Genomic DNA, 138,394 nt, shown 5'->3' on the forward strand with positions numbered 1-138,394 from the left:
GCTTCAGTTTCCTCATCTGTAAAATGAGCTGGAGAAGGAAATGGCCAACCAGTCCAGTATCTCTGCTAAGAAAACCCCAAATGGGTCACGAAGCGTCAGACTCCACCGAACAACAAAGAAGAACTAGGAGGAAAACACTTAAAATAAAATACAATTGCAACATCACTATAGTTTAAACTTCAGCCCTGTTGGGTGACCTAACATCAGGAGAAGATTAGATGTTTTAAACAAGCTCCTTTAATCATAAATCCAGACCTAAGTAGACCGGATAAACTTTTGTGGCTGGACTGAATTTGGGCTGAGACTCAAAGAAATTAGACACTCTATGTCAAAGCCTTTGAGAAACCTTGAGGTGCTATTTTTATTTATTTGTTACCATTCTTCAGATATGAATAGCTAGAGTTTCCATAATGCTTTCATAGGTTTGCAAAATCTTTTATAAATATCTCGTTTGATCTTCATGCCAACCCTAGGAAGTAGGTGCTATTACCACCCCCATTTTGTAGATGAGAAACTGAGGCTGACAGAGATTAAGGGAGTTGGCCAGGGTCATAGAGCCAGCAAGTGTCTGAGGAGGAATCTGAACTCAGGTCTTCTGACTCCAGGCCCAGCGCTCTATCCACTGAGCCACCTAACTTCCTCCTGCCCAATTCAAGGGTGAAAATTATAAAAACTTTTAAAAAGTGAGTTTTTTTCTTCTTCAAAAATGTGTCCTTTGCTCCACTCTAAAATTTCCCCAGCATTCATAAGCAAACTGAATGCTAAGAAACAGCCAATTCTTTGCTCTACAATATTATGTATGGTGTCTCCAAGTAGGGTGTATGGGGTGTTCCAGGAGAACTAGTACCTTTGGTGTGAGGGCTGCTGTGCCCTTTTCAGGGCTGATCACCCGCCTTTTGTATCCACCTGATTCACCCAACTCTAACTTGTGGCTCCAAGAAGCTGTAGTATGCCCAGTGGCGCCCCCCCCCCAAACCATCGTAGCAGATGAAACCAGTCTGAGGGTAATTGACAGGCCTCAAACCCATTGGTGAGTTAGGGGGATGTATACTCCAAGCACATGAAGACTTCTCTTGCAGAATGGACAAATGAGAACAATTTGTTCCGATGGCCATGAAGGCGGCTGAAGCAGGTGAAGCGGAGTCCTTAGAACTTGGTCGGACATCAAAGACACCAAGGTCGTCCACTGCATCCCTGGCCACTATTAGCTTCCTTGACTTTTATCATGCCATTGGACTTCGGTGACTCTGGAAGAGAAAATGAGATGATAACTTGGTGCAACTCTGTCTCACTTAAATCCAGTTCACCCATGAATCAAGTCGGAGCCTTTCATGTCATTGATCCTCTTTGAAAATGAAGGACAAACAACAAATGTCCTCATGTAACTTAACACATCATTCTGTATATTATATTTATGAATTTTCTCTGGCAAAGCTGTCATTATCTCTTTCTCTTATTGTAAAAACACCATTCCCTTCTACTACTTGTAGCTATTTATTATGCTTCTTTTTAATATTCTCAGTATCAAACATAGTCCTGCCATTTTGTTTTATTTTCACTGGTAAATCTCACTCTCTCCAAACTGTGTGATGCCATTTGGCTTTTTAGAAACATGATGCCTGCTTTTTGGCACTTAGTACATCAACAGAGACTTCAGGAGGATGAGTGAGTAAAGCTGAATAATTACCTCACTTGTTTCTCCACGTGATGCAATTTAGAGAACTATTAATAGAAGCATTTATCTTTCGTTGCAACAGCAAGGCATTATTGACACATCCTCTACCACACATAGTATAATATCTAACACACATAATGCCATCGGCTTCTTTGGGGATGATTAAAGATCAGTCACCAAGTCTCAGGCCCCTAACCAAATCACTACATGTAAAAATAATTTTGAGTGGCCTTGTCCTAGACTGCAATGATCTCATGTGCTGGAAGATACCCTGTGGGAAATGGTGCTGGTTTCCCCAGGTGACATGGAATGGGTGGAGAAATGCAAGCAGATCTTCCATTTTACTAAACAGACATCCTGGCACAAGCTTTCATATGAAGATTTCAAAGCTCTCCACCAATCAATCTTGTTAGTTATTCAAGGGGGAAAGGAGACAAATTAATAACAAAATGGGAGTTTTTGAAGCTTAATGAAATGAATTGGTGGGAGGAAAGAGAGAAAGAGACAGAGACAGAGAGAGACAGAGAGACAGAAAGAGAGAAGAGAAGAGAAAAGAAGAGAAGAGATGAAGGGAAACAGAAAAACAGACGGAGGAGAGAGACAAGGAGAGACAGAGGCAGTAAACAAGGGCAGACAAGGGAGGAGAGAGTATATGTGACACAGAGACAGAAACACAGAGATGGAAGAGAAGGGGAGAGAGACAGAAGAGAGGCAGACAGGGAAGAGAGAGAGAGAGAAAACTAATTGGGGAAGGAGATGTTTCCTTTTCATCAGCATTATCAAAAATCCACTACTTCAGAGAAAAATGAAAAAGATACTTTATACAAAGATGTTTGTAGTTTATATTCTGTGTAATATTTAAAAACTTGAAACCTAAAATGCCAAATGACTAAATGGACTATGATTAGAGATTGGAGATGGAGATTGTATCAACCTAACTAGTAGCAAATATGGAAAACATTCTGAAATGTGGAAAAGTCTGCATGAAGGAATGCAGTTAAAAAGCAGAGCTAGAAGTCCTGTATGAGCATACAAGTGCCAATTCTAGTTGGTTCCACTCCCAAGAGCTTGGGAAAGTCCACCCCTGTGGTCTGTAGAAGGAGAGAACTGGATGAGATGAGCTCTGTGGTCCCTTTTAGGCTTCAGGTTATGATCCTATGATCCCCACCCGAACATGAAGACATTGGGGCTCAGAGAAGGAGTAAAGGAACTTGCTCAATGCCACTGATGTGGTTTCAGAGGTTCAGGGACCCCTCAAAGACTGAAGTACAGAACAGGGCCATAGGGAATGAATTCATGGACTCAAGCATTCTTCAAGTCAAGTGGGCAAAGGCTTATTATAATGCTAACATGGCGGGCAGAGCTCCTTAAGGGATTCTGCAACCAACAGGAAGGATGCTAGAGCTTATATAGGAAAAGTAGTGGATTATGTAGCAAGTATGCTAATTAGGTGATAACATACAACTTTGGTCATTCACTACTGGAAACTGGGGGAGTGGGAGGAGAGGGTTCCTAAGGGGTGTAGGGGTGTATTTTGGGTCTGTTATGTCTGTAACAAGATAGCTTTGGGAGTTGATGTCCATGTCTCCACCTCTGGATCATATATGATAACTGTGGCAATCAGTACATGATAGTTTTGTTGATACAAGATAGCCTCGTCCACACAAGGAAAATTTTACTGAGGTCAGCTTGTTCTTGTAACAGGGAGAGACAGTGAGATGGTTTACCTTACTGAGCCCACTCCTGAATTATTGCCAGAGATAGGGTCTTTGGGCTGGGGAGAAAACTGTCAGGGATAGTGTTTTGAGGCTAGGGAGAAATATGGTCTTGGAATTGGGGTCTGAGTACAGACACCCAAGCACCCCATAACCACCAACTGTTCAGTGGCTTCAACCTCTTTTCATTGACTTTCCACAACCCAAAAACAAGCATTTTGCACTCCACCCCTCCAAACCCTATGGATGGTACTAAAACAATTTTCCCCCCACAGAACTAACAATATCCTTAAAAGAGAGGCTGTCTTTTTCAAAAGTCTATGCTCCCCAAGTTCATGATGAAATACTAAAATTAACCTGCGCTCTTCAATTAAAGGTTTGCAGGCTTTCAAAGAAAGGGGTCCTGATAGTTAGACCTTTGCCCTTAATGGCATTTATATGTTGAAGTCAAGATTTCTGAACTTTAAGAATGGCCAGACTCACTCTCACAGGATCTTGCTTTCACATAAAAGTCATAAGATCCTCACTGGAGAAAGAATGGCAAACCACTGTAGTATCTTTGCCAAGAAAACCCCAAATGTGGTCATGAAGAATTGGATAGAACTGCAAAATGACTAAAAAAACCCCCCCCCAAACCCTGTAGGATCATAGATTGAGAGTCAGAAGAAGCTTGAGTGGCCATCTAGCCCACCCCCTCATTTTATTAATGAAGAACTGACTTGACTTCAATTATGTGACTTGTCTAGTTCTACAGGGCAGGTGTCTGAGGCAGGTTTTGAAGCCGGGTCTTTCTTATCTTATATTCTTTCGATCAAGAAGGTTTTCCTCATTAGCTCTCTCTACGGTGTTCTTCAGGAGCCTATAAGGTGAAATTGGACTTTCCCCTTTCACCTTGCTTTCCCTTTTTTATTCCAAGACTGATTGCATTCATAACTGATTAAATGCAAAGTGAAGGAGAGGATGCATGAAGATCGATTACTTAATATTTCAAAAAGACTCTTCCTTTAAAACAGCATTTCCCAATCTTGGTAAAATTCTGATTTCTCTAGTTCTCCACCCACTGAAGCTTTCAGTGACTCTGGGACCTGTGGAGCAGAGGGCAGAATGGGCCAGTATGTTCTGGGCTTAGAACAGGCCGGAATTTGGATAGATGGAGAGGAAAGGGAAGACGTTCCTGGCAGAACAGACACAGCAGGGAAAATGTGTAAGGCATGTCGAGGGGACAATGATATTGTTTTGTGCTGGGAAGTCATGGGAGAAAAATTTGGGATGGTAGACTAGGGAGGGAATCAGTGAGATTTCATGAGTTAAGAAAGGTAGGAACGGTGAAGAAAGTTATAAAGAAGGAAGGAAAAAACACTGTACTAAATCCTGGGGATACAAACAGAAAAGCAAGATGGTCCTTGCCCTCAAGGAGCTCCCATTCTAATGGAGGAGATAACACTTCTGGGAGATTTTAGGTACAAGACAGCTGGAAAAGTCCTTGGGTCCAGCAGTCAAGCAGATGGTGATTCTTCTTCTTTCATGTTGTTTCCATTCATGAAACCGTATCCATTTCTGATGTTGAACCACAGGGGAATGTCAAAGACTTTCTTTTCCATGTGTTTTGTATCTGTGGTCTCCTAGGAGTCTGCAACAATTGTAAAAGCAGATGTCAGGTCATATCTCCCTGGTTGATGGCTCTTTGGGCTGTGCTGGAAGCAGGGGGATTCTGCTACTCTTGAGGTCTTTAGGCTTTTCTGAGCAGCTTGCAAAACGATTTAAGAAATATTACAAGTGATAAAGTCCTAACTGGGGTGATCACAGTACAAACCAAAAGAGAAAGATGGACGAGAAAATGAAAAGGGAGAAGCAGCAAGATTTGGTGACTTATGGGGGTCAGGAAAACAACTATTAAAAAAGACCCTTTCTACTACTGAGAGAAACAGGGAAGCCAAGGAGAGTGGGTTTTTGACAAAGATGCTATGTTGTTTTGGTTAGGTTAACATCAAGGTTAACAATGGATTATTCTTTTCAAAAATTTTTATTTAGTATTTTATTTTTCCCCAATTACATGTCAAACCAATTTTTAACATTTATTTTTAAAATATTGAGTTAACAATGAATTATTTTAAAGGAGATATTTAGTTAGGCACTTGGCAGAAAAAGGTCTGGGTCAGAGACACAAATTTGGGAATTTTCTACATAGACGATGGCTAAAGCTGTGAGAAAGGATGAGTTCTCCCAGAAAAGAGCAGAGATGGAAGGTCCGAACTTTGGCAAACACCCAGGTAAGAAGTGGGAGGAGGAAATGGAGCCGGCAAAAAATGCAGAAAAGGGAAGAAGAAAAAAAGGCACTGGAGTCGTGATCCAAGGGAGGAGGTCCACATGCGGAGCTCGGGGTCACCAATGCCAAATGCAGCAGACAAGGTCAAGGACACTGGAAACTAAGGGGACTGAGACACCGGACTTGGCAAAGAGTGCCCTGGAGCCCTTCGAGTCCCTGGGCCGGAATAGGGGATGGCGGAGAAGCCAGACTTCCTGACCTAGCCCCTGAGGAAAGCAGTGGTGAGGACACAGAGGAAGCAGGTACAGACCTATTGTTTGAGAGTGTTGATGGTGAAAGCCAGGAGAGGATAAAGATAGCATTTGAGTGTTTGAGTGAAGTGGAGTCAGAGGAAGGCCGCTCTTTCATAGTCCCCAAGATATGACTTAGACATATCTGACCAGTGGACGCCAAAAGATGGGGGGGGGGGGCGGGATACCAAAGGAGGCGAAAAGGGCTTCAGAGTGTAAGAAAGCCTACGATAGCTAATCGTCATAGCATTTATATAGCGCTTTACAAATATGATCTCATTTGATCCTCAAAACAACCCTGGGGATATTATCTCCATTTTAAAGATGAGGAAACTGAGGCCAAGGTTAAGTGACTAGCCCAGGGTCACACACCTAGTGAGAATGCATTTGAACTCAGGCCCTCCTGACTCCAGGTGCACTGCTCTCGTTACTAGGAGGATGGGAAGGGATACAATTTTTTTCCCCCCGGAAACTGAAGGATTGAAAAAGTCATTTTGGAGAATGCGACCAATTGTTTATAAGCAAGAGCACTGAACTGGCCAAGCGAGGGCACAGCTCGTGCAAAAGTACAGAAGAAAAAGGGGCACGTCCCGTGAATGGAGGGGCGGAAGGTCTGCACCGGTAAAAGCCAGGACCCCTTTTTCCTTGCTCCAGCAGTTGCAGCTGAGTCTGGTCTAAGGGATCCGCTCCTCCCCTCCCCCTCCCGCTCCTCGGATAAATACAAACACACATACACATGCAAACCACAGTAGCCCCGCCCTCCCTCCGCCGCACGTGCGGGAGCCACGCGCCCGCTCGGCCCCGCCTCTCGTCTGCACCAGCGCCTGCGCCCTTCCTGCCTCCTTGAACTCCTCCCCCCTCCCCGTCCTCGCCCGTCCTTCCCCCGCCCGCAGATCCAACAGTGTTCTAAGGTCACTAATTAATCATAATGACTAATAAAAGCCATTGACTTCGGGGAGCTGGTCTCGAATTGTCCCTTCCCATCCCGGGACAGTTGGCAGGGTCTTATAAAGCCGGCCGAGTCTCTGCCACCAATGGGCCTGGTCAGCTCGGCCACTCCTGCCCTGGCCCTGGGGAGGTCGGGGATAGGAAAGAAGCAGGGAAGTGGGGCGCGGGCTTCCTTAGGCTACGGTCTTTCTTTGGCCTTCCCGGGATAAATTCCCCCCTCCGACAGCGAGTCTGTTGGTTTGGCCTGCTCAACTTGGATTGGGGGAAGTTTGATGTTGCGGTTCAGCATTGGAGGAGATTCTCTCATGACGTAGGGCCTCCTCTCTAGCCGCCCGGCCATAGGCTCGTTTTCAGGCCGTCCCCGGGGGAGGGGTTAGAGGCCGTTTCCCACTAAGATTCGGGCTGCTTCGGAGCCTCCCCCTCTCCTTTCACGCACGTCCTTTGGCCTGGCGGGCGCGGGGGTGTCCGGTGGTTTCTCCCCGCTCCCCCCCTCGCCCGCCTCCCGTGGTACTGCCCACGCTTTAACCGCGGCTGCGCGCGGCCGGCCCCGCGCTCAGCGCTGAGAAGAGACCCGGGCCGCGCGCTCGCTCGGCTCTCCGGCCCCCCTCTCTTTTTCTCGGACGCCCCGCTTGGTACGGCCCGCGGCTCGGCGCTCCCTCCCCGCCCTCCCCCTCGGGCCGGCGGCGCTTGGTGCGGCCCGGGAGAGAGAACCAGGTCATCGGTCGGTTCCTGTGAAAACAAAAACAATCGGCGGCGGCCGCAGGCGCAGCGGCAGCGGGCGAGGGGCGAGCCGGGGCCGGGGCATCATGGAGCCGGGGGACGTGGGCAGCCCGGGGTACCGCCAGCGCCGCCGCCGCCGCTGAGCCGCCCGAGCCGCCGCTTCAGCCGCCCGAGCCGCCGCGCGGGACACGCCGAGGACCCGGAGCGAGCTCCCGGGCCGGGGGGACGAGGACGGGGACGCGGCCTCGGGACGGCCAGGCATGGATCAGTGCGTGACGGTGGAGCGGGAGCTGGAGAAGGTGCTGCACAAGTTCTCGGGCTACGGGCAGCTGTGCGAGCGCGGCCTGGAGGAGCTTATCGACTACACGGGCGGTCTCAAGCACGAGATCCTGCAGAGCCAGGGTGCGAGCGCCGGGGGCGGCGGGCCGGGGCCGAAGCTGGGGGAAGGACCGCCCGGACGGACCTTGGGGCAGTGGGGAGGCACGGCGCGGCCCGGACTTTGGGGGGACTGGGGAGGCACGGCGCGGTCCGGCCTTTGGGGGGAGTGGGGAGGCGCGGCGCGGCCCAGACCCTGGGGCAGTGGGGAGGGACGGCCTGGACGGCGGGGGGGGGGAAGAGGAGGGACGGCCCGGCCCCTGGGGGGAGGAATGGGGGTCTGTCTGGCCCGGACCCCGGCGGTGGCCGCTCATCTATCCCCCTTCTCCACTCGCCTTGGGCTCGGGTCATCCTTCCCAGGGGCCAGCCCCCTGACACCCCAGCCCCTCCCCCATGTCCCAGGGAGCTTTGGCATTGGACCCCGGGCTCCGGCCCTGGCTTCCTGACCCTGGTGGTGGTACGCACAGGATCTCCCTCCAAGCGAAGAGATTTATTCCACGCCCCCCCCCATTTTTCCCTTGGCAGCGCCTGGCTCCGTGGCACCGGGAGCCCCCGAGGGCCCCTGGTCCGTTCTCTTCCCCCTTTTTTCTCGGGACCAGCCGGTGCTCAGAGCCCGAGGGATCTCTCGAGTCCGGATCGCTCCTCTTCCGGCTCCCTCCTCCCTTTCTGCCTCCCCCAGCCCAGGCTCCCTGAGCTCTGAGCCCCTGAGAGCGCGGGACTCGGGCCAGGCCTGGGGTCTCTCATTCTCTGGCAGACCCTTGTCAGAGGGGTCTGTGACTGACACGTCTTAAGTCCTTCTTAACACGGCTCCCTATCTGTAAAGTGAGGGATTTGGATTCCGGGACCTCTGACTTTTCTTCCCACCTTAGCTTTATTGCTTTGTGATTATCTCCGGCTGGGTGCTCTTCCTTTTTCTCCCAGGGGTTGGTCAACAGCTGAATTAAGCCTGGAGCTTTCCGTTTCATCCTTTTTTCCCCTTTTTCAGAGGAATGCTCGGTACCTGATCTCAGCAGCTTACTTATTGCCAGCTCCTGATCTTTTCTAGTTACATTTATCTTCCACTTTTTTTTCTCCCTCCTTCTCTCCTGGGCAGTGTTCTGAACTGGACCCCTACTCTCCAGAGCTTGTTGGTGGGGCTTTTGTTTGTTTGTCTTTTTTTCCATCTGGTTATGGGGAGGTTCTAATACATTCTAGTTGCATCTTCTTTCCCTTTTTTTTTTTTTGTGAGAGGGCTCAGCACTGAATTCCTCTAGTCCCTGACCGGGCTTTTTGGTAGCGTGCTTCCTGGGAACTTCTAATCCGTTCCAGTTTCATCTTCCTCTTTTTCTTCCCCTTCTTTCCCTCCTTTTTCAGAGACCTCAACATGGAATTCCATTTCTCTGAGCACATTGGGGCTTTGCAGCTCAGTTACTACTTGGATTTTCTAATCCATTCTAATCACACCCTCTTTCCTTTACCTCCTTTTCTAGCAAGAGTTAGTGTCACATGCCCACTGGGTCTTTTAATCCATTTCAATTGTAGGGAGTGTCTTCCTGCTCAGAGCACCTGGGTTAGTGGGAGCTTCTCTTCCACTCTGGATGCATTTCACTCCCTTGACCCCTTCATTCCTATGGGGTCCCCTAGACCAATAGCTCCTGGGTCTCTTCGTCCCTGGTACTAGCAGCACCTATTCCATTTTTAAAGTTGATTTCTCCTTTGTCCTTCCCCTTATCCCCAAAAGACTACTCAGAGCTCCAAGAAAAGGGATCATCCTTTCCTTTCTGCAAAGTTCAGCCCTCTTCTGGCTTTTCCTCAGCAGGGACAGGTTTCCAGAAGCAGCTACAGCCTGTTGCCCCAATCCTTCCTGTGGCCTCTGGTCTTGAGTATGCCTTGGCTTGGCCTCTTTGGACTCTTGAGTTCCTTTCCTCCCACCTTCCCACCGACTTTTCCCCTCTCCATACAATTGTTATTAACCTGTAGTCATATCGAAAGTTGAGAGGATGGGTGGTTGAGGTTTTCAGTCAATTAAACAGCTTCAGAGGCTGGAAATTGGTTGGAAAGGGCTGGCTTCTCAGAACCTCTTGGGTAGTGAAGTGTATTCTTTAAAGTCAGTGACCGAGCTCTGAAGTTGTTAGTAAAGAGGGTAAGAAGGAGGGATGGTTTGTGTGGAAAGATGCCACCTGGAAATTAATTGGATGAGTAATAAGGACCCATCTCATCCTGTTTGAAGGAAGACACGTAGCAGAATGGGAGATTTGGGCAAATTGTGTTTGGAGGAGGGGTCTTAAATGGCTTGGTGCGAATTGTCAAATAAAAGACAGTGTTTGCAGTTGGTTTTCCTTTAGGAAAAGCAAACCATTGTGGGATTTTTATTCTTAACTTGTTTGCTAGCAGTAGTAACCTTAATTAGCTTTTTGGGCTCTTGTGGAAGCCACTCATTGTAAACTGCAAAGCCATGATAATCTTTCTTAGGGACAGGCTGAATTTACCTGGGCTCTTTGCCTGCCAGCATGAGCACATGAGCACTTTGCCTGTGTAGCTAAAGGTGTGAGGGGGCCTAGTGAGATGGGATAGGGGTGGGGTATTTTCTACCTGATAACTTTCTGCCTGATTACTCCATCTTTGTCTTCCAGAAAGCAGAGTTTTTCAAAACCATTAGAGTATTCTTTCTCAAGAATGTATTGCCTTTCGTTATCCTGGTGGAGATGGTTAAAATAAGCCCAAAGTATACCTGCTTTTTCAGTGTTAACCGCTTGGAAAGTGGGGCTTGGTCAAGGGGGTTTGTTCCTTGTGGATCTCTGTGATAGTCCAAATGTAAATGAAAGCTCCAAATTAGTGATGGTTTTTTGAGTTCAATCAACCAAAGCTTGTTTAGGCCAAGGAGTGGACTCTACTGATCTTATTCTCTAGCTTTTCTTGATAGGAACAGGGAGTTTTCTAAATTTTGCACTTCTTTGCAAGGTTTATCGATCTAGGCTAATTCAGACTAGACTGACAGCACACTTGGGGGACATGAGAGTTTCTCTCTAACTGGTGGCATCTAATCTCATGTCGCCTTGCCTTAACAGCACTCATAGTCTCCATTACTGCTTTCCAGGAGTGCTAAACACATTCTAACTTGTATTATAGTTAATGTGTTTTTAGTTATTTCAGTCGTGTCAGACTTATTGTGGCCCCATTTGGGGTTTTCTTGACAAAGATACTGGAATGGTTTGCCATTTATTTCCTTCTTCAGCTCATTTTATAGACAAGAAAACTGAGGTAAACAGAGTTAAATGACTTGCCCAGGGTCACACAGCTAGTAAGTGTCTGAGGCCAGATACGAACTCAGGAAGGTGAGTTTTCCTGACTCCAAGACCATGACACTATCCACTGAGCCACCTAGCTGCCCTAGTTATTTATATACTTGACTTGTCCTTGTTAAATCCTATGTGTGATTTTATAATGGTAGCTGTTATTGAATTTTCCTTCAGGGTCAAGGATCTTTCTGTTCCCTCATTGGAAAATGTGTGTATTTGTGTAGGGCTCTATGGTAGCAAGTGTGCCACAGGTTAGGTAATAATATAGTTAACTTCTGGCTCTGTGTGGCTGTTAAGGCCACCTGCTTTTGACCTGTGAAAAGAAGCTGTAATGGCAGCCTTTGCCCCATCTTCCCCCACGCCTTGGCCTCATTGTTGCAGCTGTTGGACGCCTCGGACAAGCTGGGTAGTTGTTAAGTGTTTTGAAATTCCTTTTGTGACGCCACTGTGGAATCATTCCAAAATTGCAGCATCATCCTAGTTGGGTCACCCTGTAACAAGAGTCAGGTAGGGGTGTGAGGAAGTCTGGATTGTGTTTTGTGAATCCAAAGCCATTTCAGCCTAAATTGATGTGCTGGACGCAAATAAATCGTCCTGAGGGGAAGCAGACTGTGGAGCTAAATGCCACGAATGATACCGTACCGTCCTTCACCTTGTCATTTTCAGGAAGGTTTCTATAGACGTTTTGCTCTGATTCATCAGATCATTCTCTCTTAGAACAATGCTTGGTGTTCATACCGCTCTTTAAGTGTCAAAAAGTACTTTTATGTTTGTTATATCTGGTTATCCTCACTGGAATTCTGGGAGGTAGGTACGGATGAGGATGCTGAGACTAAAGTGATTGACCTGCTCTTGGTCACACAACTAGTCCATGTAAATCCAGGTCTGTCTTGGTTCTAGGGACAGCCCTTTCCACTGCTGGCTGGCCTTATGTTGGAGTAGGGGCTTATTTATACTTTAAAAGCTCTTGGAAGACTGTCATTTCGACAGCCCTGGGAGGTGGAGATGGTGTAGTTATGCCTGTTTTCAGCTGACTACAGAGACTGGAGGTTGGTGACAGCCCTGCCCAAGGTCCCAGTGACAGGTGATAGGGTGGAAGGAGCCCAAGACCTGAGGTTAGATGACTGGGTTCAACCTCTAGATCTACTAACCTTACTGGTACCCTGCTCTAGGCCTCCGTTGGTCATTTTACCTCCTTGAGTCTTGGGCTCTGCAAAAGAGGGTGCTGCGACTCAAGATGGTGTCTGAGGTGTCTTCCATCACTAGTGTTCTGTGAGAGGAGATTCACACTTAGGTTCTTTCCACAGAGAAGATGTAGATGTGCAAGTGCATTCTTTAATATTAAACATTTAGATGGCATTTATGCTGTCCTGAGTTGAGAGTTCTCTATGTGTCTGTTTTATTTATAACTCTGGGTTTAAGATGATTTGAATTAATTATTGATTTGTTATTTCCCCAACCATATAATTATTTCTCCCTTAGGTTTTTGTGGTATTACAGGTTATTTCCCTAATTAGCACAGCCAGGTCCCAATTAGTGTGACTAATGAATCCCCCCAGTGGTTGTATTATTCAAATTCATATGGTATTTTTCCGTTGGGCTGGAAGCAGTTACTGTATTTTATGTAATTAGGACTTCGATTAGTACAAAATTGAATACATCTGATAACTTCATTACTTGCACTGATCAAGACTTAGCAGAATCTAATTTAAGCATGACTTGGCCATCTTTGCGTGTGCATGTGTGTGTGTATGTGTGTGTATGTATGTGTATGTGTGTGCGTGCGCGTGTTGCCCCAGACGGTTGGGCTGCACCACATGTTGGGGGCCCTCCTGGAACTTTGTGGGTATCTTAAGGATACCAGTGGCAGCCCACAAGCCATCTCTGAAGTTTTTCCTAACTTATTTGACCAGCCTGTCACCTTCTGCTTTCATTTATATTGAGAATGTCAAGATTTGCAAGTCCACGCTGTGTTAGGTAGTACTTGTATTGAGAACCCTAGGAGCTAAGTTCATGGTCTAAAAAAACAAAACTCAACTGCACTTTATTTTCAGCTCTGGCTTTTCTCTCTCCCACTCACTCCCCCCCCCTTGAGAAAGCAAGAAAAATAGAACCCCTGTTATAAACATGTATAGTCAAGCAAAGCTTCCACAGTAGCTGTATCTTTCTCTGTATGTCTGCCTTAATCTGCCCTCTGTGGCCCTTTTCCTTCCATCTGGAAGTGGGCTAGCTTAGTGCCCCCTGCCTCCCTTTGCACCATGGCCGTCACTGAAGAAGCAGATGGCACATTTAGTTGTGTTTTTGTTTCATGTGTGGCCACAGCCAAAGAGCGCATCACTAGCGGCCGGCCTGTTGATGACAAGCTTGTCTATATTTAGATAGGCCAACCGTAGCCTATTGTTGGGACTATACTTAAAAATCTTTCTAATTTGGTGGTACCAGTCAGAGCTTGCAGTCAGTAACCTTGGGGCCATAATGAGATGTTGGAGTTGGGATTTTTTAAAGGAGTTTAAGGAAAAGGCAGCTAAGTGGCCCAGTGGATAGAGTGTTGAACTTGGCAAGAAGACCCGAGTTAAAATCTAACCACAGACACTTATTATCTGTATGACCCTGGACGGGTCACTTAACCTCTGTTTGCCTTGGTTTCCTTGTCTGTAAAATGGGAATAATAATACCTATCTCTCAGGGTTGTTGTGAGGATCAAATGAGCTATTTCTAAAGTGCTTTGCAAACCTTAAAGCATGATGTAAATGCTAGCTATTATTATTAAATAGAGAGAAAATGATGATGGCTTTTTCCTTGAGAGGAACAGAATGCTCCTATTAAATGTCCGTAGGCTATCTTGGTCATTTCCCACACTATACAGCTTCTCTTCTGTTCATTCATACAAATAATAATAAGCCCTTTGCTATTTTTTTTTCTTAAACACCTTGCTAGATGCCATGGTGAATACAGAGACATACAAATGATAGTACCTGCACTGAAGGAGTTTGCTGTGTAACTGGGAAGAGGAGGTAGAGCCGATAAGATATGTCACAAGGCAATCTATAATATAATGAAGTGCACAATTGTTAGCATGAATGAGTGCTGGGAGTCCAAGGAGGGTGAAGGGTCATTGGCTAGAATGATCCAGAAGTCAGTGAGTCTGGGGGACGGCGGGGCAGAATTTAAGTAGGTTGAGAGGAGGGTTAAGAAGTAGAGCTAGTGAGGGCCTGTGGAGGAAATGGGCTGTGGACTGAGTGGAGCCAGCCCTGGGAAGCTTGAGGGGCTTGTGCTTTATCCCAGTGCACTGGGGAGCCACTGAAGGTTTTGGAGCATGACTGCAGTATGGGATGGATGAGAGATAGGAGCTGGAAATCGAGGAGGCTTATGTGATGGAGACAGCAAGAGCTGCATGAGCATAGTGGCAGATGGAGGAAGGCTTAGTGATCAGATGTGGGTGGAGGGGGAAAGCCCTTGGAATAACCTCTCAACAAATTGTTTTCTGTCATACCATTGACCAGAAAAAAGGAAATCAGGAAGGGGTGCTTCTGTTTGGGGGAAAAACAGATAAGTTGAGTTTGAGGTAACTGCAAGTGTTAATGTCCAGGAGGCAGAGATTGTCAGGCGCGTCTTTAGAGACTCGTGGGTGTAGAGCTCAGAGGTAGTCCAACCCCTTCCTTTTATGGATGAAGAAACTGAGGAACAGAGGTGGGTATCACTTGACCGGGCCCTGAACAGGGTTCTTCCAGATGCCTTGTTCCATTTGGAGAGGGGTTAGAGATACAGAGGTGAAAGGTGGAGGCTGTTACAGGGAAGGTGGAAAAGCAGAGATTTTTTTTTTGTGTGTGAGGCAGTTGGGGTTAAGTGACTTGCCCAAAGTCACACAGCTAGGAAGTATTATGTGTCCGAGGCCGGATTTGAACTCAGGTCCTCCTGACTCTGGGGCAAGGGCTCTATCCACTGCACCACCTAGCTGCCCCTGAAAAGGAGAGATTATTGAGTCCTGGTTAGAATTGAAGGGGGTGCCTGTGAACTTGGTTTTATAAAAAATATTTTGTTAACTATTTCAGCATAATTGATTTCCTTTGCAATCCCATGTACTTTATGCATGTAGAAATATGATTCTGAGAAGGGAATCCATGGACACACACATAGCATGCACACGCACACTGAGAGAGAAAAGTTGAGGGGCTGAGCTCAGACCTGTGCCCTCAGTCAAAAGAAGGCAAAGGGATGAAGTTGAGGAGAAAGTAGAAGTGAACTCAGAAATTAAGAAAGGAGATTGGTCAACAAGAACCAGGAAGGTTTGATTTGGTGATGAGGAAATAACGGGACTTTTGAAAGAGCAGTGTCTGTAGTGTCCAGGACTGAAGGCAGGTCGAAAGGAACAATAGGGAAGTGAAAGGTAGGAGAGAAATAGGACTTGGTTTGAGGGGGAGCATTGGAGATTTCTCAGGGTTGGGCAGACATACATATTGGAAGGAGGAGAGGAAGGAGGGGCCAGTGAAGAGAGGGAAAGGATTGGAGCCGGTTTGCAAAGAGGTTCTCTTTGGAGAAGAGAAAGCACAGGCTCTGGTTCATGTTGGGAGGAGAGTACAAGAGACAGGTAAAACTGAGTTGGAGAAGGAAGTTTGGGACAAACATCCTTACTCTCCCCTTTCCTTCTGGGGGAGGGAAAGACAGGAGGATCCAGTTGTTTGCTGCTCATGAATCAGCAAAGGTAGAAGAAAGGCAGCAGAGGATTTCCTTTGAGGTTGGTGTGGACCTGGACTGCTGGCCTCTGGCTGGGCTGGGAGCTCTCTGAGCCTAGACCTAAGATGGTTTGAGAGGTGTAGTGCCCAGGGTGTGCCAGAGCCAGCTTGGACTGACTGGTCGCAGATCAGGATCAGATTTATTGTTTGTTGACAGTCGAGACTTTTAACAAATGATAGAGAAAATGTTAGTGTTGATAGATACTAACAACTTAAACTTGTATTTAAAAAATTAGTTTTATAATCTTTTCCTTATTATTAAAGGTTTTATTGATGCCTTTGTTCACGTTAATCATTTTGTTGCGTGTCTCCCCCCCGCCACGCCCCAATCCAGATCGAGCTCTCCCTGGCGACCAAAAAACAATTAAACAAAAACATCTCATTGTCTGTGGCCAAATCTGATTCTGCACTTACTCCCCCACCTTGCTTGAGGGGGAAGTGTTTTATATTATCTGTTCTGCTGGACCTTTGTTGGGTTTTTCTGTGACTCAGGAGTTGGACTTTCTTTTATTGATGTTTTCATTTGCCTTGTTGGCCTTGTGCATATTGTGCTCGTCTCCCCTTATTTTGTTCAGCTTCCGTTTGTACAGATTTTATCCTGTTTTTCCAGACTCCTTGTGTTGGGCCTCTTTTATCGTACTAGTCTAAGTTTCCTATATGTGTCACAGATTTGTTTTTAGTCGTTTCCCCGGAGGAGGGGAATTTATTCTATTTCAGGTTCATTGCCACTGCGGCGCTTCACTTTGGTGTATTTTGGACTGCTGCTTCTGTCTTTGTCTTCTTTGGGATGAGTAAGCCCATGGTGGTCGTATTGGTCAAGGGACACTGACTTCAGTCACTTTACCTGCAAGATTGGAATCCAGAGGGATTGGACCATTTCCCAGCTTTACTAGTAGGACTGTCTGACTGTCACAGCTCCTCCAACATTGACCAGTCTCATCTTTTGACATCTTTGTCAATTTGCATTGTTTGAGGCAAAACATCAGAGTTGTTTTAATTTTTGTTTTTTCTTACTATCAGTGATTTGTGGCATGTTTTCATATGGTTGTTTATAATTTGCAGTTCTCTTGAAAATTTAATGTACTTTGACCCCTTAATGTGAAGAGCTTTGCTGTTTTGTATATACAATTTCAATTCCCAATGTTTTGGGACTTTGATGTGATGCAAATATTTCCCCTTCTACAGTTTCTCTAATTTTACCTTCATTGATTTTATTCTTGAAGTTTTTTTTCCCTTAATTCAGTCAAAATTGGCTATCTCCCAGTGTCTTCTCTATTGTTTGGTTAGTTAAGAATTTTTCCATTAGATGCAGTTGTGAAAGAGGCCTGATTTGTCATTTTCTCTTTGTGGTATGACATTTATGTGTGGAGGTAACATCCATTTTGGGTATGTTGTATGCAGTGTAAAGTGACGGCCTGAGCATAGTTTTTCCAGAAGCTTATAGTATTCCATTTCTTGTCTCAAGGGGAGCCCTTTCCTAAGAAATGCATGGTCTTGGGCTCATCAAACACTAGATTATTATTTTGGCCCACATCTGTTTTTTCCTTATCTAGTTCTACTTTTCTGTTCTTTTTTTTTATTCATTTGTCCATCTCTCTCTCTTAGTCATTGTTGGCAAGGTTCTTGCCACAGGCCTGCTTAATAGGCTGATCCTTCACCTGGAAGATGGTCCTTTATCTGAGAGCCAATGTGACTTCAGAAAGGACTAGAGAGTGCTTGATAATGGTGTTTGCTGCCCAACAATTCCAGGAGAAATGCCAGGAGCAGAACAGAGGTCTGTACACACTGCTCATTGATCTAACCAAGGCCTTTGATACTGTCAGTCATGAGGGCTTGTGGAAAATTGTGTCAAAATTTGGTTTCTTGGAGAAGTTCATCAGAATTGCATGTCAGTTTCATGACAGCATGCTTGCACGGGTTCTGGATAATGGACAGTGTTCTAGATCTTTCTCTGTCACCAATGGAATGAAGCAGGGTTGTGTGCTTGTTCTTGTGCTTTTTCGCATGATTTTTTTAAATTTAATTTTTTATTAATTTATTTTGATTTATCAACAATCACTTCCATAAGCTTTTGAGTTTAAAATTTTTCTCCCCCTCCCTCTCCAAGGCAGCACGCAATTTGATATTGGCTTTACATATACATCCCTGTGATGTTGAATGTCCTCAACAATGATGAAAATGGCATCAAGGTCAGCTATCCCACTGATGGTCAATTATTTAACTTAAAAAGGCTACAAGCCAAGACTAAAGTGGAGGGAGAGTTGGTGTGTGAGGCTGAGATGCAAGAGTGTGGATTGATTTTCTGCTGCTTGTGCTGATTTTGACCTAACAATCAGCACCAAGAGAACAGGTCTCCACCAGCCAGCACCACACCATCTATATGTAGAGCCATCGTTTGCAACAGATGGTGACACTTTGAATACTATGGACAAGCTCGCTTACCTTAGCAGTATACTTCTCAGGGATGTCCACGGAGAGAGAAGGCTGATGCACGCATTGCCAGAGCTAGCTCAGTGTTTGGGAAGATCTAAAGGAAAAGTGTGGGAGAGGAGAGGTATTAGATTGCTTACCATGCTGAAGGTCTACATAGCCTTTGTGCTGATGTCATTGTGGTATGCCTGTGAAACCTGGACAGTCTACCAGCGCCATGCCAGGAAACGGAATTACTTCCATTTGAACTGTCTTAGGAAGATTCTGAGGATCACCTGGCAAGATTAGGTATTGGACACTGAGGTCCTTTCTTGAGCTGAGCTGCCAAGCATTCAAGCTCTGCTGCAGAGAGTACACCTCTGATGGGCTGACTATGTTGTTGGATTGCCAAATGTATGTTTACCTAAAAGACTGTTTTACAAAGAATTCACACACACAAGGCAAGCACTCACATGGAGGTCCGAAGAAGCGATACAAGGATACTCTCAAGGTTTTTCTGAAGAACCTTGGAATCAATTATGAGACGTGGGAGACACTGGCACAGGACCATCCACCATGACATGCCCATGTCAAAGATGGCATTGTACCCTGTGAGCAAGGCAGAGTTTACAATAGCTCAAAATAAATGTGAGATGTGCACATTCATAGAGACATTTCCACTGTGCCATTTGGAGAACCTTTTAAGCTCGTATTGGTCTGCTTAGCCATAGTCAGACACACTGTACCTTGACCCCAACAAAATTACGTGTAATGTCATTTTGGTCCTCTTCAAGAACAAAGGACAACTACCAACTCTCTGTCTGTCTCTCTCCCCCCCATCTATCTATCTATCTGTCTATCTATCTGTCTGTCTGTCTGTCTGTCTGTCTATCTATCTATCTATGTTTTTATCTATCTGTCTATCTATCTATCTATCTATCTATCTATCTGTCTGTCTGTCTGTCTGTCTGTCTGTCTATCTATCTGTCTGTCTATCTATGTTTTTATCTGTCTATCTATGTTTTTATCTATCTGTCTGTCTATCTATCTATCTATCTATCTATCTATCTATCTATCTGTCTGTCTATCTATGTTTTTATCTGTCTGTCTATCTATCTATCTATCTATCTATCTATCTATCTATCTATCTATCTATCTATCTATCTATCTATCTGTCTATCTATCTATGTTTTTATCTATCTGTCTATCTCTATTTCCCAGTACCTAAAAGGTTTTACGACTACTGCTTTATATCATAGTTTGAGGCCTGGTGATACTACTTTCCCTTCATTCATACTTTTTGTTATTATTTTTCTTGAAATTCTAGACCGTTTGTTCTCCAAGTGAATTTTATTTTGTCTAGCTATAAAAAACATTCCTGATAATGTGATTGTGTTACAGTACTAAATCTGTAAATTAATTTAGGTAGCATTGTTGTTTTTATTATATGGGCAAAGCCCAGCCATGAGCAGTGAATCTCTCTTCGATTTTTAAAGTCTTCATTTATTTCTGTACAAAGAGTGTTTTGTGGGTTTGTTTACATAAATCCTGCAGATGCCTTGATTTGGTTACAAGGTGAATTTCTCTTTTTGTTTGTGTTTATAGAAGTGTTGATGAATTCTATTGATTTATATTGTATCTTGCCACCTTGCTTAAGGTATTAATAGTCTTAATAGATTTCTTAACTGATTCTCTGAGGTTTTTTCTTAAGCATTTCATGTCATCTGAAAATGTCTTTTGTTTCTGATGGTCAGACCCTTATTTTGTTTTCTTGTTTTATTACCATAGCTAGCATTTCTATGTCAGATACTAGTAAGGGGAGGGGAGAGGTCATTCTGGTTTGACCCCATGTTTACTGGGAAAGCTTTTAGTGGTTCTCCTTAGTGAACAATGTCAACGCTTGATTTTGACATTTATGCTTTTGATCATATTAGGTTCCTGTAGTACATATGCTTTTTAGGATTTTTTAGCAGTGTTGTTTTCTTAAAGTAATTTTTCCTGTAACCATTTATTGAAGAAAGTACAAACCTTTGGTATTCTAGGTTGTTTTACTTTTTTTCTCTCCTTGTTCCTTTAATTCTTAGAGACAGGAGAGAATGGGTTTCAGTGGGGTGACTGAACACAGCTGTGAAGCAGGAGGCCAAGCCCGATGAATTCTTAGAGTTTAGGTGTGAGGCTGGCTTCTGTAGGAGGAGCCCAGCTTTTGGCTTGTGGATGTGGTTAAGCAGGAAGATTGTAGTCCTTATTAGCTGAGTGATGATGGCTTTTTTAGAAGCACAAATCAGCTTTTTTACAAATGAAAGGTGCCAGCAGGTGACCTGGAGAGTTGGAGTCTTTTTCAGACACTGCGGTGAGCTGTAGCTTGATGCTGTGGAGAGGTGGACCTGTTTAAATCCTCATGTGGAAGTTTAAAGAGCATTTTGAAAGGTTTTTGTGCTGGGCACTCGGAGGCCTTCAGGGGAGCAGCCTTCCTTTGGGTCCCAGGACTGGTAGGAGAGGGATCTTTGAGATGATAGGATTTGAGTGTATACTAGACTTGGGTGCTTGTTGTGTGCCATTGGTGTGACCAGCTACCATTGGTACCAGCTTTGTGGGCCTGGGCAGCTAACTTTCTTCTGCTTGCCTCGGTTTGCTCAGCTGTAAAATGGGGGTAGCAGCATCTACCTTCCTCCCAGGGTTGTTGTAAGGATCAGATGAGATAACACTTGTAAAGCTCCTGGCACGTAACAGGTGACATATAATGCTGGTTCCCTTCCCCGCCTTCGGCCTCCCAGTACCAGGTACCGTGGAAGTCCAGCGGTGTGGAGACACAGGAACACTGCTTGGAGGCCCCCGGCTCCGGAGTCTCCTCTTGTGCTGACGGATGTTGGGGCATTTTACTTCTTCACTACCTCTGCCGGGGAAAGGAGGCTCCTTAGTGGGTGTGCAGGTTAGAGCTTTAAGGCTCAACAGGCATTTTCTTCACAGCCTTTGAAGGCTAGAAGCGGAAACTGAGATGATTTGTTTTTGCTCTGTGAGGTTGGTTCAGATTTTGGTAGAAGAGGAAATTGGGTTCAGATATGGGAATGTAAGTCTGTGGCCTGTGGACTTCATTGATGTGTTGTTCCGGGTTCGTACTTGCATAAGTAATCAAGACAAAGTATGACCATGATTTGGGGCAAAACAGTTGGGAAGAGCGCCGATTTTGTAGTGTTAACTGGCTTGATTCTTGGTGGGTCCAGATTTTCTTGAAAAAGCGACTCCACAAAGTTTTGAGGATATGATCCTTGTGAATATTGTGGCATTTCCTGCTTAGACTCGCTTACTATAACTGACTTGGGCATAGCATTGTCCTTGTGGGAAAACCTGTGCTGATACCTGACACCTTTTTTGTGGTCCTTGATTCCAGCATCATTGGTCTTAAAGCTCCCACAGACCTCTTGGATCAGGGCTCCTAGCTGCCTGTGATCTGACTAGTCTTCCTCTATTCTTGAAGAAAGGCCTTTTGGTAAATAAGAGAGGCTGGCTGTTGAAGAGCTATGAAAGTTCTCACATGGGGAGGCCTATGGCAAGGTGCCAGACAAAGTAAGGAGGTCATGAATTGGGCTGGTTAGCTTGGAACAGAACCAGGGTGAATATGCAGTATTTTGCATATAGAAGTTTTTTATTCCACATCTTGAACACTATCTTAATTTAGATGTTCATATTGAAATAGGCATATACACCTATGTGTGTGAGGCAGGATGTCTGAACAGTTTTAGTGCGGCTTTAAGCTTTAATAGCTTATGTCCACAGGCAGCTTACTCTTAAAATGGAGCTTTCCTCCACTGAGTAAGGGAGGGGATAGTGTTATAGATAGAATGCACTGGATTTATTGTCTAGCAAGTTGAAGTTTTCCTCTGGAAGAATGTACCTAGGTTAGCTCAGGGTTTGGACTCGAAGATCTGAGTTCACATATGACTTCAGACACACATTTAACTGTGTGACCCTGGGCAAGTCACTTAACCTCCCTTGGCTTCAGTTTCTTTATTTGTAAAATAAAGATAATAACACCTTCCTCCTCTGAGGATCGTGAGATACTGTATGTAAAGTGCTTTGCAAGCTGTTCCATTAATGCTAGCTCATATCATCATCATCATCATCATCGGATGTCATATTTTTCTTTCTCACTACCTAAGGTGGTAAGCAGTTGCTAGACAGTTATTACAGTTGTGCTTGTCTATTGAAGCTTTGGTTCAGCCGTATTTCATGAGGGCTGCCTGCATTGCTCTTTGTCTCCCATGTGTTGACTCTCCCTTTCCTAATGGTGAGTGTTAAACTGTGGGCATTGACCCCATATGGAGTTGTGAAAAATTTGTAACAGTAAAAGGTTTCTGAACAGTCAACGACCAAAAATTAATTAAAAATCAAACGCGTAACGAATCCTAGGCTGGTGTTGCATCAGGCAACTTCACGGGCAGCCTTGGTTCTGAACACAGAGCGTGCCCACTTTGCACTGTGCATGCCCTCAGGCCACGTAAGGCCTAGGGACAACTGCCAAAAGTGGAAAAGGGGGGAAAAGGGGCCTGGGATAGTCAGGAGGGGTAAAAGCTTAAAAAGCCCTGGCTTGACGGTAGAGTTGTGTATGTGTTTGAGTGCGCTTGTCTCCCAGGAGAGAGTGGTGATTCCTTGAGGACAGTACGGGCATGTTGTTGTTGTGTTCAGTCATTTTCAGTCCTGTCTGACTTTGTGACTCCATTTGGGGTTTTCTTGGCAAAGATACTAGAGAGGTTTTGCTGTTTCCTTCTCCAGCTCATTTTACAGATGAGGAACTGAGGCAAACAGAGCTTAGCTGGCTCATTACAATTTCATAGCATTCAGTCTTGATTGTTGGCTGTGGTGGTGGGCTTTCCAGGGCTTGTACATTGAAATACACTGCTTTCTTAACCTCTGTTTACCTTACTTTGCATCAGTTCAGAGAAGTCTTTTTGTGCTTCTGGATTTATCACCTTTCTCACACTTTTTCAATTTTGTTTGTGAAGTGTTATTCATCTTTTTATCCTTCCCAGAATTTAGGATTAGGTCCTAAATATAGTAAATGGTCAATAAATAGTGTTGGAATGCTTATTGTTTAAGGATTCAAAAGCCTTGGGCAAGGGCCAAGATACCACCCCAGCTACTTGTTTTGTTTTTTTTAAACGACCTCTTTTACTTAACCTTTCTAACTCATTCACCTCTTCCAGTTCTCCACCTTCTTCCTCTTCAAGGCTTTGCTCACCTGCTCTTCCTACCTGGTTATCTCCCTGAAATCATCTTATGTCTGTTTCGTACACACACACACACACACACACACACACACACACACACACACTCTTTTCTAGATTGTGAGAGTTATAGTAGGGGCCGTTTTTGCTTTTGTTGTCATGTCTCTAGCCCCAGTGCTCAGCTTGGCATATAGTAGGCCCTTAATAAATGTTTGGTTTAGTGTGAATACTCAGGGTAGCTCAGCGGACCATCTGTGGCGATATCTTCAATCAATCTGGGATCCAGGTTATGTTACTAACCATGCTTTTGAAGCTGATATCTTTAGCCACTCAGTCTTGACTTCCCTAGAATGGTGTTTTGCTAACCATTATCCTTGTATTAGTCAAAATAAGCTCACTTGTCCTGATGATAGAACTTCATTTTTTTAGAGGGGGAAGAACATCAGTTAGCTTATCTTTGAAAACTTAATGTGAAAGAGTTTTAATATGTGGGCTTAATACAACTATATATATATATATATATTTATAATTAATTTATTTTTAGTTTTCAACATTCATTTCCATAAGATTTTGAGTTTTAAATTTTCTCTCCCTCCCTCTTCTTCCCCCTCCCCAAAATGGCATGCAATCTGATATAGGCTCTACTTATACATTCATAGTAAGCATATTTTCCCATTAGTCATGATATAAAGAAGAATTAGAGCTGATGAGAGGAGCCACGAGAATGAAACAATAAAACAAAAACAAAAGAAAAGGAGAGCAAACAGTATGCTTCCATCTGCATTCAGACTCCATGGTTTTTCTCTGGATGTGGACAGCATTTTCCATCGTCAGTCTTTTGGAGTTGTAATTCCTTGCATTGCTGAGAAACGCTAAGTCTGTGAAAGTCAGTCATCGCACAATGTGGCTTTTACTGTGTTTGATGTTCTCCTGATCTACTCGTTTCACTCAGCATCAGATAACACTATATTTTTAAGACCATTGTCGGTCACCCTTCAGTCTCAGGGAGGACCAGTGACATCAGGAGGGCGATGTCTTGACTTGCAGGTGCGTTGAATTTAAGTGAGGCAGAGCTGTGCAGAGTCATCAGCCTCACTGTCTCCTCCATGGTCATCAGGAGTCCAGTGGCAAGACATGGATCATGATGACTGGTGATGGCCCCAGTGGCAGTGGGAGACTTTGGCCTTCTTAAGCTAAGGTCTTTCCCAGGTCTCAGTTTGTCTGAGGCAAGGCCCATCCAGTAGTAAAAGGTAAGACTTCACAAAAAATTCAGTCTGGGAGGGGAAGACACTGGAACAGAAACAATTGCTATTTATACTCACTCTCAGCCGTCAGACCCAAACAATGGGCTTTTAAAAAAGACTGTAATCATTACTTTAAAGCGCAGAGGTGGGCGAGGCATCTGAGCTTGTTGAAAGATTGGATTTGGGCTGATGAAGGAAGAAAAACTAATCAGTGTGTTGCCAGTGCTTCTGTGTCATGTGATCAGAAATGAGTTTCCTTGTGGATTCCTCAGAATCTCAGTTACTGAGCTTGTGAAAGTAGCAGTTTAGAATCAGACTCCTGATTTGGAAGATTAGGAGTGGTTACAGACTTATTGTTGCTGACACTTTCTCTGAGTTATCACGTGGTAGCAGGGGACCCTCTAGACAGTATTTGCTAAACCACAGTCAGGGGGAGATTTGGGAAGGACACCAGTCTTGTCCAAAGAGATTTGTAGGTCTGGGAATCGTTTGCATAGAGACGCTTATTAAATTCTTGGGCACTTATGCGCTCACCCAGAGGGTAAGGAGAGAAGAGGGCCGGGGACAGATAGAGCTTTGGGGTACACCCATAGTTATGGGGTATAGATGATCTAGCACGGAGACTGCGAAGAAACACAGGGAGGAGAAGATGAAGCAGAGGCACTTAGATACTTTCTCAAGGAGTTTAGCTACAAAGGACAGAAGAATTATAGGACAATACTTATCAGGGATGGCAGGATCAAGTGAGGGTTTTTCAAGATAGAGGAGACCTGCGCATGAGCCAATAGAGGAGAGATTGAAAATAAGTGAAAGAGTGAGGATGACAGGGGCAATCTGTTGGTGGAGATGGATGAAACAGGATCACTTGAACAGGTAGAGCAGGTAGTCTTGGTAAGGAATAAGGCCACCTTTTCATGTGAGACAAGGGGTGAAGGAGGAGAGAGTGGCTGAAGGCACCTGAATGATGGGAGGGGAGGAAGAGGAGAAAGGGGAAGCTCACAGTGAAGGGCCCCAATTTTTTCTGTAAAATATGAGGCAGAGTTCTCAAGCTGGGAGAGTTGGGGGGGGGGAAGAGCCATGGGAGGTTTGAAGAGAGGGATGAGAAAGTTGGGAAGAGCCACCGTGGAAAGTGGGATAGTGAGTTGATGAAGGAGGTAGAGCAGGATTGCCCAGCATCAGTGAGGGCCCAGATGAGTGGACCTAATGTGGACCCAGTCAGAAGAGGTGAGGCACTTTTCTCCACCTCTGTTCAGCAGCACAGGTAGAGGAGCAAAGGCAAAGAATGATAGGTATGATCCGAGGCTGGACTGGGTTGGGTTACTGAGGATGTGCTGAGGGGACTAGAGATTCAAAAGAGGGGAACCATGGAGAGTTGAATTAGCTCCCCAAGGGGTCAAGATGAGGAGAAGGGGACAGAGGCCAGTGCAGGGGACGTGGCCTGGGAGAGAACTGAGGGGGTACAGGGGACTGGAGGTCATGGTGAGGATGGAGAGTTGGGTTTTATAGGGAAAGACCAGGAGTGAAGGAGAGCCAGTGGATTGTAGCCTGATAAGAGGATTCCTGAAAGGGGCCGTAGAGATTATCCAGCCCTCTGGGAAACTGGTACTCTGGGAGGTTAAATCATGAAAGGAAAGTCATGCAGGTGGAGCTTCCTCTAAGCCCCCACCCTGGTGAATTCTGAGCTCATTGTTGCCGCCCTTCAAAACAGCTTAGCGTCCCTAATATGTGAGCATGCACTGTTTTTCACACTAGGAACAGCAGAGTTAAATGACCAGACCGGGGTGGCCCATGTGGCAGACAGACACAGGTGCCGAAGGGTATGTTTCTTTGTAGACGTCATGCCAGAGGTTGGAGTTCCCTTAGATTGCATTTGGCCACACTCAAGCTTATCTGTCCTGGTTTGGTTTTTAGCAGTGTTTGCAAGAACCTGCAGCCTTCTGGGAAGCTGAAAAGCTTGGAAGCGCGCTCTTCCCCCAGATTTCCTATAGTATTGCCTTTTCCCAGCTAGGGTAAGGTACCTTTGTGCGTCAGTCTTGTGAACGCCTTGACAAGAAGTCTCTCCGTATTTGTCTCTTCTATAACTGGGCACGTTCAATGACTGCTTGTCGGTAGGCTTTCTCCAGTTAGGGAAGAGCATTCTGTTAAGTTGGGACAGGCAAAGAATGCTTTGTGTAGAGATGTATAATGAACTGTACCTAAGACAGGGTAGGGAGCCTTTTATCATTAAAATGCTGTAACTTTTTTTATGTCCTGGACCCCTTTGGCAGCCTGAAACTTGTGGGCCCCTTCTCAGAATTATGTTTTTAACTACATTAAATAAAAATAGAATTACAAAGAAAACCAGTCGTGATGCTATTGTTGCTAATGATAAAAAACAATTAACATTAGCGTCTGCTATATATCAGGCACTGTGCTAAGTGCTTAACTGATATCTCATTTGTTCTCACAACAACAACTCTGGGAGGCAGGTTCTTTTATTATCTCCCTTTTACACGTAAGGTAACTGAGGCAGACGCAGATGAGTTAAGTGACTTGCTCAGGGACACATAGCCAGGAGGTGTGTGAGCATCGATTTGAACTCAGGTATTCTGACTCCAGGCCCAGCACTCTATCCACTGCACCCACAGAGCTGCCTAGTTATTTTGAAGTACAACAGTTTTCTGAAAAAATCTAGGTCATGGATCTTAGGTTAAGAACCCTTGCATTAGAAGGAGTCCCATCAGGTCCTGGTCTTTTATGCTCTGGGTATGATGTGAGGGTCACTTTTCTCCATGAAGCATTCAAACAGAAATAACAAAGGGTTATATTTACAAGGAGGCCTTCACTTCATTTACGGGCCACTCACAGGTTGTTAACTAAGTTGTCAGTCCAGAACAGTATCTTCCCTCCCTCCCTCAGTGCCTTCAGTTTCAGGCCCTCCTCCAAGTGAGGATTTGTTGTTTGTGATCACACGTGTTGAAATCCACAGTGGAGCTCGAACGTTGGCCTAAATCCATTTCACTTTTGTTTTAATTTATTTTGTAATTTTATTTGTTTTAAAATATCTTGTTTTAAAAATCACACTTCTTCTAAGTATATCCCTTCCTTCCTCCCTTCTTTACCCAAAGAGCCTTCCCTTGTACCAGAAACGATTAAGCAGAAAACACACAGGCCCAGATAGTTCTGCAGAGCCAAAGACCACCTTGCCTGTGGTTGAAAGAGGTAGCACGTGCAACATTTCACACTCCAGGGAAACAAGGGTGGGAGGAGCATTTTCTCCTTTCTTCTCCTGAGCCGTGCTGGGCTGTTTCACTCCCTGCTTTGGTTTTGTTCTCTTCTTTCCATTTACCTTGTTATGGTGTATGCTGTTGGCCAGTTTTTGCTGACTTCCGTCTATTTTTTTTCACCCATCTCTTCATATCACTTTCCCCCACTTTCTCTGAATCCCTCATTTGCGGTTTCTTACTGCTCGGTGGTGTTACATTCTGTTTAGGTACCACAGTCTCTCCCTTCCCAAACTGATGGTGACCCGCTTTGTTCCCAGTTCTTGGCTACCACAAAAAGGGTCATATGGGAGGAGTGGCGGGCTAGAGGTACAGAACGAGGCATATATTTTCTGAGCTGCCAGTGTACAGTGTATTTTATTTGGCTCCTTACAAGTGAGAAGGCTTCTCTTTGGGGGAGGAGGAATTGGGGAGAGTTAATGGGAAGTGAGAGAAATGCAGAAAGAAAAAAGTATCAAGAAAACATAAAAATACTCAGAAGAAAATTTGTAAGTTCAGAAGAGGACACAAGTAGCAATTTGGTTACTCCCATAGTACATTTAATATTCACTTTTTAAAAACAATCTACATAACAAGTTCATTGTTTCACATACAGTCCTTTTTTTGTTCTTTATTTTAAGGGAAAAATGTGGCTGTGAATATTTTTGCATATGTGGGATCTTTCTGTCTCTGGCCTCTTTGGGTCATGTTCCTGTGGGCTGCTGGGATTCCTTGGTCAAAGGGCATGAACATTTTTGTTTTAGTTGCTTTTGGGGGGTTGGGGTGGGAGTGGAGGGAACAGTTCCAAACTGCTTTCCAGAATAGTTGGGCCAGTCCTAGCTCTCCTCTAACAATGAGTCAGTGTGGGTGCCATCTGTCCTGTGTCATCTTGGCCGGTTTGCAAGAGACCCACTTTCAGTAGTAGAACAAGTTTGCTGCATTGAAACCACTGTTGTGGTAGTAAAGGGGAAAAATTGATTATGATAAAACTTCTGAACATATCAGCCCTTGTGCCCAGCTCTGAATCTAGATTCACTGTGTTTTCAGAGTTTGGTTGCTGTTTGTGTGGGTTTATAAAGAGGTGCCAATGGGGGGTGGGGAGGGTGGCACAGTTCTCCATCCTAAGCTGACACTTGTGTGGTTACTTGGAGAAAACTAAAAACTTTTTGAGGTGGAAGTGACATAGGGGCTAGTCGTAAAAGAGGCATTGGTGGGGTGCCATGAGGCCAAGCAGGGCTATAGTGGTCATAAAAGGAGGAAAGGTGGGTCATTCCACATTGTGAGAGGCAATGAATGAGAAGTAGACAAGTTTATCTTAGAACTAATAGGGAGTCGCTGGAGTTTACTGAGGAGTGGAGTGACATGGGCAGACCTGTGATTTAGGAAAATCACTTTGGTAGCATGGGGAGGATGGATAGGATCGAGGAGAGATTTGAGGCAGCAAGACCGATTAGGAGGCTGAGAGGTGAGAAGGGGCTGCCCTAGGGTGGTGGCTGTGTGAGTGGAGTGAAGAAGATGTTATGGGACAATGTTTGGCAACTGATCTAGATACCTGGGGTGTGGGAGAATGAAGGGTGGAGTGGGGTGCTGGGTGACTGGAAGGGTGGAGGCACCCTAGACTGGAACAGGGAAATCTGGAAGGGAGGAAAGATGAGTGGTGTTTTGGGTATATTGAGTTGGGCATTCAGTTGGAAAAGGCCAACTGGCAGCTGTTGATGTGGGACTGGTGCTCCAGAGAATCATTGTGGCCGAATCTGTAGGTCTGGTAAGTCATAGGTCATTTGCATAAAGATGACAAATCCTTGGGATCTGATGAAATCCCTGAGGAGAGGGAACCTGTGACAGAGCCTTCTAGTATTTCCACTTAGGGGCATGGTATAGATCAAGAGCCAGCAAAAGATGGAGAACTAGGAGATAGTTGTTTGTCCTTCCATGCTGGAAGAGGACCATGACATCTGGGAGGTGACATCATGACTTGCAAATGAATTGGGTTTAAGTGAGGCAGGGTTGTGCAGAGTTACCAGCTTTACTCCTTCCTCCAGAGCCATCTGAGTCCAGTGACAAGATATAGGTCAGGATGACTGGGAGACTGCCCAGATGCAGTGGGAGACCTTAGGCCTTTTAAGCTAAGGTCTTTCCCAGGTCTTGGTTTGTTTGAGGCAGCACCCATTCAGCGATTCGGACTAGGTGAGAAATGAGGCAAAGAGTGGCGTCTTTTACTTAGTCCAAAAAAAGAAAGAAAAAATCCATCTGGGAAGGGGAGACCCTCAGGATTTCTAGCCAAACCAGAAATGATTGCTGTTTACACTTACTCTGAGCCATTGGGGCCCAAACGGTGACCAAGCCTGGACTGGGACCTATTGCTGGCCAATCAATGAGAACCAGAATGGTTTAGGTTTAAGGCATGGTCCTTAAAAAAGAAACCTGTCCTGTAAACCCCAAGATATTGTATGAGGTTTCAGCAATTAAAATTTATTTTCCTTTTGGGCAGAGCACCTGAGACAGTAGTGTCCTGGAGACTCCAGAGAGGAGAGACGATTTGAGAGGTGGCCAGGAATGCTGCAGAGTCAGATGTGGTAGTTTAGAGAGAAGGGGAGGTGAGCTGTGCTCTGGCTGTGTGAAGGGGGACTTGTTTGCGGTGAGGCTGAAAGGGTTGACTTGGCTGCAGCTGACTTATGTCAGCAGCTGTGTGAAGGATAGATTGGAGGAGACAGAAGGAGACCCAGGAGGAGAACTTAGTTGCTGTGGTGAGAGGGGGCGCTTACTGAGTGAGTGAACTGACATAGGTTGGAAACAGCTGTTAAAACTCCTGTGATGATGAGAAGTGGGGCTCTTGTGAATGGGCCACATGGGGAGACCTCGACTTTAAAAAGCAACCAAAAAGTAATGAGGGTGGTTGTAATGGGAGTGGATGGGAGGGGACAGATGTGAGAGATAGGAGCATTGATAACTGATGAGATGTGGGAGATGGAGAAGACAAAGTCCAGGAGGAGGAGGGGGCGGAGTACTTAAAAGTCTGGGTGACTGGGAGAACGGCAGGGCCAGGAGTAGAACCAGGCAATGAGGAGCAGCCAGTTTTGGAGGGAAATGATGAGCTCAGTTTCAGACATGCTGAGTTTGAGGTCCTGGTGGGACATCAAATCAGAATGGTGGAGGACTGGCTATCAATTGGAAATGTTGGTCTGAACATAAGAGTTACAGGAGTCATTCACATGACTGAAGCAGGTTGAGGAAAGGATTTGGTGGAGGGCCCCGACATGAAGTCAGAAGGAAGAAGAGAGAAAGCGTAGGAGGGGAGCCAGTGAGGGAAGAGAGAGAGTGCAAAGGTCAGCGGAGTCAAGCAGCAGAAAGATCCAGGAGATCCAGGCCGAGTGGTTGAAGGAAAATTGTTTTCTCCTAAGGGAACATGAGCTCAGTTAGAGGGGGCTTTTTTCAGGATGTGGGTGAGTGCTTCCTGAATCCTTATGCATTATGACTTCAGTTTTTAAGCATGGTTCTAACCTTGGCTTCTTTCCATCTAGTCCATCTGAAAATGCCATACTGGAAGCTTTGTCTGAACCAGGCTTCCTGGGTGTTCTTTTCAGTTGATTCCACTAATCCTTTCGGGTCAGCAAACAGTTATTAATCACTTACTAAGTGCCAGGCATTGGGTTCTTAATCTCTTTTTGTGTCATGGATCCTATTGGTGAAGTCTGGTAACACCTAGGAGCTCCTTTTTTTCTCATAATGAGGTGCATAAAATACATGGGATTACAAAGGAAGTAATTTATATTGAAATAGCTATTGAGGTATGTTTTAAAATTTCACTGACTCCAGGTAAATAATTCCTGCTGTAAATGTTTGTTTAAAATGGCATTTTTGGGGCAGCTAGGTGGCACAGTGGGTAGAGCACCGACCCTGGAGTCAGGAGGACCTGAGTTCAAATGTGACTTCAGACACTTGACACTTACTAGCTGTGTGACCCTGGGCAAGTCACTTAACCCCAATTGCCCCCCCAAAAAAATAAATAAATAAAATGGCCTTTTCCATAGAGAAACACAGGAAATCTTAAATATGAGTAATGCACTATCTCTAAGCTTCCACAGAATTTAACATTCTTTGAAGAGATTGGACTTTGAGGGGTATGACTTTTAGTGGCTTCTCTTCAAGTCATTTCTGCCCTTCCTCCCCAGCTTCAGTTGCTGTGTTATCACTCACAGAAGCAGAGCTGTACAGGGACCTTGAGTAGATGAAGGTGTCACTCTAAAGATTTTGAAAGGGTCTGTGATTGTCAGTGGGAATTCTTACTCATGAAAACTGCTACCCCTCCTCCATGTTTGTGTAGAATTGCTGTGGCTAGTGTTGTGGTCAAGAGCCTCCCAGATGTTAGGTAGCCTAGCCCTTGGACGATGGGTACAGCGTCCAGGCTTGTCTTTCCTGCTTGGTAGGATGGATCAAAACTTGTACTCTGGCTCTTGAGAGCCCACTGTTACCTCCATGGCACTATGTCATATTGGACAAGCAGACTCATTGTGCTTGTCCTTGACTAGTTCCCTCCTTAATTGGTATTGGAGTGCCTGCTCTGTGCAGAGGCAAAGCATGGCCTCTGTTGGTGTAGGAGCTGTGAATGATGTGAGGGGACCAGACACAAACAAGGAATCACAGCCAGATGATTGGTGCAGACAGAACTAAGTGAGTACATTAGGCATTAATGGGTGATGTAGCCCACCACTCAGGAAAGGAGGGCTTCATCTATTCAGGTAGGTTTTAAGTTGGGCTTTAAGTGATGGGGAGAGAAGGAGAGGCCAGTCCTCATGAGTGGATGCAGGACCAAAGGCCCAAAGGCAGGTGTATATTCTGTTACCTTGGAGCCTGGGGAGCTCTTTGCAGAAGCTGTTTTTTGAGGGGGAATGAGCAGAGGCTGAAAATCTGAGAATGCAAATTCTTCATTTATTGTACGTACTAAAGAAGTTATTGGAGGTGAGAAATGCTTCACAGACTTTAGTTATATTAGGTACAGCAGATCTAGCAATTTCACATTTTTACTACTCAAAAAATAAGGCCGTGTGTTTTGAAAGTCATTGTCCCCACCCTTTGGGTTTTATTCTGTTAAATTGAATCAGCATTTATTAGTACATGGAAGGCACTGAGCTAAGTAGTAGGGATGCAGAGACAGAATTGCCCCTGCTCAGAGTCACTGACAGTTCAACGGTGACAGTTCAACGGGATAGAGAGCATATCTGTGGCTCAGTAAATGTAAGGTCAGTTGTTGAGGGAGAGAGTACTAACATTTGGGGTGATTAGGGAGAGCTTCATGGAGGAGCCTTGAAGGAAAAGAAGCTTTTGAGAGGTAGGAGATGAGAGGTGGGGGCATCTGTGGCTTCAGGGATTCAGAAAGGGCCCCTTGAGTTTGGGGAAGAGCTAAGAAGCTGGGTGGACTGGATGCCGGCAGGCACAAAGTGGAGTAGGCTGATTCTAGATGTCACGGAGCAGAATTCTTGCTTCACATTCCATGTTTGTTGATAAAATAAAAACTCCAGGTGGTTTGAAAGATAGAAGGCTATACGCGCTGGTCAGCTTTGCTGGGCTGCTAAGTCTCAGTTCTCCTGATACCTGAGAGGCAAAGAAACAAGTATGGTACGGAGCTCGTGGAGAGCAGCTGTGCCCAGAATTTCAGCCGGTTTTGGAGGAGACTGAGCGAGCCGCTAAGGCTGAGGGTTGGGTATTGCAGTCTAGAGGCCACGTTTGCTTTGGCAAATGTGGGGAAGGGAGAGCCTTTGACAGGGAGACCAATCAGGAGGCTGTTTTTAAAAAATAAGTCCAGGTGAGAGATCATGTGAGAACCTTAAGTTGGGTGGTTGTGTGGGTGTGGTTAGGTAGGGAGAAAAAGGCATGGCTGCTAATGATATTCTGGCAATTAGAATCAGCATCCCAGGGCAAAAGGGGGGGGGGTGAAGAGATGGAGCTGCGCTTCCCAAGACATGTGACTTGTTGGTAAACTACCTTCCTTTGGTCTAGGTCCCATGATCTTAATTGCTTGAGAATGTACATTCTTACTCTCCCAAATAAAATCAACCTGTACAAGGCTTTGGGGAAGTGGGAAGTGTTTGGAATTGATCAGGAACAACTTCGTTCATAAGTCTGACCGCAGATTTCATGATGGTCAGAGAAGCTTTGGTTTTTGTGATGCCTTTTGCTTGCGTGGGGCCATGGAGATGATCAGACGAAGCCCCTCTTTCAGGGATGTGAAAGCATAGCAAAAGCTTCTTGTGGTGGACTTTGTCTATGAAATGGCAAGTTAAATGAAGGGTCACTGAATATTTAATGACTACTAGTTAGAAATGTGCTATAACATTTTAAACATAGATCTTGTGACTTCCCTGATTTCAAAAGCTCATCTTGCTGATAGGAACACATGAGAAGGATCGATGCTTTCCTAAACATGGGGAACTTGCTGTGTGGGAGTTTCTGCTAATGAGTCAGGACAGATGACAGTTGTTTGTGACTTGTTCTCTTAGCTAGTTAGACTTAGAAGTGGAGTTTGAACTCAGGTGTTCTTTCGTTAAGCCTAGCTCAAGACTCACCAAATTCTGTGTCCTCCATCCGGTTAATAATAGGTTAAAAGAAAACCAACCTTTTCTTAGAGTTGGTGGCCTTTATTTAAAAAAGAATGCAGTGATTGCTTTGTTTGCTATTTAAAAATGGTAGCCTGCTCCCCATTCCCTCTACCGAGTGATGCCATTGATGATTTGGGTTGATTGTTTTGCCCTCGTTAAGTGGAGGGCGTTGCCACCTTCATTTAGTTTTGCTTTAGTAATTCATTTTCTCTTCATATAGGCCAAGATGGTGAATTATCAGGGACACTGTCACTTGTTTTGACACAGTGCTGTAAAAGAATAAAGGACACAGTCCAAAAACTGGCTTCCGATCACAAAGACATCCACAGCAGTGTTTCCCGGGTTGGAAAAGCCATTGATAAGGTAGGTTATTTACTGTATGCTTTAGTAGCTAAGAGTCCTATCATTCCACCCAAATGAGAGGCCCTAGAGTGTGGGGAAACGGCTGGCCATGGGCTGATAACCTTGGGGCCTCCAGCAGAGAACAGTGGGCTGCTGCCTTCAATTATACACGACACCTGCGTTACCTGTATCTTGTAAACCTGTTCTTTCTCGCTGACCCCTTCCCTGCCAATGGCCCTTCAGGTTTCTAGCTGCTCCTCCCTTCCCCCTTTGGACGAGGATGCTTTGTACTAGCCTTCCTGTGTAGGAAGGGGCCTGATCCTTTCTGTCCTGCACACCCTCCGCTCTCACCCCACCGACAACCCTTTTTGGCTCTTAGAAAGTGGGAGTCTGCTACGGGTCCGTGAATACTGGGGAGCCCAGCACTGACAGACTGCTGTAGCTGGCAGACGTTTGAGCAGTGAAGCCTTTTCCTGATCTTAGGTGCTAATAGACTGGGAACTAAACCTCTTTTTAAAAAAGTTTCCACCTCCCTGCGTTGTTTCCCCCCTTACTTCCCTAAATCGAGGAGGCAGCAGGGCCCAGAGCTTACGGCCATTTCATGATCTTTTGTGTTCATTTCTTTTCTCCCAGCTTACCCCTTGCAGTAGATCCAGAAGCTTCCTTCTTGTGCTCCCCACCCTTCTATCCCCTTAGTAGCCAAGAAGCGGTGAAACTTGGGTCCTGGTAGGTTTGGGCAGCATCAGCTTGCCTGCCAGACCAAGTCTCCAATAGTATGCATTCAGCTGCCCTAGGGAAGGAGGCCTTGGGCCCTGTCTCTGTGCCTGGTTATTGGCATTTGCCTGTGTCACTTAGGGCCCTCAGAGGGCCCTGTGATGAGCTAGGCCATCTCCTTTTTGGTGTGTGCTGCCTCAGGCTGCCTGCCCCGCATTCTTGCCCTCAGGTCGGCAGCCATTCCCCGCCCTGATACCATACCTCCCTGTGCCTGCATCATCTGGTGTATCTACTGTGCTTGTTTATCCCAGCTGGGATGTGTTTTAATGCCCCGGTAGAATGTATGCTCCTTGCGGACAGGCACTCTCACTTTGGTAGTTGTTACCTTGTGTAGGCATTTGACACATTGGCTGATGGAGGGTCAGAGTTCATAGATTTGGCGCTGAAAGGGAATTTTAGAGTTCATCGATTTGCAGGTGAGGAAGCTGAGGTTGTGAGGGGGAGATGACCTGCCCAGTGTTTCTGGGGTCATGTGGGTAGTGAGCAGTAGAGTTGGAGTTTGGGCCCCAGTTCTTTGACCCTGAATGCAGCAGTTGTAGCTTTTGAGTTGAGTGTTAGAGGAGAGAGAGAGAAGGATGGGACAGAACTCATGTGTCAGATGGTAGAAGAGGGGTGCCAAAAACCTCTGGCCAAGAGCCAGTAGCCTGGCACTTCAAGTAGGAAGGAGACTTTCTGGTTTGGCCCAGTCAATTTGTCATGGAGGGGGATTTCCCAAAGGGGCGGCCTAGAAAGAAATGCTTTGAGCAATAGCATTATCATTTTAGGACATGAATGTCGTAGCTTCCCAATGTGTCAGTAAGTCCCCTTTCCCCACACATCCACACCTATCTTATCTAATCTGAAGAGAGAGGGCCTTAGCAGTTAGTGGGGAGGTAGGGAAAGAAAGGCCTCGGAAGGTGGGATTTGGGCTGAGTCTAGAAGGAAGCTGGGGAGACCAAGAGGCAGAGGGGAAGGGTCAGAGCCTTCCAGGCTGTGGAGGAAAACCAGTGGGAAGTGTCATATGACGGAAACAGCGAGTGGGCCGGTGGTGTTGAGACTGAGTTCCCATAGGAGAATAATGTCTGGAAAGACTGGACAGGTAGGAAGGTGCTGAGTTGTGAAGGGTGTTTAAAGTGGGCCTGGAGTCAGGAAGACCTGCATTCAGATCTGAACTCAAATTTCCTAGTTGTGTGACCCTGGGCCATTCACTTTACCTCATTCCACCTCAGTTTCTTCCACTGTAACATGAGATTATAACAGTATCCGCCCCCAGAGTTGCCATGAGGATCATATGAAATCTTTTCTTAAAGCTCTTAGCACAGTGCTTCCATATGGCAGGCACTCTGTAAATTCTTATCCCCCAAACAGAGGAATTGCTGTTTGTTCATGGAGGTACTAGTGAGCCACTGAAGCTCGTTGAGGGGTGAAGTCATGCCTGTGTTTTAGGGAAATCATCTTGGCAGCTGAGTGGGGAGAGACTTAAGGCAGGGAAACCGATGGGGCTGTTGAAGCCATCTAGGCAAGAGGCAGTGAAGGCCCAGACTGGGCCTGTGGCTCTATGAGATGTTGTGACATGGAGACAGATTGAGGACAAGTCACTGTGGAGAGGAGCAAAGAGTCTTGCACTGAGGGCCCAGTTGAGATGAGATTGAACGTCTTTGTAGTGGCTTCTCAGAAGAGTTTTGGGATTTCCTCTTTTGCCAGCATGTGAATAGGAGTGAAAGAAGCAGATGGTGGGAGTGATCCAGGGTTGGGGCTTAGCAAGTCACAGTGGGTGTTAGAACAAGGGTGCAAGAGAACTGAGGGGAAAGAGGATGCAGTAGAGTTGGTTCAGTAAGGGCTCAAGATAGGGAAGCGGGGAGAGTGCCCCCACGTAATGGCCCAGTAAGATGGGAGTGACGGAGGAAATGGAAGTCACAGTGGGAATGAAGAACAGGATTAGGGTTTGTAAGGAGCCTAGGGAAAGATAAAAATGATGACCAGGAAAAGGAATTTTGGAGCTCATGACCATGGAAGTATAACCTTGTGGGCAATGGCAGGATCAAGGAGGTTGACCGTCTTTGTGTGTAGCAGAGATGGAATAGAGAAATAGGTTGTGAGCTTTCAAATTGTGCTAGAGAAGACTTTTCTTGAGAGTCCCTTGGAGAGCAAGGAGATCAAATCAATCAATACTTAAATTAATTCAGACTTTTCCGTGGAAGGTCAAATACTGAAGCTGAAATAGTTGACCACATAATGAGAAGACAGTGGAAAAGATCTTGATGTTGGGAAAGATTGGAGGCAAAAGAAGAAGGGGAAGGAGGAGGATGAGGTGGAGAGATAGTGTCATAGAAGCAGCAAACATGAGCTGGGACAGACTTTGGGAGAAATCAGAGGATAGAAGGTCCGTGGGGTCAAAAGAGTCAGACACAGCTGAATGACAGCAGGACCTAGGATGTTAAGAGCGTGTGAGGATGTATCAGTAAGTATGTTGAAGTTTCCTTTTTGTGGAGGGGGATGGGAGGATCCATGGGTCTGTATTTATTTTTAATCAGTCAATCAATTAATTATTTTTAGTTTTCAACATTTGCTTTTATAAGATGTTGAGTTCTAAATTGTTCCCCCTTCCTCTGCTCTTCCCCACCACCCAAGACAGCATGCAATCTGATATAGGCTATATGTGTATGATCATATTAAACATATCTCCATATTAGTCATGTTGCGAAAGAGGAATCAGAACAAAAGGGAAAAATTATGAGAAAGAAAACACACTCACTCACAAAAGAAAGAAAATAGTGTGCTCTGAACTGCATTCAGACTTCATAATTCTTCCTCTGGATGTGGTAGCTTTTTCCGTCATGAATCTTTTGGAATTGTCTTAGAGCCTTGCATTGCTGAGAAGAGCTAAGTCTATCAAAGTCAGTGATCACAGAATGTGGCTGTTACTGTGTACAGTCGTTCTGCTCACTTCACTCAGCATCAGTTCGTGCGGGTCTTTCCAGGTTTTTCTGAAATCTGCCTGCTCCTCATTTCTTATGAAACAATACTAGTCCACTACATTCATATCCCACAACTTGTTCTGTCATTCCCCAGTTGACGAGCCAAATCCCCTCAATTTCCAATTCTTTGCCACCACAAAAAGAGCTGCTAAAAATATATTTTTTGTACATGTGGGTCCTTTTCCCAATTTTATGATGTCTTTGGGATACAGACCTAGTAGTGCTATTGCTGGATCAAAGGAAGCTTCTTTTTTTGAAGGCAAGAGATGGTGAGAAGAGAGACTGTAAGCCAGGCGCTGAACACTCCTTAGGGAAGGAGGCAGATGTCCTAGGAGTAGATGGATAGGAGCCACCAGGATCTGAAGGGGTGATAAATTTGGATGGTGTGGACTTTGAAGGAGGAGAAGTTGATGAGTGAAGGCAGTTGAGGCACAAATATTCCAATTCCCATCTCGGTCTTGTGGGAAGGGAGCCAGGAAAGGCCAGAAGACAGCAGAGGTTTAAGGTGAAAGCAAGTTTGTTATATATGGAGCAGGAATTCCCGAGATCACAGGGGAGGAGGTGGGCACATCTGGAGTGGAACATTTTGGGGATAGGTATGAGTGGTCAGGTGTGAGAGTGGCGGATGAGGAATGAGGTTCAGGATCCCTGGAAAGGGCATGGAGTAGGCTAACCATTGAGTAGGGTGTGCTGGTGTGGTGTCATTGGTTGGAGACAAGTTCATTGAGAGAGGCATGATATTAGACTGGATGTCATTCTTAAAGTTTGTGAGAGGGTGGGCAGTAGAGAGATATTTTTCCATTTCTTTTGACTGTTCCCTATACTTTTAATGCCAGAATGTCTTTAGATCTAAGACTGCATTTTCAGATGTCTTACTCATGTTTGAAAGATGGATGTGGTACATTTCTTTTAAAAAGGCAAACCAGGGATTATGTTTTAGTTTGTAATGAATTTTTCTTAAATTTTAAAAATGTTTGGAGAGATAAATAATTGTGTGATTTGAATAGATAAAATACCAGGTGATGCTGTGGAAGCATCTGCTGGTAGAGCTGATATAAGTGCCTAGGCCCAAGGGAGGAGGACTGTACTATTCTGTTTCAAACTCTCTGCTTTCTTCACTTTAAAAGAGGGGGATATTTGCCTCGTGTCAGTGACTTAGAATGGCTGGGTGTGGGGGCTGTTTTTAGCTTGGTTGTTGATCGATTCAACTGTCTCCAGTCTTTGGAGGCTCTTGTTAGAGCTTTCTTCTGAGTCAGATCAAATCTTTGCCGATGTCTTCACCCTTTGAGTGGGTTTCCACAATTTTCTGTAAAGCTCTGTTCTTCCCATTTTGTTCTATCAGTTGCCTGTAAAGGTTAACAGTAGTGAACACTGAATGACTCAACTTTCTTATTTACTGAATTTTGGATTACAGTTGAGAGCTGCAGAAGTTATCCTATGAAGCCATTCAGAACAGGTGGTGAATGAGCTTGACTCCATTAGCCTTTGGAATAATTTTGTAGCGTCAGTACTACAAATAATAGAACCAATTATAGTAACAGAAAACAGATGATGATTAAAGGGAATTTTATGCCAGCATGTTCTGCCAGGTATGATTTTTAGCTTGAAAGGCTACCTGGCAATGAGTTCTAAAAGGCACTTTTCAGTATTTGGTAAAAAGAGTCCTGATTCCCCCCCCCCCCCCCCCCCACGCAATGGAAGACCTGGATCCTTTTTGCAATATTGAATTCATTCATCTATTAGTGGTAGGCAAGGCACTGAAGGCAAAAGTTTGCTTAGGCTTAGTACCAGCATTCAGAGCAGGGAAATTTGTTTTTCCAAAAACCTATGTGGAATTATTTCTGTGAGCATTTATTACTTATTAGCTGCCCAGTCTTTGACCTAGCAGGGCAGCCTTGTCCCCTAAAACTCAAGTTTTCTTATTTAAGCCCTTCAGGTGATTTCTGTGGGTTTGAGGATTAGACTTTGAAAGAAAATGCCAAATCAGTATATATGTAATATATAGCCTGCTAAAAAAATCATATATCTGTGTCTTCGATTGTCTTTCTGTCCTCATTCAAGCAACAAACATTTATTATTTAGCATCTACTCTGTGCCAGGCTAGTTAGACACTGGAGATAGAAAAGACAGACTGTATCTGTGCAGTCAAGGAGATCGCATGGGGGTGGGGGAAACAAGTAGATACAAAATATATAGACCACAAATTAGATGTTATTGGGGGGGGTCATTAGCAGCCTCGAGGTTCAGGAGTCACTCTGGTGGGTAGAGGCAGGTAGGGGTTCCAAGAGGTAGAGGTGGGAGTACTTGTGCAGAGGCATCTAGATGGTGCCATGATGTACGTGAGAAACAGCAGCAAGGCCAGTGCACCTAAGGGGGCAATGTGTAATAAATCTGCAAGGGAGAGGGCAGCCAGGTTGTGGAGCTCTTTAAATGCCAAATGGAGGGATTTGTATTTAATCCTGTAGTTGGGGAGCTGATGGGATTGGCGTGTAGGAATGCTCTGGTGAGACCTGTGCTTTAGGAATATGGCTTGGCAGCTGTGTGGGGGATTTTGGAGAATGGACTTTTTATCTTGAAAATACAGTGTTCTGAGGTGATCCCTACTCTCCTCCCTCCCCTCACCCTCTGCAAAGTGGTAGGCTTTTGCAATTTATTTTTTTAAAAAAAGATGATTTACAATAGTCCACCTGAGAAATGTTGAGGACCTGAAGTAATGGTAGCTTTGGGAGTAGCCACAAAGTTGTTTATGGGTTTCTGAGTTTGAGATGTCTGTGTAACATATTAAATGTCCACTAAGCATTTGGAGCTCAGGAAAGAGACTGGTCGATGATAATTGAGGTCCAAAAGACAGACACTATAAGGTGAGAAAAGAGAAGAGTCCAGGGTGGGGCCTTGGCTACACATTTTGGGGTTGGTTGTGGGTGATGAATCAGTGGAGGTGAAGAAGGGGCTGTGGAAAGGTAGGAGAAAAGTCAGGAGATAAGAGTGTGAAGAAAACTCAGGAAAAAATACCAGGGCGAGAGACCTCTAGTTCCAGGTTCCTTCTATGGAGATTAACATTGTTAGAGTTCTTCAGAGTTAAAACGGCTTTTCAAGCAATTTTTATTAGATTTAGTTCTAGAAGAAGAAACTGAGGAACAGGGGGGTTGTTGTCCAAAGTCACTGAGTTCATGGGAGATTAGTTTTCTGAATTCTAGCCCATTCCTAGAAGCTATCTTAGTATTGTATGTGTATCCAGCATGTGCTGGTAAACATTTAACAACTGGCTCAAACCACTCAAATCGTCTTGAAATGAAGTGCAGTGTAACCCTCCAGCCTAGTAAGTGAGTGAGCACCAGGCTTCTGATAAATGCTGTGCGGGTGGGGGGGGGAGCGCACCCCCATCCACTGAAGAAGCCAGAGGCTCCTTTCAAAGTTGGCTGGCAGTTTTGAGTGGGCCAGCTGTTGTGCTCTTTTCCAGAGTACAAGCTAATGAAGTTCTACTCCTTAGTAAATTTGGGCTTCTTAATTTTCTTAATTTGTATCTGAGCCCTTTGGTAAGGATTATTAGACAGGAATACACACACACACACACACACACACACACAGAGTGTGATTGAGATAACATCTGTGGATTGTTTTACATAAGAATCTTTTAATTATGTATTTTTTAAAATTCTATATTTTCCCTTTTATCTTTCTTTTAGATTTGACCCAATCTGAGAGAGGAATATCAAAGTCTCCTTTGTTGTTCAGTTCTTTTGTGACCCTGTGGGCCTTAGCACACCAGACCTTTCTATCCTCCACTATCTCTCAAAATTTGTCCAGGTCCGTGTTTGTCATTTCCCTGATACTGTCTATCCATTCCATCTTCTGCCTTCCCCTTTTGTCTTCAATTTTTCCCAACATCAGGGCCTTTTCCAGTGAGTCCTGTATTCTCATTAGGTGGCCAAAGTATTTAAGCTTCAGCCTCAGTATTTGACCTTCCTGAATTAGCCTGAATTAATTTCTTTAAGCTCCTTGCTGGCCAAGGACTCTCAAAAGGCTTCTCCAGCCCGACAGTTCAAAGGCTTTGATGCAGTGGCGCCCAGCTTTCCTTACAGTCCAGCTCTCTCAGCCACACCTTGCTATTGGAAAACCTGTAGCTTTTTGGTGTGTCATCCAGATTTGTGATAGCTTTCCTTCCAAGGAGTAAACGTCTTTTAATTTCGTGGCTGCAGTCGCCGTCCACACTGATCTTTGAGCTCAAGAATTTTATAAAGTCTGACACTGCTTCCATTTCTTCTTGTTTGCCAAGAAGTGGTGGGACCAGTTGCTAAGATCTTAGTTTTTTGGATGTTGAGCTGACTTAAAGCTTGTACTCCCCTCTTTCATCTTTATCAAGGGGCTTCTTAATTCCGTTCACTTTCTGTCATCAGAGTGGTGTCATCTGCATCTCTGAGATTGTTGATATCTTCCCCACAACCTCAGTTCCGGCTTTTGATTCATCCAGCCTGGCATTTCACATGATGTCCTTCCTCTGCGTGTAAGTTAAAGGTGACAATATGCAGCCTTGTACTCTTTGATGTCTTTGACTCTCTCTGTCTTCTTGCCATTCACATGGAGCGAGTAAATTTTATATTGATGTTGGTTTGTTGTCCCTGGATCCTTTCAGTGTAGTAGCCTTGTTTATCTCTTTTAGGTTGTAAATTTTGGCTTTTGCTTTGTTTGATAGCATGATCCCAATACCTGCTTTTTCGGATTCACTTGATTCATAGCAAATTTTGTTCTAACCTCATTTTTATTCTTTGTTTTTTAGATATTTCTTATTAGCTGCAGGTTGGGGTTTTCTTATCTAATCCTTTTCACTTTATTGGCTCGTTCAGTCCATTCACATTTAAAGTTACGAGGGTTGGGTTTATATTTTTTGCATTTATATTTTCAGTATTGATTTTTAAAAAATTAGGATTTTGTCTTGTTAGTCTTCCTCTTTTAAGACAGTACTTTGTCATACAATTATTTTTGCTTAATCTACCTTAAGGCAGCCTATTCCTACTCTCTTCTCCTTACCCTTAGACCTCCTCTCTCGCATTTGTCACCTCTTTCCCTAGTTTTTGAGTTTTATTGAACTTGATTCCTTTTTCTTTCTTCCTTTTATTTAGTCATCTGTTTTCCTTTCTCCCCCCTTTAAAAAAATCTCTAATTAAAAATTGCCCTTCTCTTAGTCCTTTCAACTTCTTTTGTGTGTTTTTTAAAATTTTAAACTTTTTTCTGAAAAGAAAATCTTTGCTTTGTTTACTTTCTAGCTAGTCTAACCTCATATTTTTTAATTCATAGTGCCTATACTTATCTATTCCTAATTTGGGGCAGCTAGTTGGAGCAGTGACAGAATGCTGGGCCTGGAGTCAGGAGGACTCATCATCCTGAGTTCAGATCCCACTTCCTAGCTGTGTGGCCCTGGGCAAGTCACTTAACCCTGTTTGCCCCAGTTGCCTCATCTGTAAAATGAGCTGAAAAAGGACATGACAAAGCACTCCAGGATCTCTGCCAAGAAAATCCTGAGTGGGGTCATGGAGAGTCAGACTTGTCTGAAACAACTGAACAGCATTCCTTCCTTAGTCTTTTTGTGTTCCTCATGGAATCAAGGCTTAAGATGTTCCACTTTCTCTTATTCTTAGAGTGTTGTTCAAAGGAAGCGTGACACTCTCAGAGAAAGGGCAATAAACTCCATCTCCCACAGTGAGCGTCTTGACCTGTTCCTAAGCCCTGGTTTCTGTGGAGGTCAGTTGTCCTGTGTCTCCACAGTGTCTCATATGTCCACTGATAGTAGAATCGCCCTAACTTGGGCCCTTGCCAGCTTTCCTGTGGACTGTTGCAGTGCTTCCAGATCATTCTCACTGCAGTCTGTTTTCTTTCTAATTCATCCTCCCCAGTGGCCAGATTGGTATTCCTCAAACACAGACACTTTGTAGAACCTTGATTTTGATTCCTTTTGCTGGTTAAGTAGAGATTGAGCTATATGCAAGCGATAATTCTCTACAGAGGGTGTAAGGTTGGATATTAAATCACAGTGATAGGACCTCAAGGGTGCATCCCGTTTCCTTTCCATCCATGCTTAACTGTAGCTTAAATGACTGACTGCCAAAGCGAGGGGAAGGTTGAGTAGTCGAAACGTCATTGGAGGGACCCAAGGTTTCCCCATTTTTACATGTATACACGATCTAATAATTAAAGCATTTTTGTGGCCGCGTAGTCCTTCCTTATTCACATGCTACATGCCTAGTAAATATTTGTTGAATTCACTTGAGTTGGTAGGTAGCTATAAAATCTGGCTGAATATGTATTGTTGAACAGAATTGATTGGTCCATGACCTGTGTCAGCTGTTGTCACTGTGAAATTTGTCATTTCATTCTCATGGGGCAAAGAACTTTTATACTCGTTGGAAGAAGAGAGTGAACCTTTTACTTGGACTATTTAAGTGGAAACCAGAAATTCACATTCGGTTTGGTTTGGATGATGCTGAAAGACGCTTGAAGAGTCTTTCTGCCCATCAAAGCCTGGGCCTGTGATTCCTGCTCACCTTTTTTTTTTTTTCTGGTGGGTGTTCTAAACTGCTGTGCCCATTTGTGATACAAACCACTGTGTCCATTTGTATACATGTCATTGTTCCCTTTCTAGACACCCACTCCCCATTCATTTGTATGGCTCTTTGTCTGAAGGCTGGTTGGGAGAGGACTTGGGGGGAGAAAGGGGGGCTAGGCTGTGATACCATCTTTCTCTGTTCCCAGCACTTGACACTTTGGAGGCGGGGAGAGACTAGGCTGTTACAGAGAACAGAAAGATGGGATAGTGTGCTTGAAAGTATTGAACTATTATGCAGAATCTGATAAGCTGGAATGGAGCACAGCCTTGGCCCAGCACTGCCAGCCCCCTTCCAGGCCTGGCTGACAATAACTGCTTTCTCTGTCATTAGTCGCTGGGTGCTTTGTGTTACTCCTTTTTATAAAGTAAATTAATACTGAACCTTTAAGAGAGATAGATGTCTGTGCAGAGAAAATGAAACAATTTGTGTATTTCCCTATTTCTGCATGTGATTTTAGCAATTACATCTTTTGTTGTGTTCCGTTGTTCTCTTAGACTGCTGACTTGGCGGTTCTGTTTAGGACAGTTTTTTCTTGGTGTGACTTTTTTTACACATTTAGAGAAGAATGAACCTTTTGGAGTTTTTGGAGAAGACTTCTTTACCACTCTGATGTTGAAAATGGCTTGTTGTAATCATTTGTTGTCACTTGAGTAGTTCTTGTTTTCATGTCTACTTTTAAAAATTCTTTACTAACTTGACTCTGTCCTCCAGCAAAGGGTTGGATTGGTAATTGGCTAGGGTTGTCAGTCTGCAGGGTGAGTCCACGTGGCCTGGGAAATGAGACTCGTTTCAGGAAAGAGACAATGGAAGGAGGATGTCCTGATGCAGCCTTCTACACCTTTGGAGGGGGTGATTGAATGGCTGGGTGGGAAACAAACAAAAACATATCTGAGCAGCACTTTGCAAATGACTTCTAAGGTGATGTTCTCTGGCCAATTGAATGTTCATTTGTGCCTTTCAGAATTTTGATTCCGACATCAGTAGTGTGGGAATCGATGGCTGTTGGCAGGCAGACAGCCAGAGGATCCTCAATGAGGTGATGGTGGAGCACTTTTTCCGACAAGGAATGCTGGATGTAGCTGAGGAACTCTGTCAGGTAACTGGGGAACAGGTGGGCGTGTGGTGAGAAAGGAACATGAGCGGAATAGATCCAGTGCTTGATCATTCCAAAGTGGGGTTCCGGTTTCCTGCTGGCCATGGATGTCTGTTTCAACAGTTACTACTTTCAGAAAAGTAGAGACCAGTGGACTGGTCATTAGTGGAGGAGAATTTTTTTTTTATGTCTAAAAAATTACTCTTATTTCATTAAATATTTCCCAATTACATGTAAAACTTTTTTAAACAATTATTTGTAAAATTTTGAGTTCTAAATTCTCTCTCTTCTTACCTTTCCTCCTCCTTGAGAAGGCAAACAATTTGATATTGATTATATGTTTGAAGTCATGCAAAACGTATTTCCATGTTAGTCATATTACAAAAGCAAACACAAAATAAAACAATAAAAATGAAAAATAAAAAAAAGAAATCATGCTTCAGTCTGCACTCAGAGTTCATCAGTCCTCTGTCTGGAGGTGGAGGGCATGTGTCACCCCAGGTCCTTTGGAGTGATGGTCTTGGTGTGGGTCATTGTCTTGATCAGAGTGGCTAAGGTTTTCACAGTTGATCATCCTTGTGGTACTATGTACAATCTTCTCTTGGTTCTGCTTACTTCACTTAGCATGAGTTCATATAAGTCTTCTCAGGTTTTTCTGAAACCATCCTACTCTTCATTTCTTATAGCACAATAGTATTCCATCATAATCATAAAAAACAACTTGTTCAGCCATTCCCCAGTTGGTGGGCATCCCCTTGATTTCCAATTCTTAGTTACCACAAAAAGATCTGTTGTAAATATTTTTGTACAACTAGGTCCTTTTCCTTTTCCTTTTTTTTTCTTTGGGATACAGACCTAGGAGTGGTGTTTCTGGATCAAAGGGTATGCACAGTTTTGTAGCACTTTGGGAGCAGTTCCAAATTGTTCTCCAGAATGGTTGGCCTAGTTTACAACTCCACCAACAATGCATTAGTGTCCCAGTTTTTTCACATCCCCTCCAACATTTGTCATTTTCTTTTTCTGTCGTGTTAGCCAATCTGATAGGTGTGAGGTGGTACCTCAAGAGTTGTCATAGTTTGCATTTCTCTAATCAGTAGTGATTTAGAGCAGTTTTTCTTAAGATTATTGATAGCTTTGATTTTTTTTTTCCTTCCAAAACTGCCTATTCATGTCCTTTGACCATTAATCAACTGGGAAATGACTCTTATTTTTATAAATTTGGCTCAGTTCCCTGTACATTTGAGAAATGAGGCCTTTATCAGAGAAAGTTGCTGTAAAAATCCGCCCCACTCCCCCCCCCCACCCCAGTTTTATAATGCTGGCTGCATTAGTTTTATTTGTGTAAAACCTTTTTAATTTCATGTAATCAAAGTTACCCATTTTATTTCCCATGACCCTCTCTGTTTTTTGTTTAGTCATAAACTCTTCCCTTACTCATAGAATATGACAGGTAGACTTTTCCATGTTCCCCCAGTTTCCTTATGATAACACGTTTTATGTCTAAATCACGTGCCCATTTTGACCGTACCTCGGTATATGATGTGAGATGTTGGCCTATGCCTCATTTCTGCCAAACGGCTCCAGTGTTGGATCAGTGGAACAGATTAGGTGCCCAACACACGGTAGTAAGTGACCACAGTAATCTAGGGTTTGTTGAATGGTTTAAAATATTTGTTATTGATGATGAGAATTGCTTTTCTGTGGGCTCAGAAGTCCACAAGGCTTGTCTTGTCCTTGCTGTCTGACTCAGACAGGAGGGCTGAGACAGAGAAGCAGGGTGGGGCTCAGGCCTGCAGAGGGCCTGCTTTCTTTCCCATTATTTTCTTCAACTGGCAAGGTGAATATGACATAAAAGAGAAAAAGAGGAGGAGAATAGATGCAAGTATTGATCTGTGTTCTTTCACCTCTGGAAAAGGTATCTGAAAATGTGCTCCAGAATTAGCAGCACCCCCACAAATTATTCTTATGTCTTTTTCAGACCTTTTGATATGTAGCACAGTGGTTCTCAAACTTTTTGGCCTTGGAATTCTTTTCCGCTCTTAAAATTATCAAGGAATTCCCAAAGAGCTTTTGTTGGCAGGTTATATTTCAGTGTTTCTCATAGTAGAAATGAACATGTCTTAGTATTATTGTGAAAACAGTTTTGACCTTATGGACTCCCCTGAAATAATGTCTGGGAGGAGTCTCCCAATCACAGTTTGAGAACACTGATTTAGGGAGCTCAAAACATTTTACAAGCTTGGGCATCTTCTGTTTTCTGGATGAGAAAAGTCTAGTTAAGTAACTTATATAGAATGAGGCTACAAACTGAACCTCTGATCTGAAAATAGAATGTCCCATTTTGGGCATAGCTCAAGCTGAACTTAGAACTGTCCCTTCAGGAACTTGCAACTTGTGTGCATTCTGTGTAATTCTTAGAGGGTTGCCTTTTCAATAAAATTTATTTTAAATTGTCCCAAATTTCCAGTGCTAGTTTACTTTCCTTTTAATGCTGTTTCATAGTTCCAACTAAAGATAACAAAGGAACTTTTCTGCTTTTCAGGAATCTGGACTGTCTATAGACCCAAGTCAAAAAGAACCATTTGTGGAGTTAAATCGAATATTGGAGGCATTAAAAGTACGAGTTCTGAGACCTGCTTTGGAGTAAGTTATGAAGCATGATTTCTTTTGAATATCTTGAAAAGAGAGAGGGAAGAAGAGAAGGAAGAAACATTTATCTGGTGCCTACTATATGCCCCAGGCACTGTGTTAAGGGTTTTTTTTTTTTAATGAACAACTGTTGATTGATTCAGATAAATGGAAGTTTCCTGGGGCAACTTTTAGAGACACTGATCAGATGGAAGTATTTTATTTTAACTGTGAAATTTAGACAGTGTGTGGTGAGAATAATATAAGCAGCCAGGCGTGATCTCTTTATTTTTGGTTTTCATGGAAAGAAAGGCATTCCTGTCCCCTCCCTTGGACACTTTCTTCCCTCCCACTTCTGTCTGTCCACGGTGTCCTGCTCTAGGATGCTTATTGAAGGCATTGGCAGAGATTGTTAATAGAAGTGACCCTAGGTTGTGTGTGTGTGTGTGTGTGTGTGTGTGTGTGTGTTGTGGTGTGGGGGCCACACAGCTATTATGTGTCCAAGGCAGACCTTGAACCTTGGCCCTCTATATAACCAGACCATGCCACACCATGCTGTCCAGCTCGGCTTATACTTTTACTATTACATGTTTAAAAATGACAAGCCATATTCTAGATAAAGCATTAATTTCCCTGAATTTATCTTTTCCTACTATTGTACAAAATAAGTCCCTTCCTTGGGAAAATATTAGAAGAGGCTTTACTCCCCAGAAACTTGTATTCTCCACCAGTGAAAGAGTGGAATACGATTCAGAAGGCCTTCTTTTGCCAAACTCCAAGAAAATGAGCTCCTCAGTAAAGTTTGACTATTTGACTAATAATAATCACATGCTCTGAAGTCATTTAATATAAATGATAAAAGAACCAGCTCTCTTTCCCTATAGCCCTTCCCTACATGTTGACTGCATCAGTGGGGCTGTGGTCTCCTTGAGGAGCTCTCTCGATTCTGGCCACCCTTTCTCAAGCTGTTGGTGTTGGCCTTGGTCCTCCTGAACTCCTCCCTAGAGGATCTCTGCACAGCAGACCAGGGGATACCAATGTAGCATGTTATTTCTTTCTTTGTCTTTTTTTTGTGTGTGTGAGGCAGTTGGGGTTAATTGACTTGCCCAGAGTCACACAGCTAGTCAGTGTTATGTGTCTGAGGCTGGATTTGAACTCGGGTCCTCCTGATTCCAGGGCCAGTGTTCTGTCCACTGCGCCACCTAGCTGCCCCATCGTGTTCTTTCTTTTTTTTTCACAACCAGACTGCTCACTTTCCCCAGAGATTTCCTGGAGAATATCTTTTCTGACATTTTTGTGATATAAGAATAGCCAAGAGTCCTGTGTTTGGGGCTTGAGTGTTCTAGAGTGTTCTGTGTTTTATTCCTTAAAACTCCTGTGAGGTGCATTCCTTTCCCAAAAGACCTGGCTCTAGGCCAGTGTCCTTAGTTGTAGTTGACGTTTTTGAGATCTGCCAAAGCCCAGGCCTTATGCCAAAGGAGAAAATTCGAACGGGAAGCCATCTCTAATCTAGGGAGACAAACCATGTTTGCCACCCTCAGTGACAGCTTGGAGTGGGATGTATTGGGGAGAACACGTTAGGTTTGAGCTCTTTTCCTGTTGAAGTCCCAAACTAGTGTTGCAGAAAGAATGAAAATTTGTTTGGGTCTTTAGAGGATAAAGGGCCCAAATGTACACTTTCCAGGCTTGTGCTGAACTCTATGTAGAAACATTATCTGAATTGATAAGTGGTAGGAGTTGCTGTGTCTATTAAATTATGTATTCTCTTCCATGAGTCCCCCCATGTTGTCACTGGAGGTGATGGCAGAAAATAGGCCCTGCCCTCAAGCAACTAATATTCTAAGGGGGAAGACCCCGTGTGTGTAACAGTCATGTTCAGAGTAAGTGAGGGCCCTCTGAAAGAGGGAGGCTTTAGTCTCTGGGGGGAAGTGGATGGCTGGGAAAAGGGCTCTTGTTACCACAGATGGGATTTGAGCAGAGACTTGATGGAAGCGCTACAGGTGAGAAGAGAGAGCGTCCCAAGCATACGAGACAGCCAGTGTAGATGGAGGAACAGCAAGGAGGCCAAGGGGTGCTGGCTATGGCTCTGTGGAGATCATGACACGTGGGTCCTGCCTGAATGAATTCAACCCAAACCTTCTTTTAGCCAAAGACAAGGTTTATTAAAGATCAGCCGTATTGACCAGACTCTTAAGGAATTGTACTGACAAGCAGACTAGATTGAATCTGAGCCATTGGCCAGATTTTAAGAATCTGAGCACCTTAATGGAGACAAGATGGACCTTATATACATAAAGACTGTGGGAGAGATCTAGGAGTGGCTAGTAGTCTGAGGTGACTGTGAGGTAACAGGATGCCAGGGATGTGGGCCAGGTGGCCAAGGGAGAATGGAGTCTCCATGGTATCAAGGATGGGAAGGTAACAGACCATGTAGGGCTGGGTGGGAATGTGGTAACAGAATTGGGAGATTGGGCAGAGCCACAATGAAAGGCCAGTTGAAGGGATTACTGGGATAATGCCTCAGGTGAACTCCAGAGACTTCCTTGACCAAGTGGAAGAATTCAGAGAGGTCTAGGTGGGGGTTTCCAGAGCCTGTACCTGGCCAGCTGAGAAAGGAGGAAGAGCTGAAAATGCTCGTGGAATTAGGTCAGTAAGCCAGCCGACTGGAGAGGCACAGGAGAAGAACCAGAAGAGAAGGTGAGCAACCGTAATATAGTAGAGGTATCATTGTTCCCATTATACAGCTCGGGAAGCTGAGGCTTGGGGCAGGATGAGTTAAGTGGGTTCCTCACTCAGTCCATTGTTCTGTATGTTATAACATGTTGCCTCTCTTAGAGCAAACTTCAGGAAGAAGATTGGTGCCTTAGGAGGAAGTAACAGAGAGTGGCTTTTTGCAGGAGGTGTGCAATTTGTAACTTAAACACAACCTCCAGATCCCCAGGGTCGCTGATCTCAGCACTGGGTTCTTTCCAGCAGTGCAGATTGTAATCTGTTTATAGCTGTTCATCCTGTCTGGGTTTTGAAACTACACTCCTTTAAATCGTCTGTAATATCTGCTTCCCATGTTGAGGCCTTCCTCTTTTAAGTCTTTAAGGAAAACCCCAGACGTTGTGGGCATCTGCACAGCGTGGGGCTCTCCAGATCTTCACTTGATGTTTCTCTGTGATTTGCCTGCCTATTTTTCTGATTGGAGGCTTCCTGTCACTAGAGGTATCTGACTTAACCTCAAAATTCCTGAGTGCTGCTGAACCAGGTTAAAATGGAGCTGGAAAATATTTAACAAAATGAATGATACGTGATCTACTTCTCTTCCAATTTTATGATAGTATGAGCTTTAATATTGAGGTCATGTAGCTTTGTGTTGTGGAATATGGTGTAAGGTTGCTGGTCAAAGCCTGATTTCTGCGAGAATGTTTTCTAGTTTTCCCAGCAGTTTTTTATCAAGTAGAGAATTCTTTCTTAAGTAATTTATGTTTTCTAGTTTATCAAATACTGGGTTATTGAGTTCCATTGTTTGTGATTTTTCCTTGTTTAGTTTGTACCTCTCTTTTTTAACCAGTCTGTGGTTTTGATGCCTGCTGCTTTATAATATAGTTTGAGGTCTGTAAGCACTTGTCCCCCTTGTCCCTACTTCCCTACTTTTTCACCTTTTCCCTTGATAATTCCACATTTTTTGTTTTTTCCAAATGAATTTTGTTACTGTTTTATTGAGTTGTATAAAGCAGAGGTGTCAGATACTCCCATACTGGGGAACCAGATTAAAATATAATTTGGAAATATTTAACAAAATAAATAAAAATACAGTAGAACCTAGATGATGTTAACAGGTGATTTTCTAAGTTAATATGAAGCCCACCGGAAACCTTATGTGTTAGTTTAGTGCCCCCTGTTTCTACTTGAGTTTGATATTGTTGGGGTGCTTGGGTGCTTGTGCTTAGACCCCAATTTCTCCCTAGCCTCGGAAACACTGTCTCTGGCAGTTTCTCCCAGCCCAAGGACACTGTGCCTAGCAATTACTCATGAGTGGGCCCCAGCAAGACCCTTATCTCTTTCCCTGATGCAGTTACAAACAGCACCTGAAGGATTTATTAGTTTAAACTGGCTTTGCATTGGGTCATAAAGATATTCTTACCCACCGGACTATCTATACTACCACCCTTCCTCATTATCTACATCCTGGACTTCTCATTATCTGTATTCTAGACCTAAGACATATGTATACTCCCTACATCTATCTTGTCAAACAAGACATTGACTGGTGGCAGACTGGACAACTCTCAGTTGTCCCTGAACTCTAGTTAACTTAGTGATGTAGCAGGCCTAAAATCACACCTCCGTGTGGCCCCCTTGTAGGCTTTTCCTAGTGACTCTGGGTAAAATACCTGCACAGTAGGTATGAGAAGTGCATGTTCTTTTAAGAACTGACCACTCCTTAACCACTCCCTAATCCCACCCTGAATCCCCTAGTTAGCATATTTGACACGTGTTTTATTATATTTTATCCTATATAAACTTTAACTGTACCCCTCTAAGGTCGCAGGTTCCTTAAGAATCCTTGCCCACTGAAAAGCGTAACAATAAAACTTTGCCACCTTGACTTAAAGAATGGTGGGTCTCAACCTCTCAGACCGCACAGTATCATGGCTGTAGAGTATACCTGCAATGTTTAGCAGCATGCTGCCCCTTAGAGCTCGACCTCCAGGCCTCCACTGTATTCGTGTTCCCACTTCCCCACCCTGCCTTTCCACATCTGCTGGCATCCTCACCTCCATCCCACTGAAACCTTGGACTCTGGAACCAGCCTGGCCCCTCAGGTGGCACCAGAGTGTCTGGAGTGCTTGGCCTGGAGTCAGCAAGACCTCCCTCAGTTCAGATGTGGCCTCAGACAGTGACTGAGTGAACCCTGGGCCAGTCACTTAACCTGTTTACTTTGGTTTCCTCAACGTGTGAAATGATATAGTACTTCCCTGCCAGGGTTGTTGTGAGAATCAAATGAGATGATAATAATGAGCGCATAGTAAGTCTGGCACGTAGTAAGCACTGTATAAACATTAGTGATGATATATTAAGCTTTCACCATATCTGAGAGTAGTAATCACTGTTCTACTACAAGCCCAGTTTGAGCAGAAAGTGGGGAGCTCTGCTGTTTCTTGTCTCCTCCTCTGTCTCCTCCCATCTCTTCCTTCCTCCTCCTTCCTTTTTTTTTTTTTTAAAAACTGGGACAATTTACTTTCTGTCCTGAGTGATTTTTACTTTTGACTTCTTGAAATATAGCCCTGGAAAGAGAGGCTTTTAATGCCCATTGTATTTTAAATGGAACTACTTGACTCCGCGTTAATAACCAAAACACTGTGGCTTTCCTAGAATGGCCAATAATAGCTCCAATTCAGGAGCCCATTGTTTAGGTTTTGATGGCTTGGAATGTGTGTAAATAACAATTGTTTTCTGTTCTGTCCAGAAAATCTGAGGTTCTTCCCCTCCCAGATTGACATCTTTGCGATGGTAAATTGAGTCATCTTTTTGTCTTAATCCAGCTCTCAGTCTTTGAATGGGCATGGCTTCAGACAAGCTGAGATCTGCCAAAGACGTTAATTTAGAGATGCCATGCTCACCCACTGCATCCTGGGCCATCTCTTTGACCCACTTACTGGACTTCCCATGACTCTGGCGGAGAAAGTGAGGCTGATGACTTTTCATTGCTCTGCTCCACACATTTCCAGTTCATATTCAAGTCAGCACATCACCCTGAGATGTCCTCGGTCCTCTTGACGAAGGAAGGATGAAGCAGCAGCTAGGTGGCGCAGTGGATAGAGCACTGGCCTGGAGTCAGGAGGACCTGAGTTCAAATCCCGCCTCGGACACACAACAATTACTAGCTGTGTGACCCTGGGCAAGTCACTTAACCCCATTGCCTCGGCGCCCCCCCCCAAAAAAGGAAAGATGAACAACAGTTACCTCCCTCCCCTTTATTTATGTGTTATCTTCCCCCTTTAGAATATAAGTTTCCCGAGAGTAAGAGACTTGTACTTGTATTCCTCACCTTTGGTACCAAGCCTGGGGTATTTAGTAAGCTCTTAAGAAATGGTCTGTCTGTCTACAGCCATTGCATTTCTTCTGCTGGATTGTTCTCTGGAGACCTGGCTTTTTAGCCTCATAGTAACACAGTTGTTGAGCTTCATGATCAGCCTGCCATGTTAGACACCGTTTTATTGTACCTCATCCTCAAGAGGTAATATACAGTTAGGTCCTGAGCTCTAATTATCTAAATGTTCATTCAATTCCACATGTCATTTCATTCTTCTCTTTGCTTAGTATAAGATATAGTTCCTTCTGACTTTTAAGGAAATGAATGAAAGTTGCAATTTATCTACAACTTCAGGAAGGGGGAGAGAATGAGCATTTATGCGGCACCTACTGTGTGCCCCAGATATCATGCTAAGTACTTTATTAATAGTATCTAATTTGATAGTCACAACTATAATTTTCCTTATTTTACATTTGAAGAAACTGAGGCAAATGGTTGAATGACTTATTCAGGATCACATAGCTAGTAGGAGTCTGAGGCAGATTTGAACTCAGGTCTTCCTGACTCCAGACCCAGTGCCCTGTCAGTCGTGCTACCTTACTCCCACCAACTTCCTCATATACATTTTTAGTAGCAGAGGTGATTGATTGAGTGAATTTAATGTCTAAAACTTTTCCTAAAATTTCGTAGGAGGTGTAGTTTGGAAATGTAGTGTGTGTGTGTGTGTGTGTGTGTGTGTGTGTGTGTGTGCATGCGAATTTAACATTTTATGTAGTTATTTGCCTCTTGCCATTTTAATTTACTTGGAGTAGATCTCAGGTTTTCTTGAATTGTTCTCAGATTTGGACTGGGGAAAGCAGAAATGGAAGTGATAACGATACTAAAAAAAAACAAGGAAGGGATGTCAGCAGAACATTTAAAATCTGTATAAGAGAGAGGAGAACGTTAAGAGAGGACATAGACCAGAGGTATCACCCTTTTCAATTTGATGTTGTCAACCGTTTACCCAAGGTTTGGTCCAATGAGCAGACAGAATGGAGTTCCCCCTTACCAAAGGTTTGACCAAGGAACAAGCAGGATCAGGCTGTACATGTGCTATTGTTGAGGTTTAGGGGTGCTGGGACCCCAGAATCACAATAAGCAGGTCCCGCCCGGATGAATTTGACCCAGGCCTTGTTTCAGCCAAAGACAAGGCTTATTAAAGATCCATGAAATTGGCCAGACTCTTAAGGAATCCAAACATTTGCAAGGCTTGTAAAGACAAGCAGGCAAGGAATCTGAGCACCTTAATGGAGGTCAGCTGGACCGTATACATATAGAAAGCCTGTGGGAGGGATCTAGGATTGGCCAAGGAGGCTGGGGTCTAGGGAGGATCTGGATGGAAACACTAGGAAGTAGAATGGGGTCTAGATATGATCTAGGGTGGGAAGTGGCTGGGGCCTTAGGAGATAACAGACAATGGAGGGCTGGGCTAAATTAAGGGTAACAGAACTGGGAGATTGGGCCTATGCCTATGTGTAGTGAAGGGCCATTTGGGTAATGAAGGGCCATTTGGGAGGATTATACCCTTGGGTGATGGATAGAGACTTCCTTGATCAAGTGGGAGGATTCGAGGGGAGTTCAAGCTCTAGCACCAGCAGACAAATGGGACCCAGATTCTTTTTGGGGTAAGGGGCAAAGGTCTCAGCTTGGGCCTGTAACCTGTCACTATAACGTATATATTATATATATATTATTAATTATGTTATTTATTATATTTAATATGCTTATTTATTCTCATTAAGCCAGAGAATCATTCATGCATGGAGTCAGAAAATGATTCTGAACTCAGAGGTAAACAAGCTGAAGGAGAATCTTTATAGGCTTAGAGCATTCCCAACTCAGGATGCCTGTGTCAACCAAAATCAGAGTCTTCATATAGTAGGATAGATTGTAAATACAATAAGATAAGTGTCATAGTGTCAATTGAAATTATAGATCCCAAGATATCTGTTTCTTTTATCATTAACATGACAATATATATATATAGCATAACATGTGTCCATAAAATACCAAGATAAGAAAAGTTCCATTATTCAAGGTAGTGTCCGGGGTTCGAGGCCTCTTGCCCTGGATGGTCATAAACAGAAGAATGCTCCTGATCAGCTCCGTCAGGCCTTATAGTTGCTGACACAGGAAGGGGCATTTTGGATTTAATCAGAGAACGAAGAAAGCATGTCTTATGTCAGAGCATGCAAGACATTCTGGTAGTTTAAGCTCAGAGTGGGCCAAAATGTCTGATTGGCCTGTCCGGGTTTTAGGCTTTTCTCAGGTGATAGGGGGTGCGGCTCAAAATGGTTCACAGTGGTTTCATACGATCTTTTTCCATCCTTTGTACATGGAAATATTAATATTTGATAAAAGTTCATAATATTTTTTTTTAGAACTTGGAAAAAACTATCCTCATCTCATTTAAATAAATTTTTAAGTGACAGGAGAAAAAAGAATTCTTGTTAACTCATGTTCTTGTCTCATTGAAATCCACAGCTGGGTCCAGATGAATGCCCCTTGGAGCTGCTGCCCATTCCCCAGAGGTTCCTCTGCAGTGCAGCAAGGGGCTCTTCCATTGTTCTCTCCCTGGCGTTTTTAGTGCCAGCTATTCATTCTGGTCGGGTTGCCCAAGTTGTAAAATGGCTTTTGTCGCCATTTTTGTCTTGTTAGAGTCTGGAGAAAAGTGTTGGGTGTGGCAGTGGTGCTCATGAAGCATTTGCAGAGAAATCCGGGCCGTTAAGAGTCGGGGGTGCCTTGGCCACGTGCTGGAGGAATCCCTCCTGTGGCCTCTCCAGGTGACCAGCACCCCTGGGAGCAGCTCGCTGGGTGGCACGTTTTCCCCAGCATCCAGTGCTGCCTCTTGGTCCTGGGCCCGCCCTCTGGAGGCAAAAGGAAGGCAGCAAAGCCCTTCTCCCCACCATAGATAGCTCTTCAGATATTCCAGTAACCCTGGAGTGTTCCCCCATTAGGTCTGATCTTCGTAGGACGCGGACTCCAGGTGCTCCCTTCGCCATCTTATTGCCTTCTGCCCACTCCAGCTTATCAGTGTGTGCTGCAAGTGTAAAATTAGAAAGCAAGGTGAGCAGGGCACATCATTTGCTGTCTCCTGGGTACCTGGCAGATGGTGAATTCTGATGTCCTTTCCAGTTTTAGAAAGATTTCCCACATGGCCAGGAACTGCTGGAGTATTGCTGGCTTCAGCAGGACTGAGAGACGGGAAGGGTAGAAGGATCCCATTTCTTCTTCTTTCTCATCAGTCTCTTGGTTTAAACACTTTTCAGATGTGAAAGGCCTTTCCCTTAGCCTTGAGTAGCTGGAAAATGTAATTTTTCAGTTCAGGTGACTTGAGTTTTAGTTTTTTCTTTTTCTTTTTCTTTTTGTTTAATTATGTAATTTCTGAGATCAGTGTTAATGTAAGGTGATATCACTGCAATTACAAATCTTTTTATAGCAAATAAGGGAGACTAAAGAATTATTCACCAAGGCTAACAAGATCAGTGGAGTGCTGAAGATTAGGATGAGATTAGAATTATGGGACTGACAGCTTAGTAGGATCATCTAAAATTAACTGTTAAAGTAACTCATCTGTTCATAAAGGTCATTGTGCTCCAGACTCATAACAAAGGTAGCTGGCTTGAAGTGGTTCACAAGCACATTATATTGGCAAGGTTTTTTAAAGTAAATTTTATTCTTTTAAATTATCAAGCATTTTTTTTCTTCTTTCCCCAATGCACCCGCCTCCCATCCCCCACTGAAAGAAAAAGAAAAGAAAACCAAAACCCTTGTAACAGATAGGCACAGCCAAGCGAGACAAGCTCCCTACTGGTTGGGTCCCAAACTGTGTGTCCCATTCTTCACACTCGTGCCTGGCAAGAAGGTCTTACCGTTCTCTTTGTTAGCATCCTTCAGCTCCTCTTTCTGTTGACATTAACAGGACGTAGCTGAGTGTGAGAGACACCCGACAGCAGGCTTCTCTTTGTGTTCTCTCAGCTTAGTGTGCTGCCTGGCACATGGTGGGTGCTTCATAAACATCGATCGACAGCCAGAGTGGGCACAGTGAATGTCGGCAGACTCACTGCCTGCTTGTGGACGCAAAGGAAAACATAAAATAGCCCTTACCTTTAAGGAGTTTACACTCTATTGAGGAGTTTTCTTTTGCTCCAGGCAGCAGAGTGGCTTGGTGGATAGAGAGCTGGTCTTGGGGCCGGTTCCAGTCCTTTCTGACAGCTGCTGGCCACGTGACTGAGTCGTTTGAACATCTTGCCAGTGCACCCAGGAGTTGGGAGACCTGTCAGTGACCGCTGGTGGAATAGGTCCCATTTCTTGCCTGGAGCGAGTGCCCGGCACCGTGCCTTCTGAGGGGGAAGTGTAACATGGCCACAGACTGGAATAATGTGAAGTGACTTGAGGAAGGGAGAGCACCAGCCTTGTATGAAACACTGATTACTGATAGTGCCAGATACGTGGGCCTTTGGAGGTCATGTTTTCAGGGAGATGTCACTGCACATTTAATGGCATTTCAGCACTTAGCTCTCCCTGCTCTGTGCCAGGCACTGTGCTGAGGGCTGGGCATACAAAGAAAGACCAAGGACATCCTTGCTCGTGAGCTCATGAGCTATGGTCAACAGGGCATGCAAAGCCCTGTGTATCAATAGGATATGGACAGGCTCGTTGGAGCGGCATCAGAGGAGGGCGGTGAGGTGAAAGCCTTTATGTAGAATGTGTGCGTGAGGTGAGACATGCCAGGTGGGAGGTGAAGATGAGGAGGTGAGGTGGCAAGTTCTGGGCATGGGTGGGTAAAATCCAAACCTGGATTTGAGAGATGGAAGTTGGTGTCACCGTATCACAGAAGGGCACATTATGAAGGGCTCTAAAAACCAACTAGGATTTTATATTTGATCCTGGAAGCAATAGGGAGCCACTGGAATGGAATGAGATGAACAGGAGAGATGGACATGGTCAGGCCTGTGCTTTAGGAAGATCTCTTTGACATTTGAGCAGAAGCGTAGAGAAAGTTGAGGCAGAGAGACCGACCATTGTAGTAAGTCCTGCGCCAGAGTGTCAGAGGGGGCACTTCTGAGAGATGCCAGTAGGGTAATGGCAACAGATTGGCTATGGGGGTGAGACAGTGAGGGTTGTGAGCCGGGGTGCCCTTGGCAGGAATAGGCAGGGGGAAAGGAGGAAGACTTTGTGGGGTAAGACTGACGAGTTCATCTTTGAATGTGTTGTTTAAGATACCCTCAAGACTTCTAGTTAAAGATGTTGAATTGCTGGTTGGAGCTATGAAACTAGAGGTCTGGAAAGAGGTTAGATCTGGACAGATAAGATCAGACCTTTTTCTGCCTAGAGATGATCATTGAAGCCATGGGAGCTGAGGAGATCAGCAAGGGAAATAATCTATAGGAAAAGAGAAGAGGGCCCAGGAAGAGCCTCGGGATACTTTGTCTGTCATCGGGAATGACTTGGATGAAGATCCAAAAAACAAACTGAGGAGTGGTCAGACAGGGAGGAGGACAAGCAGTGTTGTCACGAAGACCTAGAGAGGAGAGCCGCTTCAGGAGAAGAGGGCGATGGATAGTGCCAGAAGCTGCAGAGAGGTCAAGCAAGGAGGACACGACCATTAGATCTGGTACCTTGGAGAGAACAGATCCGGTTGAATGATATTGGAAGCTCAACTGCAGAAAATGAAGAGAGGGAGAGGGAAAAAGTAAAGGTGCTCATTGTGCATGTCCTTCTCAAAGAGCACAGTCATAAAAAAGGAGGAATACTAGATGGCAGCCAAGAGGCACGATCGAATCAAGGAGTGGTTTTGGGTGTGGAGGAGGAGTGGATGTGCTTATAGGGAGAGGTTGGAGAATAGTGAGGCAGGTGAGAGGGAGTGGGATCACTTGTGCATGCACAGCGCTGGCCTTGGCAGCGAGAAGGGCCACCTCTGTGAGATGATGGAGGAGGAGAGGGAGACCGAAGGCATCTGTGTGATGGTCGACAAGGGGATTCTCCGTGAATGACCACAAGGCAAGGTTCTCAGCTGAGAGGGTCGGGGAGGAGGAGCCCCTGTGAGAAGTAGGAGAGAATCAGCCAGGGAGGTATAGAATGATTGCCTTGCTGTGGTGAGGGCCCCATTGAGATTTTGTAACATAAATCTGCAGTGGACCCAGTCATCACTTTTTGTAATTTTCTCCACCTTCATCAGCAGCACGTGAGTAGGAGCAGAGGCATTGGGGTGGTCGGAGTAATTCAAGACTGAGCCTTGGCCAGGCAAGGTCTTCAATAGGATAAGAGGGCAGAGCTGAAGTGATTCACAAAGGCATCAAGGGAGAAGGCCAGTGCAGGGATGGAGGGCCTGGGAAAGACCCAAGGGGAGGAGGGGCTGAAAGTTTCATTGAGGATGAAGAGCAAGTTTTGGGGTTGCAAGGCAGAAGTAGAGGTGGAATGATGGCTTGTGATCAGACAAAGGAATTTCAGAGATTGTGCATCTTGAAGATGGCATGTTTATGGATGGTGGCAGGGTCACCCGCCCACCATCTCTGTGTACAGTAGTGGTAGGGTGGGAAGTCGTTGGAAATGAGGATTAAGTTAAGGAACCGGGAGGTTAGGGTATTGAGGGAGTGCATGTGTGTTGATGGTCCCTGGTTTGCGGGCAAGAGTTGAACTGTGGAATGTGAGCTGTGCACTGATCTCATTGAGGAAGGAAGGAGAGTGTCCTAGGGTCGGTAGCTTCTTGGTTGGGCGATAAATAATGGATTGAATGAACTTCAAAGGAGGAGAGATTGCTGAGTGGTGGAAGTAAAGGGGTTGGTGGGACCATGAGTCTTCTAGCTGCCCAGCTCACCAGTGACTTGGGGTGGGGTGGAGGAGGGCTGTGAGCCAGAGCAGTACCAGTGCTGGGAAGTGTGGCCAGTGAAGCTTGGGCGGCAGGAGGAAGCCGGCTGTCAGTGAGAGCCAGAAAATGGAGGGAGTGACAAAAGAAGGTTTAAGACACCAGTTATTTTGTTACCCTTGGAGCCTGCATTCCAGAGAGCACAGCAGGTGTGCTGGGTAGCTTTAAAGTGGGATATTGGTGGGGTTGGTTTGAGAGCTATGGGAATAAGGGAGCAGTCACAGGGGCACTGAGAATGAGGTTTGAACCAGACAGCTGGGGTTCAGAATCGTTGGGTGGGGGAGAGCATGTTATGCATTGAGGAATGAGTTCAAGTAGGTAATCGTTTCCCCTAAGGGCTCAGCCCAGAGATGGAGCGGTCCCAGGGTGTCACAGCTGGAGAGCAGGAGAGGCTAGGAGTGGGAAGGGAGAGAGCCAGAGAGGGTGCCTGGAGCCGGGTGGAGTGGTCATCCAGGGAGGCCCTGTCCTCGTCTGCTGTTTGGCAGGTTGGTGACCTCACACTGCCCTTCAGGATTGTCAGAGGTAAAGGAGGTGCCTCTGTCACACTTGGATTTGGTGTTTGAATCGTATTCAGGAAGTTTTGTTTTCGTTGTTAGTTTGGATTTTAGTACTCATAACTGATTACCATCAAACGTCCTAATTTACATCATTCTCCATAGGGGCTATTGGGTATCAACACATGCACAGTAGCTTTGAAGAAGGGACAGAAATAATGGGGAATTAAACGGATCCTGGCTATTTTACACACTCTTCAGAAACAGTGAATTGGTTGTGCGCTGTGTGTCATCTTCGGTATTCATTGATTCTGGCCCAGCGAGTCAGTTTTTCAGTCATACCATCAGTTTCAGCCAGTCAGGAATGGCTTTCCATCTCTCTCGATGCAGTGTCATAGCAGGAGGGGGGTGTGTTCTTGTCTCTGTAGTACCTGTGTGCATCTGGTACTAGGCTCCCAAGGAGGGCATGACTTAAGAGTGTGCCTGGAGCCCGGTGAATACCAGCGGGAGTATGGGAGAGAGCAGATGTGATGATTTCATATAGGACTGATCTTGACCAACAGGAGACAAATTAGGAAAATGGTGCTCCCATTGTGGCAGCCTTTGCTCTCTCTGCTCCTTTGGGATTACCTTCTGGGGCTGGGACTTCCTTCGGGCTTGTCTGAGATTGATGAGAATGTGTAATCTGAAAAGAATAAGAGCTGGTTATCAGGCAGGAAAGAGTCCTCTCCTCCCTGCTCTGACCAGTGACTGTGGTTGTATGTGGGATAGGGAGTGGGGAGAGGACTGCATGAAAGCCTTCCCTTCTTCCAGGTAGGAGGGCCAGGGTCCTGAACTTAAGATGTTAGCTCTCCCTGCTGTTTGATGCAGCAGCAGTCTCTTGGGCTAGAGAGGTTGAGATCAACCTTCTTGGATTAATTGTAATCAAAGTTGCATACAGATGTCTTTATACATAGTGACTTGAAGGAAACAGCATGGACAGGGAAAAGAAGCTATTTTATTTTTTAAAATTAAGTAATTTTTAGTTTTCAACATTCACTTCCATAAGATTTTTAATTCTATATTTTTCTCCCCATCCTCTCCTCTCCCTTCTCCAAGACTGTGTGCAATCTGATATAGGCTCTACACTCACATTCTTGTTAAACATATTTTCACATTCGTCATGTTGTAAAGAAGAATTAGAACCAATAGGAGGAACCACAAGAAAAAGGAAACAAAACAAAATAGAAGAAATAAAAAGAACAAATAATATGCTTTGATCTACATCCAAACTCCATAGTTATTTCTCTGGATGAGACTTTTGGAGATGTCTTAGATCCTTGCATTGCTGAGAAGGGTCAGGTCTGTCAAAGTTAGTCATCACACAGTGTAGCTGTTACCGTGTACAATGTTCTTCTGGTTCTGCTCACGTCACTCAGCATCAGTCCAAAGAAGTCTGTCCAGATTTTTCTGAAATCTGCCTGCTCATCATTTCTTATGGAACGATAGTATTCCATTACATCGATATATCACAGCTTGTTCAGCCATTCCCTGGCTGATGGGCATCCCCTCAATTTCCATTTCTCGGCCACCACAAAAAGAGCTGCTATGAATATTTTTGTACACATGGATCTGAAAAGAGGTATTTTCCAAGTACACATGGGCTGCTTGTTCTTTGATCTGATTGAAAATACTGCTCTGCACTCCCCTCTGAGAGACAGGGCTAGGGGAGAAAGACATTCAGCTGCTGTGAGACCCAGAAGGATAGGCAGGGAGGTGGCAGTGTCTCCAGAACGCCCACTGATGGGTGATGCCTGTGACGGGTGGTGAGAGTTTGAAGGACAGCCCCGTGCCTGGGGCCCTGACAGCTGAGGAGGACCAGACCCTGGTCACTGCACCTTCTGTTGGTTTCAGTGTTGGAAAAAACTCCCTCTTATAATTGAGAGGAGATGAAATAGCTGTCTGAATGGGGCACTTGAGGAGAGAGAACAGGTGAATGTGAGCTCGTCCTTGGAGGGTGGGGAGTAGAGAGCTAGTGGTGCCCTGTTTGGGGATCTTTGGAAATTGTGATGATTGATCCTTACGTGTCTGTGTAGCTTGTGAGTTGCCTCGCACTTGGTCACCTAAACATGTGGTGTGTCTTTCTCTCTTTGGGGGAAGCGTGTGTTGGAAGAATGAAGTAGTGTGAGCAAAGCTGATATGTTGATAGCACCGACCTCCCAAAGGCCATTTTCTGGCTCTGAGGCAGCTTTGGGCAAGTGCCCTGACCCAGAGCTGGTTGGTTTGCCTTCTGGTGCGGAGGGGTCTGTCATCTCTTTGGGGTTTGGGGCTGCTGATTACAGTAAAATCTATATTCTGAAACCCCCATTAGCTGGAGGAGGGGTTAGGAGAAGAACCATATTAAATTAAAATTAAGGTTTTGTAGTTCTGCCTATGTGCTTATTTGATCCTCACAGCCGCCCCAGGAGGTGGGTGCTATACTCTTCATTTTACAGTTGAGGAAACTGAGGTAGAAGTACAGTGGCTTTCTTGAGGTCACACAAGGCTGGATTTGAATTTGATCTTTCTGACTCCAGGCCCAACACTCTATCCACTACTGCAACTAATATTACAGAGGTTGGACTGGCGTCTCAGTCCTTTTCAGCTCTAAATGCCAGGGTTCTGTGGAGGGAGTAGGGTAGGACAACTTCCAGGATAGTCGCGGGGTCAGTATATATTTGGTCTTAACTCTTAGTCCCTTTCGTCTATAGCTGTATTACTATAAGGAGAATCATTTGGAATGGCGACTCTCAGACCATTAGAGCCGAAAGGGATCTTAAAAGCCATCTCAGCCACCACCCCCCTTTAATAGATGGGGAAACTGAGGCCCAGACAGATGAGGCAGAGTGTGGCTCAAGGTCACTGGGTGAATGGCAGAGCTGGAGGTCAGGCCTGGGCCCTCTGATGCCAAGTCTGCTGCTCTTTCCATCCAAAGAAAGCCTCTAAGAATGAGTGATCTTCAGCTATAGAGGTGTGGACAAGAACGTTTTTCCCTTGCCCCCCCGGTGAGCGTCCTGTTTGGTAAACCAAGGCCACTGTTGCCCGTGCGTTCAGTTAATCAGGCAGCTGGGCTCTTCCCTGGTTTGAGTCTTCCCCCCACTGCTTCTCGTGTAGTTAGTGGGGCCGCGTCGGAGGCTCCTGGGGCTGTTTGGTCCGCTTCTGCTTCTCTCCAGGGCTGTGTCATGGCCGACGGTTCGGGTTACCTGAGGTTACCTAAGACTGTCCTCTCCTGTCCCCTCCCACTCAGAATTAATAACCACCTACTCGTTATGTGCTTTTGGAGCGGCTTGCTGCCACTGCCGGGCGCAGCTGAGGCCTTTGGAAGCTTACCGGGAATCCCCACGCCTGTGTCCGAGGCCAGGGGCTCTCTCCCCATCACGTTCAGTGTGTAGGACGAGAAGGTTTGGCTTTGTTTGTCAGAGTTTTACTGGATTTCTGCAAGTCCGGGTCCTGGCCATCCTCATGCAGGTGGAGCAGGTGGGGCCGGGCTGGGCGGTGATCCATTCTCCCAGCTGCAGCCCGGTGGCCTTGTGCGTGCTGCCTCTCCGCCCACCTCTCTGAGCTTTGCCCCCGGCTCCCTGGCCGGGCCTGCCTGCTCCTGTCGCAGGCTTGTGGTCTGAATGGGGATCTTGGCTCCGCGCTGCCCCCCCCCCCCCTCGCCCTGACTGCCCTTGTCTGGTGTCTGAGCCACCGAGTGCTCCCACCCCCTTCCACTCACCATCCATTCAAAGGCCACTTTATAAGTCGCCAGGGTCATCCCTGGGCCTCAGATTCTCATCGCTGTCAGATGACCTGCCAGGTCCAGTCCTTCCAGTCCTAAAGCTATGATTCTGTGATCAGTCCCTTCTCTCCTGGGCGTGTTTCTGTCCTGACTTTTCTTCTCTACTCTGTCATCCTCCTCAGGAAACTGAGGCAGACAAAGGTTAAATGACTTGTCCAGGGTCGTCACACAGCTAGAAAGTATTTGAGGCTGGATTTGAACTCGGGTCTTCCTGACTGCAGTTCTACTTGGCCAGCATTTATGTGGCACTTGAAGGTTTGGCAAACACTTGACATATGTATGTAGGTTCTCTTCATCTGTTCCCCATAATTGTGGTATTTGTTGGCACCTACTGTGGTCTGCCCCTGTGTCTAGTGAGCGTGCCCCGCCCACCAGACTGCTGGCCTCTGCTGCTTGGCATGCTTGAGCATAACATAGGGCATACAGAGTCGGGAGAGACCTAGAGGTTCGTCTAGAGCAACCCCCTTGTTTTAGGGGTAAGAAGATACGCTGCGTCTGCCCATTTCACTCGGGAGGATGAAGCAGAGACAAGATTTGAGCTCGCTCATTTAACAAACATTTGTTCAGTGCCCTCTGCATACCAGGCACTGTACTAGGCACCGTGCAATTCAGAGGCAGAAGTGAAAATAGTTCCTGCTTACAGGCTAGCCGAGAGACAACATATACTGCCAGCTTACTGCTCTGCAGCGGGCAGGCGGCCTCCTGAGGCAGAGACAGGAGGCGGCATGTGTCACTGGACTATCAGCTCCCCTCTGTCTCTGATGGGGACGGCTCAGGACCCATTAGGGACAACAGAGTTTTGGGAATGGCCCTGGACCTGCTTTCGGCCTAGCCAGCAGCCTTCATTGAGAGCAAAAACTGTTGTAGAGAGGCAGGCCCTCCTTCCTCATAGCAATGCCTGCTGACCTATGAGCTGGTGGGTGGCCAGGAGGATGGAGGAACCCTGTGGGGGCAGCACCCCCAAACCTGAGCACGTCTGCTGGGTCAGCACCTGAAACCGAGGGGATTTTATTAGCAGACGTCACCATGAAGAAGAGGCATTTCCATTGGCTTTGCCGCTGTACCCTAAAGACGGTGGGACTGGTCATCTGAATGGCAGCTGAACATGAGAGCCTTGGGGAGCAGAGACCGGCTGACTTCTCTGGGGCATCCCCACCTTGTAGCATGGTACTTTCTACCTAAGAAGGGCTTGATAAAAGCGGTATTTCTTCGTTCACATACACACGTAGGGATGTGTGTACAGGAGCCGAGGCACCAGCTCCAGAGCAAGGTTGTTTCTGTTACCTTGCAGTCGCTGGCCCTCTCTCTTCTCACACCATCTCCTTCTCCCCTTCGCCCTGCCCTGGTCCCCATGCAGATGGCAGAGATTCCTGGGTCTGGATCTTAAGACCCCCTCATTTTACATGGATGTCTATAGGAACCTGAAAGTGTTTGGGCCGTGGGTGGAAACGTGGTTCAGTACATTCAGCCAGGGAGCACTTATTAAATGCCTGCCATGCGCCAGGCACCCGTAATTGCCCATTTGTTCTACCAAGTCTCCGTAAAATGAAGGTGAAGTTGTCTCTGTCTTGAATGATGTGTTTTCAAGCATGGTCAGCCTTCACGATTTGGCATCCTTCCTATCATTTGTGAGCAGACTGGCGGTGGAAAAATGGGAGCAGGTCTGGACGTGGTTCAGCTTTCATAGGCCTATCAGGTCCTTTTAATGCCCTGCTGCTCAGTGAATCTTCTGAGTCAAGATACCCGGGGTGGGGCTTCATGTGCTGGGGTCCTCCTGCATGTTATCAGCAGCAGGATGCGGGGTTGGCTTGGGAAGTCTCACCTTGTACTTAGGAAGGCCAAAGCTGCCTTGATTGTGCGCTGGTTCTGTTTTTCTGGGTTTGGTTTTGAGTAGCCACCACCTTCTTCAGAGTCAAGCTAAGAAAGCCATTCCAGGAGTTGGCATCACTACAGACACCCCACTAGGTGGCAGGGCGCCTTCAGAAATCTGGCAGTGACGTGCTGTTACCAGGTTGCTCTGCGTGTCACTTAATGACAGCTTTTCTTTCCTCTGTCTCTAGATGGGCAGTATCAAATCGGGAAATGCTCATGGCCCAGAACAGCTCCTTGGAGTTCAAGCTGCACAGATTGTATTTCATTAGCTTATTAATGGGTGGAACTGCAAACCAGCGGGAAGCCTTGCAGTATGCGAAAAACTTCCAGCCATTTGCCCTAAACCATCAGAAAGGTAAGTGGCCCCATATGTCCCGAGTGTGTGGAAACGTGGTGGGTCTGGGCAAGACAGGGGCTTCCTTGGAAACTGGTTTAGACATCCTGAGTCATTGGATAATAAAGCAAAGCAGCAGCATTTCATACATCACTAAAGAAATTGAGGCCTTGTCTTGCCAGAACTTCCTTTCCTCCCTCCTTACATCCCATTGCTTGGCTCTCTGCTGCTGCTGCTTCTTTCGTCCAGGTCTCACAGGAAGAAGCTGGCCCATCTTCTTGCCAGTGACATTCGCTCCACTTCTCCAGGCCATTGCGCTCTCTGTCATCTCTCTTCTCTGGCTGCTGCATACTTCTCTGCTGCCCCGTGCTCTTGTTGTCCGTGTTCTTAGATATATCCTATGATCAGTGCTTCCTAGCCTCTCTCTGTCCTTCCTTTGTGGCCAAGACTCCTTGACAAAGCTGTCCACTGTTGACACCCTGTAATGATCATCTCACTGTTTTCTAAGCCTCTGACCTCATAATTCAACGGAGACTGCTGTCTCCCGAGGTGCCATGACCTCTTCCTTGCCACGTCTAGTGGTCTTTTCTCATGCCTCTTCCTTCTTGACCTCTGCAGCCTTTCCCTGCATACTCTTTTGACCTCTCCCCTCTTTGCTTAATCTTCATGTAGATCATGCCCACTAAAGGTGGGCTCACTCCTACCTTTCGGTTCACTCCTGCCCTCTTTCTCCCTCTTTACTGTGTCACCGTGGTGATCTCATTAGGGTTCCGTTATCTTTATGCAGGTGATGCCCAAGATCTGTGTATCTGTGTAACCTAGGCTCTCTCCTGATCTAGAGTCCTCTATCACCAAACACCTGTTGGACTTCTTGAATTCAGCATGCCCAAAACAGAAATCTCTGCCTGCCCAAACCCTCCTGTCTTTCCAGTATTCCTCTCACTGTTGAGGATACATACCGCTGTCCTCCCACATTCAGGCCGTTGCTTCTGCGTCCATGCCACCGCCATCCCCTCGGACCCTGTCACTACACTGGTGCGGACCTCATGCCTGGGCTATTGCAGCCGCCTGCTGGGGGACCGGAGGAGGGGTGTCGTCTGCTCCGTCCGTGCTCGGCTGCCAGAGTGCCCTTCCTGAGTGAGGCCCAGCTCTGGCCACACCGTTCCCCTCGTCAGCTGCTTCGAATGGCTCCTTTGTAGGATTCACATGCTTCACGCTCCTCCATGCATCCTGCAGTACTTGCCTCACTGCCGTTCCTCTCCTCCGTCTCTGCCTTTGACTCTGCACCTTTTCGTTCCCTGGCCCTTTTCTCCTCTGCCTCGTGGCTTCCTTTGAGACTCGGTTCAGATTCCGTTGACCACAAGAAGCCTTTCCTGCTCCTTCCCTCTCCCCCTGTAATGCCAGGGCCTTCCCTCTGAGATTATCTCCAGTTTACACTGTGCATGTCTTGCATGCATATCATTGTTTGCACCCCCCCAAAAAAAAATCATGTGAGGAGGGACTGTGTTTTGGCCTTTCTTTATATCCCTGGTGCTCAACGTGATGCCTGGCACATAGCCAGCTTTTAATAAATGCTTGTTGACTGACAAAGATGACACTTTGGGTGTGTCAGAGAGATCTGGGTGACCAAATTTTAAATCCCTGAGATTGGACCATAGGCAAAAAGGTTAAATATCCGTGGCTTCTAAAAAACCATGAACACACAGGTTGGAAGTCTTTTTGAGTTACCCTGTTAGTGTGTATTGGACCGTTGAGGCAGTCAGGTGCGTGTCCCCTGGTGGCGGCTCTTCCTGCTCCATTTGGCCCTTTCTACTCAGGCAGAGTCGGTGGTCGGGGGAGTGGGTATGGGGATCTGGCGGTCCTGACAGTCCGGACTGCAGTTTGGGAGCCGCTAGCCAAGTCTGCCCCCAGAGCCAGCTTTGCTAACCGCCAGTCTGAATTAATGCAAACGTAATTATTCCGTCCAGTGATGTGCACGTTGCGTGTGTAAATAAAGCCTTTCTTTTCTTCTCTGTTCCACGCCCATGGAATCACATGGAAATTGTTTTTTTCATAGGAAAAGGAGGGAGGACTAAGCAAGAGCTGCACTATCATTCGTTCATTCATTCATTCATTCATTCATTCATTCGTTCATTCGTTCGTTCATGTAAGGCAGTGGGTTAAGTGATTTGCCCCAGGGTCCCACAGCCAGTAAGTGTTGGGTGTCTGAGACTGGATTTGAACTCGGGTCCCTCCTGACTCCCAGGCCAGTGCTCTATCCACTGCACTACCTAGCTGCCCCGATCAGCATTGTTTTTTTAAAAGAATGATTGCACAATTTCAGAACACATTGATTAGAAAGTTTGTTTTTTGTCTCTCTCCTCTTCCCATACGTGAAGGAAGCAAGCTTAAACCCATCATGGAGTTAACATTTCCGTTCCAGCCTTACTGCTGCTGACTTTACTTTTCTCCTTCAGATATTCAAGTCTTGATGGGGAGCCTCGTGTATCTGAGGCAGGGCATCGAGAACTCGCCTTATGTTCACCTTCTTGATGCTAACCAGTGGGCAGACATCTGCGACATCTTCACTCGGGACGCCTGCACCCTTTTGGGACTGTCGGTGGAGTCGCCGCTCAGTGTCAGGTATGGCCCGGTCAGCCTCCCTTCCTCGTCCTCCACGTGTCACTGTGAAGGGTTCTGGCCACGCTCTGTCAGAGGGTTTTGTCGGTCTCCCCTTCTCTGTCTGCCGCTGAGCCCTAGCCCAGCCGCTTTCACAGTAAGGTATGCGAAGCTTCTGACCCCAAAGAGCAGGCCTGCAGAATGAGCTCTTCGTTCACAGTTAGCAGGGGCACTTGCTGCTGCAGAGTGACTTGTGATTCCTCAGGCTTGCAAGTATGATTCAGACCCGTGAGCTTTGAGAGAGCCCTGGGTTTGGCCTCAGATGCTCGGGGTGTGAATCTAGGCTACCTTTTTTACTCTCTTTGTGATATGGGAAGTCACTTCCCCTCTCCTGGTATTTTTGTCCTTGTTTGTAAAATGAGGGGGTTTGAATTGGATGGCCTCTGAGGGAACGTTGGAATTTGAGTTCCTGGAAGGCTGACCTGGCTCTTAGACTAGTCCTTTCTGATAGCCTGAGCCCCTGAGTGAGTTGATAACAGAAAATGAAGGTGGTGCGGCCTGGGATGCTCTGTTTAAGGAAGATCAGCATCCTTTGTATAGAGGGCTCAGTGAAGGGTTCTCTCATAGCAAGCTGTCCTGGCTGATGTGGCAGAAGACAGAGCTCCTGAAAACAGCTGTTCTTCTTGCCAGATCTTTGATATATTCCTTTGTTTATGTTCGGACCAGGGGTGTCAGATTCAAATATAAACGGGGGCCACCCATTGACTTAGTGAGAAAGTGAAATGGTATGTGTGTTTTGTTGTGTTTTTCTTTGTTTTGCCAAATACTTCCCACATCCATTTTAGTCTGGCTTCAGCTGCTCTTGGGAGTATTGGGGGCTGTATGTTTGACACCTGGCTTAGACTCCTCTGTTTACTTACTTTAAAAATGGAGCTAGCTGAGATGTCCTAGTAGTACCCCCAGAGAAGTGGAACTTGTCCTTGTGCAAACCTAGCCAGGCTGGAAACCGAGGAGCTTGTTGGTAAAGGAAAAGTGGGCCCAAAAGCAGGGGTGCAGATAGTGCCATCTGATGCAGCTCATTTTGGGGGAAAGAGAGTGGGACAAATGCATGGTGCTTTTAAAAAATAAAAGTATAGCCTGATAGAGATGGCTTTGTATTGCTTTTCAGTAGCTGGAGAAGAGTAAGTGAAAAGCAGGGGACAGTGTGGGGTCCTGGGAGGAGCCACTGGATTGGGAGACCTGGGTTCCCATTTTACCTCTGCCCCTTAGGACAAGGTCACTTAGCTGTGACCTTCTGTATAATGTATAGGTTGGACTAAATGCCCTTCAGTTTCCCCCGCTGTCAAATGAGGCAAACAGGACAGATCTCAGAGGTAACTGTGAAGATTACGTCAGCTGCTGCCTGTCACTTACTTTGTCATCAGGAGCTATTATCTTTATGACTGTTGTTTCTGTGGTTAAAAATCTGGTTCTGTTCAGTTTCCAAATCCAATGTGAGGACTCGTAAGAATTTGCTATATCCTTGGGTTTCCATAGTATTTTGATCAGAGATGACCACAGCAGTGTCTAAAATTGCTCTGATTTTTGTTCTGTCCCTCTCTCCCTGCCAGTTTCTCAGCAGGCTGCGTGGCCCTGCCGGCTCTAATTAACATCAAGGCTGTGATTGAGCAGAGGCAGTGCACGGGCGTTTGGAACCAGAAGGACGAGCTGCCTGTGAGTTAGGGGTCAGGGGGTGGTTTTTCCCTTTCTGCCAAAGTCCACAGTGACTGGGGATTGCTCGGGTTTGTAGAAGCTTAGCAGAACCAGCTGAAGGGAGAGGAGGGAGTAGGATTTTTGTGGCATCTGAAAGATTACCTGCCATCATACTGGATAGGGATGATGAAAGGCAGACAAACACAAGAAAACTGGCTAAAACACAGGGGCGATGGAAGCATCACAGTCTCTGTAAGATGAGGGACAAGTGGCAAAATGCCTGGTGTGCACATCTCTCCTGGGCTGTCAGCAGGCACTGAGCTCCCCAGGTCAACAGGGGCTGACAGTTACCATCTGGCCATTTGATGCTATGCATGGAGAGATTCTTCTAAGGTCACTGAGATAGGCCACGGGGAGGCCCCTGAGCTCCCTTCCTGTCCCTCTCAGCTCCTTCTTAGTTACACCTTGGGAAAGTGTCTTCTGGGCCTGCCCGTGAGTTATCAGGTCATTGCTAGAGGGGCTGACAGCCTGTGTTTTGACTTGGACTTTCTGACCTCACAGGTAATCATCTTTATGGCCAATCGAATTCAGCTTTATGTTGTTAGGATTGATGGGAGGAGGGAGTGGCCTAAGGGGCTCTCAGGACTCATTGGGCTGCGCTTTGTCTTTGGATGGTAAAGGTTTTTTATTGGTGGCACTTCTTTTACACCAAATCAGATGCAGAATATTGGGTGCCAGCGTCCTCAGCTCAGCGCCGTGGACAGGTCTGTCAGGGGTCGTGCTCAGACTTGGGTGCCTTCATTTGACCTCTCTGATCCCCACCTTTGGGGTATACTTTCCTCTCTTACTTGTTGTGATGCGGCTCTCTCCTAGCTGTCCTTTACCTGTCCAGCTGCTCCTTCTCTGCTGGTTTTTCGTCCACGAACCCCCTTTCACATCCTCTTACGCTTCCACCTCCAAGCTTTTGCTAAATCTACCTTCACGGCGTCTCTTATTCTCCATTCATACGGCTCTGGTCCTAGTGCAGGCCCTCAGCCAGTCCAGTCCATCTGCTACAGTGTGTGTCTGACCACATCACTCTCTGTCCTCAGTTTGTCACCTCAAGCTCTTCTTCCCTTCGGGCTCCTTCCACCTTCTTCACCCCGGGATTGGCCACACGGGCCTGCTTGCTGCTCTTCTCACTGCATGTTGCATCGTCCCCCAGCTCTGGGTCTTGGCCCCCAGCTATCTCACCACATCTTTGGTGTTCTGCCCCTTCCCGCTGCCTCTTAGTTCCCCGGCTTCCTTGAAGCTCCGCCCAGACCCTCCTTTCTGCAGGATGCCTTTCCTGGATGTGCCCAGGCTGCTCAAGCCTTTTCTCGTCTGCATCTTCTTTGTACCGAGTTACTTGTGTGGCGTCTCCCCGTTGGAATGGGCTCTCTTTGGGGGCAGGGACCATGTGTTTACATTCCTTTGTACCCCAGCCTTTAGCACAGTGACCTGGCACAGGGGAAGTGCGTAACACGTGCCTTGAATCCCAGCTCCATCACTCCCCGTCTGTTTAACCTGGGACTGTTTCCTCAACTCTAGGCCTCACTTTCCTCTTCCGTAAAATAGAAGAATTGTCCAAGGTGATCCTCCTTAACTTTCCCGAAGTCCTGGGATGCTGGCTTTCATTGTTTTGACAATTGTGGCTCCACTGTTGACCCTGCCACCCGGGAGAGTCCTGGTTTGGGCTTTTTAGCTTCACCTGGAGGCACCTCCTTAATTGCAGCTGGGGCACACCTCAGAACCAAGAAGGCTTTACCATTCGTGGCAATGGAAGAAGCCTTTGAGTAGGCCCAGAGTCTCTGCCCTGGACTCCAGGAGTCCTGAGACGGCATTCTAAATGCACACACCCTTGTAATGCAGGCTTCCCCATTGGGTGCCTGTCAGAAGCAGCTGGAGCGAGGGAAGAGCTTGTGGAGAAGGCAGGCGCACCACACGTGCAGGGAAGAACTACAGACGATGGGAATGTGGCCCAGAGGGGCTGGGCCTAGAGCTCGCAGAGAGTGTTCAGACCATTGCTGTTTACTGAAAACTCTTCTCTTGGGATCACTTGTTTCTCCACAGGGTCCACACTGTAGGAATTTCACCAATTTAATTTCTTTATCATGGCTGTTGGTTTGGCTCCAAGTCCTTACAGGTTGGCATCAAAAGCACTCTCATGCTTTTGGCTTTGAAAGTTCATTAAAACTGCCAGTGACATTGGGGCAGAGCACGAAGAATGTGTGTCTAAGGTAGAGGAAGGAGAAGGAAAGTCACATTTAGATACTTGGTAGACGCATAAAGCAGGCAGACATTTTAGAAAGGTAGTCAGCTATTGGTTTCAACCCTCTCCTTATTTATTTAGTCACTCATTTATTAATCACCTTCTTTATCTACTTATTTTTTTTTTTAAACAGATTGAAGTGGACCTTGGTAAAAAGTGCTGGTATCACTCTATATTCGCTTGTCCCATTCTTCGTCAGCAAACAACAGATAATAATCCACCTATGAAATTGGTGTGTGGCCATATTATCTCGAGAGATGCGCTGAATAAAATGTTTAATGGTAGCAAGTAAGTGTCACGATATTTTGAGCAGTTTGTTTTCCAAAAATGCTTTAGAACTTGGAATATTTTGGGTATTTGGTGGCCACAAAGGAGAGCAGTGAAAGTTAGTGTTCACCTTAGTGTGGCTGGATTTAAATTTAATAAATAGTGTGGCCCATTGCGTAGAGGGCCATTCTTGGAGTCAGGTGCACCTGGGTTCAAATCCCACCCCTGTCTATTGGCTGAGCCAGGCCATTAACCTCTCAGTGTCCACAAGCAACTCTCTAGGTATGTGGAATCACAGAAAGGTTGCTGACCTGCACCATTGGGGGCACTTTTTATCCTGGGTCATCGCTTATGGTTATCAAATTCCCCTCAAACAAAATCAGACGCCCCGACCACTTGTTTGCAATGTGAGTTTGTATCTGTTTGTACGAATTTCTTTTGGTGAAATGTCTGCACGTAAGGGTGTAAGTAGTCAGATCTCCTAAGCAGAGGCCTTGAGGAACTGAAGAGGATGCTGTCTTTGTTGAGACCTCTCCCCACTCATTGAACTGGACGGAACAAAATACGGCGTCCGTACAAAACACAAGTCCGACGGTGGCTGTCAGTGTGCAGTGTTCTTTCGTTGAAGTTAGTCCTAAACCCATTTTCACCATGTTGGGTGAGCTAGGTCGGGGTGGTTCATTTGCAGGGGTGCCCCCCTCCAGCCCACCCCTTCCCAAACCCTGGGAACAAAGGCGCCTCAGGCCAGGGCTGGGCTCATCCTCTGTATCTCTCCCATCAATCTTTGGTGGGGATGCCCTGAACTGCACACTTTTCCCCTTAGTACTAGGGGTACCAGAATTCAGACCTTTCTGTCTTATTGCTTTGTTCTTTAAAAACAAAAAGGCAATTCCTGGCTTCTCCTCGGTGGCCCTTCCCCCAAGCTACGCTGTCTCTCTTTTGTTTGAGAGTTAGTGTGGCACGCTTGTTAGAAGCCTCATCCCAGCGTCAGAAGTGCCTGAGCAGGAGCCCAGCCTCTCCTGCACATTGGCTGTTTGGCCTCTGGCAGGGCAACACACTTGGACGTTCTGTGACTCCTGGCTCCCTGGCCTGTGCTCTGGGAGGGCAGAGAGTGGTCTGTTCTACAGTGCTGGCTCTCAAGCGCGTAAATAGCGTGTGTGGATGTGGATGGATGGCAGACCTAGAGTCCTGTGGTTGGGAATTGAGGAGAGAAGAGTGCAGCCAAGGGAAAGGGAGGCTGCTTCCTGGGATCACTCCCAGGCTTCTGGCATTCCGCAGTATTCCAGTGTCTTGTCTTTGTCTCCAGGTTAAAATGTCCTTACTGCCCGATGGAACAAAGTCCAGGAGATGCCAAACAGATCTTTTTCTGAAGAGATCCCTTCAGACGCCGCTTGTAAGTGACCCTTGAGTCGCAGGCGCATCGCACAGGACTCAACACTATTGGCTGCATTTGCTGCCACGGACTACGGACTCCTGGGTTGCTGGAAGCAGATGCTCCGGAACCCTGGTCAGCATTTGAGTGTGTCCACCCCGAGGGCAAGTGCTCCTGCATTTACCTTACCACAGGGCTTTATTACACTCTTGGTCTTCATTTCTGATCAAGTAAATACACCAGCAGTTGTCATTCAATGCCGGTTTTTGTACTTAATTCTATGGTGATTTTTTTACTTTTTAAGAGCAGAAACGAGAAATCGCCCTCCCCCATCTGTTGAATATTTCTCCTGCTTTTATTCTGTCATCCTCTTCTTGATGATTTTCATCCTTGAAGAATGTTTGTGAAAAAGTTTTATTTCCTGTTACGTGTACATAATTAAAAATAATTCAGAAAAAAGTTTGATAAATTGAATAGTGGTTATAAAACTAATTTGTATTTTTTGCTTAAAGAAGAAAACAAGCTGTGATCTATTCTGAGTCTGCTTTCAGCTGTTTCCCTCTGCCCCTTCTTCTCACAGCTCTTCTGGAGTCAGACACACACACACACTTAGATGTCTGTCTGTCTGTGACTCTGCCCCTGGGCCAGCTGGTGGAATGACAGCTGAGCGGAGGGCGCATCATCTTCTGCTGGAGAGAATGGAATGGCAGCGTTGGGTGTGGCGGCTTGTTTTCAGAGAAGGCTCAGTAAAAGGGCCGTGGGCGGCCCGGGCCTCGAGAATTGGCCTTTCAGTGCGTTGTTCTGTGCCAGGCTGTGGAATTCTTTACTGTCTCTTTGAAGGGAAGACGCACATTTCAGTCATAGGCTGAAGTTGTAAGCTGCGTTGTTTAAGCCCTTTGAATGAGAAGTGAACTTAAATCAGTCACTCAGAATACATTTGCTTGTGACCATTTGTATTTTAGGCATCATGTGCTCACACTATTCTCTGCAGTCTGTCACCTCACTGACTGTGCCTCTGTGCTCGGCTCCTGATTCAGATTATTCCCTGTTCTCTTGTGAGCTTTCCTAACAATGCACTGTCCCAAAGTTCGCCATATGGCATGTAAAGGTAACTGTAAAGAATCTTTCTTTTGCTTGCGAACTCTGTTGAGAAGAGCTCTTTGGAGAGAAAACACTGGCCTCGTTGTACTGGTGTCACGCGTTGTAGAGAAGAATGTTATTGGGAAATCCACATTTTTGACATCCTGTTTCGTTGGACTTGGAACTGGACACCAGTGTAAAAACTCTTCATGAGGAGTGAAGAAGAGGCGTTCGGGACATCGTCTTCAGGGTTGACGTGGCTATTGAAAACGCTTGGGGTGGGGTGGGGCGGGGCCCGACTTACCAGGTAAGCTGGTAGGGGAGTTGCTCGTACAGCATTTGGACCTTTTCTGACAGGTGGGTGACGTTTGGCGTGAAGGGTTGGGTGGCCGAGAACGCCACCACATTCCATTTGAACTTAGCCTGGGGCTCAGGGATGCAGCACAAGACCCTCCTTGGCTGGTTGAGCAGGTTTTCAGGATCTTGGATTTACTTGGCTCTCACGTTAATTTGGATAAGATCTGAAATAACAGGGTTTTGCTTCTTTGCCCTAAATATAAGCCCGTGTTGTCTTCTGCTCCCAGCTAAAAACTCCCACAAGTCGCTTGGCAGCCAGCAGAGTGTGGGCCTGCTCATGGCCGACGGAGGGAAGAAGCAGTCTCAAGGAGTTCTTGTCATTAGGGTACACTGTCTACTTTTCCCTCAACACGTTTAGCCCCCAGAGTTTTCCCTTCTACCCCTGCCAAGCGAAATTTACTTTGATTCTTACCATGTCCTCTTCTTGGAACTTCCTATGCCTATATGACACTTAGAATTTATGGGAAACCTTAAAAATACCTAGAAAAAGGCTGTCGGTGTTTGGCATGCTAGACGTTTCTGAGAGCAGACACATGCTGTTTGCAAGACCATAAGCCATAGACTTGCTACCAGTTTTATTTATCCCAATGCTAAAAATTTTGTTCGATTTATAGCTTGTAAAAAGTGTGTAGAGAACATGACTTAGCTGAAGCATTTGGACTTGACTTTCTATTCCCCTAGGGCAGCGTTAGGGCCTTAGGATATGAAATTAAATTTTGGTGTAGATGATGACTTAGTTTCAAAACCATTTTGTCTGGAGACATGCTTTATAAAGCACAGCGTGTGTTGTCAATTCACTTAAGACTAGATGCTTCAGAGAAAAGTATTTGAAGACTCTAGGGGCTGAGTTTTTGTATATGGTAACCAAAGAAGATGAAGACCTTCTGATTCTGGTAAGATTTCACCAACACATGAGATGGCTTGTCCTCCTCAGAGGCTCACGTCCTCAGGGTCCAGAAGAGGGGCGTGGTGGATGTGTGCAAGGTGCCTAGGGCCTGCCTCCCACCTGTCAGATGCTCATGGGATAGTCAGGGGTTTTTTTACAGGGTTCACAGCAAACACAGGAATATAGTGTGAAGTCAAAGCTGTTTCCAAATGGTTTCTCCGAGTTTCCTTGTGAATCCTGGCCATTGGTCATTCGTGGACATGGGCCGCACTTCTATGCTAAGCCAGTTAAGACCTTATTCTCTAAGCCTCAAGTGCTGGCCCATGGCCAGACCAGCTCTTTTTCCAGTACAGTTTTCGAGTGACTCGGGTTGTCGTCACCATTTTCACTTGTTTGCCATCCCTTTGAGATGCCATTGCTTTTGCTTTAGTGGTGATCATTTGAGTTACTTTTAAAGGTGAAAGATTTGTCACATATAAAAGAACGGGTATTGGTGCTTCTTGGGATGCAAGAGCCACCTCACATTCATAGGGTGTGTGAGTGTATAAAGTGTGCGAGTATTTAATTGAAAATATGATGCTAGAGAAACACAGCCTTTGTTGTGATTACATAGAGCAGCTCTGTCCAGAAACACTAACCTCCTCCATACAGCAGTGTGTGGGAAGGGTGGCTCCCTTTCTCCCAAAGCTAGTGTAACAGAGCTGGGACCTAAGCTGCCTGTTACCGCTTGTGCTGTGTGTTCCATTTCCATGTTTCTTCAGCATCTGAGCTAGAATGGGCCGTTTCTCAACCAGGAGAGTTTGCTTAGCCTCACAGGACAAGCTTCTGGTAGCCGGGTCAGGTAGTCTAGTCAGCAGACTCTGGTTATCAAAGAGGGGGCGGGGGGCGGGGGGCAGGGGTGGTTTGCTTAACTTTGTCAATAGGATGGAAGCCAGATCACTGGGATCACTCATGAGGGCGGTCTCTGTGACTGCACTGATTGCCAGCTGCCTCCAGGGGAGACTGGGGAGGTGCCCTGAGGAGGAGTTCAGGTGTGGGCAGGTTTTATACATACAGTACATTCATGTTTACCTTAAGCAGGTACAAAATTCATGAAACCTTGGTGTTGAATTGTAGGCAGATAGATACCAAAAACTGGTAGAATGACACCTGTATTTTCATAGTAGACGAGTCATTTGCTTTGCAGTGTGCATTTTTACAGCTATCGTTCTTACTTCAAAACCGAGGGAGAGACTGAGTTTTGTTTCCAGGACGTTCTCTCTGTCCCAGCCCCCCTCAGTTTTCAGCTACAGTGATCATATCATTTATTTTCTCCCAGAAGGGAATGAAAAAGGAGAAGATAGTTGTTTAGCAACATTTCTTTTGTTAGCTCTATCTCCTAGTTAGTGGGAATCTACACTTGCTAAGGCTTTTGCTTCTGTAATTTGTCTTTCCCAACAAGCCAGGTATGGAGTTCCCTAGGACGTAGTAGTGCCTAATCCTCTTGTGGGGAGAGGGTGTGATGAGTGTGAGAAGCTGGGTGTGTGTGTGAAGGGGGGGTGTGCGCGTGGATGTGAAATTGGACAGGGAGGACCTCCAAATTCAGGTCTATTGGGAGGGCCAGGAGTTTAGCGTATAGTTTCCTCAGGATTGCAGACAGTGTGCATGTGTGGTGTTTCCCCCCACTCTTAGACTTTCTTTTGTAAACCTATGTTGAAAGCAACGTCATCCAGTTATCTTGTTCATATGGCTCAGGATTGTATTTCTTTTGCTTTTGTGCTGTAGGGGTCGATAGTATTTCTATAATTATGTAACAAAAATAGTGTTGCACTGTAATGTATCATATAGAGCTATATGTATGAAATTTGATCCATTTTTTAAAAATATATGTATCTTTGCAAAGGCACAATAAAGCTGCATCTTAGAGACTGTAGGCAATAACACGAACAATAAACATTATTTAACACATGAATTGTGAAATATTCTCTGTCCATTTGATGGGGGAGGGGGCCATTGTGTATCTTTATGTGACTTCAGGAATTCAATTTAATTTCGGTGAAATCTCTTTGTAAATGTCACTGTCTGTGGCATATCATAGATACGTTATTGGGAAACAAATGGGCAAAAAGTGCTTTGTTTGGGTTCGTATGGAAAACACTATTTCTTGTGGGGGGGGGTGAGTTTGGGTGTGTACTTAAAAAAATTACTTTATCAGTTGTTCAGTAGACTAGTGCTGTATTTATGTAGGAGGTGATGGGAGGGAGCCTGAAGATTCTGGTAGTGTCTTTGGAAGTAAAGACAGCTTGGATGCATGGAAAACCTCCTTCCCTGACAGCTCACGCATAATTTATTCCAAAAGCCACTTTTGTGGCCACTTTTCCATGTTCTGATGGCATCTAAAGTTCAGAGAAGATAAAGTGGCTGGAAATCGAGGGTTTCTAAGTGAGGAACGTGATTCACGCCTCCCAGTGTGAATTGCCCTCTCCCCCACCCCCCTTCCCTTTGCAGTTTTGAGGGCCGAAATACAACACTGTGTCTAACATCTTCCCGTTTTCTGACACACATCCCTATCCTTGAGTTGTAGGGAGCCTATTGGAGTAAAGTGTAGAAGACCCATTACTAAACTATGCTCTGTTCCCAGAAACTAGTGAGGAGTTAGGGGCTTTTTAGAGACACCCCCACCCACCCACACACATACACACGATGGTCCTTTTCTCCCCGTCTAACAGATTGATGAAGAATCCTGATCACTCTCAACCAGCCTCTCAGAATTCACTTGTTTCCACAGCTGTTAATATTCTCCCACATTCTTACTGAACTGTAATGAACATTTGGGAAATTTCTTTGTGTTTTCTGACAAATGGGTTTTTCTTGTGGTTTTTGGCCAAAATTACCTACAAGTACAACTTTCATTTCCCTGTAGTGAAGACCAACAATTTAATTTTAGTTCCTCTGCATATTTTTAGAGACAGAAAGATAGATACACACAGATATTAAGTCTTTTGAGGGTTTCAGAATTTCCCTCATTCAGTGATGGGCCACATAGTTCCAGCTAAAAGGCCTGTGTGATACAGAGAAAAGTGTAATAAAAGCTGGGGAGGCTGTCATCATTTACTAGAAGCTTTTGATGATCTGTTTCCTTATTTGTATAGTAGTGCTTCCTTTATCAAATAGCAATCTGCTTTGTAGTCTTAATTTGATTTTTGGTTAGTTTGCTGATATTTTCATTCTCTGCTATTGTTTAGTGCTAGACTCCTGAAGGAGGTACCAAGAAATAAAACATGGTCCCTTTTGTCAAGTAGCTTATGACCTCATCGGGAATGATTACACATGACACGCTCTGGAATTTTGATCCTCACAATAAACTGAAATCACAGATCATTGGAGTATTGTGTTTTCACAGCCAATGAATTGACACCCTTCTGGAGGAGGTGAACTATAGCTACATATTCTTGCTATAAATGAAGCTTAGAAGATATAAAAAAATTACACACCTCAATGGGAAGAAAGGGCAGCTCACATTCTCCTCTGTTAAAGGAGTTGATAAAGGTGTTTCCATCATATTCCCCAAACAGCAAGAAACATCGATGAAAGTAAGATGAGCATCTCGCCTTGTAGGGTTCAGAATGAACAAAAATAGGCGGGTCGCCATAAAGACCATTGCGGCTCGAAGAGGATGAAGGAGAGATAATATAAGTAACCCTACAACACTCTGCAAACCAGATCGACTTGACACTTGGACACTGATGACTTCAGCTGTATTGAAAAACCTGGTTCAGGATCAAGGGGGAAAAACAATGGTAACTGGGATTGTAGACTACTCATAAGCCTCTGCTTGTACGTCATGGGAATTTTCTTCAAGAAGAGATATGGAGGGCCCCCGAAATCGAGAGCATAGAAGAACATCAGAAAAAGTGAGGTTCACCGTAGTGACAGACAACAACTTGGAGCTAAATATCAGAAGGTAATGAGAAAGCCTAAAGAAAAGAAAAAGTATAATGGTAACAATCCCACATTGCCTATTAAAATGGGTTCTTGACTCTGAAAAGTGACCACAATTAAAGATACTGGCTATTCTGCAGTTTTTTGATGATTATAACTGATTCAGAACATTTAAAAATGAGGCAATGGCGATTTTACCATTGAGTGACGCTGTAGTTTGGTTTTTTTTTTTTTTTGGATGGGGGTACTCATTTGCTCGTTTGCAAAACGTTACACAGAAAGATGACAGAACATCATGAGAACAGTATCATCTTGTAAAACAACGAGAAGTAGCAGAGGGGAAAACCAGACTGCAGAAAGTTTGTTTTGTGGTACAGTTAAGCCAGATGACCCTGAGAACACTTGCTGATAAAACTGGAAGGGCGACATGTCAGTTGGTGTTGATGAAGTGAACTTTAATCATATGCAACATTACTGGAAGTATGTACAAGTTGGATTAAAGTAACACATTACTGTGCAGAAGTGGGACTGGAGAGTGATAGGCAACTACCCAGTTAACATGTAGGAGAGTGAAAAGGATAGGGACCCTTTTAAAACATTGCGTTATACGCACACACACTTTTTATCATGTGTATGTGCAGTCGTTTTTCAGTCATGTGCGACTCTGTGTGACTCCATTTGGAGTTTTCTTGGCAAAGATACTGGAGTGGTTTACCATTTCCTTCTCCAGCTCATTTTACAGATGAGGAAACTGAGGCAAACAGGGTGAAGTGACTTGCTCAGGGTCACACGACTAGTAAGGGTCTGAGGCCGGATTTGAACTCGGGAAGACAAATTTGACCCCAGGCCTGGTGCCCTATCCACTGCAACATCTAGTTCTGTTTCCCATCTCTGTGACTCTAACCCACGTGGTCTCTGCCTCTTAGAATCCCCAATCTTTAAAAATCAATTCACCTGTCACCTCCTGCGCCTCTGCTGATTCCTTTGGTAGTGCTCCCTCTCTCCTCAAATAGTGATATTTATATTTCATCATCCTTAACTGTGAGCCAGTGTTTCAAAGTAGGTAGGGGACAGGAAGACCTGTACTGCCTCTGATGTGATAAATATAGTACAACCTCTTATATGCTTTAGTAGAGGGAGTTTCCACACAGGGAGTTTTCTCCATGAGTGACATGTGATTGAAGCATTGGTTAAGTGCATATATGCCAGGTACTAGACCCAAACAAATACTTATGTTTTTTATATATATTTATATTTATTTATGTGTGTGTGTGTGTGTGTGTGTGTGTGTGTGTGTGTCTTCCCAATTCCAGTGTAACCTAAGTTCCTTGAGAGCAAGTGTGAAGAGCAAGTTCATTTGTTCTTTGTGTCTCCGGGACCCAACACTGAATGCATGTTCGATGAGCTGGGATGCATGCTCACATAGGTGCCAGAAACGTGTAGATGATACGTGATCATTTTCGGGCAATACAAAAGGAGTGTCCAAAGAGTAGAGAACAAAACGCAGCCCTAACAGGCGCTGTTACAACACGGTGTTTCCCATGCATATATTCGCATCACATCAGATTCTCTTACAACTTCAACTGAGGAAAGCACACTCTTCAAAGAATTGCTGAGTATCAGATTTGAGCAAGGGAGAAAACAGGGATGGCCATCTGCTCACCTAGAGACCCTGCAGCATCACCAAGGATGCTCCACAGAGAGGCCAAGTGGAAGCTTCTCCAGATGCTCCCGTTCTCAGAGGATATTGCACTGACCATGTGGAGGCTTGGAACGCTGCAAAGTCACTTCAGTGAAATCCATAGTGATCTAAAAGAGGCCAGCCTAAACATTAACCTTGGATAAAGACTTAACAGTGACAACAGCAAAACCCTCATTGCTAATGTTGTAATACGCAAGTGTTGGAGCCAATCCATTGAGTTTCTCTATCAGTATATATTTCAGAGTTGGCCAACCCAGTTCCAAAAGAAAGGCCCGTCTATATAACATGCTAAACAAGAAAGTATCTAGTTCTCTGCTTGAAGACCTCTAATGAGAAAGAAAACCCACTACCTTCTTAGAGAACCAATTTACCTTTTTTTTTTTTATTCAATATTATCTTCAGTTCCAGACTGTTTTCCTTCCTGCCACACTTTCCCACCCATTGAGAAGGCAAGAGATACAACACCTATTAAAATATGAAGTCAACTAAGCGGATAGTGTTTTTCATCATGAGTCTTTTGGTAATGTTGGTGGGTCTTTGGGTTGATTAGAGTTACTTGGTCTTTCACAGTTGATTATTGTTACAACTGTAAATTGTTCTCCTGGTTCTGCTCACTTCACTATATGTAAATTTATATCAGTCTTCCTAGGTGTTTCTGAAACCATCCCCTTCATCATTTCTTATAGTGCAATAGTATTCCATCACAATCACATACCACAAATTGTTCAGCCTAATTAATGAGCATCCCCTCAATTGTCCAATTCTTTGCCATCAGAAAAAGAACTGTTTTAAATGTTTTAATATGAATCTTTCCTTTTTTCCTTTGATCTCTTTGGGTTGTAGACCTAGTAGTAGTATTACTGGGTAGAGGATGTACAAGTTTAATAGCTTTTTGGGGGGCATAGTTCCAAATTGTTTTCCAGAACGGCTGGACCAGTTCACAGCTGTACCAACTGTGCATTAGTGTCCCTTTTGTCCCACATCCCCTCCAGCATTTGTCATTTTCCTTTTCTGTCATCTTAGCCAATCTGATAGGTATAAGGTAGTACCTCAGAATTGTTTTAATTAGCATTTTTCTAATTACTCATGATTTAGAGCATTTTTTCACATGACTATTGATAGCTTTGATTTCTTCATATCCCTTGACCAATTATCAATTGGGGAATGACTTTTATAAATTTTGCTCAGTTTCTTGTATATTTGGGAAATGAGACCTTTATCAGAAAAACTTCCCGCAAAGTTGTCTCACAATTTCCTAGTTCTCATTTTTGTTTCTTTTTATTCGTGCAAAAACTTTTTAATTTTATATAATCAAAATTAGCCATTTTATTGCTTATGAATCTGTCTCATTTGGTCATGAACTCTTCTTTAGCCACAGATTGACAAATAATTTCTTCCGTGCTCTACTAATTTGCTTATGATGCCACCCTTAATGTCTAAGTTACGTACCCATTTTGAGCTTGTCTTGGTATACAGTCTGAGATGTTGGTCTATGCCTACTTTCTGCCAGACTGTTTTCCAATTTTCCCAGCAGTCTGTCAAATAGCGTTATTGCCCCAGTAGCTAGAATCTTTGGGCTTATCAAACACTGGGCTACTCTAACTCACTTGTTTCTGCATATTATGCACCTAATCTCTTCCATTGATCAGCCCATTCACCTTTTGCACATCATCACATCTTTATCTTGGAATAATCACTGTAGATGGGTATTAAGTTGCTCAGAGTTGAACTTGAGGAGGAAGACCTAGTTGGCATTTGGAAAATTAAGTGCTGCGTGGGAGGAGGAGAGGTCTTAAAAAGCTTGCCAATACAAAAGACCTTTTAAAAAAAACAAACCAAACTATTGATAAGTAATTTAGTGTTGTGACGATACTGGGTGACTGAATAATGGAGCACAGCTATCTCAGAAGAATCAAAGGGGCCAGTCACCCAAAAAGGTGGTGGGAAGATGCATGGAACCTTTTGTAGTAGCAAAGAGCTGGAAACAAGATGCATTCTTACTGAGAAATAACAAAGTATGGTATATAAGTGTCATTTGTTCTACGATGTTGTTGAACTATGTGAAATGATAATTAATGAAGAATTTAGAGCTTCTGTTTAGAGGGAGAGTTGGTTGGTAGTGATAGAAATGCGCAAACGAAAGGAAAAGTGTCAATGAAAAAAGTATCAGGTTCAAAGAAAAGTTCAGAAAGGAACACAAGTGGAGCAGTTTGGTTACTGCTGGGTTAAATTTAATATGCACGTAAGAAGCAAACTGTTACAAGTTAACAGTTTCATATACAATCTCATCTTTGTATGTCAAAATATTTATGTTTAAAATTAGGTTTCTAATAAAGGAAATTTTAAAATGAAAAGAAATCAAGGAAATGTGGAAGGACTTGTACGATGAGCTAGTGCAGAGTGAATTGAACAGAACCAAGAGAAAATCGACACATTGACTACAGCCTTTTAAAGAAACATGGAAAGACATCAGAACCTGGCATCTCTTGGTTAAGCTATCTCTGTCCTGTCGGTCATTAGACTACAGGAGACTGGTGTTATCTGTTGGGACTAATCAATGTGTTGGCTGGTTTTGCTTCTCTAAATGGTGAATGGAAAGTGCACTAAGAGTATTTTCCTATTACATGGGCAGATTCTACTGGATGGTTGAACAAAAGTCATTGAAAAGTGACGATGTTATTTTTTCTTTTTTAAAGCTGCAAAGTGTTTAGTTTTTAAAAAGATTTCTGGAGTCTATGAGGCAGAAGATGTGGCTTGGCTTCTGTGTATAGGTAAGCCATGCCATATTACCAACAATGGCTTTGTTGAGAAGTAGGATGAAAGACACAATAATTACTCATATGTATAAGGTCTGGTCATGGAATAAGGAGGGTGAGAAAAGATGGATGAAATGTGCTGTCCTGGGGCTTCATGAAGCATTACCAGAGCAAGCCCTCGAGTGTTTTGACTAGATCCTTTATTGGAATTTATAGAAAGATGTGGACAAAACTGGTGCAGGATGAGAAAGAAGGTGTAATTAGTTTAGGAACTTCACTCATGCCATCACTATCATATTTCAGGCCTGCATGAACACTGCCTTGGACCATGACAATAGCCACCTATAGGTCTTTCTGATTCCAGTTTTTTCTCCTGTGTAGTCATCCTTTCACACAGCTGCCAGATTGACATGCTTTAAAACATCTTTCTCACCTCAAAAATCTTCTCTAAGTTGCCTCCCACCTACCTTTTCTCTGCTTATTTAATATTGCTCTCCTGTGTGTACCTGTTCCGCCAAAGTAACTTTTCTTTGTACTCCATACGTGACATTCCATCTCCCTTACTGCCTCTTGCACCAGCCACCCCACCAAACCTATTCTACCCTCTGTCCTCACCTCTACCTTCTTCAGTTCCTAGCTTTAACACACCGCTCAGGTCTGGTAGAATGTAAGCTCTTGGAGGGCAGCCCCTTCCAATTATGGCATTGTATTTCTGGCGCGTAGTAGGTCCTGGATAAATACTGATTTTGACAAGTGTTACAGACACATTTCTTCACTCTATAGAAAGTAAGACCTTAATCCCTTCAGGGTTGCCTTTCCTAGACCTAGGTTGAACTCATTCTTAACTCCCTAGACTCCCTTTCCTGTTTGGGCCCCAGGTACGCCTCTTGTAAAATCAGGTCAGAACTGTTTTCTGAAATCTTAGCCCACATGCCTTGGATTCTACCTGCAGAATTTCACTGTTTAGGATTAAAACAAAACCCTGGATATGGAATCAGAGAATCCCCTGTTAAATCCTAAACCCTTAGATTTAGACTTGGAAAGGACCTTGAGGCCAAGCCTCTTAATTTATAGATGAAGGAGGAAGTCCGGGCCTCTTGCCACCATTCCACATTGCCAGTTTAGTAAATACTTGATTCAGAATATGTTCCCTTCTCCTGGCCTCAGTTTCCTAATCTGTAAAATGAAGGGCCTGTACTCAGACTTTAAGGTCCCTTTCAGATCTTAATCCCACAAAAAAGAATTTTCTTGGTTTATTCTGGTCACGATCTGGTGATGAACTTCCCCCAATGTGTTCAGCACTTTGACCTAGTGCCAGAGAACGGTGACTTATCTATTGCCTTAAGCAAGGTTTGATCCCCCTATGTGGGTCCCCAACTGAGGATAACTTGTCAGAGGAACTGGCTGTGATTTACCATCTTTATGACCTTGAGCAAATCACTTAACCTCCCTGGGGATCAGTGTTCTCATCTTTAAAATGAGGATGTTGGACAAGATGGTTTCTGATGCCCCTTCCAGCTCTGGATATATGACTTTGGGGGGAGGGTGGGCAATTTCCACCCCCCAAGGTCACATCGCAAGTAAGTATCAAGTGTCTGAGGTTGGATTTGAACTCGGGTCCTCCTGACTCCGGGGCTGGTGCTCTATCCACTGCACCACCTAGCTGCCTGCTGGAAATATGGTCCTAAAAACAAGTGGGTTTCGACCCTCACAGAGCTTACAGCCTAGGACCAGAGATGAGGACAGGACATAGGTATAACATGGGTTAAGTGCATAGGATAGCTGCAGACAAACAGCGGTGAGAGATTTGAGGTGGGAGAGATCAATTTTCTGCTTGGGCTTGTATGTGTGGAAACTGGGGAGGCTTCACGAAAGAGATGGCCTTTGAACTGTGTCTTGAAGAATGACTAGGATTTCAGTAGGCACAGATACCGAGTACCCACCTCCTGTAAACAGACTAAGATAGGACAGGCTTCCTACCCCCCATTTAATCCATGATATTCTAGGCAAAAAGAGTGTAGGAGACAGGAAATGGGCTGTATGGGGCATTTTGGATGCGCCCCTATATCTTTGCTTCCTACCAATGCTTTGTGCTTCCTTCACTCCTGTTAGGGGCTCAAGGAAACTAGCATCTGGGGAGAGGGCCAGTGTCATAGAACTTGGGGCATAGAGAACTGTCTTAGTACCTGCTATATCTCAGAGCTATCCTACTTTAAGGAAACCCACTGCATAAAAACTCACACTTCAAAAACAAACTTGGTGCTGATAATTTGGAAATTTTCATTTCCAAAGAGTGGCGATGGGGTGACTTCACTAGGGTAGGCATTCAGTAAGTAAATATCAAAAAGATTAATGTTTGTGAAGTGCTCAGCACAGCGCCTGCTACCTAGCATGGGCTTCATAAATGCTTGCTCCCTCCTGATGTCTGTTGACTCTTCACTGCAGGGTTCTTTAAATAGCCTTTCCCCATTTGAAATGGGATCCGATTTACAGAAATTGTTTTTATGCCGTGTTTCTTTTGAAAACCCTATTTTCACTCCCCAAGGGGCTAAGGGAAACTGAGTACTGGTGAATGGGCAGTGGACCAGTATTCTAAACTGAAACCCCAATGATGGGTTTCCTGGGATAACATGAAATAAACCTGGAAAGGTAGTTGGGAACCAGATTATAGAAGGCTTTCAGCATCAAGTGGTGGGTTTTATATTCTAAAGCTAATTCTACAGCTTGCTAATGTTGCCTTTTTTTTTTTTTTTGAGGCAGTCAGGATTAAGTGACCCGCCTAGGTCCAACAGCTAGTAAGTGTCTGAAGCTAGATTTGAACTCGGCTCCTCCTGACTCCAGGGCTGGTGCTCTATCCACTGCACCACCTAGCTGCCCACTGCTAATGCTTCTTGAGCAGGAAGAAGACATGGTTGGATGGTTGTACTAACGTGGTACCTTTGGAGAGGGGAGAGTAGAGGCAGGGATCCCAAATAGGAGGCAATTGCAATAACCAGGCAAGAGGTGATAAGGACACCTGAACTGGGGTAGAGGAAGGAAGGAAAGAGACAATTTTATGAGGGGCCTGGCAGGTACCAGGCATTGTACTAAGTGTTTTAACAACACCTCATCTGGTCATCGCAGCAGCTGTGTCAGGTAAGTGCTATTATTAATCCTATTTTTTTGTGGGTGTCATTTCAGCGGTTTCTGACTCTTTGTGACCCCATCTGGGGTTTTCTTGGCAAAGACACTGGAGTGGTTTGCCATTTCCTCCTCCAGCTCACTTTACAGATGAGGAAACTGAGGCAAACAAGGTTACATGACTAGCCCTGGACCACGAAGCTAGTAGATATCTGAAGGTGTTTGCCTCGCTAGGTCGTCCTGACTCTAAGCCTGACTCTTTCTCAACTTGTACCTTGGAGCTTAGAATGGTCAGCCTGCCACTGGGATAATCCGTCTTTTAAAAACTGGTGATTGTTTTAAATGAAGTTATTGGAGAGATTTATAACCCTACTGTCCCCTTTTCAGGCACCAGAGGGGGCTAGGAGAGAGTAGACTCAGAAACTTGACCGGGAGGCGTTGGATTTGGCAAGGGAATCAGCTTTGTATGCTCTCTCTCTAGAAAAATCTGTCTCTTTCTCTGAGATGAGGACCTCTTGCATCTTGAACCCAAGCCCAGCATTCAGGCTCATGTTTTTCTTTATTGTGCAGTTAAGATAAAAGATCTGACCCCTGGAATTCCCTTCCCAAATAAAGACTTTTTTTTAGGCTTTGAGCACAGGTCTGACCAAGTCGCATCCCTAATTCAAATCAACTCCAGTGTTTGCCTGTGACTTCCAGGATCAAATAGAAAATCCCATTTGGTTTTTAAAACCCTTCCTACACTGGCCCCTTCCCCCCTCTGCAGTCTTGTTACACCTTACTTCCCTCCCTGCAGTTATCCTATAATCCAGTGACACTTGAACACTGCCTTCCCTCTCCTGACTCCTGTGCCTCTGCACTGACTGTCCCCCAAGCCCCTCACCTCTGTGCCCTCTGCTTCCTTTCAGTCTCGCCATCTGGAGTGGGGCTTTCCTGGCCCTTCCCACTGCTAGTGCCTTCCCTCTGAGATTGCCTCCTATCCACACTATATCTTAATTCTGTCTTCCTGTCCCTAGCACAATACCCAGAAAACCGTAGGTCCTTAGGGGTTTGTTGTATTGAAATGAACTGAATTCAGTTGAAATACACGAATACTGTGGGAAGGGCAGAGCCAGGTCCTGCCCATTGGAGTGTGAGCTCCTCTGGGGCGAGGGCTGGGTTTTTGCCTTTCTTTGTGTCTTCAGTGCTTAGCCCAGTTCCTGGCACAGAGCGCTTGACCGATGCCTATTGACTGACTTCCTGACCAAATGGCAGCAGCTCAGGGAGGAAGAGGTGGAATGGGAAGGAGCTCCCCGCTGCTTCTGGCTTCTGGGGCCCAAGATGACCAGAGGATGGACCCAATCAGTGTCTTCCAGGGCCTGTCTGTGGTCAGAAACCCATCTGGGAGATCACAGGTGTCTCTGCTGATTCCCTTGCCAAATCTAATGCCTCCCAGTCAAGTTTCTGCGTCTGCTCTCTCCTAGCCCCCTCTGGTGCCTGAAAAGGGGACAGTTGGGTTGTAAATCTCTCCAATAACTTCATTTAAAACAACCACCAGTTTTTAAAAGATGGATTACCCCAGGGGCAGGCTGACCATTCTAAGTTTCCAAGGTACAAGTTGAGAAAGAGTCCCCTTGGGGGTAGCTAGGTGGTGCAGTGGACCTGAGTTCAAATCCAATCTCAGACACTTGACACTAGCTGTGTGACCCTGGGCAAGTCACTTAACCCCATTGCCTAGCCCCCCCCAAAAGAGCCCCCTTAATTGCTTAAATGGACAGGATGGGGGGATATAGTGATGCAGTGGAATGAAGCCCAGACTAGAAGTCAAGTGGCCTGGGCTCCAGTTAACTCCCTGTGTGACCTTGGGTAAATCCCTCCCACTCTCTGGGCCTCAGTTTCCCCATTTGTACAATGGAAGGATTGGACCTGATGATTTCTAAATTCCCCTTCCAGTGCTAAGCCTCAAGGAAATCTCTGCAGAAAGGGTTTTTCTTCCTTTCTTGGACTTCCCTGGAAAGTTAGGGGCTCCTCAAGCAGTGCCCAAGGTTCATAGATTCCCCCAAAACTCATTAGTACAGGTGATGTGTCTAATATTAGCCGACACTCTACATGATGCTTTAGGTTTACAAAGCGCTTTAAATACATTCTCTCATTTGAACCTTGCAGCACCCTGTGACGTGGGGTAGTTACAGCTGTTATTAGCTTCATTTTGCAGATTAGAGAGGTTAAGGTGACTTGCTCAGGGTCACTAGTACCTGTCCCGTCTCTACTGTAAAAGAGGGCACAGTTCAATGTACTTTCTCTGCTGTTCGCTACTGCTCCCTTGTTCTTTATAGCAGGCACTCTATAACCATACCCATTTTACTTATCGTTCCTGGCTTAGTTCAAACCCTTCTGTAACCTGTGTAAAAACAGAATTTTGCCAGGTGGGCCTGAGTGCCGGGACCCCTGTTCTTGAATCCCAGCTCAGCCACCAATGAGTTGTATGACCCTTGGTAAGTCATTTCACATCTTAGGTCCTCACTTTTCCCCATCTGTAAAACAAATCCATTGGACTAGGCCAGTGGTGTGGTGGTGAATGTTTAACAACCAGCTTTTTTGAAACAAACCCGCACATGGACCACATGACATACTTTTAAGTTTGATTTGTATTGCCATCATTTTCTCTTACCACTTTCTTAAGACTAGACAATCAGCAAAACAATAAATCAAGACTCGATTTGTAGCGTGTTTTTCCCCCCCTGATTTCCAAGATGTGATTGCTCACACTGAGAATTTTACAACTGGCCTTCTGCGAGCCGATGTGAGCTGGCTCTAGTACCCCCCCCCGGAGGAGTCCATCTCTAAGGCTTCCTCCCAGCCCCAGGATTCCATGACTAGGAGATGGGCACAGCCGCCATTTTGTGCCCAGTCCTTGCACCCTCACAGCACCCTCCTGACTGAAGCCCTGACACAAAGTTCCTTGTTCTTGCAATACTCAAAATAAACAGAGAAAACGAACACCCCCCCGACACGCCTATTCCCCACCCCTACCCTCACCCTGTCTCCCCCCTCAAAAAAAAGAGGAAAGAAAGAAGAAATAGAAGGGGGAAATGGTTGCTAATTTATACAGGGAAATATCTCAGTTAGCAGTCTTGTAGTAGACATATTTGTTGCTGCTGCATGTCCATGAGCTGGGTTAAATATATCTCTCTGATGGGCCAGCCTTTCCTCCTGGTCTGATCAAGGGCCTGCAGAGTGGGAGGGAAGAGACAATTATTGTTAATAATATTTCACATTCAATCTGGCAATTAACGGCAAGAGCTACACAGTCATTCATGTCCTTTGAGCCAATAGGCCTGCTAATCAGTACTATACCCAAAGGAAATTAAAAGAAGACCCATCTATACCAAGATACTCCGTTTTATTTCATAAGAGCAAAGACCTGGAGCCAACCCATGTGTCCAGATTGAGGAGTAGCTGAGTAATAATAATAATAATAATAATAATAATAATAATAATAATAATAATAATACCTAAAATTTATAGATCACTTTAAGGTTTGTAAAGCGCTTTACAAATTTTATCTCATTTGAGCGTACACTTTGGGAGGTAGATTCTGTGAGAGATGAAGTGGCTTATCCAAGGTCACAGTTAAGCAGTATCCGAGGCTGGATTTGAACTCGGGTCTTCCTGACTGCAGGCCCAGCGCTCTGCACTGTGGCACCACCTAGCTGTCAAAGATGTAAGTGACTAAGAAGGATACAAAGCTATCTGGGAAGACTTCCCTGAAGTGATCTTAGGATCTTGGCTTTAGAGCCACAAGGGACCTTAGCAGCCATATAGTCTGACCTCTTCATTTCACAAATGGGAAACTGAGACCCAGAAAAATAACATGACTTGCCCAAAGTCACATAGGTGTCAGCAAGTAATGGAGTCAGGATTTGAACTCGGGTCCTCTGATTTTCAATTCTACAGTACCAAACTACCTTCTGATGCAGACTTAAGAAACCGGAATCAGAACAATAGAAAAACTGATGAAAACTATATTTTAAACAAAATTCTAGCAACAAAATCCCTCAAAATATACAGCAGAAAAGGAGTTGAGAGAGGGGGCATGGACGTAGGATGTTTTGGCCATTATATAGTTAAAGGTAAGCAAATCATAAATAATGGCATTTAGTCTAATGTATGATAATTTTCTTATTTTCATTTGCTCATTTTCACTGACGGTTACTAACTTCCCTGTAACTTTCTGGACCACTCCACTAGCCATGTTATCTCCCTCATTAGAATATAAACGTCCTGAGGGCTGTGATTGTCACAGTACCTTTGTTCTTCCAGCATTTTTCATTGCTTTTTCATTCATTCACTCAAATTTAGAATAAACAGAAATAACACATTATATTTCTATCTTATTTTACATGTTTTTCATGATCTGATAAGGTAGGTGGTATCAGATTTATCCTCTACCTGTCTGTATTTTGCAGATGAGGAAACTGAGCCTCACAAAGGTGAAGGAAGTGGCTTGCCCACTGGGGTCACCCAAGTTAGTATGGGGCAAAGTTGAGATTCGGACATAGCTCACATCTAAAGCTCTTCCCCTTGCATCAGCTGGTCAAACCCTACCATAAAGCCCTGGGCCGTCAGGGCTTCAGCTCCCCGTCATGCACCAGGTCACATCCCCTGTATGGGCATATCACCCACAAATCCTTTTAAGGGGGGAGTTATGTTGACGTCCCCCCTCCAACCTCAAGGTTTTGCTGATTGTTGCACAGAGAGGAAGCACTGAGGTGGAGTTGTAAGAGGGAAGCTGCTCCAGCTCCCTTCACATGTAGGCAGAGGAATCTGGGAGGCTCTGGTGAGATGCAGCTTCTGCTTCTCCAGGTCTTCCAGCTATGGAGCTGGAAGACACTTTGGAGGACATCAGGTTTTACAGATGAGGAAACTGAGGCCCAGAAAAGGGAAGGGACTTGAGCAGAGGGTGATACAGGTAGTAAGTGGCAGAAGGAACTCTACATAGGTCATAAATGGAAGAACGAGGGTTCTGGACCAGGTCTTCTGACCCCAAAATCTGTATTCTTTCCACCACACAAGCACCTAGTGTTAAAATGCATGTCACCTGGGCGGAGTTCTTATTCATGCCCCTTAATACATCAGTATATTTTATCAGTTCCAGATCATAGATTTAGAACTGGCAGGCACTTAAGACCATCTAATCTAGTAGATGAAGAAACTAAAGTAAAAAATTGACCTGCCCAGGCTCACATAGGTAGTAAGTGTCGTAGTCAGAATCTGAACCCAGATCTTCTTGCCTCCAAGTGCAACATTCCGCCAGCTGGACCTGTTATGCCCTTGGAAACCCACAAATGTTTCCTCATCTCAGGCCACAGGATAAAAGACAGGTAAATTGATGGGAAAGTGGAGATAAAACAGATGCAGAGCGTGAGATATAAGCCAGACAGATCAGGTCTGGGTGGGCTTAGAGCAGTTTACCAAAGAGTGACTAGGAGGTCTGTGGGGGAGGTAGAGGCAGAATGGAGTGGGGGACACAAACACAGGAGAATGTGGGGACACTAGAGACAGCTTCCTGTATTCCATGGTTTTGTGGTTTTGCCTTGGGTGGGTCCCACTTGTTCTAAGTCACAAGTGGGTCACCTCTTTTGCCCTGAAATCCACAAATGAGGGTTAAGGAGTAAGCGTCCTTCCCCCATCCCATTTTTGCCCACTGTACAAGAAGGCCCACCAGGCAAGAGAGAAAAACAAAAATGAAACGAGGGAAAAAAGAGGAAATGATCATAGAAAGGAGGAGAAACAATGAAAATGTAGAGATAAAGGGAAAACAAGGCAGGGAATAACGGGACCCCAATATTGCCTCAAGAACTCCTTTCAGAGTCAACATCCCTTTTAATTCGCTTTTTCATTCAGGAGATGGAGTGCTGAGTTGGGGGAACAGCAGGACGAATAGTGAGCAGACAAGAAGGGTAAAGCCAATGCCCAGGGAGACTGAATTATGCCCACTCTGACCCACACCCCAGGCTTGGTGAAAACCTCCATTAAAACAGTGCTGCCACAGGAAGCCAGAACAGATCAGAGGGGAGGAAGGGGATGGGTTGGGTTTGAGGGAAGGGGGTGGGATGAGAAGAGGGGCCAGCGGGTAGAGCAAACCCACCCTGAGAATTTATTGCCGAGACTTAGGTAGGCGGATGCTCGAGCCTGGAAACCATTTTCTGTCTGAAATCGAAACTCTATCTGGCCTCTGGAGGAGCCAGTCTGGAGATACAAGAAAGTAGGTGACCAGAGGAAAAGATCAGGCCTTATTTTGTACAGAAAGGACTCTCATCCCTAGCTCCCTCTGCCCCTGTGTGGGCCACTACAACATAACACACAGGCCAAGAACAAGTTTTCAGCACGTCCGACAGACTCTGTAAAGAAGACGTAGGTGATTGGGATTCACTAACTCAATGTGACCTTGAGCAAGCTAATTCCCCTCTCCAGGCTTCGGCTTCCTCACCTACAAAATTAATAAACTGGTCTTAATGATCTCCAAGGTCTTGACTGGTTCTGATTCTGTGACCATATGATGTTACAAATATAACTCTGCCCTTCCTGCAGTCTGAGCTATATGGTAGGAACAGCTTCAGATTGTTTTGGCCTGGAGATCAATTGGACCAAGAACCATTGGGGAACCTCCTTATAACTCACCATGGCAAGAAGAACGTGAGAATGAGCACCAGAGAACGATGGGGAAGGAAGATGATGGGGTAGATAAGAGAGAGTCCTTCCATTTGCCTAATATCACTGAAAAAAATAATTTCCTGCCTGAAATATGGGGAAACAGCAAACACCAATAAGACATGCTGAGAAGGCAATGAGAAAAACCTAAAAAGGATAAAATCCACCCAGTTCTGTTGTTGTTTGTCCTTCATTCTTGAAGAGGACCAATGACATCAAGAAGGTGATATCTTGACTTGCAAGTGAATTGGATTTAAGTGAGGCAGAGCTGTGCAAAGTCACCAGCCTCACTCTCACCTCCAGATTTACATGGCAAAACATAGGTCAGGCGAGCTGTTGATAGCTCCTGATGCAGTGGGAAACCTTGGCCTTTCCCAGGTGTCAGTTTGTCTGAGGCAACACCCATTCAGTAGTTTAGGGCTAGGTAAGAATTGGGGCAAAAAATGACCTAGTTTGCCTTCACGAAAGAGTCAGTCTGGGAGGGGAAGACCCTCCAGCTACATTAAATTAAAATAAATAAGGCCTAAATAAGTTAGGAGCTGGTCTCCTATGATGTCATAGTATTCAGTAAATTTTATAGGTAATTAAACAGTGGCAAAAAATGTACTAAACTGTGGAATCTCGATAGTACCAAATGTCTCCAACAACATAAGAGTATTCAGAATTGAAAAATGTACAGAGCTGTGTGGAGAAATGAACAAAAGTGTAATTGTAATCAGAGATCTCACCACTGTCCTCTCAGAACGTGGCAAAGAAAGCCGACAAAGGATTGAAAAAGGAATAGAGAGTTTGAAGGATTCATTAAGTACAATAAAAACTAATTAACATATGTAAGGAGAAACATTTTCCTTCCAAATGTATGCGGACCGGTCACAGAAACTGACGACACAAAAAGGCAGAAATTTTGTATACTGTATTCTCAGATCTCAGTATAACAAATTAGAAAACAGAAACATAATTTAGAATTTCCTGACCTCGTGGAAAGTTTTAGAAATGGCAACCAGATTGCTAAGATAATACTGGAATCAGAGAGGAAACCTATAATACAACACATAAGATTTAAAAACCAATAAAAATACAAAAAATGTTCAGTCGTGTCTGACTCTTCATGACCCCGTTTGGGGTTTTCTTGGCAAAGATACTGGAGTGGTTTGCCATCTCCTTCTCCAGCTCATTTTACAGATGAGGAAACTGAGGCAAATAGGATTAAGTGACTTCCCCCAAGTCACACAGCTAATAAATGTCTGAGACCAAATTTGAACTCAGATCTTCCTGACTCCAGGCCCAGCACTTTATCCACTCTACTACCACCCCAAATACAAATATGATATATCAAAACTTAAGTGATATGGATAAAGTAGAATGTAAAGAGAAATGTCTGACATCCAGTACCTATGTTAGGAAGAAGAAAGGGAGGGAAATGATGAATTCTCTACCAGAAAAACTTAGAAAGAGGATGGATCATATTTCATATTTATATAGCACTTTATGCTTTACAAAATGCTTTTCTCCCAATAACTTTTGTTAGGTAGATATTAATATCCCCATTTTATAGCTGAAGAAACTGAGGCTCATAGCCACAAGGGACAAAGCTTAAACTCAAACCCAGGACTTCTGACAACCTGTGCTGAGCTCACGCCTAGAGAAAGGAGGGGAAAAAATTTCACATCGATCCAAAGCTAAAAAACAAAACTAGACCTTGTTTTGAAGAAACACGCAGAACTGACAAAACGTTGGCCAGGCAATCAAAAGAAGGGAAGGAAAGCAAATTAATAAAATGAGAAATGAGAAAGAAAGTAATATTAACATTTATCTAGCAAATTACATATATTATGTAAGCATCACTTAATGGAAGGAGGTACTATCATCTCCATTTTGCAGATGAGGAACCTGTGGGTGGTAAAGAGCTTCAGATGTAGAGCTAGTGTCAGAAATGGGATCTGAACCAAGGCCGTCCTGACTCCAAGCAAGTCCACCATCTTTTTTTTTTTTTTAATGTTACAGTGATTCTCTACCAACTAACAAAAGAAAGGTTAAAAAATATTTTTTAGAGAATATTTATCATGTTTTAGGAAATAAATGTCACATTTATATCTATGTAATTATATCTATAAATGTGATAACCAAGATGAAATAGATGATTACGTACAAAAGCAAAAATGTCCTAAATAGATGCAAGAAACAGAGAATATGACCAACTCAATGGCAAGAATAAATAGGGAAGGTTGTTAAAGAATGCCAGAAAAGAAAATTGGGAAAAAAGAAAAAGTACTTGACTTAGCTGAGATCCGATTCTCTCGCTGGAGAATTTTCCTAAAACATCAAAGAATAGCCAGATTGGTCGTGGTAGAGAGCTGGAACCGTGGCCAAGAAGACCTTGGTTCAACTCCTCAAACATTTACAAGCTTTGCTGCCCTGGACAAGTCACTAAACTCCTCAGCCTTGATTTCTCACCAGTAAAACAGGTATAATGATAACATCTTCCTTAAGGGATTGTGAGCATTAAATTAGCCTCTTTAGGCTCACTTTGTTAACCTTCAGGGGCTATATAAATGCTAGCACAGGAATGTCATTTCAAAAGAGACATGGTTTTCTTCCAAGGACCCAACAAAGACAACACCAAAAAAGAAAATTTTTGATTCATCTCACTTACGAACTCAGATGAAAAAAATCTTAAATGAAATCTTAGCAAACAGAATACACTACCACACAGAGCTCTAACTAGCAATTTTTGAAACTTGGGCAAGCAACCTGAACGCTCATGAAACATACCTTCAAACCAACTTTTAAAGACAAATTCAAAGGGATGGGAAGAGAAACACTAGGAAGATTGGGGTCTTCACTTGGAGTGTGACCAAACAAGGTGGGGAGAAGAAGAGACCTGTTATTTCCATTTTTAACTAAAATAGTTAAAATTTTAAATTTCTATCTAGTGATGTCAGTGGCTTCTAAATTTCAGTACCCCTGGGCAAATCCACGATGACCCCATGCTAGTATGGTTCTGTTACTTAATATTTAATCAGTCTACAAACATTAAGTGTGTACAATTGTGCCAGGTGCTGTGCTAATCTCTGGAAATACAAATACAAATAATTTTCAAAATTCTCTTCAGAATGACTAGAACTAAGTAATTGGTGGAGTAAAGTGGCTATCTAGGTCTGCCTCTTGCCTCTCCAATTGCATTTCTATATACTATTGTCACATAGGTAGGAAATATCAAATTTCACCCATAATAACAACATGAATTTGAAATAGTGGAAGATTAAGTTAACTCTGGATACAAGGTTACTAAAAGGAAACTATTAGAAAACCGTAATGGAAAAAATAGAATGAGAGGCAGTGGTTCTCAAACTTCTTTGGTCTCTGGACTCTGCTCTTAATAAATATTGGGGACCACTCCCCAAAAGAGCTTTTGTTTATGTAGGACACAGCTACTGATATTTACTGTAGTAGAAATTAAAATGTCAGCATTATTTAAAAATAATTTTTGTCTCAATGATTCCTTGAAAGGTTCTGGGGGACCCCTAAGGGATTCCTGGACCACACTTGAGAACTGGTAATATAGTAGATAGAGTGCTGGGCTTGGGATCAGGATGAATCCTGCTTCAGGCACTTTCCAGCTGTGTTACTCTGGGCAAGTCATTTAACTTTTTTGAGGCTCGGTTAACTTATCTGGAAAGTGAAGGGGTTGGATTCAAGAACCTCTAAGATTGTTTGTAGCTCTAGCTCTAGGGAAAAAAAAAATAATTTAATAAATTGAAAGATATGTCTTGTCCCTAGATGGGGACATCAAGTATAGGAGAGATGGGAAAAGTCCTCATAGTCATACAGGTAGCTCTCAGATTTATGGCTTGTAGACTGAATTATCTGTCCCTCACAGATCAAGAACCACTTGGAAATGAATGGAAGGCCACCGAGACCTCCCTGCCAGAAGACTGCATGTACAATGTATCTAACATCAGCCAACTTGTTTTCAAATCTTGACAGCCCACTTACTATTGCTACTTTAGAAACAGTCTTGTCCCTCTCACCTCTACCTCTTAGAATCCCTGAATTACTTTGAGACTGAGCTTAAAAGCCACCTTCTGTAAGAGATATTTACTAGTCCCTCCAGCTTGTAGAGATATCTAAATATGTCTTCCATCTGCTATTTTGCGTATACCTAATTATAAACAAGTTGTCTTCCCATTAGAATGTGACCTTCTTGAGGGCAAAAACCCTGAATTTCTTTATGTCCCTATCACTTAACACAGTGCCTAACCTTTAGTAAGCACTTAATAAATTCTTGTGCATCGATTGATAGTGTTTCCCCATTGCATCTACTGCTAGCTTTTGGATTTAACTATTTACTTTTTATAATATTAAACAATTACCTGGCAGCTAAGTCGTGCAATGGATAGAGCACTACCAGTGGAGTAAGGAGGATCTGAGTTCAAATCCAGCCTCAGGCACTTGACACTTCCTGGCTGTGTGACCCTAGGTAAATCATTTAACCCCGATTGCTTTACAAAAACAAACAAAAAAATAAATTACCCCCTCTATCTCTGCCTATGTTTTGTAAGGTTTGGTGAATAAATACTTCTCCTTTGTCAAAAGTTTTTTCTACTTCTATTGATATAATCATGTGGTTTTGTTTTTTAATATGATTATGTTAATTAATATTATATTGTTATTGCATCCCTAGTATAAATCTAACTTGGTCATCATTAATCATTTTTAGATCTATTGCCGTATTTGCATGTATTGCTCTATTTGCTAGGATTATCCTTTCTGGGTTTATGTGTTAGAACCATGTTTGCCTCATAAAAGGAGTTTGTAGAATGTTTTCTTTCTTAGTTTTTGAGAATATAATTTGTGTAGCAGAGGTGTTAACAGCTTTTTAAACATTTGATAGAATTTATCTGTAAATCTGTCTGACTAGGGTGTTTTTCCTTTATAGTTTTTTTTTTTGAGATTCAATTAAGATCGATTTTTTTCAGGTTCAATTAATTTATATATTTTATATTTTACAGGCAATCGTCTTTTAAATTCTCAGTATTTCCGGCATTAAATTGTATATGTTTGGTTCTGCTAATACTTATTTCTTCTCTTTGTTGTGACATTTTGTAGTTCATTTTGAATTTTCATAATTTGATTTCTCCTCTTTTTTTTTAACTAGTTGGCTAAAGGTTTATCAATTTATTAGGTTTTTTTTGAAGGAGTGGCCTTTAGTTTTATAAATTCTATAGTCTTTTCACTTTCCATTTTTATCTATTTCTCCTCTAATATTAAACTTGTCCTCTTTTATTTTTTATTTTTTCTCATTTTAACATTACATCTTTTGTTCAATAACTCCTTCCTTTTCTATTTTGTTAATGTATGTTTTCAGAGATGTAACTGTTGCTGTAAGGTCAGATTTAGCTGGATCCCCGAAATTTTGATCTATTGTCTCATTTTTATAATTATTTTTCACATTATTATTGTTTCTATAATTTGTTGTATTAGTTTTGCATGTTTTGCTTGTATCTATATATGATTATTATTTTATTGTGATATTATTTGTAAAAGATATGTTTCATATTTCTGCTTTTTTACATTTAATTATAATTTTGTTCTAGCCTCTCTGTGCCATAGGGCATAGCCTAGAGTTTTTTGTTTTTTTGCAAAAGTATCATGTAGTGCTGAGAAATATGTATGTTCTTTAATGTTCCCATTTGGAAAAATGCCATAAAATTTTCTTCAGTCTTATTGTTTCCTTTTTGTTTATCATTCTGTCAGATTCATTTAGATCTGAGAGAGATGAATGATAATGTCTCCTATGATTGTTGTGTTACTATCTATGTCTTTTTGCAATTCATTTAACTTTTCCTTTACACATTTAAAGCTATGTCATTTGGTGCTTTTATGTTCAGTATTGATGTTGGTTCATTGTCTATGTTTTCTTTAAGTGTAATGTAGTTTCCCTATTTATTTCTTCTGATAATAGCATATTGACAGGAACTGGGTCTTTGATTTTATGGCATAGGAAACTCCTCAGTGGGGAAATTTCATCTGTTGAAACAGGTTGGCACCTTCTCTTCAACTTGTAGCTTTAAAGAGTTGCCTAGAACACTAAGGGGTTAAGTGACTTACCTAGGAATACATAGTATGTATCAGAGATAGGACTTGAACCCAGCTCTTCTTGGCTCCAAGGCTGGGGTCTCTTTTGACCACACCAGCTCCCTCTAATATGAATTTTTCTTTTTACATTATCTGATAGCATGATTCCAAGTCCTGTTTGTTTGTTTGTTTGTTTAAGTTCACCATATGTATAATAAATTTTGTTCCAGTCTCTTACTTTCAGGTGCTATTTTTTAGATGTGTTCTTTTTTCAGCTGTGATTTCAAGTCAGAAAGACCTAGGTTTGAATCCTTCACTACTACCAGCTATATGACACTAGGCAAGGCACTTATATCTCTGGACCTCAGTTTCCTCATCTGTAAAATGAGTAGAATAATAGAACCCACATCACAGGTTGCTGTAAGGATTAAATTAGATAATGTGCATAAAATGCTTTGCAAAATCTTAAAGTACTCTCTATCTGTGTCAGCTATTTTGAGTGTCAAGTCAGCTAACTTCACAACCTTGGACAGTCTGTTAGCTGTTCCTGGTACCTGTCAAGATACTTTTGCCCAGAACTTAGGAAAAGGGGAAATAGGTCCTGGCTCATGATTTGTGAAGGGTAAACTCAGGAAAGAAGCTTTTGTTTCACAGCCACAAACGCCCAGGGAGGGGGTGGTGGTGGGTGGTGAGTGGTGGGGGCACAGAGTAGAAATCAGTTGACCTCATTCTTAACCCTCTTCCTCTCCTCCAGCGACATGGGTACTAGAAGATAGCTAGTCATAAGAGTCTACCTCCCCCGGGCCCCCAAAGTTCTTTGTAGCTTCTCCTTAAAGGAGGGGCTGAGAAGTTGACACCAGTGTGGCTGGCTTCATTCTCTTGTGTAAAGCCTGAGAACTCTTGCTGTTGGGTCAAGCCATCTTTTCAAGCAGGAAAGCCCCCAGTAGCGGGTTTCAGTGGAAAGAGCAATCCTTTCTGCAATCAAAGAATGCAGGGCTCAAATCACACCTCTGGCCCTTTCTCCCAATATGACCTGCCCAAAGTCACACTTTACTTCCTTGGGCCTCAGTTTCCCCATCTGTGGAATGAACCTCAGTGAAGACATTGACCAGTGATGGAACTAAGGTGCCTGTGAATCTAATGAAGTCAAATAGAGTATCAGCACTGAAATTAAACATATTAATTTCATCTTAATAATTACTACTAAATTAGAAATTCACTAATCAATCTTCCTTGGGGATGAAGGGGACAATAGCTCTGTGTGTGTACTTACTTCACCAAGGAAAAAGAGAGAGAGAGAGAGAGAGAGAGAGAGAGAGAGAGAGAGAGAGAGAGAGAGAGAGAGAGAACGAGAACATAATGGGTCCCTCTTCTTTTGAAAAGGTCATGTTTCATAATAGCTACTGGCATTTATTTATTAGCCCTTTAAGGTTTGCAAAGTGCTTTACAAATATTTTCTCATTTGGTCCTCTTAACAATCCTCATAGGCATCATAATAGGTGCTATTATTATTCCTATTTTACAGATGAGGAAACTAACACAGGCAGAATTTAAGAGACTTGCTCAGCATCTCACAGCTAGTAGGTGTCTGAAGCAGGATTTGAACTCAGGTATACCCTGGCTCCAAGTCTAGCTCTCTGGCTGCCATTAGAGCTGGAAAAGGCCATCTAGTCAATCTCCCTCATTTTACAAACAAGGAAACGGAAGCCTAGAGACATGGGATCACACATCTGGGAAGTGTCAGATTGGGGATTTGAACCCTTGTCTTCTTGACTCCCAGTCCAGAACCCTATCCGCCATCTAGGGTGGGGAACCTGCGACCTCGAGGTCATATGTAGCCTTCTAGGTCCTCAAGGGCAACCCTTTGACTAAATCCAAATTTCACAGAACAAATGCCAAGCCACATGTGACTTCAAGGCTGCAGGTTCCCGACCCCTTCTACCAAGCTGCCTCTCATGACTCGACTCTACATTTTTGCCATCTACCAATGGGTTAAGAACGGAGGAATGCAAAATTTTCCAATCCCTCACATACCCTAAAATACTCATAGGCTCAAGTAGCCCACACGTTCCTTCATCAGCTGGCAGTACTCCAACCCCTTGAGGGCAGGACAAGAGTGTATCAATTATGTGCCCCAAGAAAGAAGATGCAGACTAGAGATCACGATCTGTATATTTTACACTAAGATGGCAGTGCCTCACCTACACTCGGTGCTTAAATCTGTTGCATTGGAAAAAACCTTTTGTTTTCCTTCCTGAAATCATCAATAATTCAGATAGAAGGCAGTAGCAGTTTTTGTTTGGTTTTGTTTTTTGTTTTCGTTGTTGCTATCATTCTTTCCTGGGCTCCCTACATGACGTCTTTACTCTTTTCTTTCCTTGGGATATATTTTCAAGATTATGACTTTTAGAGACCCCCAAACCGGGTGCCACTGGAGGCATTTTGGCTGTAAGAGTCCTTTAAGTGGAAAGACAAATCAGACAAGTCAGAGGCTGAACACCATTTCACCAAAACAAATACCAGTCTGTGTCTGTTCCTCCCCAGGTGCTATGCCTCTCTCCTCTCCATTGTCCTGTATGTATTTAGATATGTACATGTTGTCTCCCTAACAGGGACTGTTTCATGTTTGTACTTTTTTTTTTAAGGCAATTGGGGTTAAGTGACTTGCCCAGGGTCACACAGCTAGTTAAGGTGTCAAGTGGTTGGTCCGAGGCAGGATTTGAACTCAGGTCCTCCTGACTCCAGGGCCAGTGCTCTATCCACTGCACCACCTAGCTGCCCCCATGTTTGTATTTTTGTATCCCTACAGTGCCTGGTACACAGTAGGTGCTTAAAAAATGCTCGTTGCTCCAACAGACTGTTGGACAGACTGTTAATTCATAGCGAGGTTTGCTGAACGGGTTTTCCCTCTCTGTCTTTTTTATGCTTTGTGACCAAGGGTGGCTTGGTGGGGAAAAGAGAGGGGAAGGATAAATAGTAAAATCTTGATAAAAATGGATAAAATCAAAAGGTAACAATAAAATATTTAAAATCCCAGTTCACAGGCATTTTGATTGTTCAAGGAGGTTGTCAGAGCAGAAGATCTAGGAGTCCAGGGAAACTGATGGCTCTTTCTTGTATGTGCAATGTGGCACAATGGAAGGACAGTGATTCTGTGGTCAGAGGGGCCTGGGTTCATATCCTGCCTCTGATACTTACTATCTGTGTAACCTTGGGCAAACCCTCTCACTTCCCTGGGCCTCAGTTTCCTTTTCTGTAAAAAAAAGAGGGTCACACTAGATGACCTCTGAGGTCCCTTCTAGCTGTCTATCTATGACTCAGTGGGGTTACCTTGAGGAACACACATATACAAACACTCATGTAATGATTGCTGGATTCTGGAAGCTACATCAGGACAGAGGTAGCCATTCCATTCGTGCTTCCCTCCCTAGAACCCTCATTCTCCATTCAGTTCTGTTCCCAAGATTGAGCATCACCCACCAGCCCTTGAAAGTTTCCTCCTGTCCCCAGAGCGATGGTTTCTGAGCTCAGGACCTTTCACATATGCTGCATTTAGCGTTCATTAAATATTTGAAGGATCTGCTATTGTGTCCTGGGAAGAATTTGAACCCCTGACTTCCTGGTTCCAAGCCCAGTACACCACACTGCCTCAATCAAACATTTACTGCATAATTATCAGCAAGAGGGACAATGGGGGACTTACCTCGGACACCTGCAGACTCGCCTTCGTGACCCTTTTAAAAAAAATCAGACAATTAAAAAACAACAGGTAAGAAACGTGACATCTATCTTTTGGACTACTTGGGAGCAGGATATATATTTTGTCTTTCTTTGTATCTCTCGAGCTTAGTACAATGCTGGGGACCACAGCAGCCACTTTGATCTTTGTGGGCTAACTGCTCATTTGAAAGTGTTCTCCCATTAAGCTCGTGGCCTGCAGTAAGAACAGGGCAGCACAGAGTCTCTTGTCTGTCTGTCTGCCTGTCTTCCCAGGCGGACCACCCATTACTCCCTCACCCACTCCACACTCCAGCCATATCAGCCCAGTTGCTCATTTAGCCCAGGTTCCTCAATCTCCTGACTGCCCATTCCTGGAATAGCCTTTCTCCTCATTCCTGACTCTTGGGATCTTTCATTCCCTTTAAGGTTCTGTTCAGGGGCTGCCTTCAAGGGCCTTTTCCTGATTCCTGTAGGTGTTGACCCCACCCCAATCACTTGCATTTATTCTGTGAACCCGTTATGTCTCCCCCAGTGCTCCTTGTTTCTGTATCCCCAGGACTGAGCACCTAGGGACAGAGGCGAGATCATGTAAGAAACTCTCAGGTGAAGAAAATCCCCCTCCCAGTACAGATCACCACGTCTCTGCAGTTTAGCCTCAGAGAGTTGCCTGGGAATAAGGAGAGTTTAAGTAACTTGGCCAGGATGGGCCAGAATATAAACCCACGTGTTCCTGGCTCTAAGGCTAGCTCTCAATCTGTGTTGTAATATGGCAGATGCTTGATTGATAGAGGCTGAGGCAGGATCTACTAGGACAGGTCATCTCTAAACTGGTGATTTTTAGGGTTTCAGGAACACTCCAAGGCCAAATAAAGCCTTCCCTCCCAATGCCAGTCCTGGGGCTTTCTATAGCTGGGCTCTAGGCAAAAGCCTGTACTAGAAAGAGCCATGGTTTGGGGATCAGAAGACTTGGGTTTAAATCTTAGCACCCACTAGCTGCTTACCATTGGGTAATAATGCAGCAGGGAGCATTATGGATCAAAAGGAACTATTTGGGGGATGGAGTAAGGGAGTCTTATCTACCCTTCTAGAGTTTGAGGGATCAGGCAGTTACTCTGGGAGAGGGGGATCCGTCCTGGGGGTGGATGGATGGGTATGGGAAGAAAGGTTGCCTCTTACTCTGGCAGATGATAATGGTAGTGATCAGGGTCAGAAGCAAGACAACACAGACACCAGCCAGGGGCATCCAGATGTACAGGTCACAGGAGAAATCCAATCCCTTCTTTTCTGTACACACAAAACAGAGGGAAACTCAATGAGGCATGCTGGGTCCTGAGCTTCCTAATCACGCCAGGAAGCTGGTGTCGGCAGAAGATTTTGGAAGGCACCGCCAGAATGAAGATGAAATCCAGGAGGCCACGCAGGAATTCCCCCTTAGTCCTAGGGGACCCAGACTCAGTCCCCAGCCTGTCTGGCTCTCTGGGAATGCTGCCAGCTGAATCTGTCTTATCATGTGTTATCTGGCCCAAGATGCCCTTCTCCCAGAATTTAGAAAAGGACCAATAAGTCCTTCTAAAGCAACTCTGTTCCTCAGTAGTGGTGGAAGGGGGCAGGACACACTTCTCTCTTCCCAGTGAGAGCTACTTATTCTCGATTCTATAGACCTTGCAATGCCCACACAATAAAGTATCAACTCCTGGTCTTGACATTCAAGGCCTTCCACCCCCTGACTCCAAATGATCCGTTCAGCCTTATCTCACACTCTAGTCCCCTCTAGATTCTACCCACCCGGCCTCGTGTTGTGCTCTCCCCGACCTGGGAGGGGAGAGGGTAGGAGTCATATCCTCACCTTGGGGGCGGGGGTTGGTCTTGCAATTGTCAGAACTTGCCGGAATCTGTTTGAAAGAGCTGGTGGTGGCCGGGAGAGTGGTGGTCTTGGGCTTGGGTGCAGGGGTGGTGGTAGCCTTTACTGGGCAGAGATAAAAGGGAGGAAAGTGAATCAAGTTGGTCTGTATAGCTTCCTGCCTCTTAATTTTTCCTCATCCTTTAAAAGTAACAAATTATTCTCTCTCTGATCTTTATGCCCAGGCAAGAAACACTCTCCCTCTATTCTCAGTTGAATACAGAGATACAGTGCAGTGGGCATCTATTACCCTTCTGCAGAGCCAAACAGTCCCATGTCCTGCTCAGGGGTCCCTGTAAGCTCCCTAACACTCTCCCCAGGCTAGGAGCAAAGGAAGCATTAGCACAATTTCATCAGTGAGTGGAGAACATTTCTGCCTGTGGCCGTCCAGTCCGCACTATCCATTCAACAGAAGAAACGGAGTCGATTCTTGCAGTTTTCAGTTGACAGGTTAGTACTGTCTAGGGATGGAGCAGGACATCTGTGGTCCTATAGGTACAGAAGTTGATTTTTTGGTCTTTTTTCTACGTATGGGTTAGCCATATAGCAGTTCTTATCCACATATCTGTTCTTGCGTGTTTAAAGACCCATGGACAGAATAGCATGCTCTAGGAGCAAGGAGATCCTTGGGTGGATTTTGGGTCAGTAGTCTTGGCTTCTAATCTGGATCCTGCTGTGAGCAAGCTGTTGGACCTCTCTGGGTGTCAGTCTTCCTCTCTGAAGCACTCTCTGAGGGTGGAGATGATGGAAAAAACACTCTGAGGCTTTGAGTCAGAAGCCCTGAGTTTTAGCCCTGTTCCTAGCTAGCTTTGGCGTGTGACCCTTGGAAAATCACAAAGCCGCAGTTTCCTTCTCTCTAAAATGGGGCTGACACCTGCAGTCCTTAACCTCAGCTGGTTATTGTAAGGCTCACATGAAATAATACACAAAAAAGTGCTGTCAGAACTTTAAAGTACTTAGATGGATGTGAGCTCGTTAATTTAGAACTTTGGCTTCAGTGATGTTGATTATTACCCAACCCTTGCCTCCCCATCCTAAGCCACTCCTGTCCTGGTCCTCTGTTAAGTTTGCCGTGGGGGCTCCACTATACATACTTTCTCTTTATGTGGGAAGGGCACCAGGTCCAAACTTGAAAGGGCCATCCGAATGTCAGGTATTTATCATTATTGGAGTTGTTATATAACTTTTTGTACAGTGTGTGTATGGGGTCTGTCTGGGTCCCCTTCAATTCTGGGGGGGAAGGGGGATCAGGAGATCCTGTGACACTGAGGAAGTTTGGTCTGCTGATGACCTCTAAGAATAATAGTGCGCATTCATTTAGGGTTCCAACGCTTGCACAATCCTTTACATGCATTAAAGGTTCATAGATGTACAGGTAGAAGGGACCTTAGACGCCCTCACTTCACAGGTGAGGAAAGTGAAGCCCAGAGAGGGTGACTTCTCTTGATCTCTGTCAACCCTCGGTGCCCAAGATGCTTAGAGTCACCCAGCCCCAAACACTCTCCTCTAGTGCCTTGGTTTCCTGGGGGCAGGGTTACCCACTGGAATTCTAGGAAAAAGGGAACCGTGCCGGGGAGGCTGCCCTGCATCCAGATCCTATGGGAGCCTCGGTGGGGCCCGGGACAGCTTCTGCCTCTACTCCATCCGCGCCCACGCCCCGGGGGGGAGGTAGGGACAGCCGGGCAGTCACCCAGCGAGGGTGACCAGGCCCTGACCTGGCAGGAAAACAGGCACGAAGGGGCTGAAAGACATCGCCGAGTTGCGGGTGACCACGCAGTAGTAGTGGCCCTGGTCCTCGGCTCTGAAGTTATTCAGGGTCAGGCGGTACATCGACGGCGAGGTCCTTTCACCACGGAATCGTTTGGGGTCCAGGCCGTCCGCCAGCTTCACGCTTGGGGTGCTGCCCGAGATGAAGAGTAGAAAGGTGGGGACCAGGGCTCCGGGGGCCAGGCGGAGCCACGAGCATCCCGTGAGCGAAGTGCCCAGCGTCTCGCACTGCAGCTGCACCTTCTCAGATGGCCGGACGTCCCGCTTTTCCAGGGGATTCATCCGGAATCTCAGCTGCGCCTGGGACCCGACGGGCTCTGGGAAAGAGAGAGCAAGAGTCACGGGTAGAAAGGCTAGGGCCACCTGGTCCTCTGTCCGGATCTCCGCACAGGTGCACAGCAGTCCCAGCTGCACCCTACCTCTCCAGGGTGTGCCCTCAGGGCTCCGCAAACCCGGAATCCCTCCCTCCCCTCCACCTCCGGGCATTGGCCTGGATGCTTTGGGAGGGATCCCTGCCCAGGTCACAAATTCTGGACTCGTTGTGGTTACTCACGGAGCAGCAGGGCCAGAGGCAGGAACAGGGATCGTACAGCGAAGGGGGAGCCCATCCCTGGCTCCCTTGCTACTTCCCGCCGGGCCAGAGGGCCAGCGAACAGTCTCACTCGAGCCAGAAAGCTGGGCAGCTCCAGGTAAGAGGAGGGGGGCCCCGGCTGGGTGAAGGGTAGGGAAGCTTCTCTGTCTTGCCCCGTGGAGACCGGAGAATGTGATGTCACTTGACACCCTACAAAAAAAAAATCACCCTCCCTGAGGCTGGCCACCTCCCACCAGCAAGTGGTGAACTGAGGGAGGTAAGGGTAAAGCATAGCAGAGAAGGTTGCAGATGGGACTGAGCTGTGAAAGTCCTTCCAAAACATCCACTGGGTCCAGCCTGGAGCCTAGGACATCCTTCATGGCCAGCAGGAGAAACGGGCAAATGGGTGGCTTGTGATGTATGTGCAGAAAGGGCTTGGAAAGGCCTAGCATTAATTTGTCAGCGGACTTGACAGAGAGAAAGGAAGAGAGGAGATGATTCAATTCATTTCAACCAACATTTGTTAAAAGTCAACTCTACCCAAAGCATGGCATCCTGGAGGGTAGGTTGGGGTGGACCAGGAGCAGAGGCATAGTCCCATCTGCAGGGGCCTTCCTTACAAAGTCTCCTAGGGGAAGAAGGGAGAGGATGAGAGAGATTAAAGTATGCAATGGTACCATTGACTAGTAACATTGGATCAGAGCAGTGGTTTTTAACTTGGGGTCCATGGGTAGATTTCAGGACTTCATGACTTTGTGGGAGGGGGGAAGTAACTTCTCAATTTTCACTACCTCTAATATCTCCTTCAGTTATAAAGGTAAGCAGCAGCCATAATTATGAGAAGAGTTTCATGGACTTCACCAGGCTCCCCAAGAAGCCAATGACACAGAAAAGGTTCAGAAACCCTATTCTAGAAGATAATTGATTTAGAGATGGAAGAGGAGCCTTGAAGGCCTAGTCCGGCTCCCCTTATTTTAAAGAGGAGGAACAGAGGCCCAGGGGTTAAGTGATTTGCTTGGTCACAGAGTTAGTAAGGGTCAGATCCTCTGACTCACAATATAGTCTTTCCACTGCTCTATATTGCTTCAGAGGTTAGATGAAATCTCACTAATATTTTGGAGGTACCTACTATGTGCAATGGGTCAGAGTTTCAGCCTCCACTCCTAGTTTAGGGTTTAGATCTTTATGTCTTTCTTTCTATAAAAGAGGTATAGGGATGGAATGACCAGTACTTACTATGACTGTTCTCAAGGACTCTGTAAGGACTTGACTGACTGAGAGAGCATATATTAAACTATTGCCATGTGCCAGACCGTGCCCTTGCCTTTAGAAATATAAGTAGAAAAAGGAAGACAGTCCCCATTCTCAAGGAGCTACTTTTAATGGGGGAGACAAGACATTTAGGAGGTTTTATTTGCAAGTCAAGTGGAGAGATCACACAGTCCTTTGGGCGATGATGCATCTCCACGAATGTCATTTCTTTTTTTTTCTCTTTTTTTTTCTTTTGTGAGGCAATTGGGGTTAAGTGACTTGCCCAGAGTCACACAGCTAGTAAGTGTTATGTGTCTGAGGCTGGATTTGTACTCAGGTACTCCTGACTTCAGGGCCAGTGCTCCATCCACTGCACCACCTAGCTGCCCCCCACGAATGTCATTTCCATGGATAAAACCATATCCATTTCTGATTTTGAGCCATTTGACATTGCCAAGGATTTTGCTGGCGAGAACTTTCTTCTCTGGGTCTTCAGTAGCTGTGACTTCAGATAAAATACTTGTCTGTCTTGGAGAACAAAGTTCAAAAGTCAATTGATGTGTGTGTGTGTGTGTGTGTGTGTGTGTGTGTGTGTGTGTGTGTGTGTGTGTAGATCTGTAAAGCCTGGGGATGTTTTCTGTTGGGTCTAAGAGCCCTCATTCAGGCAGGAATAAAAGGGGAAGAGAAACACTTTTGCCAGAGCTCTTAGTTAGAATCATGAGATCATCAGATTTAATATTAGAATGGGCTTTCCCCAAAAAGGAACCTTTTGCTCCAGCTGCGGTGATCTTGATCTCTTTACCTTGAGCACAAGATATACTTTTCTGGTTCCGGGTCTCTGCTCTTTTGGGCCATCTCCTCCTGTCCAAATCCTTCTCCTTCGAGGTTTAGCCAAAATGCCACCTGTTAGAGGAAGTCTTCCCCGACTTCTCCAGTCCACTTTGGTTTGATCTTTCTCTTTTCTGAACTCTGATGGGTAATGAATGTTAGTTCATTCATTTCAACCAACATTTATTAAAAGTCAACTCTACCCAAAGCATGGCATCCTGGAGGGTAGGCTGGGGTGGACCAGGAGTAGAGGCACAGTCCCATGTGGTTCTGCTCACTTCACTTTGTGTCAATTCGTGTAACTCTTTGCTGTTGGAGTTTCTTGAGCAGGGAAGTCATGCCTATGCTTTAGGAATATAGCAGTTTACTTGCAGTTTAAAGGAGGATTGGAGAGGGGAGAGCCTTGAAGCAAAAGAGTCCAGTTAGGAGGCTATTGCCATAGTCCAAGAGAACGGTGATGATCTAGAGGGGTTAGGGTATGGGTGATGTCAGCAGTTTTAGCAGCGGTACTAACCAGTGACAAAGTTGTTGGGTTTCACATTCTTCTAGTAGTGTGTTTATAGGATTTAGAGCTGGAAAGAACCTGGTCCACCATCAAATCCAATCCTCTTATTTTACAGATGAGGAAATCAAGGCCCAGAGGGATTAAGTGCCCAAGGACACAAAGGCAGTAATTAACAGAACCAGGTTTAGAACCCAGCTCCTCTGACTCAAAATCCAGGATTTTTTTCCTACTCTGCTTGGCTGCCTTCAAAGGAATAACAATAGCTCACATTTACATAGCACATTAAGTTTTATAGAGCATTGTGCATACATTACCTCACTTGATCCTCACAGTAACTCTGGGACATAGGTGCTATTATTATCCCCATTTTAAAGATGAGGAAACTGAGGCAGAAAGAGATTAAGTGATTTGCCCAGGGCCACACAGCTACTAAGTCTCTGAGGCAGGATTGGAGTTCAAGTCTTCTTGGCTCTCTATTCACGACACTCTCTGGCTGCCTCTTTTAGGACTAAGGAACCAAGCGACACCAGGGGTCATTGATCGTCAGTGGGCCCACAAGTGAATTGGATCAGTCTCTCCTCTGGGGGATGTGGCTGTATCAAACCTGCCAATGAAATCTATAAGCTGCATGGAGTTGAGCAATTGGGATTCAGGGTGAACCAGGAAAATAATTTACCCAAGATTAACAGTAGTGTAAAGAAGGGAAACTCTGTAATTGTAATGATCGTCATTGACCCTGGAGCCCCAAGGAGGAAACACACCTCTCTCCTTTTGGTGGAAAGGGGAGGATTTGGGGATGACATTTGGTATGCGATGTTGGACTAGCTCCCTTGTTGGCTGGCTTCATAAAATTGTTTTTCTCTGTTAGAAGAGAGGGATTATAGCGTTGGTGGGTGGTGGGGTGGTAGATGAAGAAATGACTATGAAATAAAAACAGAAAGCAATAGTATGGCTTGGTTTTGGATAAAATCTGCGGGTTTGGTTTTTTTTTTATTATTGGTGTGGATAGTCTCAATCTGGAAATTCCCTCTACCAAATGAAAATCTCATACTGTCCTATAACATATAGGCTTAGAAAATTGCCTGAGACCCTAAGGAGATAGTCTATAGTCATGGGGTCATCAATTTAGTGGCAATCAGGTCCACTGCCTTCATTTAACAGCTCAGGAAACTGAAGTACAGAGAAGACAAGTGACTTGCCCAGGGTAATACAACTAAGAAGCACTTGAGGCCAGATTTGAACCCAGGTCTTTCTGACTCCAAATCCAGCACTGTACCCACTATCCCATACTATCTCTCTCTTATCTTCAACACTCCCTTGCATTTCTTCAAAATAATAAATAATTGAACTTACTTTTTAAAAAAATATCAAGCGTCTTTATGATACCTAGGGGTGAGAGATGGGGAGGGGATGGTAATACACTATGAAAAAGTAGACATCCAAGTTTCAGCCTCCAGGAAACCAGCTGCAGCTGGCTAGGGTTTCTTCCATCCTTTGAGTTCAGAAAGACAGTCGGAGCCCGGGCAGGCCCTTTGTACTGAGCTACAGTGAGGGGGCACAATTCGAAGGGTGGGTGTCAAACCCACCCAGGTGGTTTCATGACCCCAATGATATTTGTGCAGATCTCAGTGGGGTTTCAAGAAAACCACAGTGACTTCCTCCCTGCAAGAAGCATGCAGACGCTGTGGAGTTGTGCATGGGCACCCTGACACAGTGCAGACCAAGATGTGGACGTAGCTAAGTCTTTCAGTTCCCAAGTCAGATGAGCTCACAAGACCCAGATATGTCCACAGACACAATACGGTGGGGAAACCAAACCCAACCCAATTGCATTTAGGCAGACTGGTGGCTTGGATAACAGGTCAACATAGAGAATCACAGAACCTCAGAGTTGGAAGGGTTTTCAGGTAGTCTAAGGCCTCATGGGGCACTGGAAACCATTTGGTGTCTACAGTTTGTAGGACCTGGCTTCTAATCTCAGCTCTGTGGTCTTGGACAGTCTATCTAACCTCAATGTGTCTCACTTTTTTAAAAAGAAGTTGGACTCAATCAATCAACAAATCTACATTCAGTGCCTTTTATATGCCAGGCACCATATCAAGTGATTTGGATGCAAAGATGAAAAAGAAACTGTCCCCTGCCATCAAAGAGCTTATATTCTATTGAGGGAGACAACAAGTATCATAACTGTGAAAAATATATCAAGATAAACAGATAAATATAAGGTAATGGTGGTGGTGGTGGTGGTGGGTGCTAAGTAGCTGGAGGGATAAGAAGAGGGCTCGTGTAGAAGGCTCCATGACCTCTAAGGACCTGTTAGCTCTGAATCTATGATCCTATGCCTTCAAAGATCATCTTTAATTCTAGACTCCATGATTCTTCATCTAGGTCATGCTCTAGGCTGAGAATTCCCTCTACTACACCCCTAACAAGTAGCTAGCCAGCCTCAGCTTAAAGATGTCCAGAAATGGGACCCCTACAGCTTTCTGATGTGGACAATTTTGGACAATTCTCTTTGTTTACAGGGGTGGCAGTTGAGAGAGCTCCTTACTACAAGCTAAAATCTGCCGCTTTGTAATTTCTACCCACTTTTCCTAGTTATTAGCTCTGGGGCCAAGCAGAAAAAAAGCTAATCCTTCCTTTCACATGCCAGTCCTTCAAATACTTGCAGACAAAATTCTTTGCTATAAGGGATGATTCTCTGGAAGGGAGGAGAAAGTGGTAAACAAGGAGAAAATTAGCTGGTATAAAAACAAAAGACAATAATAAAATTTAATTTAAAAAATACTAGAAGACAGATATCATTCTCCCACTCTTCTCCACCCTACCCCCCAACCAAAGTGTTCTCTGGGTTAATATCCCCTTTTCCTTTAATCAATTCCCATATAATATGATCCCAGGCAAATTCAATTCAATAAATGTTTACTAAACAGCTATGACATGAGAAGAACCTCACTAGTCCCAAGAAAAGAGAACAGAGTTTAACTAATATTGGGTTTCTGTTCTCAGAGGATTAATAGTCTAGTAGGAAATCAATTATTTACATACAAAAATAATCATAACACTAACTAGATTCACATAGTTACAGCCGGAGAAGACCTCCAAGGCCACCTAGTCCAGATGAGGAAACTGAGGCCCTGAGAAGTTAAGTGACTTACCCGAAGTTCCATAAAGAAGAGCTGAGCCTTTGACATAAAACCAGGTGCTCTTTCCACCACACCACAGTCTCTCAAATACTGTATCAGCACATTAAAGAAATTTAAGACTTCCCCCCCAATCTCAGACACATACTAGCTATGTGACCTCCCCCCAAATTATTAAGACCTTGTTAAATTTAGTATATATTCCTCCTACTCCAAAACGTGCATAGCAAGTTCATGGTTCATATACAATCCTCATTTTTTGTCCTTCCTTGTATATTAGAATGTTTGTTGATGTCAAGTTGATAATAAGAATAGGGTCTAGCTCTGGGATTTTATCTGTGCAAAGAACTCCCAGATGAGAAAATTCCCTTCACTGATACTAGTAAACACTTTCTCTGTAACTTGAAGACCTAGAGAATTTTCTAGACTAGTGCGCTGAGATGTAAAGGGATACACTCAGGGTAATAGAGCTACTACGTGTCAGATGCGGGATATGAATACAGTTCTTCCAGACTCTGAGGCCAGATCTTTATCTTTGCTGTTGTTTAGTTGTTTTTCAGTCAAGTCTGACTCTTCATGACCCCATTTGGGGTTTTCTTGACAAAGATACTGAAGTGGTTTGCCATTTCCTTTTCCAGCTTATTTTACAGATGAGGAAACTGAGGCAAACAGGCTGAAGTGTCTTGCCCAGGGTCACACAGCTAGTAAGTATCTGAGGCTGGATTTGAACTCAGGTTTTTCTGTCCTAGAGTCCACTGTGCTACCTAGCTGCCCAGATCTCTATCTACTATGTGAAATTAATTAAGAAAAAAAAAGTCTGTTCTGCTGGCTGTTAATGAATAAACATTTATTAAATGCTTACTGTGTGCAAGGCACTGTGCTAAGTACTCTCTTCTCAATGCTTGGTGTCTCTATGTGCGTCTCTATTCTAGATAATGATAATAGTAATGGGAGAGCATGACAAAGAGAGATTTAATAAGAGTTAGTATTTATATAATACTTTAAGGTTTGCAAATCACTTTATCCTATTTGATCCTCACAATAACCCTGGAGGTAGGTGCTATTATTATCTCATCTCCGTTTGACTGATGAAACAGATAGAGGTGAAGTGACTTGTTCAGGGTCACACAACTAGTAAGTGTAGGAGGCTGGATTTGAACTCAGATCTTCTTGTCTACTCCAGGTCCAGTGTTCTACCCACCGTGTAACTTAGCAGCATCATTACTTAAACCTTATTACTGTCTTTACACATCACATTTACACAGAGATTAAACTCATTCTATTTAAATAGCATGCAATTTAAATATTTAAAAATATTTGAATCACCAGCAAGCATTTTTTAAACATTTACTGTGTGTGAAGAGGCAGCCCTGGGCCTGGAACTCAGGAAGACCTGAGTTCAAATCCAGTCTCAGACACATACTAGCTATGTGACCCTGGGCAAGTCACTTAACCCTGTTTACCTCAGTTTCCTTATCTGTAAAATGAGCTGGAGAAGGAAATAGCAAACCACTCCAGTATCTTTGCCAAGAAAACCCCAAATGGGGTCATAGAGAATTGGACAAGACTGAACAACAACAACAAAAATATGCAAGGCATGGTACTCAGCACCGGGGATTAAAAAACAGCCAGAGAAATAAGCATTGCCCTCAAGTAGCTTACGATCAGTTGGAAGAGGCCACAATGCTTTTGTAACTATATATACAAATTGGGGCAGCTAGGTGGCGCAGTGGACAGAGCATTGGCCTGGGAGTCAGGAGGATCTGAGTTCAAATTTGGCCTCAGACACTTGACCCTAAATAGCTGTGTGACCCTGGGCAAGTCACTTAACCCTGATTGCCTCGAGATATATAGACACACATATATGTATGTGTATGTGTATACACATGTATACACATATATGTGTGCGTACATATGTACACATACATATACTGAATAACTAGAAATACAGTGCATAGTCTCCAAACTAGCGAGTTGGGTCCTCAGAGGGTGGCCACTCTGTCTCCCCTCAGTGCCCTAGGGTTTTTCCTTGTGGGGATTATGATTGCCTAATCTGCAAGAACCACTGAGGCAGAGCTCTGAGCTAATGGCACTTTATTAAAGGGTCCATGGTCCCCTTTAATGAAGTGGACCCCAAACCTTCCTTGAAGTCTGAGATACCCCCTTCTTCCAGGGATTTATTTTCATATGGCTTGATACCAGATTTGATGCCTGAACACTCCAGAAGGGCCACACAAAATACAGAATCCCACTGGTTCATAGACCTTGCTTTGCAGGCCAAAATGGTATGTCAGGTTGGGCAAAGTATGGAGCTTCTCCACTGCCTAAGTGATCATAAGATGGTCATCTGCTTATAAAGAACAGGCGAGAGTGCTCTGGGGGAACTAAAACAAGTTGGGGGATTTTTGATGTAATTGAGTCACCTCCACCATGCTGGTCTTGATCACCACAACAAGGGAAAACGGAAGTGGAGGGCCTCTACTTAGCTTCCTATGATTAAGCAAGTGAACTTACAATCCGCAGTTCACAGCTCTGGGGCCCAATATACAGGACTTATCATCACTACCCCTATGGAGTCACGTCAAACTAATACTGATCGGAATAGAATAGGGGTCCGAATGGATCAATTCTCACACCTGAAGCTATGGGAAGTATCTTTCCTAATATTATAGCTCATGAGCTCCAACCAGTGTACTTCCCTCCATCAATATGAATTGATATAAATTAGTCAACCAGACTCAATTAGTTTTTAGGAATGAGTATTTACTGAGGTGGTATAGGAAGAATAATCAGTACAAAGCATTCTCCACCCCCCCTCAAAGTCTGTGACGTGCTCCTGCACCAGGCCATGCAGAGGCCCAGGGAAGGTGGGCTCAAACTTGGGGAGCTCATGTGCCAAAGAGGTAACTCACTGCTCCTGGCTGCTGAAAGTCTTTTTCTTCCCTTTGGGGGTTTCTCATAAGGTCCCATTTAGGCAGGTTGTAGCTTTTCTTCTGGGCTCCTCACAGAGCCTTGAATCTGCTTTTTTTCTTCATGTCCAGTCTGTTCTCAGCTCCCAATGTGGCCGCTGCCACCAGCTGCTTCTGTCCCAGAGACACAGCTAGGATGCCAGTGAAATGGCCAAATCCTCCAGCCCCTTGGAAGCTCATTTCAGCAGTTTTTTTCATTTCATCATTTCTTAATGGAATAATAATATTGCATTCATATACCATAATTTGTCTAGCCATTTCCCAATAGACATTAATTTCATTTTTAGGTTTTTTTTTTTGGCTTCTATGAAAGGAGCTTCTAGAAATATTTTTGTTCATATGGGTTTTTTCTTCTTTTTCTCTCTTTGGGGTATATGATATTCGATTTGAGCTTTGAAGAACAGCTAAGATTTCAGTTGGCAAGGAGGAGGAGACATCAAATTTCATGTCCCAGTCTTGACTTACTGTATCCAGTCTTTCATTTCCTATTCATAGACCAACCCTAGTTTTTTGACACTTCAATATGTCACTCTTAAAAAGATTCTCAAAATAAATGTATTTGAATTCCCTTTGGATAAAAAGGGAATTAAAAGGCAATATGGCATAGTGGATAGAGAGGTGACCTTGGAGCTAGGAATACCTGAGTTTCATTCCTTCTTCTGACAAATACTGGTTGTCAAATATTGGCCAAATCATGTAACCTCTCAGTTCTCTAGGCAGCTTTACAAGTTGTAGAAAGGGCACTCATCTGCACTGGTAGAGGGAGTTCCTTCACCTGGGAGTTTCTTGTACCGATGAAGTCATAGTTCTAGTCACTATCCCCTCTCCCTCGAATAGAAATATGAATACCTTAATTTCAGTTTTAAGAGAGAGCCGGGCAGGGTCATGAAAATAGACAACAATGGGCAATACAATTCCAAAAGCTGGTATACAGACGGCAACTTTGGAGTCCTAGCAGACAAACCAAAACCACAAACCCTGTGGTTCTAGAAAGCCAATACACTCTTCCTTGGCAATTTTGGCCCTTGGAGACTGTGGGTATGAGTCTTCTGGAGTGAGCTGAGCTCGTCTGGAATAAGAGCAGCTTTAGGAGGTATCACCATCTCCCAGCTGTCTCAGTTTCATTCCAGGATTCAGTTGGTTCTCCTTTGTTGTCTAAATACCTATGCTCTGCCTATTCCTGCCTTCCAGGGATTCCATGATTCAGCGACAGTGGCCTCCTCTGTGACACTCATTTTCCCTGAATGTCCCCCATGCTTGGAATTCTCTCCCTCTTCACCTCTGCGTCCTGGCTTCCCTGACTTCCTTCACATCTCAACTAAAATTCTACCTTTTACAAAAATCCTATATGGTCTTTTTTGCCATTGTATAAATTGTCCTAGTTTTGCTTTCTTATCATTGCATCAGTTCATGGAAATCTTCACTATTTCCCTTTAATGTTAGTGCCTTCCTCTGTGATCACCTCCAGTTTGTCATGTGTATATCTTGTTTGTATATAGTTGTTTGCATGTTTGCTCCCTCATTGGATTGTGAGCTCCTTGACGACAGGGACTGTTTTTCCTTCTCTTTGTATCCCTAGTGCTTAGCACAGTGCTTGGCACATAGTAGGAGCTTAACAAATATTGACTTATTGATTAGACTTGCCTTGTAGGTATTCTACTTACCTACCCACTAGAATACCTACATTCTACAAGCATATATTCTAAATCTTGGAAACCAGTTACCTGGGACTTTTCTTTTCCATGAAACTAATACTTGTAGAAGTGATATCAGTCAACAGTCTGCTCTTTGACCGTGATATTCCATACAGTGAGTTTGTCCATCTTTACATTTCGTTGTGCCCTTGCTTGTTAACATAATTTCTTTTCTCTTCTATGGTGTGTGTTTGCATGCACCTTCGCTTTCACTATTTCTTTCTGTTTCTCCAGCTTAAGTAGAGAAAATCCTCATAGAAACAGAGACTGTTAGAGAGAGGAGAAGGGTTGTCACAGATCACCTAGCTCAGTCCCCTCATTTTACAGATGAGGCCACTTAAGGGAAGTTAAATGACTTGCCTTGAGGTCAGCCAGTAAGTTGGTGGTAGAGGTGGGACTTCCTGAATGTAATTATAAGACCTAAATATTTCCTGGAAGAGGCTTCACCTGCCTGTACAGTCAAAACTCTAGGACACTAATTAGCTGGACTTTCTGAGTCTCTCTATTTTGTTAGGAAAGAAGAGTATTGCAAGAAACCATCCAAAGATGGTTGTGGTCAGTAACTCAAAAGATTTTGTCAAAAGAAAAAATTGCAGGTTATGTTGTGAAGTTGAGATATATGCCTTCTTTAGCTGTATCTATACCTACAAAGATCTATAAAGAGGTTTCATATTGAGAATGATAATCTTAATGTAATGGGGGTGGACAGAGTTGTTAGGTTAGAATAAGATGTATACAAATAAGTGCTTGACAAACTTTAAATAAAATACCAGTTATTATTATTGGTATGTCTAGTTAAGAAGTGACATAAACACACAAAAGGTTAAATAGTTACAAATACTTTGTTGAGGCTCAGCAATTGTCTTTCTTAAGCATACAGGAGGACAGCATGCTACCATGTTAATTATCCAGCAAAGGAGTTTTATTGGCTGAGTGCAATGCCTGAATTATTCACTCTAGGCACTCTAGTCAACCTAACAGCCCAGTCCTCAGTATGTCTCTTGCCCAATGAGAGGGAATGAAGTCAGTCCATTTTCTTTTCTTTTCTTTCTTTCTTTCTTTCTTTCTTTCTTTCTTTCTTTCTTTCTTTCTTCCTAGGCAATGGGGTTAAGTGACTTGCCTAGGTCACACAGCTAGTGTCAATGTTTGGTCTGAGGTCAGATTTGAACTCAGGTCCTCCTGACTCAGGGCCAGTGCTTTATCCATTGCGCCACCTAGCTGCCCCTAGTCAGCCCATTTTCCAAGAAGCTATAGTATCCCTGATGACCACTAGAGAGTGCTCCACTTTCACATACCTAGGCTACTCCCTCAACACAGAGGACCTGAATAATGCAAAAGAAACTCTGTTACCTCCTCTCGATCCCAGATCAATCTAGGGGGCGAAATGAAATATTAAAATATGGAATATCATATATGATATAATAAAATATGAAATCTACTATCTGGAGCTTTGACTCAACACACCCAACCCTCATCCCCACCCCCCAAGAAATAGTTTACTTTCTTAGTTGTCTTCTCATGACATTCAGAGGTCCAGACATTCCACTACTTTATGATGACGTAGTTTTTAAAACATGGAAATTACATGTAGAGAAATAGATAAATTCTCATCATATCTGCTTCCTCCCAGGATTGTCTGCATGGATGGTAAGAAGCTCCCAGACCATGTGCACCTGTAGTTTATAAAAGGAAGAAGTTTTAATTTTCCTCCATCAGAGACAGGTAGGTGGCTCAGTGACTAGAGTGCTGGGCTTAGAGTCAGGAAGACCTAAATTCAAAGCCTACCTCTATTCATACTAGTTGTGCGACTTTGGGCAAATCACTTCACCTCTGACTGTCTGAGTTTCCTCAACCGTAAAATGAAAATAATAGCATATCTTCTTCCCAGAGTTGTTGTGAGGATCAGATGATATTTGTAAAGCGCTTAGCACAAAGCAGGTCCTCCCTCCCTTCATCCCTTCATCCCTTCCTTCTCCCTCCTCTGTCAGGTTCATAACTGAAAGAAATACGGTGACTTCATTGGATTAGCCTTGGTCTGTGCCATGGTATCTCCTCCATCAGAGCTGCACTGGCTTCCCTCAAACAGCTTAGTGCTTGGTTTGCAGTGGCTCTAGCCTCTGCCTCCAGTTCTGTCATCTCATGTAAAATCCCACACCAGAGTCAGAGGAAGCAGAAAGAGAGGCTATGAGGGAGCCTTCCTTTGCCTCAGTTGCAAAAACCCAAAGAAACAAAATGAGAGGATTATCATGACCCAGATAAGGGGATTAGAATAATTAATTTGCCATGCCAGGGTCATCAACTATGGCTTGGCCAGTCTCTGATTCCTCTTTTGTGGTTGCAAGTAATACAGAAATGCCTCGAATAAGTGGGAAATACAGAATACTGAATCAATTAAACAGAAGGATGGAGAAGAATGTTCTGAAAAAATGGAAGGACCTGAACAAAAGTGGGAAATTACACGGTATGTTTTGGGGACCATTAGGAAGCTGATTTAGCTGGAGTGGAGAATTTTGGAAGATGAATATTTGGAGAAAGGCTAACAAGGTAGGTTGGAACTTGATTCAGAAGGATCTTGAATCCTAGGGATACTTAAGTGGAAATATCCTGTAAGTAGATGGGGGAATAGGACTGAAACTTGGGTGAGAGGTCAGGAATGGAGATAGAGATTTGAAAATTAGCTGTATGGAGGCGGAATAATAGGAGTGAATGAGATTATATAGGGAGAGAACTGAGCCCTTTCTCCCAGGGAGGTAGTCTGCTAGAGGTACAAAGTGAGTCATACATTTTCAGACAAGGCCAATGATCTGTTTTGCGTGAATGTATTTTTTTCTGTTTGTTTTTTTAAATAATATTTTATTTCCCCCAATTACACGTAAAAATAATTTTTAACATTATTTGGTGTTTTTTTTTTTAAGTTTTGAGTTCCAAATTCTATCCCTCCCTCCTCTCTTCCCTCCCTGAGGCAGTGAGCAGTCTGATACAGGTTCTATATGTGCAATAACGTAAAACATTTCCACGTTAGTCATTTAGTGTAAGAAGGCAAGAAAGAAAAAGAAAGAAAGAAAGAAAGAAAGAAAGAAAGAAAGAAAGAAAAAAGTAAGGAAGAAAGGAAGAGAAAGTAAGGAAGAAAGGAAGAGAAAAATAGTATATTTTAGCTTGTGCTCAGATAACATCAGTTCTTTTTCTGTAGGCAGATAGCTCTTCTCAGCAATACAATGATCCAAGACAATTCCGAAGGACTCATGATAAAAAATGCTAAGTCATTCAGTTCTTCATTGAACAATGTTGCAGTTACTATGTACAATGTTCTCCTGGTACTGCTCTCTTCACTTTCATGTATCAGTTCACGTAAGTTTCTAGGTTTTTCTGAAATCATTCTGCTTGTCATTTCTTAAAGCACAGTAATATTCCATTACAATCACATACCACAACTTGTTCAGCCATTCCCCAATTGATGGGCATCCCCTCAATTTCCAATTCTTAGCTACCACAAAAAGAGCTGCCACTAGCATTTTTGTACAAATAGGTCCTTCCTACCCACCATCTCCTTTTAAAATATCTCTTTGGGATATAGACCCAGCAGTGGTATTTCTGGGTCAAAGGGAATGTACAGTTTTATAGCCCTTTGGGCATAGTTCCAAATTACTCTCCAGATCAGTTCACAACTCCACCAACAATGCATTAGTGTCCCAGTTTTCCCACATCTCCCCTAACATTAATCATTTTCCTTTTTTGCCATATTAACCAATCTGATAGGTGAGAAGTGGTACCTCAGAGTTGTTTTAGTTTGCATTTTTAATCAATAGTGATCTAGAGCATTTTTTCATATGACTACATATAGTTTTGATTTCTTTGTCTGAAAACTGCCTTTTCATATCCTTTGACATTTATCAATTGTGGAATGACAGATTCCTACAAATTTGAGTCAGATCTCTACATATTTGAAAAATAAAGCCTTTATCAGAGATGCTCGCAGTTAACACTCCCCCCCCCGTTTTATGCTTTCCTTCTAATTTTAGTTGCATTGGTTTTATTTGTGCAAGCCCTTTTTAATTTTATATAATCAAAATGATCCATTTTACATTTTATAATGCACTCTATATCTTGTTTGGTCCTAAATTCTTCCCTTCTCCATATATCTGATAAGTAAACTATTCCATACTCTCCTAATTTGCTTATGGTGTCACCCTTTATGTGTAAAATAGTCTTTTTGAAAATTTACATGTGTAAATCATGTACCCATTTTTACCTTATTTTGGTATATGGTGTGAAATGTTGGTTTATTCCTGGTTTCTGCCGTACTGTTTTTCAGTTTTTCCAGCAGCTTTTGTCTCAAAAGCTTGTATCTTTGGGTTTACCAAATACTAGCTGACTATGGTCACTTACCACAAAGTCTTGTGTACCTAATCTATTCCACTGATCTGCCATACTATTTCTTAGCCAGTACCAGGTTGTTTCGATAATTACTATTTTATAATACAACTTGAGATCTGGTATGGCTAGGCTACCTTTGTTCATATTTTTTTTATTGACTCCCTTGATATTCTTTACTTTTGTTCTTCCAGATGAATTTTATTATGATTTTTTTTCAGCTCTATAAAATAATTTTTGGTAGCTTGATTGGTGTGGCACTGAATAAGTAGATTAATTTAGGTAGAATTATCCTTTTTATTACATTGGCTCAGCTACTTTAAGCAATTAATATTTTTCCATTTGTTTAGAGCTGACTTTATTTGTGTGAAAAGAGTTTTGTAATTGTGTTCCTATAATTCCTGGGTTTGTCTTGGAGGTATTTTGGCCAAGTATTTTATATTGTCTACAGTTATTTTAAATGGAATGTCTCTTTCTATCTCTTGCTCATGGGCTTTGTTGGTAACATAGAAATGCTGATGAAATTTATGTGGGTTTATTTTGTATCCTGCAACTTTGCTAAAGTTTTAATTATTTCAACTAGTTTTTTACTTGATTCTCTAGGATACTCTAAGTATATCATCATGTCATCTGCAAAGAGCAATAGTTTTGTTTCTTCCTTGCCTATTCTAATTCCTTCAATTTCTTTTTCTTTTCTTATTGCTAAAGCTAACATTTCTAGTATAGTATTGAATAATAGTAGTGACAATGGGCACCCTTGCTTCACTCCTGATTTTATTGGGAAGGCTTCTAGCTTAACCCCATTTTGGGTAATGCTTGCTGATAGTTTTAGATAAATATTGCTTATCAGTTTAAGCTAAGCTCCATTTATTCCTATGCTCTCTAGTGTTTTTAATAGGAATGAGTGATTAATAGGACTGCTTAATAATGAGTGCAAAAGCTTTTTCTGTAATGTTTTTATTTATTACAGTTTGTTCTATGGGGACTGGAGAAGAGAAGTCTTTGGAAAGTAACAATGATGTTAAAAAAGGGCGGGGGAGAGAAAGCAACCATAAAACTTTTTAAAAAGAGAGTGTCAAGGCTGAGAAAAACCTGTTGCATTTGGTGTTGAGATCACTGAATGCAGTTTCAGTAAAAAGAAAAGCTAGTTTGCTGGGAAATAACAGTTGCATCAAATTTATGTAATAAATAGGTAATCTGATCAAAAAATTTTAAATGATTGATCTTTTGTTCGTACATAACTTCCCCCCCCGCAATAACTCCCTGTTCCCAAGAGTTACTCTTGTAACGTATAATACAAAGAGGAGGTTTGTGTGTGTGTCTGTGTCTGTGTCTGTGTGTATGTGTGTGAAGCAGTTTGGCAAAACTAATCAACACATCAAATGTGTCTGACAGTATATGTGATAGTCCACACCCATAATCCCTCACCTCCGCAAAGATGGAAGGGAGGCACATTTTCTCGTCTCTTCTTTAGGACTAAATTTAGCCATTATAATTACACCGTGTCCTACAAACTGAACAGATGTGATTTTTAATGGTTCCCTTTGCTCTGAAACTCATGTGACTGGTTTTTTAAATGACATCACGGAAGATACTCTCCCCTCTGTGGGCTACTGCCTTTAACTCATTAAGTGAATTCAGTCATCCCCATAGGTCCACATCCTCTTTTAAAAACTGCAAATAAACACATTTTAATCAGGTTTTTCTTTCTTCTCTCACTAGTGACAATTAGTTGATCCTTGCTGTTTTCTCCTTCCTCTTCTTCCTCCTCTTCTTCTTTCTTTCTTCCTTCCCTTCCTCCTCCTCCTCCTTCTCTCCTTCTCCTCTCCTCCTCCTCCTCCTCCTCTCCTCCTCCTCCTCCTCCTCCTCCTCCTCCTCCTCCTCCTCCTTCTTCTTCTTCTTCTTCTTCTTCTTCTTCTTCTTCTTCTTCTTCTTCTTCTTCTTCTTCTTCTTCTTCTTCTTCTTCTTCTTCTTCTTTTCCTCTCCATCTCTCCTTCTGTCCCTCCCTCTTTCTGCCTCTCTCTCCCTGTCTCTGTGTTTCTGTGTCTCTCTCTGTCCCTGTCTCTGCCTTTCTCCACCTTTCCCTTTTTCTCTGTCTGATTATATAGAATCAGAATTGAACACTGTGTACTTCTAATGACCATGTTTGACTTCCAAGAAGAGACGTTCTCCCTTTTTTGCAAGAGGTGGGGAACTATGGATGTGGAATACTGAATACATCATCAGACTGGATTGCTATATTGGTTAGTCTTGCTGAATTGTATTTTTCTTCTTTCTTTTTTTTATTCCTTGATAATAAGGATATATCTCCAGGAAAGGACAGGGATATTTTAAGAAACAAATGAAGTTAATGTAAGAACAAAAGATACCAATAATATTTTTTAAATACTGAAATTCAACTCTTCCCCCCCCCCCAAGAACTGCCAGGACGGTTCTGAGAATCTTGCTTTTCAGACCTGCTTTACCCTTGCATGCTCTTTTCTTTTTAAAAATTTTCCTTTTTTTAATTAACAAAAAAATCTATCTTTCCCTCCCAACTCCAATGGGAAAACAAGAAAAAAGAAAAACAAACCACTTGTAGCAAATACATCTAATCAAGCAAATCAAATTCCCATCTTGACCCTGTCTGAGAAGTAAATGTGTCATTATGCATCCTGAGTCTATCCCTCTGTCTGGAGGTGGGTTGCACTGCATGTAAATTTAAGGCCAATACATGCCTCATTTTTATTTCACAGTAAAAATTTGGTCAGACAAAATTAAACACACAAATGTGCTTTTTTTTGGGGGGGGGAATTATCTTTTTCTGTCTTGTAAACAGTTTCCCTGAAATAGAAACTGAAAAAAAAATGCATACACAGAGAACAGAATTACCGTTGAAATGTACATGAGACAAAAGGTGTGGGAGACAGTTCATTCTTTATTTTGGGTTTCCTTTGAGCAGAGCAAGCTCATTTCAACCAGAAAGATTTCCATTCTGTCTTAGAAGCTTCTGTGGGGCTCTCAAGGATCCGGGCTCACCACTTACACCTGCTGGGGCAAATAAAGCACTAAGTGGTGGTGGAAACACTAGCTGAGGGAGGGCAGGTTGTTTCCATGACCCAAAGGGATCGCCATCTGTTCAATGAAAATGGCTGATGCGGTGGGACCAAATGGAATGGAAAGGACTTTGTTTCCCCTCCTCCTTTTCTCTACCAGCCTTGGGTGTGGGCCACCTGTACACGGCACTGCAATCCCTCTCTTCGAGTCTGGGTGAAGAGATAGAAGGTGAAGGTGGAAGAGCTGGTGGAGAGAAAAGGAATCACAGACATCCAGGCCAACCTGTACCTCACCTAAATAGGCAGCTAGGTGGTATAGTGGATAGAATGCTGGGCCTGGAGTCAGGAAGACCTGAGTTCAAATTCTGGCTCAGGAATTTCCTTTGACAAGTGATTTTGGGGAATCATTTCATTTCTCTCAGCCTTAGTTTCTTCATCTGTAAAACGGGAATAATAAAAGCATTTACTTCACAGGGTTGTTGTAAGGATCATATAACTATATAAGGTGCTTTGATAACCTGAAAGTGCTATATATATGCTAAGCTAAACTCTTCTATAATATCCTTGACAAATGGTCATTAAGGTTGTAAAGCACTGACAAACTTACTTAGGGCCACACAGCTAATCTGAGGCTGGATTTGAACTCTGGTCTTCCTAAGTCATCTACCACAGCCAGGTGGCACAGTATATAGAGCGCCAGGCTTGGAGTCAGGAAGACTCATCTTCCTGAGTTCAGATCTGGCCTCAGACACTTCCTAGCTGTGTGTCCCTAGGCAAGTCACTTAACCCTGTTTGCCTAAGTCTCCTCTTCTATCAAATGAGCTGGAGAAGAAAAGGCCAAGAAAACCCCAAACGGGGTCACAAAAAATCAGACACAATTAAAATGTCTGAACACCACCACCAAAAAGTTTAAAATTGCACTGAGGTTTTTGGTCTAACCCTGCATATAATACAAATTAGTTCACTAGGTAATGAGTCCCAGAGAGCAGGTGCTTGAGCCTTGAGGGAATGGGTCCTACTTTGTGGGGTTGAAATATATTGAGGAAAGAGAGCTCAGGAGCATGAGGTCCTGTGGAGGGGGCTGCTGGGGGTTAGGCAAGACGGTGTTTGAGATCTTTTACAACGCTGAGGTCCTGACATCTGGGATTCTGCACCCGCACCCCCTCTACCCTCTTCTACCCCCAGCAGTTAAGGAAATGCGGTACGACGGGGATAGCACACTTGTGAAAGGACCCGAGTTCCCGTTTTCATTGCTACTTATAAGCTGTTCATTCATGGGCAAGCACCTGGACCTTTGAATTCTTTGCACGAATTTCCTCATCTGTAACATGGGAATCATATTCGTCGTCACTGGTTAGTGCTAGAAGGGATCTGAGAAGTCATTACTTAGCAGGAGGACGCCCAGCCCCAGAGGGGTGGTGGCGTGCCCAGGGTTACACAGCTGGGACTTTGAAGCCAGATATCTGCCTCTTAAACCAGGGCTCTTGGAGGGTAGATGAGGGGGTAGACTTTACAGGGGCAGGGCAGGACGAGGGAATTCTTTAGCCTGACTCATAGTGTTATGCTGGGCCAACCCTGACAACAAAGAAACTTATTAACTGGGCTACACTACCCAAAAGAACGTGACTAAATCAGTACAGTAGGGGGCGCTGTCTCTTTATTTTTTGACACGGGGAAATTTTTATTTTTTCTTAATTCAATTGGGCAGAAATGAGTGTAATTGACAAGGGATGTCCCTTGGGCAAACTTTGCCTTTGGCTCTGCTCTTCAGCTGCCCTGCCGCCCAGGATGTTGACTCCTGACTCTCCTGTCCTTATCTGCCCTCCACTTCATCCCCATCCTCTTCCTGTCAGCCTCCTACTCAAATTTAATCTGTCCTTCTCCACCCCCAACCAGAAGATTAAACCAAAATGAAATTAAACCAAACTAAAGTGTTAATAGATAATTATAAGTTTCACCCCTCCCAGTGTTATCTGCATCTTAATAGGGAAACAAAGACAAAAGAGTGAATCTTTAACGGTATAATTTCACTGACGCTATGGGGGACATTTTAAATTAAAGAATGAATGAAACAATCATTTATTAAGTATTTGCTGTGTGCAGAGCACTGTGTTATCTTTGAGTGATGTTTTCTCTGTTCTGCCACTTACCTCTCTGGGGAAGCCCTCCTCCTCGGTAAAATGAGGTGGTTAGATTAGATGACCTCTAAGCGATGCGGTTTATGGCATTCTGTCAATGCCTATTGACTGATTGGGGTGGTTATTTCCTGTACCAGAGCAGAGCGCTATCCATCTATGGGCTCTCACGTGTTTTCTTTGGTTTCGTTTTTTTGGTCCGTGTCTTTCCCTGAATCCTTCCCAGAAGCCGTGGATTCACAAAGGGCTGATGGTTCTGTATTCTGCGGCTCCTGGGGGAAGCATTTGGGCTGATTAATCTGTTATCCCTTGCTGCCAGTACCTGGCTTACATCCTTTCCCAGTTATACGTGCCCATGATGGTATGAGCGAGCCCTACTTGGTAATGGCGGCAGCCTGCTTATACCCATCATGCACCTCTCCATTGAGCTCTGTGACACTGGCAGTGTGGTTTGCTGTTTCTAGTATTTATGTCCTTGTATCTAATTGTATCTCCTATTAGTCATCGATCAGCCAGACACCAAAGACCTTTGTACCCTCAAATGGTTCAACATCAGAAGTTCTTGGATTTTATTAGTGACATTAAAGAAGAGCCATTACCAGGAGCATGGGACTTTTTCATCTGACTTGGCTCTGAAATCTTCCAGGTATATTGTCTCCCCTTGGAGGATGTGGGCTCTCTGAGAGCAGAAAATTATACAAATAATTTTTTAATTTGTATCCTTGGCGTTCAGTAGAGCGCTTTGTATATTTGCTGCTCAGTTGTGTCTAACTCTTTGTGTGACCCAGTGGACACAGCATGCCAGGATTTGTCTGTGAGGTTTTCTCGGCCAAGATACTGAAATGGTTTGCCATTTTCTTCTCCAGACTATTTTATAGATGGGGAAACTGAGGTAAACATGATAAGTGACTTGCCCAGGGTCACACAGCTGGTAAGTGTCAAGTGTCTGGTCTGAGACCAGATTTGAACTTGGTCCTCCTGACTCCAGGGCCGGTGTTTTATCTACTGTACCACCCAGCTGCCCCGAAGTTCATTTATTTCAATTCCTTCATTTTACAGATGAAGAAATGGAGATCCAGGGAGGATTAATGACATCCAGGTTCACTCAGGTAGTAAAAGACAAAGTCATGATATGAACCCAGATCCTCTGACCTCTGATCCTATAATCAATCAAGTGTTCCTTCCATTATACTATACTGCCTCCAATGGATGGTAAAGAAATGGGCTTTCTGTCATTGGGAACAGCTTTGGTATTCTTCCTGGTGATGGGCAATTTTCCAAAGACAAAGCATCTCCATCTTCTCTCATTTCTGGCCCTAGGTCATCCTCTATGCTTGTCCAAGATGTGTGTGTGTATGTGTGTGTGTGTATACATATACATACATATATGTATATATACACACAATATATATAATTTATGTGTGAGTATATAATATACTTATATATACACCTATGTATGTGTGCATGTATATATATATACACATACATATATATGTGTATACACACATATATGTGTATACATACATATATATGTGTGTGTATATATCTATATATATATCTATATATATATCTATATATACATACATATATATCTATATCTATATATCTATATCTATACTATATATATATCTATCTATCTATCTATCTATATATATATATACATGCTGATGGATTAATTCAATGGGCTACCCAAAGAGCTGCACTGTCAGAATCTGGGCAATGTATTTTCTTCCTCTCCTCTCTTTTCCCCATGTGAATGATCTGGCCATTGTCTCTGGCGTGCCTAGGGATCTCAGTGAGGAGGCCCCGTCTAGCATTCCCAGGCTTAATGTAGTAGTGACAATGTCACGTCCAAGGTGGTGCTTCAGGGATGCTGCTCTGTCAGGAGGGAATCCCTCTTCTATCTGGACTTTGTATGCTGGTCGCTGACAAACATCTTTGTTGAGCACGTTCCCTTGTTTGATGCTTTCCTGTTCCTTTGAGGTCGATACATGTCATGTTCTTGAACAGCGCAAAGTTATCTCTTTTGAAGGATTCTTATATGAACATAACAGACACTTGGCAGACACCTGTTCTGAGTTCTCATCTACCAGTCAATTTTTAAAAAATCAACAAACAACAGACAGGAGATATACTCTGTTCACTCCTCAATTGTATGATTATGTCATAGAGTACAAATAACGGTTGCCGATGAGAAAAGATCGCCATAGAAATGCTAGTGAAAATAATTTATACAGTAACAAAAGACAAACAACTTTGGAAGACTTAGATACCCTGATCAACGCAACTAACCATGATTCCAAAGAACTCATGATGAAACATACTATACCCACCTCCAGATAGAGAAGAGATGGACTCAGAATGAAGATCGAAGCTTCTTCCTTCCTTCCTTCCTTCCTTCCTTCCTTCCTTCCTTCCTTCCTTCCTTCCTTCCTTCCTTCCTTCCTTCCTTCCTTCCTTCCTTCCTTCCTTCCTTCCTTCCTTCCTTCCTTCCTCCCTTCCTTTCTTCTTCTTTCCTTCTTTCTTTCTCTTTCTTCCCTTCTTTCTTTCTCTGTGTTTTTTTTTATCAATGTAGGAATTTGTTTTGCATGACTATATGTATTTATAATGGATTTTGTTTTTCTTGCTTTTTCCGTGGGGGTGGGAAGGAGGGAGAAGTGGAAGAAAGATAATTTGGACTTGAAAATAAAATCAAATTGAATTTAAAAATTAAAAAAAACCTAGGAGACCTCCTTCCATTTCCTAGGGATTTGTTGTCATGAGATAATGTGCAGAGACACCTGGCAAAACTTAAAGTCATATATGTTCCAGGCATTATTATTAGCTGGAGATCTGGTCTCCTTCCCCTATGTTCATTAGGAATATCTTGGCTGTGTATATACATAGAAATCTTCTTGTGAAGAGTGTATGGAAATGAAAAAGAATGCATAAACATTGGCAGTTGCTGCTATTTTCTCCGTTACCTGGTCTTGTGCATGTGAAACTGTCTGAACAACATTGTTCAGAGGACAGTGATGGATCTGGTGCCCAGGACCTGGGTTCAAATGCTGACTAGGCCACTTGCTACCCTTTTTGACTTGGATAAGTTAATTTCTCACACTGAATCTCAGTTTCCTCATCTGTAAAGTGAGGGAATCGGGCACAATGACCTATAAAGTCCTTTCCAACTTTAATTCTTTTGAAAGCTTTCCTGCTTTGAGATATCTCAAAAACTTGATCTTTTAAGAAATTGATGCCTCTGGTATGGATTTCTTCCATATGGATTTGGTCAGATCCAATTACTTGTCTTGACTTTGGAATCTTGTCACAGACACAGATGGATTAGTTCCACGGTGGTTGTTGATGAGGGCAGATCACTCTGAGGTTCTGGCAGGCCTGTTCCATTTCATGGTGATGTTCATACAGACACAGACTCTTGGAATGTTCAGAGTGAAGAGAGAGGGCTGAACTCAAGAGTAAGGAGAACCTGGATTTTGAATCCTGCCTATGACAATTGAGAAACAGCACGATTCCCTGGATGGAAAACAGAATTTGGAGTCAGAGAAGACCTGAATTTGGATGACAGCTCTGCCTCATACTACCTAAGTGACCTTGGCCACTTAATTTTTGTGAGCCTCAGTTTCCCCATCTATTTAATGAGGGGCCCAGACTAGTTGACTCCTGAGGTCCCTTCCAGGCCTAAATCTATGCTCCTATTCTATTGCCAGCTCTGCTGCCCTGGGCAAGTCACTTCACCTGCCTCAGTTTCCTCATCTATAAAGTGGTGAAAATAACACCTATAGGTTTGATAGAGTTGTAAGCACAGAAAGCAAGTGTCAAGTATCATTATTAGCTAGGTTCCATGCCATTCTCTCTTCTGTCTTCTTTTCTCCTTGTTACTTGTAATTTACCTCTCCTCTATAACCTTTTGCAAAGGAACTTCTATAGTCTAAGCAAATATTGCCGTCAGCTGCTGTCTCTCGGCTTGGCATGAAGATCAAGAACTCTGCTGGCTGATGTGGGTTCCGGGTTCTTTTAAGTCTCTTCATTGTGGTTGCTGTTTTGCATCAGTTAAACTTTGCTAACAAATGGAGATTATCATACTTGATACCTTTACTTTTGTTCATTGCCTGTTATTGTTATTGTTATTATTATTTTTAGTAGAAAATATCTTTGAATAGGTCAGGTTGGAGCTTCTTTCTAATCCTTGCTTCTCTCCAAGGCAGCATTCTTGACTCTCTGGGCTTTTTTTACCATGCCATAGAGATCAATCTCTTCATTTGGAAACTAACTCTGCTGTTAGACTTTATCGGAAGTAACTCCTGTTTGGGGGGTTCCTCCTAGAATCTCCATTTTAAGGAGGATTCCAGGGCAACCATGCCTTTATTTCTTCCTGGGCTGTACTCCTGGCTCTCTGGATTTTTTTTTTCTACCATGCACCCCTGTCCCCCACATTGGAAATCTTCATCTGTCCCTTTGCCATCAATCTCTGCTTTTCAGCCCCCTTTTATGTGTTGTCTTCCCCCATGTGAGTGTAAGCTCCATGAGGGCAGCTACCATCCTTTCTGCTTGTATTTATATTCCCAGCATTTAAGCCCAGTACCTGGCGCATAGTAAACGCTTGTTAACTTGACTTGACTTAAACTGCTCTATCCCACAGTTCTGTCTTCTCATTTTTATCTTCTGAAGGCATGAGTTGCTGGATTTATAAGGGGCTTCCCAGGCAGTCAACTCTGAAAATAACAATAGGCAGGATTGCCAAGTTTAACTCATTGTGCAATTCCACAAACATTTGTTAAGTGTTTGCTACTGGCAGGGCACTCGGTGAAGTGGAAAGGCGGCTGGTGTGGAGATAAAGGACCTGGGGTCAAAGCCCAGCTCTGCCTCCCTCCAACCTCCTTCTGACAAATCCCAGCGCCCCAAGGGAAGATCTCACAGGTTATGTGGAGATACCTTAGGGTTTGAGGGACACAGGGCAAAGGTCACAACCAGAATCTGGGGAGCTGAACACACAGGGTACTGTCACAAATGCCTGTGGGCAAAGTTGTGGTAGAAGTCTAGAGGGAGGCCTTGAGCACCGGGGCAGGAAGAAGGAGTTGGGGATGCTACTGGGAGAGGGTGCCCTCAGAAGTGTCCATCATTGCACCAAGCCCTAGCCTCCTCTCCTCCCATCACCACTGCTCACACTGGAGCAGCTCAAGTATACTGGAGAGCACCAGGTGTTTTATAGAGAGGAATAGGGTTTCTCTCAGCCACAGCTGACTGGTTTCTCATTTCTGATGTCAATCAATCAGCAAGTGTTTATTAAGTATTTCCTCTGTGCCAGGCACTGGGAGAGTGTAATGCTACATGTCACTCAGTAAGTGCCTAGGAGATAGAAGTGTCTAGTGCCCCGGAATCCAGAGAAAGGAGAGGGTTCGAGGCAGGAGAAAGGAGTGTCCTTAGTGCAGAAACTGTGGAAAAAGACTAGATATGCAAAGAAGCCTGAGTATTTTCCAGTACCAAGTGTCCTTTCTTTGTATTTGGTGTTGATTCTAACCAGTCAATGGGTTAATGCCATATGTATAACTAACCTCAAAATCAGCAGGATTATCCAGGTGGAGAGAATCTCCTCCACTCTCCAAAAAGGCCTAGATTCTCTCCCCTCGTACCAAGGAAGGGTTCTGCCAGCCTTTTCCTTCTTCTGCCCCCAAATGCAAAGGAACCTACAGCTGAAATGTTGTGACATCCTGTTTGACTCAAGTCCTGGTTACTGAGGTTAGTCCTTCAAATGACAGGAGTTCCTTTCAGTATAGTTTGTGTACTTAGAAACATCCCTGAGAGAGTGAGAGACAGAGAGAGACAGAGACAGAGACAGAGACAGAGACGGAAAGACAGAGAGAGACAGAGAGACAGAGACAGAGACACACAGAGAGAGAAAGAGACAGAGACAGAGAGAGAGACACAGTGAGAGAGAGAGAGAGAGAGAGAGAGAGAGAGAGAGAGAGAGAGAGAGAGAGAGAGAGAGAGAGAATTTGTGTCAGCCCTCGTGCAAATATCTGGTCCAAAAGAGAATGATTGCATCTGCCTAAAGAAATGACGAATTCAGAGAGAAACCCTGGAAGACTTACGTGGTGTGATTCAGAGTGAAGCACGTGGAACCAATGGACCCAGTAATAGCAGTAACATAGATACAAGAACCCCTGAAAGGCAGCTAAATTCAGATATTCTGATCTCAATGGACAATCTTGGTTCCAGAGAGCAGAGGGTAAAGCACACATCCCTCCTCTTGGTAGAGAATCTGGCACCTATGCAGAGGGTGGCCTATGTTTTCAGATGGGGTTGCTTGGCTGGTCCCTCAAACTGAAGTGTTTTTCCCTTGTTGCAAAGGAAAGGCCCAAAGTGTATGTAGGGGGATGATATACTGGGAAACGATGGGATATAAAAACAAATATCTCCAAATAAAAGGCATCATCAACAAAAATTAAGAACTTCCAGCTGTGTGTACAAAGGCTTGTAAAATCAGCTCTTGAAGTCTAACTTTCAAGATTAACTGGCTAAAGGTGTCCTGTGTCCCAGATCCAGCCTAAGTATAAAGAGATTTGTCACCAGAGTGGCCACTGGGTGATTCGGTTTTTTAAATTTTTTTAGCTTTAGTCACTTATGCAACAGATAAAACACAAAAGTCTTTCCCGAGGCCTCTAGAAAGAGGAACGGGGTGGGTTGAGAGACGTCAAATTCAGTGCACTCCTCTGAGAGACAACTAGGCCTGTGTGAAAGGGGTAGCTGCAACAGGTATAGCACTAGAAAGGGGCATACCCTTGACTCACTTTTTAATCTTAGTTTAAAAAAAAAAGTTTTTTTGGGGGGTGCATTTTGTTTCTCATATCAGAGTAATTTTTAGATAAGCTCCACTTCCCCCACCAAATGGACCCTCCCTTGTTACAAAGAAAAACAGCCAGAACTAAGTGACACGGAGATGTGCCTTTGATAAGGTATGTGAGATTTTGCAACCTTTGTCTCCTCCCTCTTTCCTGGAAGGAGGGAGGAGCCTTCATGTCTCCTCTGAGGCCAATTTTGGTCACAACAGCTGCTCGGTGTTTGTCAGCTTCGGTCTCTTGAATGGTATTTTAGAAGCATCTTTTCTCAAACTATTTGAGGGCAGCAAAGAATGTCTTAACTTTTTCTTTTC

At 44.2% G+C, this 138,394-nt stretch overlaps 2 protein-coding genes across 2 annotated transcripts; one reads left to right on the plus strand and one right to left on the minus strand.

The window, feature by feature from the left end:
* Positions 1-7,315: 7,315 nt before the first annotated feature.
* Positions 7,316-81,036, plus strand: RMND5A (required for meiotic nuclear division 5 homolog A). The gene is made up of 9 exons (XM_020969459.2): positions 7,316-8,016; positions 34,934-35,076; positions 46,350-46,484; positions 49,024-49,124; positions 68,398-68,564; positions 71,000-71,165; positions 72,752-72,854; positions 75,257-75,411; positions 76,697-81,036. The coding sequence occupies exons 1-9, from the start codon at positions 7,875-7,877 to the stop codon at positions 76,758-76,760; spliced, it is 1,176 nt and encodes a 391-aa protein (XP_020825118.1). The 5' UTR covers positions 7,316-7,874; the 3' UTR covers positions 76,761-81,036.
* Positions 81,037-93,193: 12,157 nt separating this feature from the next.
* Positions 93,194-111,509, minus strand: CD8A (CD8 subunit alpha). The gene is made up of 6 exons (XM_020969484.2): positions 111,296-111,509; positions 110,691-111,059; positions 108,922-109,041; positions 108,252-108,359; positions 107,059-107,089; positions 93,194-93,793 (listed from the first exon to the last, which is right to left on the minus strand). Exons 1-6 carry the CDS (start codon positions 111,348-111,350, stop codon positions 93,742-93,744), a joined length of 735 nt encoding a protein of 244 aa, XP_020825143.2. The 5' UTR covers positions 111,351-111,509; the 3' UTR covers positions 93,194-93,741.
* Between the last annotated feature and the right edge of the window lie 26,885 nt (positions 111,510-138,394).

The sequence above is a fragment of the Phascolarctos cinereus genome, unplaced genomic scaffold (genome assembly GCF_003287225.1).
Source record: "Phascolarctos cinereus isolate Bilbo 61053 unplaced genomic scaffold, phaCin_HiC Scaffold_2;HRSCAF=192, whole genome shotgun sequence".
In the NCBI taxonomy this organism is placed as follows: Eukaryota; Metazoa; Chordata; class Mammalia; order Diprotodontia; family Phascolarctidae; genus Phascolarctos; species Phascolarctos cinereus.

Bases quoted from the DNA above. Each gene is read 5' to 3' on its own strand.
- CD8A (XM_020969484.2), bottom strand. From the start codon at position 111,350: ATGGGCTCCCCCTTCGCTGTACGATCCCTGTTCCTGCCTCTGGCCCTG. The intron at 109,042-110,690 runs GTCAGGGCCTGG...ATCTCTGCCCAG, and splicing joins CGTGCCTGTTTTCCTGCCAG to TAAAGGCTACCACCACCCCT. The intron at 108,360-108,921 runs GTGAGGATATGA...TTGTGTGTACAG, and splicing joins GACCAACCCCCGCCCCCAAG to AAAAGAAGGGATTGGATTTC.
- RMND5A (XM_020969459.2), top strand. From the start codon at position 7,875: ATGGATCAGTGCGTGACGGTGGAGCGGGAGCTGGAGAAGGTGCTGCAC. The intron at 49,125-68,397 runs GTAAGTTATGAA...CTCTGTCTCTAG, and splicing joins GTTCTGAGACCTGCTTTGGA to ATGGGCAGTATCAAATCGGG. The intron at 71,166-72,751 runs GTATGGCCCGGT...TCTCCCTGCCAG, and splicing joins GAGTCGCCGCTCAGTGTCAG to TTTCTCAGCAGGCTGCGTGG.